The sequence below is a fragment of the Rhododendron vialii genome, chromosome 5a (genome assembly GCF_030253575.1).
Source record: "Rhododendron vialii isolate Sample 1 chromosome 5a, ASM3025357v1".
NCBI classification, from domain to species: domain Eukaryota; kingdom Viridiplantae; phylum Streptophyta; class Magnoliopsida; order Ericales; family Ericaceae; genus Rhododendron; species Rhododendron vialii.
Genome location: NC_080561.1, coordinates 45,841 through 189,545, shown reverse-complemented (window position 1 = coordinate 189,545; position 143,705 = coordinate 45,841). Strand labels below are relative to the sequence as shown.

The 143,705-nt window shown below is 39.2% G+C and overlaps 6 protein-coding genes, 1 long non-coding RNA gene and 1 other non-coding gene across 31 annotated transcripts; 2 read left to right on the top strand and 6 right to left on the bottom strand.

The window, feature by feature from the left end:
- Window positions 1-7,458: 7,458 nt before the first annotated feature.
- LOC131326618 (pectinesterase/pectinesterase inhibitor PPE8B-like) lies at window positions 7,459-10,626 on the bottom strand. Its single transcript, XM_058359463.1, has 3 exons — window positions 9,978-10,626; window positions 9,063-9,644; window positions 7,459-8,444 (listed from the first exon to the last, which is right to left on the bottom strand). The coding sequence occupies exons 1-3, from the start codon at window positions 10,294-10,296 to the stop codon at window positions 7,747-7,749; spliced, it is 1,599 nt and encodes a 532-aa protein (XP_058215446.1). The 5' UTR covers window positions 10,297-10,626; the 3' UTR covers window positions 7,459-7,746.
- A 10,033-nt stretch (window positions 10,627-20,659) lies between these two features.
- Window positions 20,660-22,674, bottom strand: LOC131326777 (uncharacterized). The gene is made up of 2 exons (XR_009200116.1): window positions 22,426-22,674; window positions 20,660-20,917 (listed from the first exon to the last, which is right to left on the bottom strand). It is a non-coding gene; the product is annotated as an uncharacterized LOC131326777 (long non-coding RNA).
- Window positions 22,675-32,957: 10,283 nt separating this feature from the next.
- LOC131327279 (alpha-aminoadipic semialdehyde synthase) lies at window positions 32,958-57,423 on the top strand. 6 transcript variants are annotated; one of them, XM_058360352.1, is made up of 25 exons: window positions 32,964-33,281; window positions 34,598-34,856; window positions 34,934-35,020; window positions 35,098-35,227; window positions 35,754-35,927; window positions 36,211-36,293; window positions 39,048-39,161; window positions 41,700-41,775; window positions 43,574-43,745; window positions 44,543-44,639; window positions 44,753-44,919; window positions 46,787-46,844; window positions 47,006-47,146; window positions 47,760-48,107; window positions 48,667-48,747; window positions 50,018-50,083; window positions 51,163-51,280; window positions 52,727-52,856; window positions 53,661-53,740; window positions 55,181-55,339; window positions 55,633-55,870; window positions 56,038-56,146; window positions 56,647-56,808; window positions 56,895-56,964; window positions 57,167-57,423. In XM_058360352.1, exons 2-25 carry the CDS (start codon window positions 34,608-34,610, stop codon window positions 57,217-57,219), a joined length of 3,162 nt encoding a protein of 1,053 aa, XP_058216335.1. In that variant the 5' UTR covers window positions 32,964-33,281; window positions 34,598-34,607; the 3' UTR covers window positions 57,220-57,423. The 6 variants fall into 6 exon arrangements, with proteins under 6 accessions (XP_058216338.1, XP_058216339.1, XP_058216335.1 ...); XM_058360353.1 differs by lacking the exon at window positions 32,964-33,281 and adding an exon at window positions 33,299-33,395; XM_058360354.1 differs by lacking the exon at window positions 32,964-33,281 and adding an exon at window positions 33,863-34,457.
- On the bottom strand, window positions 56,416-64,172 carry LOC131327282 (uncharacterized). 5 transcript variants are annotated; one of them, XM_058360360.1, is made up of 7 exons: window positions 63,170-64,114; window positions 62,561-62,658; window positions 61,820-61,844; window positions 60,239-60,304; window positions 59,973-60,107; window positions 59,204-59,309; window positions 58,425-59,082 (listed from the first exon to the last, which is right to left on the bottom strand). In XM_058360360.1, exons 1-7 carry the CDS (start codon window positions 63,756-63,758, stop codon window positions 58,878-58,880), a joined length of 1,224 nt encoding a protein of 407 aa, XP_058216343.1. In that variant the 5' UTR covers window positions 63,759-64,114; the 3' UTR covers window positions 58,425-58,877. The 5 variants fall into 5 exon arrangements, 4 of the variants coding, with proteins under 4 accessions (XP_058216345.1, XP_058216346.1, XP_058216343.1 ...); XR_009200256.1 differs by having other exon boundaries at window positions 58,943-59,082; window positions 60,184-60,304; window positions 63,170-64,107; XM_058360362.1 differs by lacking the exons at window positions 58,425-59,082; window positions 59,204-59,309 and adding an exon at window positions 56,416-56,531 and having other exon boundaries at window positions 63,170-64,119.
- A 1,185-nt stretch (window positions 64,173-65,357) lies between these two features.
- Window positions 65,358-67,426, bottom strand: LOC131327281 (glucan endo-1,3-beta-glucosidase 5). Its single transcript, XM_058360359.1, has 2 exons — window positions 66,831-67,426; window positions 65,358-66,656 (listed from the first exon to the last, which is right to left on the bottom strand). Exons 1-2 carry the CDS (start codon window positions 67,154-67,156, stop codon window positions 65,492-65,494), a joined length of 1,491 nt encoding a protein of 496 aa, XP_058216342.1. The 5' UTR covers window positions 67,157-67,426; the 3' UTR covers window positions 65,358-65,491.
- An 8,537-nt stretch (window positions 67,427-75,963) lies between these two features.
- Window positions 75,964-96,181, top strand: LOC131327014 (splicing factor U2af large subunit B). 11 transcript variants are annotated; one of them, XM_058359962.1, is made up of 15 exons: window positions 75,964-76,046; window positions 76,329-76,445; window positions 78,176-78,504; window positions 78,773-78,874; window positions 91,272-91,385; window positions 91,459-91,496; window positions 92,009-92,082; window positions 92,209-92,256; window positions 92,373-92,432; window positions 93,236-93,296; window positions 93,390-93,502; window positions 94,446-94,892; window positions 95,072-95,207; window positions 95,464-95,531; window positions 95,811-96,181. In XM_058359962.1, exons 2-15 carry the CDS (start codon window positions 76,329-76,331, stop codon window positions 95,946-95,948), a joined length of 1,845 nt encoding a protein of 614 aa, XP_058215945.1. In that variant the 5' UTR covers window positions 75,964-76,046; the 3' UTR covers window positions 95,949-96,181. The 11 variants fall into 11 exon arrangements, with proteins under 11 accessions (XP_058215945.1, XP_058215948.1, XP_058215950.1 ...); XM_058359963.1 differs by having other exon boundaries at window positions 76,008-76,147; XM_058359964.1 differs by lacking the exon at window positions 75,964-76,046 and adding an exon at window positions 77,685-77,775.
- Window positions 96,182-98,035: 1,854 nt separating this feature from the next.
- Window positions 98,036-135,959, bottom strand: LOC131327013 (brefeldin A-inhibited guanine nucleotide-exchange protein 5). 5 transcript variants are annotated; one of them, XM_058359959.1, is made up of 35 exons: window positions 135,751-135,959; window positions 135,445-135,653; window positions 132,285-132,360; window positions 131,663-131,915; window positions 131,312-131,433; window positions 131,169-131,227; window positions 128,083-128,140; window positions 127,912-127,996; window positions 127,590-127,802; window positions 127,398-127,456; window positions 127,202-127,271; window positions 127,051-127,119; window positions 126,275-126,397; window positions 126,116-126,169; window positions 125,893-125,981; window positions 125,657-125,753; window positions 125,446-125,544; window positions 125,116-125,316; window positions 124,729-124,839; window positions 124,014-124,198; window positions 121,518-122,144; window positions 120,876-121,293; window positions 118,261-118,500; window positions 118,052-118,175; window positions 117,701-117,849; window positions 113,443-113,799; window positions 104,217-104,383; window positions 103,087-103,388; window positions 102,783-102,961; window positions 102,011-102,124; window positions 101,491-101,627; window positions 100,762-101,095; window positions 99,709-99,804; window positions 98,405-98,510; window positions 98,036-98,297 (listed from the first exon to the last, which is right to left on the bottom strand). In XM_058359959.1, exons 2-34 carry the CDS (start codon window positions 135,554-135,556, stop codon window positions 98,427-98,429), a joined length of 5,463 nt encoding a protein of 1,820 aa, XP_058215942.1. In that variant the 5' UTR covers window positions 135,557-135,653; window positions 135,751-135,959; the 3' UTR covers window positions 98,036-98,297; window positions 98,405-98,426. The 5 variants fall into 5 exon arrangements, with proteins under 5 accessions (XP_058215942.1, XP_058215940.1, XP_058215943.1 ...); XM_058359957.1 differs by having other exon boundaries at window positions 98,036-98,510; XM_058359960.1 differs by having other exon boundaries at window positions 98,036-98,510; window positions 127,590-127,793; window positions 135,751-135,946.
- LOC131328143 (small nucleolar RNA snoR100) lies at window positions 118,830-118,936 on the bottom strand. Its single transcript, XR_009200422.1, has one exon. It is a non-coding gene; the product is annotated as a small nucleolar RNA snoR100 (small nucleolar RNA).
- Window positions 135,960-143,705: the final 7,746 nt, after the last annotated feature.

Here is a 143,705-nt window from a genome sequence, read left to right as displayed (position 1 = left end):
CAACTTTTAGCTATTATATTCCTCTCTCAAACTCGAGACATGCGTCAGGCCTTAGCTTTCTACTTCATAGTTACCTGGTATATTTTGAATTGCGATGAACTTGTACTCCCACTAACTCATTTGTTTTTCCAGCTTTCGAACTTGGAATGTTTCAAAAGATTGTATTTTGTTGAAATAGCCTCTCATATATGGGTTCAGATTCAGTCCAGTCTTCAAAAGACCAGTTTGGTCCAGCTAACGGTTAGGATTAATTGTACAAAATCCAATGCTTCACATGCTGCCACGTCAAGTCTTACTTTTTGCTTAAAAAAGGCACGGAACGGAAGTTATGCCAGAGTTAACTCTGAAAATGCAAAACTCCACCCAAGTCAAGTGTCACCTCACACACGTGCTCGCCGTAGGCTTGTCAATAGGCCGGATTAGATCCGGATTCGACAGATCCGGATCCGATAAGACTCAAATCTGATCCGAATTTGATAAGATTAGAATCTGATAGTAGTAAACTGGATCCGAAAAATTCGGATCCGATTCAAAAATCTGAATCCGATATGAAAACTTTTTTACTTAAAAAATTTTAGCAAAAAAAAATTATATTTTTCAAAAAAATACATTTTTTTTTTCAAAAAAAAAAAATTTCTGAAAAAAAAAATAAAATAAAAATACAACTTCTTAAACATTTTTTTTTCAAAATAAATTCGGATTGATAACGGATTTAATCCGATCCGATCCGTATTTGGATTACCGGATTCGGATTATCGGATCGATGTTATTGGATTCAGATCAGGATCAGATTTTTCGGATCGGATCTGGATAGAATCCAGTCTATTGATAGGCCTAGCTCGCCGCTTCGATAAATGACCGTAAATCTGACCCTAAATGCAAGTTTGATTATTCAGCACATACGTAATTTTTGTTTTAGCCCCAGGTTAGTTCGGTTGGTTGGTTAATTTGCTCGATTAGGCTATTTACCACATACCTTTGTCGCTGGACTCTTCCAAAAAGATGTTTCATTTTGAGATTAAAAAATGAAGTACTTTCTGACATAATTTTTGAATTTTTTGACACCATAATAAAGAGATCATGAAGTACTTTAATTTGGTATTAAGAAGCTTAAAAAATGATGATAGAAAGTATTTTATTTTTCGATCAAAAAACTACATGATTTTTCATAGAGAGTGGGCAATTTGGGATGGGAGGAGCAATTTTATTTTTTTGTTTGTTAAATAGCCAGCGGTGTCTGAGCAATGCGCAATCATAGAGAGTGGGCAATTTGAGATGGGAGGAGTACTTTTTTTTTTTTGTTAAATAGCTAGCGGTGTCTGAGCAAGCTTATGCGCACTTCAACTAATTTTCTGTCGAAGGCAGGCCATCCACGTTGAGACAAAAAAATTCACCAAAGATTGCAAGTTTTTGTGCAGCCTGACATCAAGAATCGAACTCTCGTCGGGCAAATCCACCAACTACCCGGACTAACTTCGGAGCTAAAATAAAAATTATGTGTTGAATAACCGAACTTGCATTTAAAAATAGCATTTTAAAACATTAAATTTTGCACTAATGAGTCTCAGTGTCATGGGTAAGCTCACACGTGGCTTGGGTGGAGTTTTGCATTTTGCAGAGTTAACTTTGGCATGACTTCCGTTCCGTGCCTTTTTCAGAGCAAAGAGTAAGACTCGACGTGGCAGCATGTGAAGCATTGGATTTTGTACAATTAATCCTAGCCGTTAATTGGACCAAACTGGTCTTTTGAAGACTGGACTAGATCTGAACACTAACTATGAATTGCAATAATTAAAGGAGCATGTGGTTTGTTGGAGTCAAAACTTAGATAAGCAAATGTTGAGAACAACCGCACAAACCCTTTTCCTATTTTTAGTTCGATAGGACACTTCACGAGTAGGCCTATCAATGGGCTGGATCTGATTCGGATTCGATAAATCCGAATCTGATAAAACTCGAATCCGATAGTGGTAATCCGGATCCGATCTGAAAACTTTTTTACTTAGCAAAAAAAATTCAAAAACAATTATTTTCCAAAAAAAAAAAAAATACAACTTCTTAAACATTTTTTTTTCGAAATAAAAAATTTACTGTTTTTTTTTAAAATTTTAAAAAAATAAAGTTCGGATTTGGATTGATAACGGATTTAATCCGATCCGATTCAAATTTGGATTACGGGATTCGGATTATCGGATTGACGTTATCGGATTCGGTTCGGATTTTTCGGATCGAATCCAGTCCATTGACAGACCTATTCATGAGGAAACGAATTTACAAAAACCAATATAGCACTTGTATGCCTTCTCAAAAGAGAAATAATTGGCTAGGAAGTTTAAAAATAAATGATCCAAATGACATGACACTTTTTTTTTTTTTAAATGGTCAATGCCATATATCATTCCAAACCCGAAGGCATTTACAGAATGTTGGGGTCCATCCATAGTGGTGGGGTTATTTTGTGTAACATATTTAGTGTTGGGTGTGAGCGTATTTACCCTTGGAGTCCCTTATATATAGTTGTAAACCCTATTAGGGTTAGTGTGTGACATAATGTGAGGGAGAGGGTGAGGCGAGCGTGGGGGGGCCGGTCTGTGGCCTCCCGGAGAGGAACCGGCGTGTGGTTCATGAAGAGTTTTTTCATCTTTATTGTATATTGTGTGAATATATAATCAAAGGGAGTTTTTCTCTGAAATCACTGCGTGGATTGTGTTCATGGTGTCCCTCACGGTCCCAACAATTGGTATCAGAGCGGGGTTGAAGAAGAGGGTTACCGAAAAAACCACGGGTTCGATTTCTAAAAAAAAGTTGCTCACAAACCTCATGTTTTGTCACCCGAGGAGGTCGCACGGGTCATTCGATCGCAGTGGGCGGAGTCGGCAACGGGCAGAGAAGCTGTTTTGAAAAGCCCGAGGTCATGGATGATCAAAGACAAGTTTTGAGCATTGGGTTGTGTTCAGCTTGAGGAGACGATCACGGATTGGGGTAGCACGTCGCCGGAAGAGCTCGGAGATAGCGGCAATGGCCGGTCGAAGGCGGCGGCGAGTTGGCGGAGGTGCGGTTGAAGGGCGGCCCATACAAGGAGTGGTCGGATGCAAGATTGGAGCACGAGGCTGTGTTTGTCTCGTCGAGACAAGCTCGGGGACGGTCGAGTGGTCGCCGGGGTCCACCGCAGTAAGCCGCACGCACGGCCAGAAGCAGCGGCGCGTGGTCGCGAGTCAGATCTACGCAGCGCGTGAGCTGCACGGGCAGGAGTTGGCTGGCACACGCTGGCACACGCCAGGCGTGTGTGGTCAACGCCACATGGGCGGTCAAAGCTGACTCAGTGCCCAGTCAGCAGCGCCATGTCAGCGAACACGTGGCAGTGCCACGTCATCAAATGGGGGTCCATTGGAGGCTGCCACGTCATCGATCAACTGTCCACGTCATCCAGTCAATGATGTCGTGGCAGTCCAGTCAGCAGGTACAGTTTCTGGTCAACGGTCAAACTGCCCAGTCAAACAGGAATATTCCGGGAATATTCCAGATTGGTTTTTGGGAAAATTTCAAAAAAGCCACTGAATTTTCTGACGACTTGCAAAAAAACACCTGGACTTTCACTATTAACAAAAAAACACCTAAATTTAGCATTCCGTTAGCAATTAAACCCCTGCCGTCCAATTCCGTTAATTTGTAACGGATGGAGCTAACGGAAGGCGTTAACTTTTTATTTTTTTTTACTTTTTACATTCAAAAATTATTTTTAACTCTTTCTTTTTTTTATTGGTAAATAAATATGCAATAAAGTTCTTTTTTTTTTATTACTATTTATCAAAGATTACTTTAACTCTATTTTTTACTATTTACAAAAATAACTTTAACCACCATCTTTTTTGTTATTTTCAAATTTTACCTTTCCCCTTCTCTCTCTCTCTCTCTCTCTCTCTCTCTTAGAACTTTAACCCCACTCCACCAATCAACTGCCAAAGCTCTAGCTCTAATTTCAAAAATTCGAAATTACTCTTTTTTTTAGCATTCTTGTTTTTTATATTTTTTACTTTCAAAATTACTTTTAACTATTTATTTTTAGTAGTAAATAAATATGAAATAAAGTTTTTTTTTTCTTACTATTTATCAAAAATTACTTTAACTCTAATCTTTACTATTTATAATAATAACTTTAACCCATTTTTACTATTTATTGCATATTTATTTATGACTAAAAAAAGAATGAGTTAAAAGTAATTTTTGGAAGTAAAAGTAGTAAAAAAAAAGAAAAGAAAAGGTTACAAAGAGGAGGTTAAAAGAACTTTTGAATTTCTGAAATTGTGGCTAAGGCTTTGGCGGTTGGTTGTGGGGTAAATTGGTGGTGTGGAGTCGATTCTAATAAAAAAAAGGAAAATTCTAAAATCAGCCCAATGGGCTGACAATAATGAGTGTGTGAATGTGTATTAAAGGGTATAAAAAGTACACAAAAATACGTGTTTTCCTTGTCTTCTAGTGTGCTTACCGTCAGCCTAGTGGGCTGACAATAGCAAGACCGTAAAAAAAAAGGGAGAGAGAGAGGGGGGAAAGGTAAAATTTGAAAATAAAAAATAGGGTTAAAGTAATTTTCGATAAATAATAAGAAAAAAAAAGAACTTAATTGCATAATTATTTACCAATAAAAAAAGAAAGAGTTAAAACTAATTTTTGAATGTAAAAAGTAAAAAAAATAAAAAGTTAACGCCTTCCGTTAGCTCCATCCGTTACAAATTGACGGAATTGGATGACAGGGGTTTAATTGCTAACGGAATGCTAAGTTTAGGTGTTTTTTTTGTTAATAGTGAAAGTCCATGTGTTTTTTTGCAAGTTGTCAGAAAGTTCAGGGGTTTTTTTGAAATTTTCCCTTGGTTTTTTGCAATTTCGGAGCCGTTCGGAGTCCGTTTTTTGCGAGTGAGTAGTCGATTTTGACTATCTCGACGTTCCGGATCCAATCGTGCATTCTATTTTCTGATTGGAGGCTCCTAGGCTGAGGCTATTGTTTAGTTGAGCAGGAATCAGAAGTTTAGAGACAATTCGGGTTGTGAGGAGGCTTGGTGCAACATAGGGATTGGTTCCGGACGGCCATGGGAGGTCGTGATCAGTCGTGGGAGACCTAGTGAGTAAGGATACATTCTTTCGAGTGTTGCATCCCAGTTTGGGGGGTGCTGGAGAGCTCGTCTGGTAATGACACAGGCACTTATTAGGGACGACAAATCGGAGATCAAAGGTTGCAAGGAAAAGCCTGGAGTGGAACGAGGATGAACCGAGTGGCAGGAGAAGACCCGAGAGAAATGACTGAGAGTGGTTGGATGCACTGGGAGTGGCAGATGTGATGAAGACCTATCATCGGGAGTTGCAGTTGTGATTCGGACTGCATGAGGATGATGATGGGCAGCTGATACATGCTTGTGGAGAGTACAGACAGATAGAGCTGATGTTTGGTACTAGACAAGTAGTATGAGTTTTTTGTGACAGTGAACAGATGAAGCAATAGTTGCGGAGACACACAGGAAGGGCACTGGAGTATGAGGAGTCATGACCTAAGATGTACAGGAGTGTCGGTTACTGAATCAGATTGTGTGTGGAATAGTCTGCAGACGGCGGGCAACTGGTTGTTTGGGAGATGTTCACGGGAGCTCTGGACAGAGGGATGGAGATGGAGACCAGACGATGCATCGCTGGGATCTCTTCCTTTGTGGATTTTGTGATTGAATTCTCTCTATGGTATGCGGCCGCATGAGAAGGAGAGATGAAGTCACAGATTGCATCCTGGTAAGGATGTGGGCACTTCGGTCAAGGGGGTGCGAGCACTCTATTGAGGGGGTGCTAAATATCGGCTGAGATGTCGATATTGCAGCCGGACAGCGCTGCAGGTTTAGCCTCGGAAGATCTAGTCTTGCAAGGAGACATTCAGTCAGGCAGGAGTACTTCGGTGAGGGGGTGCTGGCAGCTAGACTTGGAGTGACACAGGCGCTTTGCTAGAGAGGCTGGACAGATGCAACAATTGCCCACTCTGGGTGGAGGGGGTGATTGTTGGGGTCCACCCATAGTGGTGGGGTTATTTTGTGTAACACCCTTAGTGTTGGGTATTGAGCGTATTTACCCTTGGAGTCCCTTATATATAGTTGTAAACCCTATTAGGGTTAGTGTGTGACATAATGTGAGGGAGAGGGTGAGGCGAGCGTGGGGGGGCCGGTCTGTGGCCTCCCGGAGAGGAACCGGCGTGTGGTTCCTGGAGAGTTTTTTCATCTTTATTGTATATTGTGTGAATATATAATCAAAAGGAGTTTTTCTCTGAAATCACTGCGTGGTTTGTGTGCATGGTGTCCCAACACAGAAATCATCAAAAGATTAGAAAAGAACCAAAACTTCCTAATTCTAGATACAGGCACCTACTGTAAATGGTCGGCAAAACGTCGGCACATAAGCACCAATCACAGAAGAGGTAACCATCGACTTTGGGATACATTTTTTCTTTTAATCAAGACTGGGGGATACGGTTGAATGTCCAAATCATAGAGTTGTGGCTTAGATTTATTTGTATTTGTGCAAATTGTATTAACAGACAAAACACCGTTGTCTCGGTCCGAGTCTGAGTGACTCGTTTCCTTTGGCATGTGCATGTGAATTGTTGAACGTGCTCCCTTATTTCAGCAATCATCTATTTGATACTGTATTTATTAGAAACCGCGTTGAACCTCTCTCTCTCTGAAAAAGAAGAAGAAGGGAGTCAATTTCAAGTTGTTTGCTTTCCATAACTCCAAATATTTTTTTATTCGGCCGTATCCGGTCTAATAAACGAATATTATATTATGTTTTGCTTAATTAGGCAAGTAACTCTTCATCTTAATTAGGCAAGGTTTGCAGTTTGCACTTTTACCACGAAACAAGTTGACAACGATACGTGCATGACAACTATAAATACACCGGGCCACTCTTTGTCATAATTTCATGACTTTAATGGGAGATGTTTAGGCACTGACAATGACGCATGATCCCAAAACGACATGGGATCATATTCAAACACATTGCATCGTATAAGATTAGAGCGGGACATGTACGTAATGGTATCTGTCACAATGTAGGAATATTGAATGACATGTAGCGGGAATCGATTGTAGCGGACTAGCCGTTGTGAATTTTAAAAAATCATTTATGATAAAATCCTTACGCTCAAACCATACAGAATGGTAACCATGTCAATGGGAATCATCTCACAAATTTTGGTTCAAGCACCCTTGTGTTGACACTCAAGACTGATCAAATTTTTTTATTGGAGAATGAAATTAGGGAATTGATTTCCACACCCCCCATTTGTCCAATTGCACTCCGTTTCTTGTCTTTATTCATGTGAAATTACAAAACTACCATTCTTACATTATTTTCTTCACACATCGATCCCTTCTTACATTCTTTTCTTCACACATGAAAAAGAGTAATTATGTCATTCCACATGAATACAAACAACAAAAAAAGGAGTGCATTTAGATAATAAAAGGGGAGTGTGAAAATCACTCTCCATGACATGAAATTATTTTATCTGCATGGACAAAGAAAATAAGTTTCATCAAAGGGACAGTAACCCTAGCGAACAAAATGTACCATCCTACCGCGCTTATCAAACAAGTCCTTTCCCCAAGTTTCAAAAAAGAAGTAAAAAGGCAAAGGAGTGAAGGAATGGTAAGACAAGAGACGGAGAAAACAAGCATTAATACTACGTGAACAAATGCAATTTTTCTGCTGTGATTAAACAACCAACCCCGCAGTGTACTTGACACCGGTTGATGGCAACCACAAATTACCCACAATGAATTGAGCCACAGTGAAGTTGCTGACCTGAGCCGAGTCATTCAAGGCACGGAAACCAGGCCACTTCACCCGGCTACCTATTCCGGCCCCAGGCCCATAGTTCATGTACTCGCCGTAGAAAAGGGTATCCAGTGCAAAATCTCCGTTCCACTCAAGCCACCCTTCGGGCCTAATGGCATTACTCATGTACGATTGCATGAACACTGTTCGCGAATAGAGCTTCCATGGCCGTCCCAGGTATGTGGATGTAGAGTTCAATGAAGCTAGTAAATCTGGTTCCCCAGATATGTTGCAGAATTGTATAGAGAAGCCAGTGGCTTCAGTTGGGTCCTTGCGGCCTTGAGCAGTGATGGTGTTCTTTTGATTTGGAAGACCTTTTCTGGCTAGGATTTGGCAGTTTTGGAACACAACTTTGCCATCACCAAAGATGAAATCCACAGTGCCTGTGATTTGGCATTCCCTGTAGAATTGGCGCAGCGAATGTGCGTAAAGTGTGTCCTGATACCCCCTTATAGCACATCGAAATAAAGCGGATAAGTCAGAGTCAGATCGGAATGCAACTGCTTGGTGCTTCTGCGGGCCTGCTGTATTCTCGAATGTCATATCACGCGCTATGAATCCTTGCCCTTTAACAGCTGTGTGTAACAACGTCGTTTCATAAGACATATGCCAATACTTGTTATGATTTTATGCGCTAACAGAAGCTAGTGAATGTACCTAATTGTCCCATGTCTTTTGTGACGAAGCTAAGGTGGCATGTCAGCATCGCCATCAATATGTTCAGTTATGAGAGTGAATAAATATGTAATCGGCAAACGATAGTATTGTACCGCTGCATTGATTAGAGATTTGCCAAACCAGAATGCCGGATTTTGGGCCCCAAAATTTGGTGAAATAACTATTATGAACATGGCATTGTCATGATTTATAGGAGCACAAAACCTTTTTCCATTCTAATGGTAAGGGTGTCCGGCCAGCTTGCGTACTAACCTCAACTAATTATTTCTCTAGTCTCATCAAAATTAGGTCATGCACACAAGACTAGAGAATTTACAAGAAAAACTGACGTGGCTTGACTCAAATGAAAATGCTTTCTTGGGAAGTGGGACTAGAGATTTGTGTTTGTAGAAAACTTATTATCTTTACACTTTAAGCAATTGAATGGGGCAACAATAATTCACAGGAACGCTTGTCAAAATTCTTTTCTCACAAAAACGAAAGAAAGAAAGGAAGAAAACATGATTGATTCATACCGAATGTTGCAGAGCGATAGGTGGTCCAACCGTCAATGAAACTTCGGTTACCAGATATAACTGTGACGTCCATTCCATCACCGACCATCATGAGGTTCCATTTTTTCTTGCCGATCTCTATGTACTCGTTGTACACGCCTTTCTTTATGTATATAACGAAGCGGCTTGTGTTGTAATCAGGGGCTGCTGATATTGCGTCCATCACGTTGGTGAAGTTACCAGTCCCATCTTTAGCCACTACTACATCCGCTGACACCCCATTTACTACTTGCAACATTTTCCGATCCTCGTGCCTGAACCAGTAAGGATAAGAATGGGCATCCCTCTTACTGACGAGTTTCCTCCCCTGCTGGGGATGGCCGCCACCATCGTTATTAACACGGTGGCCTTTGGCGTCATAAGCTACGTTAGTGAGTATGTCTTTGATTAAGGAGGTGACTTGGTTGAGCCCCCCTGCCACCAAATTCTGGACAATCCTATTGGTTCCCTCAAATCCTTCTATGCACGTATCTTGATTACCCAGTGCCCCGCTTAACCATGTCGTTAGATCCGCACTTAGATTGCCTGTGCCATTATTTTTACCTGAAAATCGCACAATAAAATGCCCATCTTTTTAGGTACTAATGTCCCACTTTGAACAAAGACATGTGGCGTGCTTAATGGCCAAGTGCAAATAAGAGGTTAGCATATCTATATTTTCCAGTGCTATAAAGGAAGGGCCTGAAACAGGGCAAGCCATTGGAGAACATAAAGTAAAAACAGAGCGTATACAGTGGTTAGACAACAATCCCTCAAAATAAAAACAAACCCAGGATGACCAACAGGTTTAATTATAAAATAGACAAAAGGGGATGTAGTAGTACAAGTGTAGTAGTAGACTTTGCAAAAAATAAGTAGTAGTAGTAGTAGTAGTACCGTTGGGGTTCTGAGACGCAAAGAGGGTGCGGGTTAATTCATCAGCAGAGAGATCGAGGAGATCAAGGCAGTCGGAAATGGCATTAGAAAGTCGAAAATCACCAAATGCAGGGGCGAATTTGGACACAAGGGAGGCCACCTGCTCCACCACATTGATTGTAGACTTGACTGAGCTCGCAAACACCCCAGTCGGAACTTTCAAACATTCTGGCTTTAAGAAATCCGAGTCAGAGCTCCCGAATGACAAGCCCAAACACAGTGCTGATAAAAGCAACAAGTAGGAGGAGGAGGAGATGGAGATATGGCGGAAAAGAGCCATATTGGTTTTTTTTCCTTCTTTTTCCTAGGATGGAATTGAGCGTGCCAGGGAGGGAGTTGTCTAGTCACGGCAACCAAACACAACTCTACTTTTATTGCTCATTCATTCATTCAATAATCCACACAATACTCTTTCGAACGACAGGAGTCAAACGTCGGTGTTTGCTAACTTTAAGTGGGATTTGGAGCGTTGGTAAATGATCCAGATAATGTATGGGGAATGAGGAGGAGAGAAACTTTATGCTCCTACTATGGTGTCGTACATAATGAATTTAGTAACATGGTATGAGCTCGTACTTAATGTGAAGGGGAGGGGAAAGTAATAAATAGGGCGATGGAAGGTGGTCATTTAAGGCTGGTGGGGATTTATGGGATGGGGGTGGGGGGCCGGTGAAGAGCATTTAAGAAAATAAGATGGAGCACTAAATAATGTTACTCTTATTTAATTAATTATGCGGGCAATTTCACTTTCTTTGAACTATGAGAGGGGAAAGAACGTGTCGACGGATAAAAAATACTACTCTGCATAGTTACAACTAAAGCAAAATGAAATACTCATATTTCTCACTGATTCAAACAGTTTATGATCTCTTTTATACTGTGAGACTTCTTTTTAATTGGCATACGAGATGATGATACAACCATATACATACGAGTGGTATATTTAATTTGTCACTGGATATATTATAGTAGTATATGTGTATATATCTATTTAGGAGCTGGAAGGACAGTGGATCAAACAAAAAGCTAGCTAGCAACTTACTGGAGATTATGGGGCCGGGAAGTGTAGAGTTCACCAAAGTAGTGAGAGCGAATGAGGTCAGAGGAGAAGGATTCCGAAACCAAAACGCGGGCATCTTTGTAATGCGTGCCAACCTGAAAAAATAATTTGCCATCTCCTAAAAATTTTCTCCCATCTCACTATCTCAGTATTCCGTGTCATTGTGAACATTGATTTGTGCCCCCTTTACTTTTCTGCTTTTTAGGCTTCTTTTGCTAAACTTCTGATTTGGCCTATGACCTGGTCTTTTTTTCACTTTTTTATTTGCTGTCCTGGATTAATTATTCCTAGCATGTTCTCTGTCCCAGACGAATTGATCCAAGGGTACCCCACTCTGATGTGTACTGCGAGATTTATCTTCTGATTTGTCCCGAATTATGCACACATTATGTCCAACTCCTCTTTCTTTCTTTCTTTTTTCGTGCATGCATGGTGTGAATGCAACTTTTTTACAACATATCCCAAGACTTCTTCTTTCCTTCGGTGGAGTACAAAGATTGTCCCATAACTTTACAGGGTTAATAGAGGGGAAATTTCAAAATTGCACCTGAACTTTGCACCAAATGTCACAGAGACACATGAACTTAAGTTTATTTCAATTAAATACATGTGCTAACAAAATCTCCAAATTTAGACCCCCGCCATTATATTCCGTCCAAAAAATTGACGCTGCATCTCTTACCCATTTACGTGGCCCCATTGCATATGTTTCCAACAGTGAATGATGCACTCAAGCCAAACCCCTCACTTTACCTCACGTTTTGGAGGAAAAATGACCTTAACCTAATTGATTTTCCTCCATTTCTCTCTCTAGAAGTCTGGCTATTGTTCCACCATCTCTCTCACTTCAACCCTAGACCTAAAGCCCTTCCTCCTTCCTTGTTCAAAAGATGATGAAGAGAATGAAGGGCCAATTTGGCTTTAAAAGCCAAATAGTGACTTATTTTTTGTCTATTAAAAAAAATTCGCATTTGTTAGTTTTGCGCCAAATTTTTGTGACTTATTGATTCTTCTCAATGAAAGGAATCGGAAAAGTAAATTTTTTGATCGAAACTCATAATTTTTTTTAAAAAGACAAAAATAAGTAAAATAAGTTGAGTTTCGATCAAAATTTTTTACTTTTCCGATTCCTCTCGTCAAGACGAATCAATAAGTCATAAAAATTTGGCACAAAACAAACAAATGCAAAAAAAATAAAAAATTGAATTAAGATGAAAGAAATAAGTTAACTTTTCAATTCAAACCCACCGTGAGAGTTCTACCATGAAGACCTTGAGAAAACCCTAACTTTTTCTTTTTCTGCTCGGGACCACAAGGAAAAGATGAAGTAATGGGTAAAGTGATGGGTTTATCTTGGGTGCATTGTCCCCTATTGGAAACATGTGCAATGAGGCAATTTAAACGGATTGGAAATGTCCTATCAACAATTTTTTGGACGGAGTGGACAGAGTATAACGGCGGAGTCTAAATTTGGGGATTTTGTTAGTACAGATGTTTAATTGAAATAAACTTAAATTCAGGTGTCTCTGTGACATTTGGTGCAAAGTTCAGGTGTCATTTTAAATTTTTCCCTTAATAAAGAGAAGGAAACACTGTTCCATACATGGTTCAGGCAAATGATGAATGGAAATATATGGTGTCTAGTGCCTACCACTCTACTTGCCCCTTAATTCTTTGTTTAGTGATATTTGTAGATATCGTAACCTTATTCTAGATTAATCCGATAGGAGCATTCCGATGGCTAAGTCTATCTCCGATCAAAGAGAGAAAAGTACAAAGCTCCTAAAGATGTTCCTGTTTACCAACAAAAAAGAAGTGCAAAGCTCTAGTGAATAATAACGGCATACCTCTCTAGGATTTAGAACTAAACTTTGTATAGTGTGATTTCGCTTAGGCTTCAAATAAGCTTGTGTTAGACACACACCATAACCACTTGTTGGGTTGACGTCATATATGACACATTGAGTGCCACCTGACGGCCATGTGACCAATAGTAAACACGTGGACTATTCAAATTTTTATTAACTTCTCAGAATATATAGAAGTATCTAAATCGTAACTTCTCAAAAATTAGCTTTTCTGCCTTAAAACACAACTTCAAAAAAGCTAGTGATTTTTAGGAAGGCTGCTTCTAAAATCTGCAGCAAACTCTCTACTACAAAATTTTTAAAGTTAAAATCTCATAATCCGCCGTATGAATTTTCACAAATGGACACTTATAATACCTTTGCCCACAATGGTGTAGTAATATAGGTTTTTTTGAACGATTTTTTTTTGAACGGCGGTATGACCATACGGTTCACTCACGCAGTTATTCCTTACATACCTCATTTTTTTTTATTGGCAAAAAAAGATTTTATTAACCTTTGAAATCGGATCACGGCCACATGGGCAAAACCGTCACATGAGAATACCCTCAAATGAACTCCAAAGATACATTTTCCTTATATCCATTGCTTTACACTAGATTCGTCAAGACAAGGGTTTGATCCGGTATTTATGTTTGTGTTCCTAGAAAAAGGGTAAAGTCCACTTTGACTAGGGCTGTAAACGAGTCAAATCGAGCCGAATATTAGAATACTCAGATTCGTTCGTTAAGTTTTTTAGCGAACTCGAGCTCGACCCGAACTCAATGAAAATTATGACGAGCCAAACTCGAACCGAGCTTGCCCAGGTTTGGGTCGAACTCGAGCTTGTTTACGAGCCTTAACGATTCAATAATATCATATTTTTATGTTCTTATACAGGTCTAAAACTGCAAATAAAATTTTCATTATGTACATAAATATGTTCATATACATATAAAAAGATAAAAACATATACATAAGTAAATTTTTAGTAATTGTAAACGTTTAGACTTGTACAAGTTTTAAAATTTTTACTATATAACTATATAAAATCCCCATGATACACATATACTTCAGGTTCGCGAGCCTAATCGAGCCGAATACTGTTGCGTTCATGTTCGGCTCATTTATGAAACGAGCTTAAAATTGAGGTTCAGGTTCGGTTCATTTAGTAGACGAATCGAACTCGAATGAGCCTTTACCGAGTTGAGCCTCGAACAGTTCACGAACGGCTCAGTTCATTTACAGCCCTAACTTTGACACCTTATGGTTATCACCATGTGCGGATATCTCCTCATGTTTCAAAATTGACCACATAACCTTCCTGTGGTTTTGAAAATGTGCTGATAGATCTCCTGCCGTTATGTTTTTCATCCATATTAACGGACACAATATTAAAAGACCGATATACCCTTATCATGTCCATTGATTCTTCTTCTTTTTTAAATCTAACCACACTATCTCTTATACCAAAAATTGAATACAAACCGTTAATATTGTAAATTTTGACGAGTACTATATCTATGTCAAAATTCAAGTCAATCAAAAATGAAAAGCTCATGGTCGAATTGATTTTGTTATGAAATTAAAATTTCAAATTTGAATTTACTAAAAATTAGATCATTGGGTTATTGATGCCTGATCGAGATGATTTTTTTACAAAGATACTCTATTTTTTATTTAATACATTATGAACGACTCAGATTACATTCTAGAGGGGTGTGAGATACACCTCCGTTAATATAGATCATGGAAAACATGATGGCAGGGGTTCTATCCGCACATTTTCAAAACTACAGGTAGGTTATGTGGTCAAGTTTGAGTCATGAGTGGAGTATCCGTACATGGCGATAACCACATGGGATGAAAATAGACTTTACCCACAAAAAAAAAAAGAAAAGAAGGTTTGATCCCGTGGAAGAGGCGCACCCCCCTTGCCATGATGTTGGCCGGGGTACAAATCACAGGGTCTTTTTTTTTTTAATCTCCAACAAATCATAGGGTTAGAGCATCTGAAATTTGTATAAATTGTAACTTCAACGATTCATAGCCTGCAAATTGTAACTTCAGCTTTCCATATCCTCTTGGATTTTTTTAATATTTTAAAACACCAAATTTGGGGCCAACTATGAATCATTTCCTAACCTTTCATTTCGACCACCTAGATGCTCCGATGCGAGATCTACGAACAGTTCCCTCCTTTTTCTTGATAAGGTTACGCTTGCCATTGCCAAACCATCGGCCAAATATTTCCATGGGATTTGGCCCTTAATTAATTTGCCAAATTTCTTTTGGTAGGTCGGATACTCAATTTACCAAATTTTGACCAGCCAGCCACTAGTTTACCTTGGATCCATGCATTTGACAATTTTACGCCTTCATTAGACTCGGTCTTAGATTTGCTCCACTGTGCAGTATGTGGACAACTTCGTATGTATAGTTAAAAATCATGAGAAAAATCTACAATACACACCCCTTAAAATGATGTACCATATGCACTTATTTTGTGATTCATTCATAACATTTTAGAGTGTTTCGTAACTTTTGTTCTAGAATTCATAACTTTTCAGCAGTACGATTTGTAACATTTTCATCATGATTCATAACATTTTGGTATATCTCGTAACCTTTATACGATTTGTAACTTTTTAGCAATACGATTTATAATATTTTCTCTATAATTCATAACTTTTTGGGGGTGCATATGATATACACCCAAATAAAGGGTGTGTATTGTAGTCTTTCCCTCTAAATCATGCTTTTTCTATAGGGCGGCTCCAGGATTTACATTCAGTGATCATGACAAATATATATTGTGTTAGTGACGGAAAAATTCTATGCAAAAAATAAACTTTAACTGGGCGAGATTTTTTTATTGGCAAACTTGGCGAGATATTATAATTAAAAGAAAAAGGGAAACAATTTTCACACTTCATTTTTTGATTAATGCACTCCACTTCTTGTCTTTTAATATAAATTTTACATATAAAAGTTTTACTAAAGTACAAGAAATGGAGTGCACTTTTCAAAAAAGGAAGTGTAAAAATTACGCATGAAAAATGTATATATAAATGCTATTTTTCACAAAAGGATATGCCCACTTATAGCCCTTAGGCCCCGTTCCAGAATAATAATAAAAAAGTCTCTATTTTTTTAGAAGGCAATTTCAAGCTCAAAATTTATGGGCTTATTGAAATCTAAAAATATGCAACATGATTTTTGTTTGAAAGATCTCGATGAGATATTTTAAACGATTCAAAAAAAATTGAAATATTAATTTTCAATTATATTATTTTTGAGTTTGAAAATGTGAAATAAGCTATATATTTTTTAAGAAGGTTTCTGGAACGGGACCTTACTATTGTACTACAATATTCCACGTAGAGTCTTCAATGTTAAAAGCGATGAATTATATACTATCAACTACTCAAATTTAATTGGACTTTCTCTAATTTTAATTACACACGGTTGATCCAGTGCCCACAATATTTAAAGAAATTTAATTTATATGTAAAAGATAATTTTTTTAATGCATCTTTTGAACTCATGAGGGGTTTCACTTTAACCCCAGAAACATGGTACGTTAAGCCGCCCGTGTCACGTTTCCTATCTAGCTATTTACCGGTTCTAGCAAGATTTGTTCATACTGGACAAGGGCAAATGTTTCCGGACACAATCAAATTACGTACTTATTATTCATAGGTCTGCTATAGATATTTTATAAGACCACAAATTCACATAGTAGTTTTGTAAAGTCATAAGTTCACACAATTTAATCCTTAGGGTACCTTATGAAAGTGTCTAAAATTCTAAACCCTATGAAAGCGCTTAAGCTACTAAAACCCTATAATAGGAAAGTGCACCCTAAAACTCTATAAAAGCGCTTAAACCCTAGGGAAATCCTAGGGTATCCTATCCTGTAATAAAAAAGTGCATCTTAAAATCTTATGAAAGTGTATAAATTCTAGGGTACCCTACCCTACTCTAAGGTACCCTAAAATGGACTTGAGGGCTTATAAAATTAATAGGCGAATTTATAGACTTATGAAATTCACTGGACCTAATACTAATTTTCTATATTATTATGCTACAGTATACGCGGAACATCCACATCAGAAGTCCTTTTCTTTCCAAGTGTCTATTGCGATATTGGAGTAGTTTATACTTTCTGATTCATTAAAAGCTTAGAATGAGCTAGACAGAGGCTTCAATGTGTGTGTTTGTGTGTGTGAGAGAGACGACTCAAAGACGCGTTATCTTTGTTATTACAGCCAACCAGCTTTGTCCATTGCCGATCTTTAATACTCCTAAAACAAGTCTCCTTCCATGCTGAGCTGTTGGAGTTTCTCCCACGTCGATTCATGATTTGTTTCAAAAAAAATTTGCTCGGCAAACGAAAGATTTGTTTCAAAATTAGTATGATTCTGGACCATCTTTTCATTTGTTGTCAATTAATTTTGAGTTGAATACTTTAATATGGTGTATCAGATAGAGTTAGGGTTTCAGAGAATTTATTTTCCTATATCTGTGTTATAAATGCACCGTTATTTGTTGTGATCATATGATCCATGTGTTATGGATCTTTGTTTACTTTTTCACGTGCAAATCGGGGGTTACACGTGCGGCGGAGTATTGAAGTTTGTTCTATATGGATTAATTATCTCTTTTAAAATTAATATATGAGCCTGAGCGGTCACTCTATTCATTGTCAATTGATTTTGAGTTGGATGCTTTAACATTCCAAAATAGTACTAATAGTCTAGTACTAGCTTCAGTGGCCGGCGGCTCCAGAAATTCTGAAAATGGTGTTTAAAAATCTCTGTTGCCTCTGAAAATCACAACTATATATATACACACAAAAATTAATCTATTACTTGGTTTGTATACATTTGATTGATTTGTAGGCTCATTTTTGTGTTGGAGTTCAAATATTTTGGGTAGGGTGTTAAATATTTTTGGGTAGAGTGCTTAAGAAGAGCTAAACTAACATAAACATAATAATATTACTTTACATATATTCTATGAGGGGTTTTTTTTTTTTTTTTTTTGTGGTGGGGGATTTCGAGTGGCCACCTTAGGGAAAGGGTGGAGTGCAGCGCTGCTACCCACACAACAAATGTGCAAAGATCGTGGTGTGGGTTTATTACGGATCCCACACAAACGATTCAAGTTATTCATTAAATGTAAAATATTTTTTCAAAGATTTTCGTGAAAAATCAACTCAATCTGATACCTATAAATGTTCGATCCAATCATTTAAATTGACCTATAGCGGGCCAACACAGCAAATGTGCCAGTGTGGGTATCATTTCACGTGGAGTGGCCACTGACTAGCTTCTTGCCTCGTAGTAACAATTTTTGTACTGTTAATCTACTTTTGTTGTGTAGTACTATTTCCGGCATCTACTACTTTGATTGCTTTTTTAATTTTTTATTAACTGTGTTTTGCTTTTCTCTGTTATGTGATTCCGTTCGCTTCCTTTTCTTTGTTATGTGATTCAGTCAATCAATTCATTAATTTTTGTTCCTCATTTTCATCTCGTAGTAAATAAGGGGAGGAAAAAGGAGAATGATGCCATATACTGAACAATCATGTCGCCTTAACATATTTTAATGTTGATCGGAACAAATCAAAAGATATCATTATGATACATCGTCCTCCTACATTTTGCTGTAGTGAGAATTGAGTGGAGAGGTCAAGGCCAGTTAATCCTGTTTGTGTGGTTAATTTGGGAGTTGGAGTTGTTTGAGTAGGTTTAGTTTTGTGTGGTTGTGATTAAGTTACCTATTTGTCCGTACGTTTGTTGTGAAGTTGAAGCAGTTCAAATGGAGAGAGAGGCAGTGTGTGGAAACTGGGAGTGCGAGAAAAAGGAAGAATATTTTTGTAGTGTAATTTGTTTGATGTCCCGCTAATAAGTGCCCTTGGGGCATAAGTTTGGGGCACAAGTTTGAAATTCTTTAAATGCTTTAGGTGCAATAAATATATCTAAATCTATGACTTGTGTTTATGTGTACTCACATAACATAACCTTTCACTCCTAGTATTTTCTAAACTTCCCAGTTCCCATAAATGTTTGTAATACTTTTTTTAATGACAATACTATCCCATTTTCTTTTAACAATTACGTAGGTGAATGCTTGACTGGAGTAGCATTTGTCAACAACACATGCCTTTAAGCAATGAAAACAACGCTAGGGGAAAAAAGAAAAAAAAAAAACCAGAACGGTTTTTCTTTTAATGATTGGTATTCGGGTCAGTTTATAAATGTGCATATTAGTGGCTGTTTCACATAACTTATTTTTGGAATTTTTGATTTGTCTTTATTTAAATTTTTCGCATCTGTTAGTTTTGAGTCAAATTTTTGTGGATTATTGGCTCCTTTGAATGAGAGGAATCAGAAAAATAAAAAAATTAGGACTTTTACTGAAATATTTTGAAAAATATCCAAGATAAAAACCCTTTCCTAAAATATTTTGGTTAAAGTCATAAGTTTTTACTTTTCCGATTCTTTTTGTCAGGATGAATCAATAATCCACAAAAGTTCGACGCAAAACTAAGAAATGCATTTTTTTTTTTTTTGAATGAGGACAAAAATCCAAAATCCCAAAAATAAAACTATGTGAAACAGCCACTAGTACTTCAAACTTCAAAGTTTTAAAGTTAATGATTGAACAAACAATCCAGTAACCCCAAAGATTTTCTACTAGAGTGTGGAAGTCGTACCCGTAAATTCAGAGGAACATTAATTTGTTTTTTTATGAAGCTTTAGAGGAGCATTTGTTTCTTATCGAAAAAAAAAATCCTGGCGCCTTCGGAAAAAGTCCCATATGAAGAGTCAAGTTCCCTCCAAAACATTTGTTTTTAACTTTTTATTATCACCTTAAAAATAGAAGAATAGGAAGAGTCATGGTCATTTTTTCATTCAAAATATTGTGACTTCTTTTGGTGGAGTAGTTTATATTTTCAATGTCATTATTAGTAGATATAAGAATGGATATAAAAAATGTAATTAAAGCATTTAAAGAACCCTAAACTTGTGCCCCAAACTTATGTTCCAGGAGCACCTTGTAGCATTTGCCTTCTTCAAAAATTGTGTGCTTGTATGTCCCCAGGAACACCTTGTAGCATTTCCCTTCTTCAAAAATTGTGTGCTTGTATGTCTTTCCGTGCGTTAAAAACAAAGGTGCATTAGTTAGCACCTGATACGTTGTAAATGGATAAATAAGTTATTGGGAATATGACTGAAGGATAGACCGAGAAATGAAGGAAGAATTGTTTCTAATGCTTTGTGGTTTGGTTGTCAATTGAATCTGTAATTCCTTCTCCAATTTATGGCATCCAAACGTGGAAATGAGGTCCAACAGGATATTATTTTGAGGTGTGCGAAAGTTGACTCAGACACTTAAGTTATAAAAAAAGAAGAAGATATCATTGCTTTTCTTTTTCTTTTAACTATGTAACAGGATATTAATTCACTAAATCCCATTTCTAATACTCCCTCCCTCCATCCCATTTTCTTTGTTCTTTTTTGATATTCGTGTTAGTTTTTAATCGCTTATATCTTCTAATATGAATTTCAAAAAATATGTATTATGGATCTTGTTTGGTAGTTCTCTATTAGTGGTATAATGCAAAGTTCTATAAATTATAAAAAAAATATTATAAATTGGGAGATATAATGTAACGCCCCGATTTTCTAAAGAATTTCGGAAGCATTAAGATATTATACTTAGCATAAATATTATTCTTTTTATTACAAAACACAGAATAGTATCTCCTTATTACAGTTCAATGTCGAAATTAATATGCTCTACCCCACATGTACGGAGGCCTTTGGGTGACATGACGTCACAGAGCAATGACTCAGAGCGACTCTAGTTCTGATATGGATTCCAAGCATAATCTTGCTCAATCTCTGCCCCTGGTATCTCTCTTGAATGGTACGGATCCGGCTCGCAAGGATGATCTTCTATGTCGTCACTACCTGCAGCTTCTGGCAAATTGATCGCCGAAGCAACCGATTTACCAGGATACGAACGTATCCGTGAGTGATAAATCACCCAGTAAATACCCTAAACCCGGCCATTACCCATAAAATACAAGCAATAATGTAGAAACTTTATATCCATCTCAAAACCAATTGGCAATGAGTGGAGAGGTCCCAAATGTTATTAAGTGATCACCCATTCCACTTCCAAGCAACGTGGGATTCTATTTCCTTAACAAATAATATAATAATGAGCCTAAAGAAGAAAGTTACAGCAATCAGAAGCATATTATGAATTAGCTTGTCTTTAAGTGATTTCTAAATTTCTCTACCGTGAGAAATAATCCTCCCAAACAACCTCTGAATTATGGCAACTCTGTCGATTTACCCTCCCCTTGCTTGCCCAGCCTAGGGTCCCAGACGAATAAGACCAAACTACACGTCGGGTCGAACTCGGCTGTACCATCACAAGGAGCGAATGATAACCAACCAACCGCGAGAAATGACACCTATACTCCGATTTCATCCAATAAATCCACCCCCGGAAAATCCGGAAGATAAATCCAACAGTGCCATGTTTAGGGTTCGCAAGACGATGATCTACCGGTCTTAAACCACAAGTGCCGATACCGACGACCATTCTTTCAAGAAACCCACGGTCCTCGGCCACTCTAATTATCTCCTGACCGTAACGTCACAACTGTGACTATAAACAATAATTCCACTTCCCCTAGGATTTTAACGTCTAATAAATTTATTCCAACGTACAAATACCATCCGGGGTATCTATTGTCCAATTTCTACGTTCACGTACCAACAATAAGGCAATAACAACTTTATTGAAATTTATGAAATTCGTTTCCACAATTTTATTATCTAAAATGACAAATTAGTAATTGTTACGATTTTATAAAATACTCCACATATTACTATATAGTTTAAAATAATTTTATTATTATTATTATTATTTTAAATTATCAAAAGAATAGTTATTACTTCTTGTATTATTAAGTTAATATTATAAATACCTTTATTCCACAAATTTTCTTTCTAAAATTACTAAATAAAAGTATTATTAATTTAAATACTTTTTTTTTATCTCACGATATTATATGTAATTATCAAATAGTAAGAGAAATTTTGTGCAAACATATAATCTGAACTTTTTTTTTAAGAAAATATTACCAATTATTCACTTAATCTGTTAGATAAATTAATTTGATATAACTGTTACGTTTTATACTAAACTGATATTACACAGTCATAAAATAATATCAATTAAGTAGTTTTTCATAATAATACTATCATAAAGATTGTAAAATAAATATCATAAGGGTCATCTTCTACGTAAGTAACATCAAATTGATAGTCGGGCACAGAAATAATATCAAAATAATGAATCTGGCAGAAAATGAACAGTAAGCTATATTTTTCGTTCGGGCTCATTTCAAGCCCTTATAACTCATCAAAACCACTCTATTATACTTAGGGAGAGTGGGAGAAGAGGTACATACGTTTAGTTTTGATCAAAACAAGCTTTAAACGAGTTTTTGAAATTTTTCGGTTCGCCGGAGAAAACGACCGGAGCACGGCCGATCGGGCCCGATTCTGAGGTATTGGAGGAAGGTTCTGAGTTTCTTGAGGTGGGTATGGATGTTTGGAAGTGGTACTTCGGATTAAGAGGTGGTGCAAGTGGGAAACCCACTTTTCTCTTTCTAAGTTTCTCTCTCTAAACCGCCATGGCCGGAGCTCGGCCTTGTTTCACTCTTCCCTACCGATTTCTGAGCGCACAAAGGGTGAGAGAGAGGTGTGTGGAGCTGTGGTTCGGATGGAGAGGGGAAGGGTGGTATTTATAGAGGTTGGAAAGGAGAGGAGAGAAGGGAGTGTAAGAATATTTCCGTTATTGGCCCACATTACGCAATCAGAACATGTGGTAATTATATATTGACGAGATTATGAGCCATATTTTTTCCCCTAAGAAATTATGTGATTGGTCAAATTGATGGAGTTGTTTTCTAGAATCTTACTTTGATGGAAAGTAGAATAAATATTTTATTAGGAAACAGGTCCTCTCTCTGCCTATAAAAGGGCATACAGTCCACCATCATATTTACGTTACTATATTGTTAGAAAGAGGGTCAAGAGAGAGAAACCTTTTCCGTTAGGGTTTTGCAGGTATTATCGCTAAAGTTCTCGGATCAATAAAGTTCACATGGATTCGGGTACGCTTTCTCGTATGTTTAATTTCCGCCTTATGTTATGATTGTGAGAACATGATAGTTCTAGATCTTGGATAGATTGGGCTTGTTAATTATTTAACGGCATAATAGATTATTTTACATGTGGTATCAGAGCATGGTTATGAATTATTATGTTCTCCGATTAATTGGTTTTGGGCTTACGTAACCCTTTCACGTTAACGGTAAGATTTGTCACTTATTAATCGAATCTGTTGATGTCGGTTTTACTCGAAGACTTGTCTCGGCAAATCCAATCTGTTAGCATTATTAATTGTTTAATGTATGCCGACCGTATGGATGTTTTACACAATCAGATTGCTTTTGTTCGGTGTGTTCTAAATTGGTTTTCTGATTAAATACTCTTCGGTCCAATCAGAATATGAGGCTTACCCATTAACTTTTATGGTTTCGATCCTACCTGTTTGTAAATTGCTTCTGATCAATGGGTATGTATCATGTATATATGTGCATGCTATGTATGTCTCCAATTAATTGTTTATATGCATGTATCCGGTATCCAAGGGTTTCTGTCATCAAAGGATATGATGATATCTTTTCTATGACTTTGGACGAGTAATCTGTTTTGTCTTTCCTATCGAATGGTTTATGTGAAAACGGTGGTATTCTGTCGAACTAGATTATGTTTTATAGTACAAGTTTTGACAGATCTTTGGTGATCCAATAATTTTTATGAACAGAATACTACAAGTATTATTAATGGCTTTTTCACGGGTCTGCTCTGTTTTCTCTTTTGTGAAAATTTATGAAATTTTGTTTTAATACAAACCTAATGTTTAGCAAACTCATTATTCTGACTTGAGGTCCATATTAAGATACGTTTGGTAGCCACCAAAGTGATCCAAATGGAATGGTACATCGATTTTAAGTCAACTTATAGAATTTTAGCACCTAATCCCAAGTGTTAAAAATTAATGAGTTTGTAAATCGCAATTCTTAATCATGAGAATATTAGGTAGGCTCAAAGGTGCACCACCTTTGAATGATTAATGAATTGGAATATGATGATTGATAAGTATTCATAATTGAGATTGGAATGGATACTCAAAGGTAACATACCTACTAAATTATGAATGTTTATCGATTAGTCATATGAGTGATAGGGAATCACCATAACTGTTAAATAGTGTGACATTAGATAAATCCAAAGGCAGATCATAGTTACGCTATTGATTATTGTTTTTGACATATTTATTTTGTCATATTATTGTTAACTCTTAGCACTAACGTAGTGAGCATGGATCATTATTTACAGCACTAAAATCCGTTTCACTACATTCGCATGGTTCGTCTGTTCCGACCTTGAATGGAATGAATTTCTCAGAATGGAAAGAACATGTGGAATTTCACCTTGGAGTTTTAGATCTTGATCTAGCACTTCGATGTGAGAAGCCAGCTGCTCTTACCGATACAAGCAGTGTGGAAGCAAAATCTTTACATGAAGCATGGGAAAGGTCAAATAGACTGGGCTTAATGTTTATGCGAATGACTATAGCGAACAATATCAAAACAACACTTCCTGATACTGAAGATGCTAAGGTATCCTGATACTGAAGATGCTAAGGTATATCTTACAAGTATTGAGACACGTTTCAAACAGGCTGATAAGTCTCTTACGGGGACACTAATGGCAAAGTTTACCACCATGAAATATGATGGTAGCCGTGGGATGCATGAGCATGTCCTTGAAATGACAAATTTGGCTGCTCAATTAAAGAATTTAGGAATGAGTGTGGATGAGTTTTTTCTCGTGCAATTTGTTCTGAACTCATTGTCCTTGTCTCCTCAGTATGAGCCATTTCAAATTAATTATAACACTATGAAGGATAAGTGGAATTTAAATGAATTGGCTAGTATGCTTGTTGCTTGCTCGACCAAAGTGTGTCGTAGTAAAGAGCGCCCCAAGCGTAGGGCTAGGTCGGTTGAAAGCATAATAAAACCCGGAAGTCCGGGGTCGAATCCACAAGGAGCGCATCCATAACTTGGTTCGGGAATTAGCTTGTGTAGAGAATTTTGGTGTTAGGACCGCCAACCAAAGTTCGGCGTTGAGACGGCCAATTGAGCGATTTAGAAAGTGGCTACTTAACCTAACTACGGCTTTTTAACTGGAGATTAAACTAAAGGCTAGGTTTAGGGATAATTAACACCCATAACGTAAGGATGAACTCGATTCTTCTCTTCTTAACAACGGTGTTAAACATGACTAGGGCTCTTTTGATTCATTTTAACAAACACAAAGAGGGACATTGCTTCAAGCATCAAATGTGGCAAATAGCTTAGCCCTTGCTTACATTTGATCAAAAAGATTAACACCTCTAAATTTTGGTACATAAAATTAGTCCTAAGCCATGTTTAAGCTAGAAAATGAGATTTTACAAGAGAAGAACAAGCTACATCCTTGGTTACGGGATGCTAACCATCCCGCAACCTAACCTTACTACATTACTCACTCATATTGAAAGGGGCAACGAAATGAGCAAGGGGAAACATAAGGAAAATACCAAACATTGAATAAATTCGAAATAAACACAAGATCCTCGAAGAGAATGAAATTCTTTACAACTTTAATGAAGGCGAAAAGCTTTGAAAGTAATTAGATCGTACCTAAAATCCTTGTTCAAGACATGAATGAGGAGAGAGGTTGGGCTCCATTAATGGAGGTAGAGAGAGAAAGTACAAAAATGAAAGATAACCTATCCCAATTAGGTCTGGGGGTATTTATAGCCCCTTAAAAATGAGTTACAAAGGTCCTAAATGCCCCTAGAAAGCTACAAAAGTCGGGCACAAAAAGCAGATTTTTTTCAGGTTGTACCGGTACCATGAAATCTCGGTACTGGTACAAGTCTTGTTTCTCAGCATTTTGGACCAAATCTGTCCGAGTTGTACAGGTACCACAGATCCGCGGTACTGGTACATTGCTGGCAGAAAACTTTCAAATTATTTTCTTCTTTCCAACGGCCCCTTTGATGCCCCGAATAGCCTTCGACCCTTTTTTACATGCTCCTTGGGACTCGGTGGCGGGATGCCACATGGTCTTGACTCTTTGGATGATCCCAGATTGGTTTCCTTGACGTACGAAATGCCTTATTTTCTACCCTTTAACCTATAAGGGCCAAAAACACCAACTCCGCGCAATATCAACTAATTAAAGTAAATTATGCACAAAAGATGGACAAAATTGGTAATGATAAGCCCATTTATAAACACTATCGAGGGCTTATCACTTGTTCAAGAGGAGGCAAGACTTAAGCAATCAGGACAACATTCGGCTCATCTCACATATCAAGGGGCCAGAAAGAAAGGAATGAAACCCAAAAAGGTCATAAAGCAAAGACCACCTAAAGTGATTGAGTCTGCTCAAAGTTCTCAGACTCAGAGGAAGGAAAAGTACAGTGATAGATGCCATTTCTGCAAAAAGTCGAGACACTATCAGAAAAGACTGTTCAAAACGTAAGGCTTGGTTTGAAAAGAAAGGTATGAATTTGATTTCTGTATGTTTCGAATCAAACCTAACTGAAGATCCTTCTAATACTTGGTGGCTTGATTCTGGTGCTACTACTCACGTTTCAAATACGATGCAGGGATTCCTTTCAACCCAGACCATAAACCCTAATGCGAACTTCTTATTCATGGGTAATCGAGTCAAAGCTCCAATAGAAGCCGTGGGCACTTATCGTTTATTTCTAGATACTGGTCATCATTTGGATTTACATCAGACTTTTTTATGTTCCTTCTGTTTCTAGAAATTTAGTTTCGCTCCCTAAACTTGATTTGGATGGTTACTCATTTCATTTTGAGAATAAAAGTTTCAGTTTATTCAAGTATGCCTCTTTTGTTGGTTCTGGCGTGCTTTGTGATGGGTTGTATAAATTAAACCTTGATGGCCAATTCGTTGAATTTATTCTTACCCTGCATCATAATGTTGGAACTAAACGTAGTCTAGTTAATGAACATTCCTCAAACTTGTGGCATAAAAGGTTGGGACATATTTCCAAAGAAAGAAGGGAAAGATTAGTAAAATATGGGATTCTTCCCACTTTAGACTTTACTGATCTTAGTGTATGTGTGGATTGCATTAAGGGAAAGCAAACCAGACATACCAAGAAAGGAGCCACAAGAAGTAATGGGCTACTTGAATTGATCCACACGGATATTTGTGGGCCTTTTGACACTCCAGCCTTTTGACACTCCATCTATAGGTGGAGAGACCTATTTCATCACCTTTATCGATGATTTTTCACGTTATTGTTGTATTTATTTATTGCATGAAAAATCTCAATCAGTGAACACCCTAGAGGTGTTTATTACTGAGGTGGAAAGGCAATTAGAAAGAAAAGCGAAAATCATTAGATCGGATAGGGTGGGGAATATTATGGAAGGTATGATGAGTCAGGGCAACGCCCAGGGCCATTTGCTAAACTCCTTGAAAAACATGGCATATGTGCACAATATACTATGCCAGGAACGCCACAGTAGAATGGAGTAGCTGAAAGGCGTAACCGTACATTAATGGATATGGTTAGAAGTATGCGAAGTAATTCTAAAGTACCCTCTACATTGTGGATGCATGCTCTTAAGATTGTCGTATACATTTTGAATCGGGTTCCTAGTAAGACAGTTCCAAAGACCCCTTTTGAACTGTGGACAGGAAGGAAACCGAGTTTGAGACACCTGCATGTTTGGGGTTGTCTAGCGGAGGTTAGGATTTATAATCCACATGAAAAGAAACTGGATTTTAGAACGATCAGTGGTTATTTTATTGGTTATCCTGAAAAATCCAAAGGGTATAGGTTTTACTGTCCTAATCATAGTACGAGAATCGTAGAAATCGGTAATGCCAGATTCATTGAGAATGGTGAAATCAATGGGAGTGATGAACCACGTAATGTGATTATTCAAGAAGTAAGGATACAAGTTCCTTTACCCATAGCTTCACCTAATGTTGTTATTCCTACAGTTGTTGATCAACATGATGTCGTGGAACAACAAACGAATAATCAACCACATAATGAGATTATTACCAATGAAGAGATTGTAGAACAACCACAAGAAATAGCATTAAGAAGATCTCAAAGAGAAAGGAGATCAGCTATCTCGGATGATTACGTGGTTTATCTGCAAGAATCTGAATTTGACATTGGAACTATTAAGGATCCGGTTTCGTTTTCATAAGCCATGGAAAGTGATAACTCTACTAAATGGATTGAAGCCATGAATGATGAGTTGAAATCAATGGACCAGAATGAAGTCTGGGATCTCGTTGAATTGCCAGGAGGTTACAAGAAAGTTGGTTGCAAGTAGGTCTTCAAGACCAAACTTGACTTCAAAGGCAATGTAGAACGATATAAAGCCAGACTTGTGGCCAAAGGTTACACTCAAAAGGGTGACATTGATTACAAAGAAACTTTCTCTCCTGTGTCTAAGAAAGATTCACTTAGAATTATCATGGCATTAGTGGCTCATTATGATTTAGAGCTACATCAAATGGATGTGAAAACAGCTTTTTTGAATGGGAGTTTAGATGAAGAAGTTTATATGGATCAACCTGAAGGTTTCTCAATTAAAGGCAAGGAACACTTGGCTTGCAAACTTAAGAAGTCGATATATGGACTTAAACAAGCTTCTCGACAATGGTATCTTAAGTTCAATGATACCATCACTTCCTTCGGATTTACAAAAAACACTGTTGACCGTAGTATATATCTGAAGGTTAGTGGGAGCAAGTTTATAGTTTTGATTTTATATGTCGATGATATTTTGCTTGCCAGTAGTGATCTTGGTTTGTTGCACGAAACCAATAAGTTTCTCTCTAAGAACTTTGAAATGAAGGATATGGGTGAGGCATCCTACGTGATTGGAATTGAAATATTTCGGGATAGATCACGCGGATTGTTAGGGTTGTCTCAGAAAGCATATATTGAAAGAGTTCTAGAGAGATTCAATATGAGTAAGTGTTCACCTATTGATGCGCCTATTCAAAAAGGGGATAAGTTCAGTCTTATGCAATGCCCGCAGAATGAATTGGAACGTAATAGAATGAAAGCTATTCCTTATGCATAAGCAGTTGGGAGTTTGTTGTATGCACAAACCTGCACCAGACCGGATATCAGTTTTGCTGTTGGTATGTTGGGTAGATACCAAAGCAATCCCGGAATGGATCATTGGACAGCAGCAAAGAAAGTAATGAGATACTTGCAAGGAACGAAGAATTACATGCTCACATTTAGAAGGTCTGATAATCTTGAGGTGATTGGCTACTCAGACTCAGACTCAGACTTTGCTGGATGCATTGATAGTAGAAAGTCCACTTTTGGTTTTTTGTTCTTGTTGGCTGGTGGAGCAATATCGTGGAAAAGTGCGAAACAAACTATCACTGCTACATTTACTATGGAAGCTGAATTCGTGGCGTGCTTTGAGGCCACGGTTCATGGATTGTGGTTGCGGAACTTTATCTCAGGACTTGGAGTTGTCGACTCTATTGCCAAGCCGCTGAGAGTTTATTGCGATAATTCCGCAGCAATATTTTTCTCCAAGAACGACAAGTATTCTAATGGTGCTAAACACATGGAATTGAAATACTTTGTCGTTAAGGAAGAGGTTCAGAAACAAAATGTGTCAATCGAGCACATAAGCACACAGCTTATGATAGCAGATCCATTAACTAAGGGGTTACCACCAAGAATTTTTAAGGAACATGCCAATAGAATGGGTCTTGAGCGTAACCTATAACAGTTTATTTATATTTTTGGATTGTATTATGATGGTTATGTTATGTTGGACGCTTTTGATATCAAATTCATGTGTTTCTGCCATTTATTTCCTGTTCTAATGGTACGTACATGTATGAGAATGAATTAACGAGTACAGGAATAGTCTTTTGTAAAAGACATGATCGTTGGACCTTTTGAATATACTCCTCCCTAACTGACTGTGTTAGGCAGTTCTCTAGTGTTATAGTACATGGAAGGGACTATGTTGTATATTAAATATAGAACCGCCATGACTTGCATTAGTGAGCTGTTTAATAATGGTATTATGACAGTAACCAAATTATGATAGGGTTTGATATGGTTTAATGCGCGCCTAAAGTTAATTTCGTTGAATTGTGATATAAGTATCATATGGGCCAAGTGGAAGAATGTAAGAATATTTCCGTTATTGGCCCACATTACGCAATTAGAACATATGGTAATTATATATTGACGAGATTATGAGCCATATTTTTCCCCCTAAGAAATTATGTGATTGGCCAAATTGATGGAGTTGTTTTCTAGAATCTTACTTTGATGAAAAGTAGAATAAATGCTTTATTAGGAAACAGGTCATCTCTTTACCTATAAAAGGGCATACAGTCCACCATCATATTTACGTTACTATATTGCTAGAAAGAGGGTCAAGAAAGAGAAACCTTTTCCGTTAGGGTTTTGCATGTATTATCGCTAAAGTTCTCGGATCAATAAAGTTCACATGGATTCGGGTACGCTTTCTCGTATGTTTAATTTCTGCCTTATGTTATGATTGTGAGAACATGATTGTTCTAGATCTTGGATAGATTGGGCTTGTTAATTATTTAACGGCATAATAGATTAATTATTTAACGGCATAATAGATTATTTTACAGGGAGATGGCCGGAGGTGGTGGTGGACGGCTGGAGCATGACTGGCAGCAGCTGGAGAACGGCTGGAGCTAGCTAGTAACAGCTAGATTTTTTGCAGGGCAAGTGGTCGGGAAGAGAGAGAGAGAGAGAGAGAGAGAGAGAGAGAGAGAGAGAGGGAGTGTACTGTGATGATGCAAGCGGGAAATTAGTACAGATATACGCATAAACATGCCTCGCAATGTTTGATCGTCCAGTTTTCGATTTTGAAAAATTCTAAGAATTTAATTGTAACGTCACAAAATCATTTCGACGCTAACCACGGTCTTTCTTAGTGAAAAAGTAATCTCGATTATCGAAGAAAATATTTTTGTGAATTTCTAAAACTCGATTTGATTTTAAGTGGTCTTTAACTAATAAATCGGAATTTAATAAATTAAAACAAGAATTTAAAGAAAAGCTAATATTACGAAAATTTTATTTTATTAAAAATTTCGGAATATTACATATAAGCGTTTAAAGAATTATACGAATAACGAAAAAGATAAAAATTGGGAATGGAGAAAGTACATGTGACCAAACATGGGTGGGGTAGGGCTTGGCCTTTTTGGGCCTTGCACATTGGATGTGTGGGCTTTGCCCTTTTAGGAGTTTTAGGTGGCCCATTGAGTGTTTTTCTTTTATCCAAATCTTTGGTTGGATTTCCTTTCCCCTTCTTCCAACTTGATGTATCTTTATTAAATTTTTTTTTTAATAAATTGTTGGTTTTGCTGATAAAAAAAAATTGAACTCCAAACTTATACTGTTCTTTTTATGTGCAGCTAATTTTTTTGCTTCCTCCATCGTAAATTACACGCCCAAGTCACACCTTTTGTCTTCTGATTATTCATTCCAAGTTCCCTCATTCATAATTTGTGCTTAACTTAATTGAAATATAAATAAGCGTTAAAAATACTTAATTTGACTTCAAGCCTAGCAAACTAATAGTTTATTACACTTTTTGCAACTCTGAGACATGTTACTAATTATAAACTCACGGAGCTACATCAAACAAAATTAACATGTTGAGACGTTAAATGGTCGTTTGAACAAATCACAGCATTACTAGTTTAAGGTTATCTTTACTCATGATTTGTGAAGTTTAATTTAATCTATTTAACTGAGATTTGATAAATACTAATACGAATTTGTAAGTTGCATATTTTTAGTTTTTGGAACCGCCGCTAAATTGTTCATTAATTGCTTTTAGCGTAATGTGACTATCATAATGAAAATTTTTTGCTTGAACGATGGAAAGATAGGGATGAAGGGGAGAAATTTTGGGCAGCAGTGGCTGCTATTGTTTGGCGCTTGTCGAAATGCAGAAATGATGCCGTTTTTAATGGCCATGTGGAGAAGCTTGATGTGGTTTGCCAACTTGCTATTCGTGATGCAGTCCGCTATTTATAACTTATATTAAGCTCTCACAACTTCTCTCAAGTACTGAGTGTGGGAAATCGGTGATGTGCCTAAATCGCTCACACAGTTGGGAAGATACGCATGGGAGGAGATAACATGCTATTTCTGTAATAAATACTTGGCATTACTTCATTACGCTTAATTGCTTCATTGGAGTTTATTCATTCTACTCAACCTCAATTTTTGCACTACTTATTTATATTGGAATTCACACATAAAATTCTTCTAAATTCTCTTTACTTTCAACATTTCTCTATCTATCTTTCTCTACTTATAACCCTTGCTATTTTTCAAAAAAAATTTCAAAACCCAATCTAAACATAGCTTATTTTTTACTAGAATTGCCCTTCTGTCCACATCCCGGAATAAGACAAACTTACGGGGCTCTTTAAATTAATTTATTTAATCATAGATAGAGAAACTCAAGTTACGTCTTCTTCTTTTAAAAGCGTTACGAAAGTTAAACAACTTTATCCTATATGGATCTGGAGGAGACGTGGTCCCCCTACTAATACTAACGTACACGTGATTGAAAATATAATACTTCTAATAGCATCCTTTTTACAAAAGATTATTTAGTATGTCCGGAACAGCACCACGTGATACCGAAGCTTTTTCATCACCACACGATTATATGATTTCTGTGTGCGAATCTCATCTCATTTCGTAGGAATGTACTATTATATGATTTCTGTGTGCGAATCTCATCTCATTTCGTAGGAATGTACTATGGCAGAAGAGGTGTCTGGGGCACGCATTTCGTGATGGGGCACTGAATAATCTCTCCCCATTTACAGTTTAATCGTCGTATCGTCGTCATCTTTGATGGCGATGCATCTCATTGCCACGCTGATCAGCTCCCGGCCCCCATCACTTCCTTTCCTTCAAATTGTTGTAAGTTTGTTAATGATTACTATTAACCAAACTGACTGACTGTCGATCTCCATCTCTCATCAGAACTTTGCAAAAGAGACTCATCCGTTTCTGACTCGAGAAGAATCGCAGACCACAATTTTAATCCGAGATCCATCATCACTACTAAATAAAACCGTTATAGCGGTAGAGTACTTCACCATGTGATCAACTAATTGCTCATTCCTTTTTTCTGTACTAGTATTACTTTTATTTTATTATTCTCTGTATCTACTAATTGTCTGCCCCGCGAACGAAATGGTTAGTTTTACTTTACGCAATTAATCATCTCTGCTAGTAATTAATCACCCTTATTAAGCATAAACGGAAAGAACCTTGCCTGTCGTCGAACTCTCCTCCGTTGGAATTAAACGTAGGTGATTGTTGATACCTCTTGCATCTTTCCGTCTTGATTTTGTCAAAAACTTCGAAAAGAATTACTGTAAAAGATGCATGCATGTGTACAACTGCAAGCGGCTGCCAAACTTAAAAGGAATATGCACTTCTAATCAGCGCTTCTGTGTCTCTTTCTTTAGTGTAGTCAGTTATGCAAATAGACTGCTCTCTGTCTTCTTTAGTACCGTTGCTAATGGTTTGCTGCGTTTGTCGTTTTGGATCTTGGTTTTGTTGGTTTCTTGGCCTCCTGCTTGGGTATTTTTGTTCTGTTATAGTCTGGGATTTGCCCTCTGTCATAAGATTGTAGCTTATTTTCTTGGTTTGCTTGGGTATTTTTGTTCTGTTATAGTCTGGGATTTGCCCTCAGTCATAAGATTGTAGCTTATTTTCTTGGTTAAATGAAATTTTATTTACCACAAGGAAAACTGTAAACGGCTGTTTTGAATGCTTCTGAGCTGGTTTTTGTTGGACTTTGCCTTCTAAAAATAATAATTCACACACAAGAACAAAATTGGTAAAAAAAATACACAAACAAGAAAACTAGCTCGTTTAATAAGAGAACATAACGGAAGTTGTTCTAGTCACCTTACCCAAAAAAAAAAGTTGTCGTGGTCATAACCTAAAGGGTATGTATTCAAAATCCATGGCCAGGCAAATATTTTGACTTCTTATCTTAAAGTAGTATTGCAGTGTTTTCATTCCATTATTGGCTTGCGAGAAGAAAAAAAAAACAAAACAAGTCATGGATTAGTTGATGAGAGAGTTCAATGAACTTTTTCCTGTTAAAGGCCACTCTCTCAAGTTTTTAGTTTATCTATGTTTTCCTAAGACTAAGAGATTGGATAGCATGCTTTTTATGCACCTATTACACATAAAGTATGGAAAGAACCGCGCACACACTACTTTTGTAGCAGAAGCGTCTAGTAGGTATGATTGATTTATGTACAAATTAGGTTTTTTTTCTCTTAAAGAAAATGCTTTGAAATTTCTTTATTGATTGGACTCTTGAAAATTTGGGATGACGTTATTTGTTTATCTTATGTGGTGAAAACATAAAACCGAGACAGGTAGAAAAGCATGATCGGAAACGGAGTTGTTGGAATCCTATCTGAGTCCACAAACAAATGGGAAAGGAGGGTACCGCTTACACCTTCTCATTGTGCTCGACTTTTACATAGTGGCAAGGGTGAAATTGGAGTGACCCGCATTATTGTTCAGCCATCAACCAAGCGGATCCATCATGATGCCCTCTATGAGGATGTGGGTTGTGAGATATCAGATGACTTGTCAGAGTGTGGTCTTATTTTGGGTATTAAACAACCAAAGGTGCTCACAATTTATGTTTATAATCTTCTAGCATACCACAAGCTCCAAAATTGACATGTTATCCGGTTTCTGGGCAGATGGAGATGATTCTTCCTGATAGAGCCTATGCCTTTTTCTCGCATACCCACAAGGTGCAGAAAGAAAACATGCCATTGTTAGATAAGGTATATTGCTGTCAGTTCATACCAGTCATCATACTGTCACTAAAATTTGGCTACTGCTGACATTCTGCAACTTGTAGATATTAGCTGAGAGGGCATCATTGTTTGATTATGAGCTAATTCTTGGTGACAATGGAAAAAGGCTACTTGCATTCGGAAAATTTGCTGGTAGAGCTGGACTTATTGATTTCTTACATGGACTGGGACAGCGTATGCACTATTCACTTAGTTCTGTTAATTATTATATCCTTTATAGGCGTTTTTATCTTGTCATAAGTGTTCCTTTTTTTACTGTGTTTTACTGTTCTTGGTTGGGGAAGAGGTTGGTTTTACTTAGGGAACATATGTTCTCATCTACATCATGTTTGATATTCTTCTGTCTCACAAGGTAGTCTCACAGAATTTCAGTCCACAATTAGATATCAGAGAGAAGAGGGAATTGTGAATTGTGTTATCTATCTTCATGAAAGGTAATGACAACTGAAAGGGCCTCGTTTATGGAAATAATTGACGGAAGTAATTTGAACTGCTGAGGAGAGGAAGCCGCATCTAGCCACTTTCTTTTGTCTCATCCTAAAAATTTGTCCGGAATCAATTCTCCTTTTTCATGCATCTCATCATAGAGTTTTAAAAAGTACATTGCTTGATAATGTTGAAGCATGGATACCAGGTTTTAGTTCACCACGAGTTCCTATCTTTTGAAATGTCAAATTAAACATTTTACTTCCTGTTTCAGGTTACCTCAATCTTGGTTTTTCAACACCTTTCCTCTCGCTGGGTGCATCTTACATGTATACTTCCTTGGCTGCTGCTAAGGCTGCTGTGATCTCTGTAGGTGAAGAGATAGCAGCTTTTGGACTGCCATCTGGAATCTGTCCTCTACTTTTTGTATTCACTGGTTCAGGAAATGGTGCGTTCCCGATTACTCGTTACCACTTTATTCTGCTATGATTTTCATGATGGTCAGCAAGGTGAACAGATTGATTCGTTTTTTCCTATCTGTATCTGCATATCCTCTGTGTTTGTGTAAATGCATATTTCGTTTGCCAGCAATTAAATGGCTTGTATTCATGGCTAACCTAGGGATACCTCTTATTTCTTTGTAAAACGAATGAGTCAATTTCTTTTTGTTTTTCCTGTTCAGACCAGTTCTGGTTTTCTTTGGCTGAAATACTTCCTATGGTTTTCTGTAGTTTCTCAAGGGGCCCAAGAAATATTCAAGCTTCTTCCTCACGCTTATGTAGATCCACGGAGACTTCCAGAGCTATTTGGGACGGTAACATTAGTGTTTCCTTTTGCACACAATATTAAATTTGTTTACATACGTGTCATTTGCTATCATTGAAAATTTACAATGCTGGGGGACATCAGAATAGGATGTGTCCTCGTATCTAACTTGAGTCAAACTACTATGTGAGGAAGATAAGAAAATAACAAAGAGATTGTGGAGTTGTACGACCCGACGGTCGAATAGAGCTCCTAGAGGTACAAGCATCCCTCAAGAACTCAACACTCAGTCTACAAGTTAATCCTCACACAAGGATCAACCACTCTTTAAGTAGTGGTTGAAGATTCATCTAGAGTCCCACACATGCAATCTGTGCAGGATACACCATGAACATACACAGGATTCTACATGACCCTAGTACATGAATTTCATAATTCAATGTATCTAACTCAAATTCTAAATTATTTCCAACAGTATCTTTTATCTATGATTTAACTATTTCTTGTTAAACTTACATTCTTAGATATGCTCTATTTTTTAATTGTTTGGACAAATGGGATGTACAATCAACTGACTTCAACTGCCAACCATTAGTTATGCTGCACTGCATGAAAGTTTTTTCACAAAAATGAGGGATTAATGAGGATATTTTTTAATCTTTTACGATTCTTGTTCATTGAATCATGCAAACATAGAGCTTATTTAACACAAAGTAGGCTCAAATATATCATTCAGGAAGTTCCTTTGGATCGGGATTCGTGTATTTCGTCCCCTAAGAGCCAAACAAATTAGAGGTTCAACATTCTATGGCTGCAAGATTCATTTCAAAAACTTTTCATGGTTCCAACTGCATGCCAAGATGTGTCAATTATCAGTCCTAGTAGCTACTACGTCACCAAATTTTCAAATGCTTAAGTTGCTAGGAAAAGAGCACAGCATTTCATATCAATCTATCTATAACTCTTCCTTGCATGGGACCCCATTCTGCACGTTGAAATCTGAACATACTTATGGAGAAACAAAGTACACTACATAGGAATAATGCAAATGGGAATCAAATTTTGACAAAGAGACTTAATCCCAAAATGTAAGTTGATGTTACAACTTTAGGTCTTATTTTCCTTCCCCCTTTGGTGGACGATGTATTCAGGCACTCTTCTATACAGGGCATTAGGTTGCGTAGTCTGGAAGCATTGTTTGGATATCTCGGAGACAAACACTTATTGAGTTGGAACTCCTTTTTCTGATGTAATATTTCAGTTGTATTGGAGAGTTTCTTTCGAGCTGGAAGTGTAAATATCACTTATGGATCTCAGTTTTGGGTTCTGACAAGCTTCAGAGTGCATTTTGAGTCAGATTAGTATGTCTGCAGAATCAGCTAGAGCTAATGTCAAGCTAGGGTAGGAGTGTAGTCAGCAGTTCTCAAGAAAATCAAATTCCGGTTAGGTGTTCTTGGTTGGACCTTGTCGTACTTGGTTCATATTCAGGATAGCAAGGCTTGCCGCTCAAGTGGCTTAGGTCGGCATCATAATATGTTTGTTGAATCATCGGACTCAAAACAAATTGTCAATGAGCGAACAAGCCGTCTAGACTCATATATTGGTTTTTGAGGTTATAATTAACTGCTGTGGGACAAGCTCTAATACTTCCCCTCACATGCGACCCTTGACTCGCTCGTGGACAGGTAAGGGGAGGATACATTGCTTAGGTCTCTGAAAGAATTGGTTTGATAAACCAGATGACAATGAGTGGAGAGGCCATCCATGCTCATATTCTAATTTTGGAGTTATAATTAAGAGAATTGGAACGAACTCTAACAATATAAGTAGGTGCCTACATGGTTTCTCATCCAATATAGAGCTGTGAAAAAACCCTCTTCCTCCGTTGGGTTGTTAGTAAACTTGGTACATGGAGATCTAGCTTGAATCTAGGGCATGGTTTTAAATTGCAATATCAGTCGGCATAACTGTTGCAGTTGTGTATAACGGATATCGGGAGTATCGGTCATTGTGTAAAGAGTATCGGACATTGCACAAGTAAAATTGAATTAAATGTCGCATTTTAAGGCTATTAATGTTGATATTTTCAACTTTTCATAGGGGATGAGAATCTCACTATCTAACATACTAGGCGAGTAGTAGGATAGATTATTTATACAATAAGAAAGAGAATACTAATATATATTGCTACCTTGATGCCAATACCATGACAATAGCACCACAGTTGAGAATCATAAATGCACAATTACGCATACATTTGCTAGACATTATCGATGTAACGTTACTGTAATGGTCCCATAATGGTGTGTATCGGCCATTACGGACCGATACACAATAGTAACGTGTGTATTGATTGATATGCATGTGAATTTTCGTACATGTTATGTTACATAACGCCATTTTTTAAGACCCTGTCTTTGAAGTTATTGAAGATCCCCATGACTTAATGCGATATACTACATCGTCTGTTGAAGATCTTTGATTGAGATCAAAGAAATTCGAAGCTCTTCAAGGAAGATGGTGTTGAAGAAGTCAAACGATGAGTGTGGTGAATGTGGACTTGGGTGCGCCTTTTGAAACCAATCAGGGATGTATCAAAGAGGATCATTCTATGGCTGTGAAATGTTTCCAGACCCCACATTGGGGTTTACGCATGTGTAGGATGGCATGTGAAATTTTGTTTCCATTTTACTGGTTGATTTGATGCCTTAGACAACTGGGTTTTTTTCCCTCTAGCTCAAAAGGAAATGGATGATGCATTCCAGCTTAACTAACACTTCTTGTACTTTTTGTTTTTTGTTAGGCTAAGGATTCTCAGTCTGCACGGACTTCAAAGAGGGTCTTTCAAGTATACGGTTGTCTAGTGACTCCTCAAGACATGGTTGAACCCAAAGATCCAACAAAACCCTTTGACAAAGTATGTGAGCTTATTTTTATGTGTGCTAAGATTCGACTTCTGGTACAAATACCATGTATACAATGATTTGTAAGTTAGTTACGCTAAGGGGCTACTAAAGCCCCCTACAAAACCCTCTAAATCATCCTATGCAAGACTTCCTAACTTAAAATGAATAATAGAGTGGGCAAAAGATCCCATTTGCCTAAGCCCTTTTGGTAATTGAAAGAAACCAGCCAAAGAACCATCACCAAAACTAATACTCTGACCTTAGAAATGCGAAATCTAATCCAGCTCAACCACTCACCCCAAAACCCATCCTCGCAAAAAATACCTAGAAAAATCCCAATTACCATGAGCATAAGCTTTTTCAAAATATCCAATTTTGCAATTATTTAGGAGCATGGAAGCATAGTTACACAGGTTTGTAATTAATACAACCTAGCAATATGTCTACTTCCTCATGCAAAGTTTTGGATAGCTAATAGGCAAAAGCTTACAGTTGCTAATGTTATAAAATGTGACTAGTTCTTACAACTCAAAATTGAAGAACTAACAGGAAATTATGTTCTGCACTTGTCTTCTACTAGTAAAAGATGTTTGGCATTATTTTGAGGACAATTTGCCTTTACACTTCTTCTTAATGGATGAAATGTGTGATTGATACATAATAAATTAGGTTTCTTACCTTAAGTTCCCTAGAGTGGAAGTGAGAGCTCCACAATGCCTATTTCCAAAAATTCATAAAGCCACTAGTACATCCAGATGATCAACCTAATGCACAAGAGGAAGAGGATAGAGAGAGTGGAGCAAGGCGGCATGAATGATGGCTATGGGGTGAAGCCTAGGGATGGCAATTCTCCCCAAACCTGAGGGGTACCCGCCCCGCCTATTTGGAGGTGGATATTATCCGAACTTTTACCCAATAGGAGCAGTTATGATGGAACTAAAAAAATTCCCTCTCAATAATGGGGCGGGTATGATTTTGTGATACCTGCCTTTGAATACCCGCACGCAAACATATATGTGTATAGAGACATATATGATGTCTATATATGTATGCTTAGAGTTAGAGGTAAAAAAGTATTCATGATTTTATATGGTCTTTTGTTTGCGAATTGTATTTTTTGCGACCTTCTATTCTATTTTCCATTTAAATAGTACTTTTCTGTTGTTGTAGCACTCATGAATTTTTATTTTTTTAGATCATATCATTCTTTCTTGTTGAAGTAGTTTGGATATGGGCTTACCCGAATGTACACGATCCCCATTGGGAGACGTGTACGGTGGATTGTCCACTATCGCTTCTGGATATGGAGGTGGGGATGGGGAAGAGTTCCTCAATTGGGGATGGGAGGTGGAATAGGGTCTCCCGACCCATACCCTACCCGTTGCCATCCCTAGGTGGAGTTGGTAGGTGTGGGGAGAAAATGATGGTATTTTCTCTCCTTTTTTCCTTGTGTATAAGCCATGTGCCAAGCTCATGATTTTCCATTAATTTTGTAAAATCAAAGCAACGGAGGTGCAACAGTGAAATCCAATGAGAAGTTTAAGGTTTTGAATTGCTCAACTTAGAAGGCACAGAATGAAAGGAGAATTCGGGTGAAGGTGAAAACTGAAATGTACTCATTAACTACATCGAATTGAAAAATGGCTAAACAAAAAAGAGACAAAAAATCAAGCGAAAGTCAATGGCGAAGTGGTGGGGTGATATATGTGTGTAGTAATCCAAATTTTTTATCCAAGGTTAATCAATGAGGAAGAATATCTCAAAATGGTTCTCTATTGTTCCATGATTTTTAGCCAGGATCCAAGGCTCATTTGAGACATTCAATGCCATTCTATATGGAGTGTTTTGTTTGGGTGTATTGGGTGGGTGGGCGACTTCTAACTTGCCAACTTTTGAATTGGTGCAGACACAACCCCTCCCATGAATCAGGTAGGAGGGTTGCCTTCAATGAGGAAGCATTTCCATGGTGTTAAAAATTTCTTAAATTGATCGAGTTGACGTCCTAAAATTTCAATCCAAACAAAAATGTGATTCCTGGTGAAGGGTTGGATGTGCGTAACCTTACCTCTCAAGCGGGAGAGGCTGTTGCCGCTTAGTTAAAGTTTCTTCATTCTTGTATATATAGATTTTGATTTTTACATTGTCGATGAATATCCAGATTGGTTTTTTCATATTGTTCCGTCTCAACCGCTGCTTGACAATTGTCTCCCATAGGGGTTAATTATGAATCAGAACATTGAAGTTTGATGACATCTAATGTGTGTGATATGGAGAAAAAATTGGATGACTCTCTCATTCTCTAGGAATGATATTGAAGTCGTGAGGCAAATAATCATTGTACTAGTGTTACTGACCCACAGTTTCGCAATCTTCTCCTGAGACAAAATATTCTTTGGAAATGCTTAGGCATATATTTGATGTGATTTTCTCTTTGACGAAGATCTTCTTTCTAAAGAGGTTCAATTTGGAACATATCAGCACTGTCTTTAGCCTATCCCAGGTATCTATATTATTAGGTTGCTAACTATGAGTTGTGTATCCTATTTCAGGCTGACTACTACGCACATCCAGAGCACTACAGCCCCATTTTCCACGAAAAAATAGCTCCCTATGCGTCTGTTATAGGTATTTTTCCTATTAAACAACATGAATTTGCTAATTTTCTTCTATTTAAGTAAAACAAGCGGAAAGTTTTTCCCATGAAAGATTAGGTTTATGTTATGCTTTATCGGTGATATTGTTGAGCACATACAATGTGTACCAGTTCCCACTCTCTGGTGTGCTGCTGTTTTTTTGCCACTACTATTTTGTCAATGATTATGGGCAACTCATGGCTAAGGTTATATAAAGCTTCCAAGGAGAATTTCGCTCTTTTCCTTTGTTTGATTGATAAGACAAAAAATCTGATTCAAGGTAAAGGAAAGGAAGTAAGATTCAAGGAGGACATGATGTACTCCAAAAGAAAAAACAAAAGCTAAATGAAAACAGACTACTTCTCACAAACATTAATCTCCACACTATTGAGAGTTAGTTATCAAGTTTTTTGAAGTTTCCAAGAAGAAATATATGATATTAAATAATTGGAGCCATTGCATGCTGTGGTTAAGTGGTAAAAGTTGGGCTATAGAGCAGGAGAACAAAGGTTTGAAACTTTGAGTTTGTTCATGGCCACTTCTTCTGAATGATTCCCTAGGTTGGGTATTTGCCCCATTGAACCTTCACAGACATCTCATTTGTCGCAAAATACTGGCAAATGTTCTTAAAGTGAAGGTAATAAACCGTGCGGACCAGCTCTGCAGCAAGACGAGTTGGATGAATGGTGTCGAGCTCTTAAATTCAATCCGGATCCAATTCTACTTGCACTCACACACTCAGGTTAGAGGACCTACGGCCTTGAGCGACCGGTCTTCCAATGGTTAAGTAAGCCTTGGGAGCAAGTTGAGCTGATAGACCAGAAAATGGACAATGATAAGAATGCGTGTAGCTTTAAGGTGGGGTCATCCTTCTCCATTTATGGTTCTCTACTTCTTGGCTAGCCAGTTTTAGTAGATATACTTGACCTCAGTCAATATGTCGAACGTGGTTATATAGTAATCACCAGAGATTCTGTGCACTTCTGTGGCTTGGAGGGATCACGCCCCTTGCAATCGTTCTGTTTCAATCAGTTAGGATTTTCCCCTTCATTCACGGCAAGGCCTATCTGAAGACATCTCTACATTTGCTTGATTGTCTCCTCAGGTCACCCATTGGTCCCACCTATCTTTTGACAGAAACAACTCTTCTAAAACTCTGCCGGTCTGACCATCGAGCTTTGGGTGGGGTTACCGAAGCTAGCGATTTGATTGACAACCTCAAGGGAGTTGTTGGATTTCTTCATTAGCAGAAAATGACCTCCCACAATGACAATCATTGGCCACACACTAAGGTGATTGTTATGCACACAAAATTTGTTCTTTCAAAATTCTTGCACATTTAAGCAAAACTTCTCACCCTGATATTCTGTTACATTGTAGTGAGTAGCTCCTGGTGCTTCTATATCATCAGCTCATAGCCACAAAATATGTTGGCACATGACTCCTTTAGTGAAGGGGTCTGAAAACCAGCCCTCAGCTAAATTAGTGAAATGAATGACAAGATGCTGTGATTAATCACAACGTGTTTGGTTTGTTTACCAACTTTGATGACGATCTCTGAAATTAACATAATACTACGATCCTGTTTTGTTTTGTGTAACTTTTTCTATCTCTTTATTGTACCTAACATTAACAGTTGTTGTGAACTAGTGGCTTAGCTTCATGACATTTTGTCTTCCCAGTTCTTTTTGGAGCTTTGGTGACAAATATTCTTGAGTATATCAACTTCTGTGAGAGGTAATTTAGGCAAAAGCTTGTTGAGTTGAGTTGAATTTAGTTTCTGTCTGCAGTCAATTGCATGTATTGGGAGAAAAGATTTCCTCGGTTGTTGACCACCAAGCAGCTGCAAGAACTGATGAGGAAAGGATGCCCTCTAGTTGGAATCTCTGATATAACTTGTGATATTGGGGGCTCAATAGAGTTTGTTAATCAAAGTGCATCGATCGACTCACCATTCTTCAGGTACTGTATTGCCGGTTGATTTCATTATTTAAGTTTCTGCAATAATCATACTTTAGGGATTAGACTCATTTTCTTCCTCTAAGAACCCTGTCAACCGTAAACCCTGAACATGGGTTGCAGATATTTATATATCAGGTTTTCTTGAAAGCACCTTGGGAGTCTGTTCATGAGCAGAGTTTAACCTAAACTTCACGAGGCCATTTGCCATTATCGGTTCCACAAATGTGGATGCTGGGAAAGGTCCATTGATTTCTTTATGTATTGTTTGCAAAAAGCATTTTCCTTCAGATTCATACCCACAGCCTCACTCTTGAAAGCTCCTACTTCTATCATTTCACCAAGCATTTCCTGTCCAATTCTTGTTTGGTTTTTCTATTATCCAATGAAGTGTAACTTGTGCTTTTTCATATTGCTGAGACCTTGTCGATGTTTTTATTTTTATTTTTATTTTTTTATAAGTAGTGACTTTTATAGAAGTTCAAACACATTAAAAGATCTTAGGGGCATTCACCCACAAAAACATGGCAAAACTATACAACTTTAACAGGCCAAAATCTATGCTGACAGATAAAAGAATCAGAAAAAGGGAAAAGCTATACAATCAATCCCTTCATGTTTCATAAACTAGAAGGGTGAAAAAAATCCTATCTGAGAGACCCCAGGAGGAACTCAACTCTCTGTTTATTTGAGACCTTGTTGATGTTGCCTGTTCCTTTTATTTCCGATGGTGTTTTTAACGGCAAATCCTAATAAGGCTTTTTATTTGTGTTTGTAATCTGGTAAATCATCTCTTGCAGATATGATCCTTTTACTGATTCGTACAATCAGGACACAGACGGGAATGGTCTGATATGCTTGGCTGTTGATATTCTTCCAACTGAGTTTGCGAAAGAGGTGTGATAAACTCATCCTTAAACCTTTTTATTGTCAACCAATGTTCTATAATCCTTGGAATGTCAAATCAATGCCCAATGGCAACATCTGACATGCTGTTAACTGTGGGGAAGGCTTCCCAACATTTTGGGGATATCCTATCCCAATTTATTGGCAGTTTGGCCTCTACGAAAGACATTGATGTGTTGCCTGCGCACTTACGGAGAGCTTGTATAGCACATGGAGGAGCCCTTACTCCGTTGTATGAATATATTCCTCGAATGCGAAACTCTGACTTAGAGTAAGTTGTTCAAAGAGACTGACTTTTTTATATTCTGTGAACTATAGTTTTTCTTGGTTAAGTGCTACATGTGCAAAAGATTCAAGCTTTAAACTCAGGCCTGAAATCCGCACAAGGGTTCTCTTAAATGTTTGCCAAGACACTTTTATTCTTGGACTTGCTTTGCATCGGTTTGTTTGTTCTAACTGTGGAACCAAATAGCGGTTATGTCAAAATAGTAGGAAAGTAGTCTCACAACTTACTTGAAGCAATCAGTTGTTAAAAGTTAGAATGCCAAGGGTGAAGTAAGTAGGGAAATGTAAATATAGATAGAACATTGAGACATATGCCTTCCTATTCCCACCTGACGAGAATAAAGAGACAACTGACATGGACATTGATAAAGTTTGAGGGTATAAATATACTGATCAAGGTTTGAATAAGAAAGAGGAAGAGGAGAGTAAAGAAGAATTAGGGTGAAGACTGAGAACCTCTACCACATATGTGTTTACATCATTTTGCCCTAAATCAAGATAAATACCAGAACACCCTAAATAGAGAAAACAACCAAACAACTGAAAATAACTCTCTAACATATAAAAGAAAGTTCACCGTGTAAAAGTTTGAAGTTAGATGGAATGGGTACAAACAAGTGGCATTGTTGGGGGTAATTTATAAATTTACAAAGCGACTTCCAAAAGTTGACGTGCAAGCAAATTTGGTTGTCCTTTGAACTTCAAATTCTTATTTTCTCGACCATGAAAATCTTGTGTTTCCAGGAGAAGGAAAGAGAGAGGTATTGGGGTAACCTACATGTTTAGAAATTTTTGTGAAATGTGGTTGAAGTTAGTTGTGCTGATTCTTTAAGATTAAGGCAGAAGATATGTTTGGTTCTTCATTTTCTTTTCCTTTCATTTGTTGTATTTCTTACTCATTAGTTTTGGATGTGTTTATAATTTAGTCTCGCATTTAGAGGACATGGATATAGCTAAAAAGGAAATGAATTTTGCTGGGTGTGGCCTATATAGAATGTGTTCATTTGGGATTATCTATTTTGTGCGCACTAAACATCGAGTACCATTGTCTTGGATCATTCTTGTTCTGGTTCCTTTAGGGAGTTCAACAGAGGGATAAATTCTGTCAACCTTGCAAATGAAATTTCCTTTGTTGTGGATAGGTTGGTTTCAGAATTTCTGTAGACCAGAGTATAGAGTGTGTGGTAGAAGAGACTAGTCATCATACATGGGGTATTCTTTTGGGTGTACAAGCTAGGAATTTCATTGCGAAACTAATCGCTGCCAATGCTTAAAGTTTGACAAATTTAGGAGCTAAAGTTTTCCGTCTGAAGGTATAAAATTGGTAGTTGGTTCACTTTTAGACAATGTCTACTTGTTCATGTTTTTGTATATCTTTGTGGAGGTAGGATTTTGGTTAACTCGAGTTTCCAAAAGGAAAAAAATTCGTGTTGCATTGTTCTCTTTGAAAGATGAGGATTCAAACTTCCACAGCTGGAACGCTAAGAACAATGCGTGAGGTGGTGCAGAAGGCAACGTTGCCTTACACAACCAAGGGTATGACTTCTAAGAGAGCCGACTGAAGCAAAATGATCCATGTAGCTGACCCAAAGTAATTGGGATTAAAGAAATGGTTAGAATTGAGTACTATAATAGGTATTCATGTACTTATATATTCTTTTTCTTTCTGTTCATTTCAGTTTGGATAGGTGGTATGATTGTTGAGAACTAATGTAGCAATATTATTGGGATGGTTTGATCTGATTATTTGGGAATCAGTGTTGTGTAGAAAACATTATGCTCTAAAAGGTCATTAAATCAGTTCACTAAATGTTCTTCTGTACTGCATTTGAAGTTACTTTCTTAATTGGCAGAGATATATCAAAACATATTGCAAACTGCCCCTCGAGTATGAAGAAATACAACATACTGGTATGATTCTCCATCTCCGGCTTACTACCAATGTGCAAATTGCGTTTCGAGAACTTCCCCAGTTATGCCAATCAGATTCATTTGAGGCACCATTGTCTGTCTTTCTGCTGTTAAATTATATCTCATGTTCTACCTTAGAGTCCTTTTTTTAAAATTGACAGGTATCTTTGAGTGGTCATCTGTTTGATCAATTTCTCATAAACGAGGCTTTGGATATTATCGAAGCTGCAGGTGGCTCCTTTCACCTAGTTAAGTGTCAAGTGGGTCAAAGTGCAGATGCTATGTCTTATTCAGAACTTGAAGTAAGTTTACAGCTTCCCCTTCCCCGGTTTGTAGTTGGATAGTTTGATAATTGAAAGACATAGTTGGACAAACGTGCTAACAGCTTATCTTTTGGGGAAAAAATGGTGTTTGAACACTGTACGTAGCTTTAGGTTATGTGTGTGCGCTGCGCACTGAGAGAGAGAGAGAGAGAGAGAGAGAGAGAGAGAGAGAGAGAGAGAGAGAGAGAGAGAGAGAGAGAGATCTTTAAATTCTTCAAAAAAAGATGACGTGTAATATCAATTTCATGCTTATTGCAGTATCTTGCAACATATTAAATGCAAGATTGAATAAGGTCTCCAGATTAAAACTGGAGTCGAGGCTTTGGTTCTTTAGAAACATTCAATATTGAAAGAGATCCTGACCGGCAGAAGATGCATATCACCAACTGGGAAACTGTTCATTGGATAATACTGCCAGTCAGTACTAAAACCATGGGTCATATGCTGTAGTTTATTGATAATGGTGATCAAGTAGACTGTACATTCTTTTGTACTACGTTATTTTGGCTTTCTTTTCTCTTAATTTTTCTTTGTGTATGATTCAAATTGTTCTGCAATAGTTTCTCACTGGTTATCTTATTGTTTGGGACAGGTTGGTGCTGATGATAGTGCAATTTTGGATAAAATTATTGATTCTTTAACTTCTATTGCCAATTCTAGTGAAAATCAAGGATTTATAAATGAAGATACAAATAAGATATCATTTAAGGTAGGTAAGATCCATAAGGGTGACCTTGAGAAGGAAGATGCCATGAAAAAGAAAACTGTGGTCCTGATTCTTGGTGCCGGAAGGGTCTGTCGACCAGCTGCTGAATTCTTAGCATCCATTGGAAGCGGTACATCTCGACAATGGTTAGAAACATGCATTCCAGATGATTTTGAAGAGAATAACGATGTTCAAGTTATTGTTGCATCTCTGTACCTAAAAGATGCAGAAGAGGTACAATTGAACATATTATCTAGAATTGAAGCTGATGTAATCCTTGACATATTATCAACTGTCATTTTTCTGGTAACACCTAGAAGTTCAACTCTCAGCAGTGCTTTCATAGATAATATAAACCTCCTGGGTAGGAAGCCATCTACTGCTATAGCATAAGTTATGACATAAAAGGAATTTTCAAATTTTGTTTGAACCTCTTTCTTGGCTTATATCATGTAAAAGATGTTAGAAACATTTCCACATTCATCTTGAAGAGCCATTGATTTTGACTTTTTTACAGTTAGGTCACGATATAATTTCCTTATAGAATGCTTTGTTGCTAAGCTCTCTTTCACTTGAAGCTCAGATGGGTGCTACCTTGATCAGATGGTAGATGGTATCGTTTACCATCAACAATCACTCCAGTTCTTGTTACAGTGATTACCAGTATTCTAGTATTAGTCCTATTGCTGCCTCTAGAGTAACAGAAGCTTCTAATTTCTCTTCTTTCTTCTTTACATAAGTGTCTGGTTATATGCAGTTGTACTAACTAACCTGATTAGGGCACCAAATGCAGATAACTGAAGGTATTGTAAATGCCACAGCAGTTCAGCTTGACATAATGGATCACCAAACTCTTTGCAATTACATTTCAGAGGTAGATCATTTTGCTCATCTTTCAGATAGGAAGTATATCAGAAATTGTTTTTACTAATGCCATGGACAAACTCACGCTAAAGGTCTCAGTCAACTTCTAGAAGAAGGGTGCAAAGACAGGTGCAGTCATCGGCAGCATCTTGAATCTCGCTGTCCCACCTGCCGGTAGAAACCAGTCGTATTGCTTGTGTATACCCTTGCCGTTTTGCACAAAGCCAGTGGCAACCCAAGGATTGCCTCACAATACTTGAGTGGGATGACTTTTCATTTTTCATTCCACATGTCTGCGTATGCTAACTGTGCTCCTTTATGGTTAATCATTGCCTCCTACATGTGGGGATTTAAGGGCTCCACTCCCGTGTGTCCATTGGGGTATCCTTGTTAAGTTCTCAGTAGTCCCAAATGCTTAACTGTTAGGAAATGGGCCCAACAATGTATATCAAGCTATCTAACATCCTCCCTCGCGTTCAACCCTGTCTTGCTCGTAGAGATGCAAATTATCATAGATAGAATGAAACAGAATACGAAGGGGAGAAGCATAATGTAAACCGAGAATAAATGTCAGAGAGACTAGAACCCAAGAGGCCAAGACCTATCCCAACCGGAGCTCTTATACCATGTTAAGTTTCCAGTAGTTCCAAAAGCTTAAGCTGTTCGGAAATGGGGCCAAGAATGTATATCAAACTATCTAACAATCTCCCCAGCTATCAGTGCTATGAAAGCTGTCGGCCATCCCTTAAGTACCCAATATGGGGTCTCGTCAGTACTAGCCTACCTGATGCGTCATTACATGATATGACATGCACAGAACAGGCAACATGTAACACTTTTCCCGATAAAAAACGATTAGGGTAACTCTTAATCCTATCGGGATGCTGCAGCTTGGTGGTCTCAAATGTTACCTCTGGCTAGAGTCAAAGAGCACCTCAAATGGCTATCCAGACTGAGAGTTATTATTCTCTTCCCTAGTTATGCTTCTAATCAGGGCCTTGCCACAAATGGTCATAAATTGCAGACTTAAAAACTTATTCCATGATTGGACCCTCAACTTGGGAGAATAACTTATTTTCTTTTTTGCCAATTCCTAAATGAGGATTCCAATACTCATACATGTTGATACTTTCCACATGGGAAAAATAAAGTCACCAGGGTAGATCTGTCAATTGTACCAGAGTGTCAACTCGTTGCTCCTTTCAACAGAATCATGTTTAAGCTCAGTTAGACTTGATCATTGCCTTACATTGTGGATGTCTTCCATTCACCTGATGCAGGTTGACATTGTTATCAGTTTATTGCCTCCTAGATGCCACAGAATCATAGCAAATGCATGTATTCAGGTATTACAACCTACCTCCATGGAATTTCTGTTATCAATAACTCATTCCCATCATTACAGACCAGTTAGGGCCTACTGAAACACCAAAAAACTAAAGCTACGCCAATAATCTTAGCATTATGAATCCTTCCAACAAATGGCTAATTTGTTATTTATAGAATGCTTCTTGAGTTAATTATCAGGTTAGTAGTAAGGAAGTATTCTAGTTCACTTTTGTTCCTTGTTTTACAGATATCCACCATGTTTGCGCGCTTCTACCAGTATTTGGTTTTTTTATCCTTTTCATGGGGTTCAGCCTTCAAAAGTTGGAGTCCCTTTGCTTAGATTGAACTACACTTCTTGCTCAACTCTTGCATGCAAATGATGGAATAATAAGGACGAATTGAAAGCTTTTCTGCATAACCTTCGTAGATTCTATGCTCTGTTTTAAGAAGATAAGACATGCTCTTTGTACTAGTAAAGTAGTACGGAGTAATTATTACCACAACCTTTACTGCACTTGTCTATTGTGGTGAGAACACCGCCAACTATACCACGATCTATCCTTAAAAGGGTGCAAAGACTTGAACTAGGGAAGGATGGATAGATCCAGTAATTTCAGCTAACTGAACAATTACTCAGATTCTGCCAGGGTCTTGGCACAAGCAACAAGCTTTAAAGAAAAACTAAATACCAAAGATTAAAGAAACTGTGAATTCTGTTAAACGCTCCCATAGGCTTTCTTATTTTTTGGAGCCCAAACATCTTAGAAGACCTCTAGTTTGAATACTTAAGACTTCTAATCCTGACACATTGGGCAGTGTTTACTTATCTCCACGTGTCTGCAATTCCTGTGTCCTGATATTCGAAAATTTTGGTGTGTGAATGTCTATCCTTTTCGTATGCATTTTAGGTATTCATTCTGATTAGTTATCAACTAAGTCTACGAACAAGTGGTAAGTGATAGGGATTGAGCGTCCCCAAGTGGTGCATTAATGATGGGTTGCAGAATATTAACACCAAGTTATGTTGACCCCCTAACCATTTTCTTACTTTCCCTGTTCTACTAAGAACATGCTACGACCATATCTCTCAATGCAGCTGAGGAAACATCTCATCACTGCTAGCTATGTTGATGATTCTATGTCTAAGCTTGATGGAGAAGCAAAGAGTGCTGGCATTACTATTCTTGGTGAGATGGGCTTAGACCCTGGCATAGGTAATGTATGTCAGAACATTTTCTTCTTGTCTTCATTACTATTCTTGGTGAGATGGGCTTCAACCCAGGCATAGGCAATTTATATTGGACACATTTTTCCTGGGCTTCTAGACCATGTTTCTCTGCATATTCCTCTTTGAAGTTCAACCTCAGTAACCCTAAACTCGATAATTATGCAGCATGGACACCTTGCCGGAGATCACATACCGGTGTCTAAGGCGAGACTCTTGGGACAAATGTTCAACATCCAAATCAGATGTGTCAAATTTCCAATTTTTTTGTCTTCGAATAAGGATATTTAGGAATATAATGGCCTACACTCTCCTATGTTTGGTGATATGGCCACGTATCACCGATACCAAGGCCTCGATGGCGATTTAAAACCCTGACCCATAGTAACAAACGCTTTGCAGGTGTTCAAGTATAGCATTTTTAGCCCTTTTGGGTAGCACAAAAACCAATGAAAATACTGTTGAAGGCTTTCAGATCTTACTTACCTCGAGGATGTTTAGGAGCATGGAGAAAACAAACTCACCCAAAGTCTTGGGGGAATAGTAGAAACTCAAGGGCCGGCAGGGAGAAGGTTGAGGATTTCCAGGGAGAAACCTTCGTACAAGACTTGAAACATCACTGCCACACCTTCTTTTTTGTGTGTTAAATCTCTTTGAAACCTCACAAAAGTCAAGGAGATTCTTTAAAACACGCGAATTGGTATATGAAGCTTTCCAGACCATGGCTTTGCTCAGATGAGGTTCAAGTTAATTTTCTGAGAAAAGGCCTGTTTTCTGGTAAAAAAATGTCAGAATAGGGAAATATTGTCAAACCAACTTATAAGATAGTTTAAATTTTTCCTGGTTATTCTCAGATTCAGTCGAACATGAGGAATATTTCACAAAATTTACGAAAAAAAGTTCACGTACAGGAAATAAAAAGAGATACTGAGAATGGAAAATAACAATCAGATCCTTGAGGGAATATTATGAGCAGTAGTCGTCGGACGTGAAGGTTAGAAGTTGTAGAGTGAATATTGAAGGAGGAGAAAAAGAGGAGAGTGAATTAAACTGTGGGACAGTAGTAGAGTGAAGAATGAAGGAGGAGAAAAGGAGGAGAGTGAATTAAACTGTGGCAGTGGGACAGTAGAAAAGAGAAATCTTTTGTCTTCCCCAATACTAATTTTGTTGTTAATATGGACCAAGTACATAATAATTACCCTTTGGTTACATAACAAATACCAAAGCCACAAATTTGACCACCACAAAAAACATCCGGGGCGGGAGGGGGGGCTCAGTAATTGGAAATTGGAACACCCTTATAAGGATCATTTTGACCACCATTTTTCTTTCTTTTCATCTCATTAGCTGAATAATGGCTGTTGGAAGGACATTGCTTGGCAATTCCAGTACCAATACATTTCTTGTGATTAATTGTTGTCATCGGATGCTTCAGATCACATGATGGCAATGAAAATAATTAACCAAGCACATGTCAGGAGGGGGAGGATTAGATCTTTTACTTCTTATTGTGGGGGGCTCCCATCCCCAGCGGCTGCAAATAACCCATTGGCTTACAAATTCAGGTGATTTCTGGAACTCCACAAACTTGGAAATTGTTGAAACTTGGGATAGTATGTAGTTGATATTTCTAATTAATATGGAAACGCACTCCATTAATATGCATTAGGAAGCAAGAAACTCCTTTCCATTATGAGATAACAGTAGTGGTCACCACTTTGATTGAAGAAGTGGATCTCTAAATGGAGATTCAACACTAAAGTGTAGGTTTAACAGGGTACTGTGCTATTTTGTCAAGGTTCCAAGCTACCTTGAGATGAATATGGCTGTGGGTCTTTGCCTAAGAAAGTGGCGGTCAACCGAAGAGGCTTTGTACCTGTATATCTTGCCTCCACCCATTTTGTGTGACATTTTTCTGTATGGCCTGCTGCGCTTGGCAATGTCTTTGACTCCATACTCTTTTAATTTAGATCTCACATAAATATTTTTGTTGGGTTAAAAAAATATAGAAGAGAAATTCCTGGTTAGATTGTTGTAATTTGCAATTATAATAGCAAATCCCATCTCTTCCAATGTTAAGATTCAAATACAGACTACGACTCGAAGATCAACAGGCTATAAGCAACAGAATATTGCTTACTCATAATCATCATCCACTGCAATTCTGAATGGTCTTGATTTCCTTTATACACATCTGATCTGGGGCTGCCAAAATTTTGCATGAGGAAGTTCTCCATGAGATTATGTCTTATCAACATTGACTTATTGCCTTCCCCACAGGATAGTTTAGGCTTTTAGTTTTATCTTCAAGTCCTAGAGTACAATGAAGGAAGGCTGCTACTAAGTCTTTTATTACATAATAATTTCAGTTGGAATCCAGCGGGAGCTATTCTAGCTGGGCGCAATTCAGCCACATATAGATCCCATGGGGAAACAGTACATGTTGATGGTGAGTTACTGAATTATCAAAATCTCTTATAAGTTTCTATACTAATCCTACCTGAACCTATAATTATGAAAATGTTAGTGCAGCTGTATTCATAATTTTAGACATACATGCCAGCAACAGATCATACCATTGATGGTAAATCTGCAATTATGTGGATTCCGATAAGCTTGATATACATTGTTGGGTGCACTTTCTAGCTATTTAAACTTTGAGATGCCAACAATTTGGCATGGTATTAGATCCCTTATAACATCCCAACCGTGAAATAAGACATTGGAAACCATGGATTGACCATGAGATACGGAGAACATATGTGGGGAGAACATAGTAATTTCAAGAGGTACAAGGAATGGAAAGATTGAAATAGAAGGATTTGCATGGTGTGACGTGTTATCCTTTGAAATTTGTTGTGGTTGTATTATGACGTTATATTCATACGATACAAAGACACCTCATGTTTTTTCTCATCTTTACTTGCTTTGCCACCTCCTTCTTTAGATCTTCTTATCATATTAGAAACTTAAAGACTTGGCTAGTCTCAAGAGGATCACGAAAATGTAAAAAAAAAAAAGGAAGGGGAAGAAAAAATCAAAAGGAATGAACAGAAACTGGAAATGTAAAAAAGTACAAAGGGATAACAATTACAACTCTGAGGATACATGCCTTCTAGGCTAATATTTGGTGGCTTAGATTAAGCTAGGTAAGTACAATGCAAAGAGAACAAGAAGAAATTCAGAGAGAAGAGAGAAATTAGAAACAATTTCTATAGAATAAAGGTGGACGTACTGGTGTGGTGTTACATCTCTAGATTCAGGAGGTCCTGCACTTCAAGTCTCCTTGTCTATTCGTCGCCCATTAGCTTTTCATTGGTATTTTGTTCCGTGTGTGTATGCATTTATTACCTTAGCTTGAGTTGCATCTCCACATGCGAGACAGGATCCCTTGTAAATGCATTCATTTTCTGGGCTTGTTTAGATGAGTTGGTGGCGAACCACTTAACATTGGTTCAGCCATTGACTTACATAGTGTTGGTAGTCCCATATGTGAAGGGAAGGAAATCCAATAATACTGAGGAAAACAATGCAAGGGGGGAAACATGTTGGGCTTGTGAAGCCTGATTAGATTTGGGTCGCGCTTCGCTCGGGGATGTACTCAACTACACAGTTGGGGAGGGATGTACTAACTACACAGTTGGGGAACCACATTAAAATCTCTATGTCTTGCATTCTGTATTCTGTTCTTGACTATTCTTCGTGCCTGTGTGTTTGTTGGTTTGGCTGATTTCTCAACATGACACACCCGCACGCAAGAATAACGCGCCTGCAGAGAGTGAGAGATATAGAGTGAAATTGATTCTTGTAACATCACTGTAACTTTCATTGAAGAATTATCTTCAGTGTATCTGGAAGAAAAATATATCTTAATGGTATGAACTTGCAGGGAATGATCTCTATGGTTCAGCCGTGAGATTCCGGGTACCTGATCTTCCAGCTTTTGCGTTGGAGTGTCTTCCCAATCGCAATTCTTTGACTTATGGTGACCTATATGGAATAGGACATGAAGCATCCTCCATATTTCGTGGAACCCTCCGTTATGAAGGCAAGATGTCTGTTTGAACTCCAATTAGCATTTTCTTCTTGAGAATAAGCTTTACAAACGCAGTAGTTGGCATGATTGTCCAAAGGACTAATGCATCTAAATGGTAATGTGATTGTTACCCTGAATCTCAGCAATCCAAAAAGCAACAGCAGAGAATGAAATCAGGCTCTACAAGGCCAAATTTTAAATGGCCATTGTGTGTAGTTATCCTTGACAAGCTCCGCAAGTTCTCATTATTTTCGTCATTTATGGCATCTAAAATTTTGTAGCTTACCAGCTATTTTTATGTGCAGGATTTTCTGAAACAATGGAGACATTGGCAAGAATTGGTTTTTTTAATACGGAACCTCATCTAGCACTCGAATACGAAAAGAGACCCACATATGTGTCATTCCTGCTTGGACTTCTTGGCGCTCAAAGTCGGAATCTGGCGGGAAAAGTAATGGGAGAGAATGGTGTCATGGAAATGATTCTTGGACTTGGATTGTGCAAAGAGCAAGAAATGGCATCAAAGACAGCCAAAACAATCATGTAAGCACAATGGTATAGGGTTTTGTCAAAGTGCTGAAGCCTGCAGCATATTTAAACATTCTGAACTCCGGTCATATTTTCTTGTTTATGTACTAGCTAACTTACTTGTCTTTATTCCATATAGTGTAGTTTGAGTGGCTAAAGTTTTGACTTTAATTTTGGATCAGATTTTTGGGATTGCATGAAGAGATTGAAATTCCTCTATCTTGTCGAAGTGCATTTGATGTTATCTGTCTCCGCATGGAAGAAAGGCTAGCATACTCCAGCACAGAACATGTAAAATTGTTATCTATAAACTATGCAACAGCTTTGAAACGCTCATATTCCTCTTCCAAATTTAGTCAATCAACCTACAGTGTTTGGACCAGTTTTCTTAGTGTCAGAAGTTACGCAATACTTTTCCTAATCATTGTTTATTGCAGTAGACACTAGTGACCGGCACATTTAGCAATATGCAATACCACTTGGCAGAACAGGGAAAGGAGCTCTTTTTTTGTTTTTTGTTTTTTGTGTTTTTTTGGCGTTGGGGAGATCTGATCCTGCACTATTTTAAACTTGACGGCATAACTTCTTCACCCCTCTCTGTTTCTCAAAAGCAATTGCCTTGTCACCGAATTAGCATCTGTAGTACCCCAGTAGCAGCATATGTCAGCATCTGCACCTAAACAAGAGATAAATGAACGAAGTATTGTCGAGTGTGTGTGTGTGTGTATATATATATGCATTTTTTTTTAGGTCAACATTTGAATGAAAGTCGGCTCTTTTTTTGTGGTCAGGACATGGTGCTTTTGCACCATGAACTAGAGGTAGAATTTCCAGATGGCCGACCGGCAGAGAACCATAGGGCCACTCTTCTGGAATTTGGGAGGACCGAGAATGGGAAAACCACCACAGCTATGGCTTTTACCGTTGGGATTCCAGCAGCCATCGGAGCTCTGGTATCCACTTGTTTGACATCCTTGTATTATTCCCCCTAGATCTTAATCAAATCTGGAACTAAATAACGTTGTTTCAAATGCCACAGCTCTTACTTGCAGATAAGATCAAGACAAGGGGTGTCTTAAGGCCCATCGAGCCTGAAGTTTATGTTCCAGGTAATTTTGAAAATCACTTGTTTGAATCTGATTGTAGTGTTGGACACCTATTGCGTCCCTAGTTTCCATTTTGAGTATTGAGATTGCTCCCAACGTTTCAAATGGCATGACATGGAAAGAAAGACATTGGGCTACACAAGGGTACTTCGAAGTTGAACTATCCTTCGCGTTTCTGGTTTTGACTATCAGTTCATGTTTGCAGCACTGGACATCTTGCAAGCTTATGGGATCAAGTTGCTGGAGAAGATGGACTGACTTGGATTGCTTCATGCATCCCTACTTCCTGTTAACATGCACATATGATAATGTAATAGTGGTGGTGTACTTAAGATTTACAAATGAGAAGTTGTTACAGTACCGCAGTGGTTTTAATCTTTTACCCACAAAGAGATTCAGGACACAAGTTATGGACAGAGGATTAGTCTGACTTTTGAATATGCTGCCATTATAGCCCTCTAATTATACGATCCTCACTTAATAACATTTGAAATCTCTCCACTCATTGCCAATTGGTTTTGAGATGGACATAAAGTTTCTACATGGTATCAGAGCGGGGCCCATTTCATCACACATTTTATAAAATTTATGATCTACATCCCGCGATGACAGGCCAGCGAAAAGGTTGCACAATGATAGGACCCAAAAAGTGGCCACATGTGACAGACCTCAAACGCGGCTGCACGTGAGGGGGAATGTTAAGGAAATGAATCCCATATTGCTTGGGAGTGAAATGGGTGATCACTTAATAACATCTAGGACCTCTCCAATCATTGCCAATTGGTTTTGAGATGGACATAAAGTTTCTACGCGATATCAAAGTGGATCAAAAAAGGCATACTTAATAGTTAATACTGGAATCAATTAGTACTTTTACCAAAAATATTTTATTAAGTGCGGAAGCAAATAAATAAATATCCTAAAACTAAAATGTATCATCCTAAGGAGGTCAACACAATAAACCCAAAGACATTGCCAAAATCGATTTGCTTGAAAAAGATATTTGGAATAAATCTGTCGGCTGAAAGCAGGGATTAAAGTAAATTACCATGTTAACATGATCATAGAAATTCCAAGATTTGTAGAGGGAACTTGGGCAAAGCATTCTTTCCAGCATAATCAATTCATGGTGGCAATTAAGATCATGGTGGGGAATCTGGGGATTGATCGTGGTGATAAACAAGATCATGGTGGGAAATCTGGGGATTGATCATGGTGACAATCAACATCATGGTGGGGACTATGCAGATCTCTCTCTCTCTCTCTCTCTGAAGGATTTCTGAGCTGTACCAAACTGTTTCAAAAACAAAATGCAATTTATAGACGGGCTCGCTTATTCATTACACCCGGAAGACATTGCCTTGAGCTTCAATGTATATGTTTCAACTTTGGCACTACAAACCTAATCTCGTGAAATCAAAATTCTCGAAGCAGATTAAGATTGTGAGTTGGAGGGAGTACGATTATTGAATCCATAACCATTGGGCATTGATGTATTCCAAATTGGAACATTTAATAAAAAAAAGACAAATTGGTGCTCTAATCACAACCTATCAATCCATGATGTCGTTTCCTTCCATGAACTTCAGAATGAGAACATAAAATGAAACAGGAGAGACATAAAATTGAAAACATCATATCTCTCCCTCTTACCTATTAGTACTACCTACGCCACAATCCAACGACCCTATTCAACTGTTCTAGAGCTGCTTCCTCAGAGACCATATGTGAAAGTTCAGTTCCTTTAGCATTTCCTCCGATGTATGTTGTGAACAAGAATTGACTTCAAGAGAGAATAATTGGCCCCCCAAATGGACGGTAGGGTTGCCCCCGGATCAGTTAGTCCATTAGGCCCAACACCAAGTTATCAAAAGCAGAGAAAGAATAGTGCTCTGAACCAGCTACCGAAAACAGATTTATAAAACAGTCGAGGAAATTAACTGATGCTCCACTTCTTCCCAACTGTGAACCTTCGTGACCAGGGGATGTTGATTAACAGACTCTATCTTGCACCAAGGATATGAGTTCTCATAATCAAAAAGTAGGACCCTAATTCCAACTTCAGCACACTCTAAGGCATATCTAGGGTTATCATCAATCAAAACCTTCGCTCCCAATGACCTGGCAGAAAAAGATGACCGAAACAAAGCTGTTAACAATTATGTAAATTCCATCGAGAGTCTGGTAATGAGTTCACGCATTAACATATTCAAGAGCCAACAAATAACTGGGTGACATACACCTCAAAGGATAGCTCAAGTGGTAAGAAGGGCAGAGGTAAGTGCTTTCCAAGCACACGCCTCTAGTTCGACTCCCACTAAGAGCAAAAATCCTTTGGACCTCCCTCCCTGCAAACAAAAGTTTGTGTGAAACGTCTGTGGTAGAGAGCTCCAATTTATGGTGCAGCCATGCGACTTAAGGTTGCAACTGGTGGGATCAGTTTCGAATTGCCAAGAAAAAATATAGGGTGACTGTTAGATTTCTTGGAGGGTTCCAACCTAAAACCAATTGGCAATAGGTGGAGTAGCCTCTAGAATTTATGAACCAAGCTTGGGTGGCTTAGATGAGCGATGTGGGACAAGTCTAACACTCCCCCTCACGTGCAGCCCGGATGCACGTGGAGGTGACAGACCAAGAGCTGACTGACTGACTCGGGCTACAGAGATAACAAAGACTTTCCCACAAGAGGTGAGGCCACCCAAGACCTAACTCTGATACCATGTTAGATTTTTAGGAGGATTCCAACCTAAAACCAATTGGCAATAGGTGGAGTAGCCTCTAGAATTTATTAACCAAGCTTGGGTGGCTTAGATGAGCAATGTGGGACAAGTCTAACAGTGACATACCGGCAAAATATTGCCCCAGGTAGTGGAGTCTTCACACATCCTAACAAAGTATAAATGTCCATCTTCGAATATATAATATAGGGGGAAAGAGCTAATAACCCAAAACAGAATTGAGACCATGAAATGCTTCAAAAATAGGAAAACAAAAAGCAGTCATGGGTATACCTGCAAATATCTGATTTAGGTCTAGAGTGCCCTTCCAAAGCAAAGTGGTTTCCAAAGTGAATCTCGTGGAACAGCCCTGGGTAATGCTTCTCAATCCACTCGATCGTGACGTCTCTAATTGCATTCTGCCGCGACCTAAGAAGTTAATTCAATCATTTAGTGCTCAGTTTAAAAGTTACATTGGCCAAAACATATCAGTGGGCATACGTACGTCACAACTGATAAGTTACAAAATCTTGACAACTTCTGAAGAGTCTGCCGTGCACCTGGAATTGGATGAATCCCTGTCTTGAAATAAGATGTCTTGAAGAATTCATGCACACGGCTATCAGCTGCCACAGCAATAATAGCAAAATTGAAATTTTGTCCACCATATATGAGCGTCAACAAATATCTAGGCATCCAACTAAAGAAAATAAAATAAACATTACTCTGCTTGAATCATGGACCTACTCCTCTTCTCTAGCAAGGCAACAATAAGCAAAACAGGTTTTCGAGGAAACGTGCATTTAAGTATCGGCAGGAACATGTTCCCCTCTTGGTCATATGGTAGACAAAACTACACTGGGTCGTCAAAGAGAGGAAAAAACAAGAATGCAGTGTCTGGAATGTTTATTATATGCCAACATATTTTAAAGCAGTACTTTGAAATGTCAAAGAAATTTATAACACCACCAAGAATCATAGATAGTTACCAAAGTCCCTCATTTTAGACATGGTTTAGATTGACCAGCCTTGTTCTTTAGGTCAAAGTAAACAGCACATAGAAAGCCAAAAAAAATAAAACTTTTATCATCACAATTAACTACAAAAGGGTCACACAAGGTGTAACATCCCACATCGGGGAGCTATGAAAGCCTTGAGTGGTGTATAAAGTTAGGCCGACCAGCTACTATTTGAGCCACGTGGTTAGGCAAATGGTACACAGGTCAGCCGGCGCGGATTGTTACAGATGGTTGTGAGGCGAGTCCCGCGGGGAGACATGCTTGGGTGGGCCTGACAAGTGAGAAGCTGGAGGTGCTTGTTATGCTTGGGCAGGTCCCACATGAGATGACTTGAGGAGCTAGACGTGCTTAGGCAGGACTTGTCACACATCGCTTGGTGAGTGGAAGCGATGGACCATGTGGTGCAACGGGAACGTTGCAGCCAAGGTGGAGAGATGCTAACATCCCACATAGGGGAGTTATGAAAGCCTTGAGTGGTATCTAAAGTAAGGCCGACTAGCTAACCTTTTGGGCCACGTGGTTAGGCAAAGGGTAAGCAGGTTAGCTGGCGTGGGTTGTTACACAAGGCAACCATTTTACAACAAGAAGTTTCATTTACCAAGAATAAATGGGTGTTCGTGCCACCCCATTCCCACATTGGTGGTTTAGAAGAAGTAAGAAGGATAACGACCCACCTTTTACTGACCCAACAACTTCTTGGATCCTAACAACACGGCCTAAAATGCTTAAGCCCAACTTATTTGGTAGTAATTGGTGGTATTTTATTCACACTTCTTCTAACCCCAATGTGAGATTGGGTGCCACAATCACAAACTTTAGTGCGCAATGAGGACATGATCCGACAACCTTCTCCCGGTGGCCATGATGTAGCACTCAGCTCCCACCACGTAGACCTGGGTAGTAATCTGATACCATTTGTAACAACCCACCCTTTACAGACCAAACAACTTGTTGGAGCCTACCAACATGGCCAAACTACTTAAGCCCAAGTGCTGTTTCCAGAGAATTCTATAGCATTACCAAAGAAGAAGCTTTTTTTGGAGGCCAATCGTATGTTTGAGCATTGAAGTTAGAACAATGGCTGTGATACAAATTAGACAAAGCAAAACAGAATGGTAATACCTTCATCACGGGAGCAGTTCCATATCTGCAACGGAAATAAAAGAAACTTCAAACTTTGAACAACAAAGTTCATATATTCTGAACCCAGCCAAAAGAGCGAGGGCAATACAATTCAACTTATGGCTCTGCTCACAAGTTTCACACCATAACCGGTCTAAAACTTACTAAAGAGTTGTGTTAATGTTGAGGGATTGGCAAGAAACTATTCCATGCAAGTTCCTTCATAGAAAATAATTTCCTCAGCACAATGACAAAGTCAAAACCATTACAATTATTGTAGCCCAAACAACAACAACAATAACAGAACCCATTTAGTCCCCAATTATTGTAGCCCAAACAGAAATGCGAAGTTTCCAAACTTTGCTCAAGCTAGTCAAGTAGGCTCCTGTTAGAAGTAACAAATACTCATAACAATTATAATCGAAATCTTTTTATTTGGAAGTGTACGCAAAGAATTAAGATTTGACTTACATACAAGCTAGTAGCTAGTAATGAAGCAAGATAAAAAAATACATGAACATAGTACCAAAGAAAAGAATTGAAATTTCTCCTCCAATAGGGTTACATCATAAATTAAACACGAAAAGGTGAGATACATAAACCAGCTTCCGCCATACTGATCTTGAGTCGATGCTTACAAACATTACTAGTTCAAGAATGAGAAAACCATAATACCACTTGAAGAACATTTTGCTAGCTCACATGACACAAGACCAATTTGAAGGCCAGTATATGATATACCTTGAAGAACTCATAGACATGGTACTCCGAAACAGAGTGATCCAAAGAGTAACGATCTGCAATAAACCTATTCAGAGCTGATATGAAGTTTCCAAGAACTGCATGCCGATGAATCATAAAACAAATATCTATCAGCATGAAAATATTAGCAAGGTTGAATGCAGAATAAAAACATTTGCAAACAGTTGATAGCTTGATGCACATCCTGTCAAATAGCAAATATTAAGGAGCATCCACTAGTGACCCTCAGAAAACAGGAACCCAGGCTAGAAGTGGGGATGATAGATTCCTTGGGAATTAGAAAGTCCTTGGGAGTGTGAGTCAGAAAGCACTAAAGTTCTAAACTACAGGTAGGATGAGCAGAAGTCTTAGATTACGGCCCAGTCAAGGAATTGACTTTAGAAATGGCAATATGGACGAGGGAATGCTGAAGAAATGAATCCCATTGGAAGGGTAACTGTTTCAACCGTACTTAAACATTGTTGTGAGTTTCAAATGAAATGCACAGCTGAGAGAATGAAATTACAAGGATGTCCAATGCGGGTAAAAGAGACTGGAATAGAAGGATACAGATGATGCAAGTAATACGTTACTAGGTAATAGAGATACCCTCGTCCACATCAACAGCAACGACTACTTTTTCCGTGTTTGTTAGCTCTGGATAACCAAGGGGGTTCCCACGGTGGTATGTGCCACTGCAACCGTTTTCCAATCTAGCCGCAGCACCATTCCAGCGGTCATCATCTTCTAGTCTAATCTCAGAATCACAAACGAGCTGTGGGTGCAGGCTCGGAGCAAATGCCCTAGCATTCCGAAATGCATCATGATGATGGTGATAGTTGCTGTTGCTGTTGTTTATTTTGCTGTCAATCCTTTTACAGAGATGATCCAGACTGTAAAAGGAGCAACCCTCGAGACTCAGCCCATTAAGGCCACATCTTCCGTTTAGTTCCGACCCGCTACGAAATGGATAACAACGAAAGCGCTGAATTAGGTTTGGGGAAGCATGATAGCGGTTTCGTAGATGGTGATGCAGGGCGTGCAATGTTGTGGATCGTACTAACAGCAATGGATCGTTTGTGCCTTGAAACAGCGAAGAGGCGGCGGCGGCGGCGGCCATTAAACAACAATCCCCCAATCGGTGGTGGTGCGGACGAAACAATAACGACGAACCTAGGCGGCTTTGCCACTTTATCATAACGAGATCTTTCACTCTCTCTGAGGCATCCGACACAAACTACCTCCCTCTATTCCTATCTCTCACTTCAAGGAAGAGACTCTTTCCATGCGCGTCCAAAGAAGGAAATTGAAAGAGTTATGCACGATTAGTCTTCCCACCTCCGCAGTATCAAAGACAACGACGGCAAGAAAGGGTACCGTTGTTGGATATCTCCAATGGCATTTCCTGACTTCAACAGCTTCCTTCAGAGGCGATCCGTGAAACTGGGGATGATAGCCCTACCCAAGTACTAGTAAATGCCTCCGGCAACAGCATCCACAGACCGATTAATATAAGGCTATGTTTGGAACCATGGGAAGGAAAGGAGAAAGAAGGAAAACTTATAAAATTTTCCTTCCATTGTTTAGTTGAAAGAGAAAGAGGAAAGAAAATAGTAAGAATTTTAAGTGCAGTCAATAATAAATTTGTCCTCCTATTTTCCTCTCATCGAGATGAGTTATTAATAAATAAATAAAACTTGAATTCAACAAAAATTTAAAAAAGACAAAAAAAATATACCAAAAATATAGCATGAAATTTTCAAGGATTTTGGTGCTCTCACAACTTTAAAAGACATTATACACGATAGAGGTCGTGATATTTTATATACTATATAACATTTGATTTTGCATTTACTAAGCGATACAAGACTCGTGATCATGTTTAACAGAACTCCCTACTGCCGGAGCCTGGCCCAGCTATGGGGTTTCACTCTCACATACTATGCCTGCAATTGTATAAAAGTAGCTATGTTAAAATTGTCTTTTCTTTTCTTTTCTTTTTTAAATTAAAGTAGCTTGCACGACTTGAGTTATTAGTACTAGCAACCTGGTTCAAAAATACTTAAGTTAAAAGTAGCAGATTACATATTTGTTGTGTGGGGGGGGCAAAATAACGGATATGTTTGGGATCAAAGATTATTTAAGGGAGTCAACTATGGCCGAGGAGGTCAGAGCTGACCTCGGACTTTGTCAACTTCCGAGGTCGACAAATTACTCGGATTACTCGGGATGTCCGAGGAGTATACTTCTTTTCTACAGAGGTCGGCGATTGTTCAAAGAGTCGCGTGTGCCTCCGAAATGATATTAATATGTCCCATCAACCGTAAAAAATGGGAAAGCTAGGCAAGTAGCTGTTGTGTACGTACTTCAGAAGTTAGAACCGAACACGAAGATCCTGTCAAAAAGATTGTAATGATGGCATCTAGCCATGCCATGCTTCATTGGTGGTAACCAAGGCAGGGTACGTGGCAAATTTGCCAATAAATACCCGAGCACACAAAATCCATCTGAAATCCTACAGTACTGAGACTATTGTAAGCAAGCTGCTGTTTCATTACTTCTGCTTTGAGAGTTCCCGGACAAGTACCCCTTGTTCACGGTGTGCCGTAAGTGACCGTTCGCTAACAGTCTTTTGTCTTGCAGAGATTACAAGTTATTAAGAAAAGTCTTCATCTTCTTACCCGGAACTCGAAGAGTACATCTCATCATCAGAAGAGTCCTAAACTGAGCATCCACAACATATATATGTACACACATACATCGACTGACAATCTAATTACATTGAGGAAGAAAATCCTTGCATAAGGTAGAAAACTATGATATATGTTATGGATCAAACCAACAGATTACAAAAGTGGTACGTTGTTCTAGCTAGATAGTAGAAGGCACTGGAGCACTTGACTTTAGCTAATGGAGTCAGTGGATATCTAGTCATGATAGGAAACAAATGATGAATGATGATACAAGTGCTGCAAAGGCAATAGATGAGTCTTGGTTGCATCTAATTAATGATGAAGTGCTTGGACTTGTGGTCTGCTCATGTCTTCCAAGGTCAATCATGATCTTAAATACGCAACTGTCTTGGGATGGATCTACGGTTGTGATCGCTGACAAATTAGAGAATTGGCATGCTCCTTTTTGCTGATTCATTGTTTGGTAGTACATGTTAAAAGTGTATGAAGCATTGCCTCTTACATCTAGCTCACCACAGGAGGATCCATATCCGAGACTGGTGCAATCTGCATAAGTGCAAGCCTCGTTGATGCTACTTGGCAAATTGGGGTCCAAAATACTTGCTTCCGGAGCCATTATACACCATTGCCTTGCTAAATATCGGACACCCATGGCGGGTGTGAGAGTTTGATTGGTGTTACCTCCACCTAAATCCAGAGGGTATTTGATGGTTCCATCATAGTTGAAGACACCCCAATGCCGCTCAAAATTCCCAGGTTGGATGCTCTTGGCATCCTCGTCAATGAGGGCGAATAGATAGATGTCAGGTGAGGTATTCCGTTTTGGGGTACCTTGCCCTTGAATTATTCGGTTAACTAAACCTTGATTGAACCTGTGGGCATTCTCATTGTTCGCATTAATGTCACCATCCGTTGGCCATCCCACCTCCCCAACAATTACAGGCATGGACGCAAAACCATTTTTTTCGAGAGCCCAAATGAGGGTGTCAAAGTTGGCATCGAAGACATTGGTGTAAGATATAGGGCCATCAACAACTGGGGAAGAAGTAGAAATATTGTTACCAGAGGTGGGGAAGAAGGCGTAGTCAACTGGGAAATTGGGGTCAGCATAAAGGCTTAGGAATGGGTAGATGTTAATGGTTAGGGGAGCACCATTGTCACTCAGGAACGTGATAATGGAGATCATGAGATCGTGGATGTCAGATCGAAAGTTACCAGCGGAGGGTACACCACTGCTGTCTGTCTGGTAGACATCTGCATTTAGCGGGGTGGTGACCTTGACCTGCCGCCCTAGACCAGCTTTGATCAAGGCAGCCTGAATATTTTGTAGTGCCGGTAATGTTGTCTGTAGGAACGTGTCATTATAGGTCTTGAGGAAAGGTTCATTGCCCACAGCCACATACCTGAAACATTAAACCATATGCACACACAAAGTTATTGATCGCTTAAACTGTGTTATGAGTCTTTTGACTAGATAACAAAAATTAACCCCTCATGTAATTTGCAAACGATGAAAATAACAGTAGCTAGTTACCCAACAAAGAAAAAAGAAAGAAAAAAAAAACAGTAGCTAATACCTTATATCGACCCCAGTTTTTGAAATATAGGAGGAAACATTTTGGGAGACCCAATCCTCAGCAATACGAACACTGGATGCAAGTGGTGCCAAGAAATCATTAGGGATGCCAAGCATAACCTGGATGCCGGAATTCCCAAGAGCCTTCAAGGCCTCAGGATCAGCTTCAAATAGCTTCACTTTTTCAAAACCGTTGTCCTTCATCAACTTCACCACTATCTTAGGCGGCAGCGGATGTGTTGCCTGCAATCCCCAGTTGCATGCCAGCCCCCCACCTTCCGCTATTACTACCATGTACAACACCAACAAGCTGTACCGTATATCCATGGTATATATATATATATATATTGGTCGCTTGATCTTTCTTTTATCTGTCTATCTCATAAGTTGGTTTCATGGCCGGCAAAATTTTCTCCCCCGGCAATTGATGTGCAAGTAGATTAAGCAGTTGGAAACTCGAAATATATGGCTGTTGGCTTGATAGAAACAAATGTCCTTTTATGATACCAAAGGAAAGGAATTACACCAAGGTTCAACAAAGAATTTGGTTCTAGGGGTAACCCACACGAACCAATTTCTATACTATCATCTGTAGGAGAGAGAGAGAGAGAGAGAAGAAGAAGAAGAAGAAGAAGAAAGGAATGGAGTGATTCTGTTGGCAACTATATATATTTTCATGCGATAGTATTCCCCCTCGAAGACTTCAGCAGAAAGAATGAACGCATGCACCTTTTGTCAAACGTAGCTTTTAAAACCAGATGGATTCTCCTCGGATGTACAAAGTTGCATTTGCAAGGTAAGTTCCTCGCTTTTTGGCTCCTTATTTATTTCCTCGTTTTATAACCTTTTACGTGTAGGTACATTACATTCATCTACTACATCATTTACTACATTTCTTGGAGTTTCACAAAAATACAGAAAATATATATAAATTTTAAAATAATATTTTATAGAGCTTTGTAAAAAATCAGCTCTAATAAATATCGGTAAGTATTATTTTTGGATTTGTAGAGGTGAAACTGTGCAGTTGAGTAGTTTTGCCCTACTAATCTAGAAATAATACTTACCGACATCTGTTGGAGATGATTTTATTTTTTGCAGGGCCCCATAAAAATATTATTTTAAATTTTATTAACATTTTTTTGTATTTTTGTGAAATCCTGAAGTGAACCCCACAAAAAATGTAATTGATGTATATAGTGTATGTAGCATCCTTGGAATCAATTTCCATAGCGATGCTACCGGAAAAGAAAAACCTTGCATGGTTGTAGTTTCATCTCGAACCCGAAACATCTCGAACTAGTTTAAAAAAAAGTAAAGGGAAAAAAGGTATGTAGAAAGATAAATCAAAGGCAAGGTTTGTTGCTTTTCCAAAATGACCATGAATTCTGTCCAAATCAATCCAAACCGATTAGTTTGGTTTAATATTTTAGTGATGTGGTTTAGTTCCGGTTCTAAAAATTTAGAAACCATGTTAAATGGTTTGGTCTATGGCTTTACGCAACGATTTTAGTTTCAAACCGATCCGAACCGTATAATCCACACTCATATACTATAATATGTTTAGATATATTAAATAAAATTATTTCTAATCTAATTCTCTATTCCACCACCCTACTGTACTTCCAAATTAATTCCCTAAACTTCTATGCAATAACGTATTCCTACAATTTCAATTCACTAAACATAGGTTTGACTAAGTCAATTGATTTCTCACTCTTTTCGCTTGGTTACTAATTTTCTAATCTAATACTCTATATTCCATGGCTCTATTCTTTCGCTAATTACTTGTATTCTACTTTTATTTAGTTAGTTGATGTTAATGAGTTTTGGTGATTTTTGTATAACTAGCTAGCTAGCTAGTTTAATATATAAGTGTTGGTATTCAATTTTAAGTATTTCAAATAGTTTTTGGGGATGATATCTCAATTTCGAGCGAATCGTGGTTTAAAACCGAAACTGAACCGCCTTTTACCTTTTAATGGTTTGGAGTGGTTTGGTTATATGAATTTTATGGGTTGGTTTGGTTCTCCAAATTTTTAATCCATAGGTAGTGATTTGGTTCTTAATTTACTATAAAACAAGACCAATCCGGTTCATACTCACCCCTAGGCCCTAGTGCTGTATTAGAAAACTAGAGCATTGCCCGTGCCTATGGTACTCCAATCATAATTCTTTCTCATGTCATATTTTTTAAATTAAGGTACATGAAATCAAATTCCAATCGCATAATTACACTTCAATTTTTTTACCCTTGAGGATAAGCCAAATGGTCAAGGCCTCAGGGGTTTGCTCCATTGAATTCAAAAGTTGCCAAGTGCTATATACTGTAGTACTTTGGAATTACAGGTCTTTGCTCAAACTTTAATTTAGACTCCCGTAGTGGAGAGTGAGATTAATCCTCAAAATTAGTTGAGGTATGCGTAAATTAGCCCAAACACTTAAAGTTTAAAAAATTCCATTACAATTTCTATGTACACCATGGCTTGTAACCAAACCAAACCGAGCCTTTCAATTGGGATTGGAGGGTTATGTGTTTGGTAACTTACAACCAGCATGTAAAAGCCTCATTAGATCTTTATGACATGAATCCAAATATGAATATGTATCAAACAGGTCGTCATTCAAAAAAATAAAAAAGAATCACAGAAGATACCATCAACTGGAATTGAAATTTAATGAAACCTGAGACCTCCATATATCACTAAAGTGTACCCAGAAAGACAGGAAAATCACCAAACTATATCTCATGTTAAAAGGTACTATTATTTATAGTTAAAATGTCTAAATTAATAATCTGCTTGTACAATTAATCTTGGTTAATTGTGTTCGATTAAACTGATTTTTTTTATGGTGATTTTGTTTTTTGTGAGGCTTACAATGTTGTTCTTTGTGAGACCTACGATATGAGCGGTTTGGTTCATTTAATCGAAATCTGGAACAAGGACAAATATTAAGAATTGAGAGAGGTACAAAGAAGGTATGGAGAAGAAAAAAGAAAGTGGAATCTACATCACAATTCTCAAATTAGTTGTACAAGAAAATTTAATTTCAAATACTCGTACTTATCAAGGGTTGGGTAGATACTATCTGTGTGTGTGTTTTTTTTTGATCCACTATACTATGTGAGTTCATGCGTGAATACATGAGGACTGAGGTGTGCACGTGGGAGAGTGGATAGTTGAGTGAAACATTAGAGTTATAGTGATTTTACATTCACTCTATTAGTCAATTTTTTTGTCATAGTTAAAGAGTAGTAAAAAACTTTTTTTAAGGAGTAATTTGAAAATTACTTTTGTGATACAGCTAAAAAAAATGTTCATGAATCATGCCAGGGTGGGTTGCCCCTTAGAGCATCTTCAATCTTGGTTTAAAAAATAGGAATGCCAAACTTTTTTGGAGACTTATGGGGTAATTTGGCAAGTTAGAATTTGACATTTCTACAATGTTTTACTCCAACCAATATGCCTATTATATTTATTTAAGGATAACTATTAAGTTTTGGAGGGCAAAATAACCAAAGAAAATTTTTGATACCACACATGTCAATTTTTCCACTTGGCATGCCATATTAAATTTGACATCTTGAGTTGGAGATGCTCTTCATATATGTAGACACCCCAATCTGGACTTTCCAGATTAGTTTACTTTTAATTCTTGATTCCCCGATGATGAAATGGATTAAGAGCACCCCGAAAATGTCGAGTAGTTGAGTTTTGAGTGTTTGACACCCTTTTGAACCTAACCTAGCCTAAACCAATTTAAAAGCCAGAAAATCCTACTGGCATGCGTGGGTGTGTAACCCGCGCGCGCGGGTCAAATGGATATGTAACGCCCCGACTTTTCGGAAGCAATATAAAGTAAAATCTTAAGAAAATTTGCTAAATAAACATAATTTTTCAAAATAAAGTTTAGCTATTACAATCACAAGATAAATTTACTGATTCAAAATACATTAACTTCAGAGCTGACTTTAGGCTTGATACAAATCCGAAACATATTCGATCTTCGTTCTTGATATTCTTTTCGTGTTGAACTGCAACATCTTTGAATCCTCTCCATTGAATCCTGCGCCCACTGGCAAATTGATCGCCGAAGCAAACGATTTGCCAGGATACAGACGTATCCGTGAGTGATAAATCACCCAGTAGAATAATCCAACCCAACTACCCCCCTTACTTTACAGATAGCAAGCAACAGGATAAATATAGTACGAAGAAGTAAAACAGAGACTTCTCACATAAATTGATTTATTACTATCCATTATCTCTTTGTGTGATCTAAGATCCCTCCGCGAGATCTATCCTCGCCAACCGCTAGCCATGCTCGGTCTCATGAGATCACTTCCCTTTTGCTGTCGCAGATACACCTAAGTTATGTACCGAGTATGCATCCCAATAACTACAACAAGGGGAAAACTTATCATGCCTGAATCACAACTAGGGTTTGCCTATCTTATATACCACCTCATAAATCACTTCACAATCATCACTGGACACCTGCTAGTCTATCAATTTATCACTGGACACCCGCCAGTTTCATTTTCATCATTGGACACCCGCCAGTCTATCAATTTATCACTGGACACCCGCCAGTTTCATTTTCATCACACAATTTATCACAGGTGTTTTTATCACTGGACACCCGCCAGTTTTATTTTTATCACACAATTTATCACTGGTGTTTTTATCACTGGACACCCGCCAGTTTATTTTCATCACACAAATATTCACTGATGTTTTTATCACTGGACACTCGCCAGTTTTATTTTCATCACACAATTTATCACTGGTGTTTTTATCACTGGACACTCGTCAGTTTTATTTTCATCACACAATTTATCACGCTTGTAGGCAATCTAAAAATAAAAACTTTCCAGTTTATCCATTAACTAGCATCGTCTAGATGAATTCTATTTTTCAATACCACCCCATGTCTTTAGGGTCCAATCTAGCATTTAAATCAAGTATCGGTACAATATGCAATTAATCAATAATAATTAAACAATTAATAAATAATGAAATCACGCAACTTTTTATGGATGGGCCGTTGTCCTTAATTTCGTATAGCCAAGATGATGATAAGAGTAAGAGCTTTTTAAAAGAATTTAAAAAAAAATATTTTTCTAGGCTCTCATTAATTATTCCTAAGTAATTAGATTAATTAAAAAAACTAAATAAATATATTAATTAGATAAAAATATTAAAAATATTTAACGTGACTTGATTAAGAGTCCGAGAGGTCCTATGCAACTAGTTGAGTATCAAAAGTTGGGTTCGGTGGGTCGCGAGTTTGTTTTAAATAAAGACGTTAAATAAAGTGACCAAAAGTGAAGTAAATAGATAATAAATAATTTACTAATTAAAATATATTGAGGTTAACAAAGTTTTATCTTCAGAATGTAGGGAGTCTAAATAAAATTACTCGGGCATTAATAATATGGTTTATAAGGTCGTAAGAAATTTTTAATTGGAATGCTATAGAAATAACAATAAATGGTAAATTAAAAAAAATATTAATTTAACAAGATATCATCTTTGAGATGCAAGGAGTCTAGGAAAAATTAGTTTGGGTGTTAAAACGTTGTTTGGAAGGTCGCAAAGATTTTTCGTTAGTAAACTTGATAGATAACTAATAAATAATTCAATAAATAGATAATTAAATAATATAAAAAAAATGATCTCAACAAGTTATGATCTTTCAGGTGTGAAAAGTCTAGGAAAAATAGTCCGGGCGTAAAAAATGAGGTTTGGATGGTCGCAAAGTTGTTTCGAAATATTTAAAACCAACTCAATCTACCAGATAAATTAAACTGATATAATTAATACGTTTTATACTAAGATGATATTATACTGTAAGAAAAATAATTTCAGATCTGTAGTTTTTCATAATATTAATATCAGACAGATTGTAAAATAAATATCAGAAAGGTCATCTTCTTTGTAAATAATTACAAATAAAGTGTCGGGCTCAAAAATAATATCATATTGGTGAATACGGCAGAAAACGCGCGGTAAACTATTTTTTTTTTCGTTCGGGACATAGGGTTAAACATATAAACACTTAATATACTTAGAGAAGAGGTTGGATAGGATTATAGTACCTTTAATCGGATCGAATTGATTTAAAAACGAATCTTGAATTTTGGGGAAGAAAACTTCGAATTTTTTTGATCGGGAGACTTTGGAATCAAATTAGACGATGCTTGGTGATGCTAGGAGTAGAAGGAAGAGATTGGAATGGTCAGATTGAGTTTCGGTTGGGTCTTGATACGAAACCCACTTTTCTCTCTCTAAAACTCTATGGATTGAAACTTGGTTTTCTCTGATTTTTCTCTCTCTTTTGGACTGGTGGGGCGTGAGGAATATTGTGGTGTAAATTTCGTGGGTCAATGGGGTGGGGTATTTATAGGAGAATTTCGGTGGAAGAGAATAAGAGTGAATTTAATGGGGTTGGGTTCATGGGATTTGGAATGGACGAATTTGGCTTGGTTTTAGGGTTAGGGAGGAAGTAGAGACTGAGTAGAAGCCGGAGAGACGGAAAGAATTTGAGGTGAGGGAGGAGAAGGAGTGTGCATGTACGCATGTATGTGTAGAAAAATTTTAAAAAAAGAATGCATGCATATATTGTATGCATAATTGTATTTAAAAAAAAGAATTGCATTAAGGAAAATAATTTTAATAATATTATATTTAAAAAAAAATTTGGGTCAAAAATCTGGGTTGTTACAGGATAGGTGTTGGTCAACAGTCAAAGCTTGACCGTTGACCCACGCGCGTGTTGGCTTGACTCGCGTGCGCCAATATGAGACTCGCGCGCGCTGCTCAAATATTATCCCATCACCTTTATTCAGCCATGATCAGCTGAACTTTTGGGGCCGGAGGAAGGCTCTATTTGGCCCAAAAATTAGTCTTCACCAGGGAACAACCTTTACACCCCTTGTTTCACTTTTTCCCATCTCATCCAATGAGAGGGAAAGCTTAAGGGCTAAGACACCAGCCTTCTTTAGGCTGATTTCTCTCTCCCATCCACTATAAATGCTCCACTTGGCCATCCAAGCAAAGGGTTACAAATTTTCACACTTAAGGCCCTGCTTGGATGGAGTAAAAAGGAGAGGGGAAAAATAAGAGGAGGGTATATGTGAGGGGTCCACCCCTTTTCCGCCCGTTTGACATTTCAATTTTGTTCCCCTGCTATTTCTTACCTCATATTTTCCCAGTTATAGGGATTGTTCGGTCTTAATTTTGGGCTTCTCTTGAGATCCCCAAAAATAATCCATGTTTGAAGGGGTGTTTTGTGGATGAAAATACCCCTCGTTATCCCCTTTCCCCATCCACTATTTAACCAACTTTTACTCTCCGTTCTACCCAAATCATAATTTTCATTCAAACATATCCTAAAACTTCTTATTTAGTTTCAAAGCTCTCTTAATGTATTCATTTAAAGGCCTTAGAACTAAAAATTCATTATGACCATTTAAGATAAAATGATCAGAAAAATAAGATCTTCGCACCGATTCAAACAGATTGAAAATTGGAATTCTTAATTTTTAACTATATTTTTTAATATATAAAAAATAAGTGTTTCAATTTTCAATCTATTTGAACTGGTGCGAAGATTTTAGTTTTTTGATCTTTTTATCCTAAATGATCATAATTAAATTTTGACTCTATGACTCGTTGATTAGCCCTAAGAGATTTTTGATTCTATGACTTTTTTGAGGTTAATCAACGAGAGTCTTAGAGTCAAAATTTAATTATGACCATTTAGGATAAAATAATCAAAAAATTAAAATCTTTCAACCAGTTCAAACAGATTGAAATTTGTAACACTTAATTTTTTAACCATATTTTTTTAATATATAAACTGTCTAAAGAGGTTGAAAAATTAAGTGTTTCAAATTTTAATCCGTTTGAACCAGTGAAAAGATTTTAGTTTTCTGATCATTCTATCCTAAATGGTCATAATTAAATTTTGACTCTATGGCTCTTGTTGATTAGTTCTGAGAGATATTTGATTTTACGACTTTCTTATGACTAATCAACGAGAGCCCTAAAGTAAAAATTTAACTATGACAATTTAAGATAAAATGATCAGAAAAACTAAAATCTTTCCACCGGTTCGAACGGATTGAAATTTGGAACACTTAATTTTTTAACCATATTTTTTAATATATAAACTGTCTAAAGATGTTGAAAAATTAAGTGTTTCAAATTTCAATTCGTTTGCAAAGCACTCCCTCGATCTGCCTTACGTTTTTAGGGTACGTTGCCCAAAATATACAAGAATAAATTATTTTTATACTAATCAACCGTTGTAAGAGTATGAATATTTTGTTTTTCTGTTTTGCATTGGGAAATGATTTTTACTCTCTCCTAGAGTAAAAATTTAACTATGACAATTTAAGATAAAATGATCAGAAAACTAAAATCTTTCCACCGGTTCAAATGGATTGAAATTTGGAACACTTAATTTTTTAACCATATTTTTTAATATATAAACTGTCTAAAGATGTTGAAAAATTAAGTGTTCTAAATTTCAATTCATTTGCAAAGCACTCCCTCGATCTGCCTTACGTTTTTAGGGCACGTTGCCCAAAATATACTAGAATAAATTGTTTTTATACTAATCAACCATTGTAAGAGTATGAATATTTTGTTTTTCTGTTTTGCATTGGGAAATGATTTTTACCCTCTCCTTTTACTCATTGGCACTCATTTTTTTTTTGTCTTTTACTCATGTTCATGTCACATTACAAAATTATTCTTACTTCTTGATTCACTTTTTCGAGACGAATGATAAAATGGAGTGTTAATATTAGTGCTCTACAAAAAATTCGATAAACTGTGAAATCGGTCTGGATCGATCCGTACCTTTTAGATTTTGTCTGTGGATAAATGGTTCGAACATAAATTCAAAAATAATAAAATCGTAAGATACGGATTATGATTGCATTTTCATTTGGAAATCGTGGATTATCCGAACTGTACTGTGAGATATTTAAAAAAATAAAAAAATATAGGAGTAATATATACTACTAAATAATTATAATTTCACACCTATTTTTATGAATTATTTGTAACTATTTGAGAACATGGTTTATCAATATAAACAATCAAAACTAAGGAGGGTAAAGTGCCATTTTCAGAGGGGAAACCGAAAGCCGTACACTCCGTCGTTTTTTCCCTTTCTCCTCCTCAACTATCCTTCGAATTAGGTAAACAACCATTTCTCTCCTTTTCTTCTTCTCTTTCAATCCCTTGATTCTGATTCTTCGCTATTAGCTCTAACTTGTTAATAAATCAGTCAATTGTCAAGGTAACTGCATTCGTTTCCTATCAATCTTCTTATATTTTGAGCTTCTAATTATTCGTATTTGTTTGAAAGACGTGTTTGATGATATACGGAGACGTGTAGATTTGTGGCTTCGGAGATCAGTGAGTTTGTGTTGGCTTTAACTGATACTGATTTTGTTACCTATTTGCTGAATTGTTGTTAGATGTCGAGCATAGGGGAGGCGGATTGTGCTGCTAGCACCCAAAGAACAGAGGTTGAGCTCATGGAGAGTGATACTATGTCTGAGCCAGTAAATGAGCTATCCGATGAAGAAGATGAGGTAACTGCTCCTAAATCCAAAGGAAGACCTATGTCTGTTGTGTGGAATCACTTTGATAGAGTCACTTTGATCGTTCTAAATGTAAGTACTGTAGAATTTCTCAATAGCCTGTCGCCGCAGTCTGAAGCGCAAAATACGATCGTGTTTGATTAATTTTGCTATAGTTGTGAAAAAGGTTTCACAATGGAGAAACACAATGACCAGGTCCACCGCTTCGATCATATCGAGTGCCAGCATGGAGGTTGCGACAACATATTCCGGTATGCCCCAACCTAGCTCCTCACAAGGAAAAGGTAGACCACTGATGATGGAGTTGATCGTGGACCTAGGTATGGATAGGCATCTGAGACTACGGCTGTTGTTGCAACCTCCATGCTGGCACTCGAAATGATCGGAGTGGTGGACCTGGTCATTGTGTTTCTTCATTCCGTCCTTGTTGAGCCCCTTCTCACAACTATAGCAAAACCGATCAAACACGATCACATTTAGGCGCTTCAGACTGTGGCGATAGGCCATTGAGAGAGAGTTGGTTGTCCGATGTGCATTGGGGATTTAGCGGGAGAGAGGGAGTTTCATATCAAACAACATCTTCTTTTCAGCTAAATTTCATCAACACCCCTAAGGTTTGTTGTTACAACAGATTTCTCCTTGACATTTAGAAAATGACACTGCAACCCCTGTTAAAAATTTACTGGTAAAAAAGTTAACAAGGACTTGTTGAATTGCATTCTTACCCTCACCTTTGTCCCCGGAAGTCTCTCTATCTCAATAGTTCATTGTTGAGAGAGAGTCATGAAGTCATAATCTGAGATCCTTCAAATGAGGCAATGAATAGGATCATATTTACGAAAGACATTATGCTCATAGGTTCCTAAAAGTGGTTGAACATAATCCTGTCGGGAAAAAATGTTGACCCTTCCCAACTCAGTGATTGATTTCAAAAATCATGTTTGATTGCCTATCGGTTATTACATGATTGAAACTCACTCGCATTAAGAACAATAAGTTCGGATCTAGTATGCCAACTTATTCCTTTTCAAAATACAAATATCCAAGATTAGAGCATATGCATTGCATGTTCCAGCGTGTTTAGTTGTTTTAATTTATTTTTTTAATCGGAAGGTTAGGTTGGTGTTCAGTCCAATGTAACTAATTGGAAGTATCCATGAATTTGTTCCGAGAAACAACCGTTCTAATCAGGTAGTTAATGTAGTTTCTTCTAGTTTGATTTTCTTGAAGGTTAGGTTGGTGTTCAGTGTATCCGAGTACAAGATCTAAAATAGACAGCCTTGCCTATGAGGATTTTCAAAGGTATTCTCCCTCGAATAAAGTAAGTTTTGGAATTGATAGATATTAGCAGTGGCAATGTCCCACGATCATACGTTTATGAAATCTAATGGAATGAATGTTCTTCGCCCATTATGTCGTCATATTTGTACTTAAGTTCTCAGTTGCAGATGAGATTGCATGTGTTTATTGATTGAATCTTGATAATGTAAATGTTGTCGCACTTTGTAGAGCCAATTCTGAGGCCTTTTAGATTCCATGGCATCGACACAAGCTGGAAGTATAAATTTTGTTGTTTCTGGTTTGTTATCTTGTAGTAGTACTTAGTACTGTAGTAGCGGGAAATGTGTTCTTTTATCCTTGTGGTTAGTAATGACAATTGTGCAATCTGATTGTGAAGTTTGATTAAAGTTTTTTAAGTGACGCGATGCTATTTATGGCAGCACCATCGGGAATATGAAAGAAAGTCTTCAAAGAGCAGGGAGAAGGAAAGGGAGAAAGGGCGTGATAAGGAAAGAGACCGGGACCGGGATAGGGATAGGGACAGAGGAAGGGATATGGACATGGACAAGGACAAGGAGAGACATAGAGAAAGGGATAGGACTCGGGATAGGGATAGGGACAGAACTCGGGACAGGGATAGGGATGAAGGTCGTGACCGTGATCGCCACCGAGACCGAGACCGAGACCACTACGGTGAACGGAGTGAGAGACGGGGGAGGGGCAGGGATAGGGATGATGATGACCATCACCGAAGTCGAGACTATGAGAGGTAATGCGGGTCTAGTGTTCTCTTTGTCGGTTTCTGTTGTTTCACATCTATTTCATTTCTCAGTTTTGATTTCTGGTCCATTCTTGTAAAAAAAGTATTTACTATTCGGTATAAACTTAGCCTCCTATTCTCGGCTTTTGATAGGCTAATCCAAAAATTGTGAGTATGAGAGGCTAAAAGTGGACTTTTATCCAATCTTCATCAAATTTCTTTTTTGTAGATGTGTTTTCTTGAGGTGCTGATGAGATTGTTTTAATTTTGGGTGTAGGCCCAAAGATTATGAAGGGGACAGAGAGCACAGACACAGTCACAGGTCTAAATCTCGCTCCAGCGGTAGATCAGAGCACAGATCAAGATCGCGTTCAAAAAGGTTAGGGGTAGCATTTTGTCATTCTGATGGTTGGTTTTGAAATCTATGATTTGAAGTTTATGCTTGATTCATCAAAACAGTATCTATGAGACTTTGAATGTAGTAGTGTAGTTTTGGATCGTGCTTAAATGCAATACTAAATATGGATATCTCGGTTGCTTTATCTCTCTCATTAAACTTTCGTAAGTACCATAAGGTCCATGGTTGAATAAGTTGCAGCTATTGTCAGCACGCACGCTTGTATCTTGTGTAAAGTGTTAGAATATTGTTATTAGTCTAAGTCCCACATTGCTTAGTCAAGTATTAAAACTACGTCTCTCATATTATAAATAATAATTGTTTGTGTTAGGGTTGATTAACACCCTATACACTTTTCTTATTCTCCCAAACAACATGGTATCAGAGCTAGGGTGAACATCGTCGGTAAAGTAATACATGCCACCACGTTAGTACCACCACCAATTTTCTTCCCCATCTTGAGATCCTGAAACACACAACCATCAGGGAAGAATTTGACAGAGCAATTTTATGATTTGGTAAGTTTACTAACAGACAAGGTTTAATGGAAAACGAGGAACATGCATTACGAAATCCAAAGTCAAAGAAGAATTGACAGTAACAGAACCTAAACCGATTATATCAGTGGTAGAGCCATCGGCTAAGGTAACACGAGATGGTTTATCAATAGACCGATAACCAGAGAGAACATTAGAAGTACCAGTTATGCACCAGAATCAATGACCCAAGGAATAGAAGAAAAGGATGCAACACGCGCGACGGAAGAACCTGGCTGAGTTAGCATATCAATGGAGGAACCTGTCTGAAGTGACACAAGGCGTTGGTACTCCTCCGCGGGACTAGGCACTCTGACAGCAGTAGAGTGAGTAATCTGCCGAGTAGAAGGCCAACCATAAAGATCCCAACAATAATCAATTGTATGCTTAGTGCCATTACAATAAGTGCAATGTCGAGGAACACAACCACGACTGCGACTACCTCCACCTTGTGTACAATCACCTAGACCACGACAATCAAGAACATGGCCAAAACTACGACCACTGTGCCTAGAATCACGACCACAGAACCCAGAGGCAGAGTTACCACTCTCATCCATTGCACTGAATCAACAACCGCCAACAAGATGTAATAAAGTCAATTAACTGGAGCAAATAAATCCAACAGCCAATACTAAGGCAGCGCAAACCACCAAAGAGCAATGACTAACCAACCAACCAACCAATATTCCACCAACTAATGACCCAATGAACATGAACATGAACATGAACATGAACATGAACTAAACTACTAATTGATCGACAAACAACCAAGAGCGCAACACCACATGCATCCAACGATGTCAAACCAACATAGATCACCAACAAGCCGCAAACAACGAAACAAAAAATCTAGGGGTTTATTGAACAACCATAGCAAGTAGCAACCCCTCAGACATCAACAAAGAAGCCCATACCAGATACCAACCAGAACAAGAGCAGCAAACAAGTCAATCACGGACAACAGGAGACCAATATCAACAACTGAACACATAACGCAGCTCATAAATCAAGGTACATGCAACTGATAACTGCAAATAGGGCTGGAGGTACAGCAAGTCAGCCAACAAACACCTTTCAGATTATTTCGGACATAAATGGTGGGATTTCAGACTTGAAATCGAAAAGGACTGGGTAGGGGTTTTTAGTGGCCGATGTTGACTGGATATAAAGCCACGAACCAGATCTCAAAGGGAAAACACAAAAAACAGTCGCTTATGAAGGTAGTTGCTTATGAAGGTTGCCTGAGAGTTAAGGTCACTGGAGAGTTTTCGAGCACTGGGCATTCGCTATTTAGGGTTGTTGAACACTGGACAGATTGATTTTGAGGGTTTCGAGCAATGTTCAAATTGATTGTAGGGGTTTCGAGCACTGGATTGGTCGATTTGGGGATTTTCGGACACTGGACTGGGGTTTTGAAGGTCAAGGGCTTTGGTTAGGGCTTTGTTTTTGAATTTTAAAGGTCGTAGGCTTCGATTGTGGCTGCGGTTTAGGGTTTTGTGAGGTGGATGGCTGCGATTTAGGGTTTCAAAAGGTGGTGATGGACGATTGCTGTGATAGTAGGGCTTTGGTGGGCGGCGATGGTGGCAGAGGTGGGCGACAGCTGTGGTGGCTATTTAGGGTTGTGGTGGTTTAGGGTTAGGGTTAAGGTGGGGCTCCGATACATCATTGTTGTCTTGGTCATCCATCCCTTCAGAACCTTAAACGGCTGGTACCTTCATGTAAGTGTTGATGTTTTGCCTTGTGAAGTCTGTGAGTTCAGTAAACATCATCGAGTGTCTTTTTATCCTAGGGTTGAGAGTCGTGTGTCCCGTCATTTTCAATTAATTTATTCTGATATCAATAAGTCTATACACGTAGATAAAAAACACAGATCCAACATAGACATCTGATGTGGCACAAAAAAGTGGATCCAACTCCATTCAAATTGTTTTGTCCAGGAAGTACTCCCAAAATCGTCTACAAGGTAAAACATTTTCTCTCTCCTCCTCCTTACTCTAACCTTCGACCCCATATTTGTCCCCTCCACCACCACCATCTCCACCGATGCCGACGCCTGCATGCCACCACCGGTGCGACGCCACCTCCATCTCACTTTACCTCTCTCCCCATCGTTTTGCACGATTTCTCTCTCTCTCTCTCTCTCTCTCTCTCTCTCTCTCTCTCTCTCTCCAGTTTCAAAATTTTGCCCATAACTTAGACGGGAAAACCCAAATCCCCAAACCGAATTCTGCCCATTTCTCCCCCCAAACCCGTTTCTAACACCACCGGAGAGAACCAAAACCATTTGGTTACAATTTCTCCAAAAGAAGACGATTTAGATTTGATCATGAAGAAGATTTTTGGGTTTTCCCACCTTTAATAATCAATCTAACTTACAAATCAACAACCAGTTTCCTTAAGAAACTACAACTTTCCTGGAAATTTGATGTAGTATGTAGTAAGGGTATTTATGTCTTTTTGTATTGAGTCTATATATAGGTGTTGGAGTCGTTTTTTTTGGCAGCTTTTATCATTTTAAACAAATATTATCAAGAGCTAGTCTCTTTTGTATCCTATTTGGGAGTTTCTCTCTCTACATTATCTATGGGTATTTTTGGTTGCATCATTTGGTATCAAAGCTTCTAGGCTCGATCCCCACCGTTCATCTCACCGGAACTCTCACCGGAAACCTGAACCTCGCCGGAAAATCTTGCCGGAACCCTAAAACGGCTCCGAAAAATCTCGCCGGAGCCCCTATTCCACTCAAAACCAACAGATCTGCTCAAACCCAGCTCTTACATCTCGATTTCGACCCCTAAACTTACAGAATCGACCATTTCGAAGCTGATTCTTGGTGTTACAGACCTCAAAACCCTTTTCCGACCTGATTCAGAGCATTTCGAGTGCTGTTCAAACATTTTCGAACCTGTTCAAGCACCCTAGGGCACTCGTTTTGGGATTTCGAGCCTGACCCAACCATTTTCGAGCCCTAATACAACATTTTGAGGCTTGTTCTACCTGTTTTGAGCATCAAACAGGTGATTTCGACAACACCCAGCCTTGTTCGAGCTCGAATCTGCCATTTCGAAACTTAAATCGAAGTTTCAAACCCAGATCTACCATTTTTGGAACTTGAAACAGTGATTTCATGCTCGTTTTCCCTGTTTCAACTCTCGAAACAGTTGATTAAGGCTTCATCAGCCTTCGTTTAGGCTCAAATCAACTGATTAGCTCCCTTTCAGCCTTCGAAACAGTGGTAAGTGCCTCCGAACTGCTCTTTGGACACTCGAATCTGTGTTTTTAGGTTTGATTTCAGCTGGGTTTGTCTTGTTTGTAGTTATTTGCTTCGATTTCTTGCGGATTGTTGTTGGGTTGTCACTATTTGTGTCCATTGATTGTGATTTGAGGCTGTTCGTATCCTGATTTGGCTGAGTTTTCATTATTTGGGGTGGATTTACTTGTTTGGAGTTGAATTTGGGTATTGTCATGGCTTATCGGGCTAGAGGTAGAAGAGGAGGTAGATGTAGAGGTTTTGTGGTGAACAATGGTGAAGAGAATGAGTTTGGCAACCAAAACCATGAGATTCAAGAGTTGAGACAACAAGTTGCTGCAAGGCTTGCAAGTCTCACGTGCAGGTATTGGAGGGTCCGAGGACTCTCAAAGTCACTTTGACAATCCTTTTGGTGATCCGAATTGGCGTAGGCCACCTTTCACTCACTCTCCTTATAGATGGGAGAAGAACATCAAGATTGAACTTCCCGAGTTCAATGGAATTCTTAACCCGGATGAGTTTGTCGATTGGATAAACACTGTTGGAAGAGTGTTTGATTATGGAGATGTCTCCGAACCGTCTCAAAGGAAGAGCTTCCGCTTGGTGGGAGCAATTGCAAGGAGGTAGACTACGAAGAGGAAAGAGAAAGATTAGAGAATGAGAGAAAAAGAAGAAACTCAATGAGCAATTCTTGCCTTTCAACTATATGCAAAACCTCTACAAGAATTTGCATAATCTCAAACAAGTTAGAAGTGTTGATGAGTACACGGAGGCTTTCCATCAACTTGTTGCTAGAGTTGATTTGAATGAAAGTGAAGATCAAATGGTTGCAGGGTACATGAGTGGGTTGACAATCACAATCCAAGATGCCCTTGCTATGCAAACTTTGTGGACGGTTTCAGAAGCTTACAATCGGGCCTTGGTGGCCGAAAAGCAAGAAAAGAAGAAGTTTTAGAGATCCGGACAACAATATCAAGGCGGTTCCAAGTCCGGGTAGCCTTTTTACTCTTATGCCAGGGGTGGTTCTTCCTCTAGTGGTGGCCAAGGTGCTTCTTCCGGGGTTGGTACTCAAAACCAAGCGGATAAAACTTCAACACCAGATCAAAATCAACCTCAATCTGGTGCTTTGGGGACTCAAAATCAATTACAAAGTGGGGGTTTTAAGTGCTTCAAGTGCGGGGAACCGGGTCACAAGTCTTCGGATTGTCGTAAGGCTTCCGGAGGTCGTAACAAGGCACTTTTTATTGAGGAGGTTACGGAACAAGGTTGTGAGGATGATCTTCCCGTTTATGGGAAGAAATATGTGAAGAAATTGGAGGTGATGATGAGGAGGAAGAAGGCTATGCGTTGATGATCAAATAGACTCTCCTTACTCCAGGATGCTAGTAATGAAGATTGGTTGCGTACCAATATCTTTTGCACCACTTGCAATGTTGGCGGTAGAGTTTGCAACATGATTATTGATAGCGGAAGTTGTGAGAATGTAGTCTCTCAAGAGGTGTTGGACAAGTTACAACTCAAAGTGGTGGAGTATCACCATCCTTATACCCTTTCTTGGTTCAAGAAGGGCAATGAAATCAAGATGACTAGAAGGTGCTTGGTATCTTTCTCTATTCGGCAAAAGTACTTTGATGAAGCTTGGTGCGATGTGATTCCTATGGATGCTTGTCATCTACTACTTGGTCGCCCGTGGCAATATGATAGGCATTCCATCCATGATGGAAAGAAGAATACCTACACCGTCCTTAAGGAGAAGCGACAATTCACTTTGTTACCCATGAAGGAGAATGTGACTACAAAGCCTCTTCCCACTACGCTACGTTGCTTGCTTTTAAAGGATTTCTCAAGGAAAGTCATGAAACCGGGTATGTTCTAGTGTTGGTTTCTATGGCGGATATGGGTGTGTCGGATGTTCCCGAGGCGATTTCTAAACTTTTGAAGGAGTATGTTGATGTGTTTCCTCAAGAGTTGCCTTCCGACTTGCCTCCTTTGTGAGATATTTAACATTGTATCGACTTGGTACCCAGGGTGCCCCTTCTGAACAAGCCTGCATATAGAATGTCTCCAAGGGAGAGGGAAGAGATTCAAAGGCAAGTTAAGGATCTTCTAGAGAAAGACTACATAAGGGCAAGCCTTAGCTCTTGTGCGGTGCCGGCTCTTTTGACTCCAAAGAAGGATGGTTCATGGAGGATGTGTGTGGATAATAGAGCTATCAACAAGATCACTATCAAGTACCGCTTTCCCATTCCAAGGCTAGATGATATGTTGGATTGCCTTGTCGGTTCAAAGGTCTTCTCAAAGATTGATTTAAGAAGTGGTTATCATCAAATTCGAGTTCGCCTAGGAGATGAATGGAAAACGGCTTTCAAGACCCCTCATGGCCTCTTTGAATGGCTTATGATGCCTTTTGGTCTTACCAATGCTCCAAGCACTTTTATGCGGGTAATGACTCAAATGCTTCAACCTCTATTGGGTATATGTGTAGTTGTGTACTTTGATGATATCTTGGTGTATAGTCGGTGCTTTGAAGATCATTTATCCCACATCCAACAAGTCTTTGAAATCTTGAGAAGAGAAATTTTATGGGAACTTGAAGAAATGTAGTTTTGCCGTTGATAGGGTGGTATTTTTGGGGTATGTGGTGTCTTCAAAAGGGGTTCACATGGATGAAGACAAGATTAAGGCCATTGTAGAATGGCCAATGCCTACAAATGTTCATGAATTTCATGGGTTAGCTACCTTCTACTGGAGGTTCATTGCCAACTTTAGTAGTATCGCCGCTCCTCTTACCGATTGCCTCAAGCAAAGGGTGTTCATATGGTCCCAAGAAGCCGCCAAGAGTTTCAAATTGTTGAAGTCCAAGCTTACGGAAGCTCCTATCTTGGCCTTACCCGACTTTGACAAAACTTTTGAACTTGATTGTGATGCTTCGGGAGTGGAAATTGGTGGAGTCTTAAGCCAAGGTGGTCAACCTATTGCTTTCTTTAGCGAGAAGTTGAATGGTGCTAAACTCAAGTACTTTACTTATGACTTGGAATTCTATGCCATTGTCCAAGCCATTAAGCATTGGAGTTACTACCTTGCCTACAAGGAATTTGTCCACCGATCATGAAGCTCTTAAGTACATTAATAGCCAACAACACCTCAATAAACGGCATGCCAAGTGGGTGGCTTATCTACAACAATTCACGTTCTCTTTGAGGCACAAATCGGGGATTCTCAACAAAGTGGCCGATGGTTTGAGTAGAAGAGTGGCTCTCTTGGTGGAAATGAAGAACAAGGTTGTTGGGTTTGAAGAATTTCGCATTTTCTATGCCGAAGATCCTTACTTTAGTAGGATAATCGATGCTTTGCGAAAGGGTAATAAGGATATCGATCCATGTTTCATGTTGAAGGATGGATTTCTCTTCAAAGAACTTAAGTTGTGTGTCCCTACATGCTCTTTAAGGGAGCAATTGTTGGCCGAAAGTCATAAGTTAGGTCATTTTGGCAAGGATAAGGCTCTAGCGTTGCTTCAAGATGCATATTATTGGTCGGGAATGAGTAAAGATGTGGGGGGCTATGTGCAAAGGTGCCAAACTTGCCAACGGAGTAAGGGAACAGCCACTAATGCGGGATTGTATTTGCCTTTACCGGTGGCGGAAAGTCCTTAGAAATGTGTGAGTATGGATTTTGTTTTGGGGCTTCCTCCTACACAAAAGCGGAGTGATTCTATCATGGTGGTAGTGGATCGGTTTTAAAAAATGGCTCATTTCATACCTTGTAAGAAGACTATGGATGCGACTAACATTGCCAATCTCTATTTCAAGGAGGTCTACAAGTTGCATGGCGTCCCTACTTCTATTGTCTCCGATAGAGATGCTAAGTTTCTTGCCCACTTTTGGAGGACCTTGTGGAGAAAAATTGGCACCAACTTATGCTTTAGTACTTCTTTTCACCCTCAAACCAATGGTCAAACAGAAGTGGTAAACCGGAGTCTTGGGAATTTGTTGCGATACTTAGTTGGTGAACATCCAAAAAGTTGGGATGAAATTCTTCCCTTGGCAGAGTTTGCTTACAATTCTTCTCTAAACCGCACCATCCACATTTCCCCATTTGAAGCGGTTTATGGGTTGAAACCTTCTAGTGTGGTTGACCTCGTTCCTTTGCCAACACTCCAAGGCGGAAGATATGGCTACGTTTATGAAGAATATCCACTCTCAAGTTAAGCTCAACATTGAGAAGTCCAATGCGAAGTATAAGGCAGCAGTTGATGCACACAAAAGGGAGGTTTTGTTCAAAGAAGGGGATCTTGTTTGGGTTATCTTGAGCAAGGATAGCCATTCTCACGGTGCTTACATGAAGTTAAACGATCAGAAAGTGGGTCCTTGTGAAGTCTTGCGCAAGATCAATGACAACGCTTATCAAGTCCGCTTACCCTCTCACTTGGGCATCTCCAACACATTTAATGTGCAACATTTGGTGCCCTATTTGTCAGAGGACACTATCGTAACTTGAGGACAAGTTTCTTTTTTAGTAGGGGAGTATGATGTAGTATGTAGTAAGGATATTTATGTCTTTTTGTATTGAGTCTATATATAGGTGTTGGAGTCGTTTTTTTTGGCAGCTTTTATCATTTTGAACAAATATTTTCAAGAGCTAGTCTCTTTTGTATCCCATTTGGGAGTTTCGCTCTCTACATTATCTATGGATATCTTTGGTTGCATCAAAATTATCTAATGTTTTCCCTCTTTAATACAGTAATTGAAATGGTTCTTGAATGTAAAGAGACAACTGGGACAAATTTATGTCTTTCTTTTCCAAAATATTCAGCCTCTTCAATGTGAAGGCTTAAATCCCATTGATTCCGTGAATCGATGTTTGAGATTTTGTACCGGACTTCCTAATCCCGTGTTGTCAGTACTGAATCGAAATCTCGAGCTTCCTCGTAGCCGCTTCGTCTTCCTATCCTACTCGTCATCCCCTCATGGATCAACTGGACGGCTTGGTTTCACCATACCTTGGTGGTGCCCTGAACCTCGTCGATCGGCAGCCATGAATAACCTTCCGCTTCAACTCAAGTAACCCACAACAAAATGGAGTTGCTGAACACAAGATTAGGCATTTATCAGAAGTTATGCGTGCACTGTTTTTCAAATGCACGTTCTTAAGTCTTCCTGGAGTTATGCTGTTCTTACAACATGTTACTTGATCAATCGTATGCCATCTAGCGTCCTAGGCGGTCAGATACCCATACAATTTTATTTCCTGGTCGCCCTCTTCATTCTTTACCCCTACGAGTGTTCGGGTGCACCTGTTATGTTCATGCTCTTGATCCTGACCAGGACAAACTTGATCCACGGTCAATTCGGTGTATTTTCCTAGGATACTCGCGCACTCAGAAAGGGTATAAGTGTTACTCACCATCTCTACGTTGTCATTTTGTTTGTGCTGATTTCATGTTTCATGAGTCATTTCCCTTTTACTCGGGTCACCATACTTTAGTTGATCTTCCTGTCTGTGTTTCCTATTTGTGTACCATTTGTGCCACCCTTGCTGGTGTATGTTCGTCAGTAGAAAGTCTTAACAGCCCCACTAGTACCAGCCACCATGCCTCCTCCGTCCCAAGATCCGGTTACACCTTCACTTCCTCCACCGCCACCTCCACCTCCACCATCCCCTCGTCTTCCAATTGCTCTTCAAAAAGGTATTCGGTCTTGCACTTTTCATCCTATTGCACAGTTTGTTTCCTATGATCATCTGTCTCCGTCCCTTTGTGCTTACTTCTATTTTTTCCATTTTTGTTCCTAACACTGTTCAGGAGGCCTTATCTGATTTGGAGTGGCGGAAAGCTATAGAGGATGAGATGTCTGCCCTTCATCATAATGGCACGTGGGAGTTGGTTCCTTTTCCTGCTAGTAAAACTACTGTTGGCTGTCGTTGGGTATTCACTGGCAAGTATCTTCCTGATGGCACTGTTGAGCGTTATAAAACTCGCCTTGTTGCTAAGGGCTACACCCATACTTATGGTGTGGATTATTCGGAGACGTTTTCTCCTGTAGCCAAACTTGGTTTTGTTCGAATTCTTATTTCTCTTGCAGCAAGTCTTGGCTGGCCATTGTTTCAACTACATGTCAAAAATGCCTTTCTTCATGGGGATCTCCAGGAGGAGGTCTACATGGAGCAACCACCGGGATTTGTTGCTCAGGGGGGACGTAATCAAGTATGTCGTCTTCGCAAAGCACTATACGGGCTTAAGCAGTCTCCTAGAGCGTGGTTTGGCAAGTTTAGTGATGCAGTTTTGAGATTTGGCATTCATCGCAGTCAGTCTGATCATTTTGTGTTCTCCCTCACATCGGACCGAGGGAGAGTATTATTGATTGTCTCTGTGGATGACATTATTATTACCGGTGATGACCAGTAAGGTATGGATGAGCTAAAAACCTTCTTACATCAACAGTTTCATACTAAAGATTTGGGAAAACTACGATACTTCTTAGGTGTTGAGGTGGCGCAATCCAAAGAAGGTATTAGCTTATCACAGAGGAAGTATGCGCTGGATATTCTTGAAGATACTGGTTTGTTGGGAACTAGGCCTGTTGAGACTTCTATGGATCCCAATGTCAAATTGTGTGTTGACAGGGGGAGCTGCTCTCCAATCCTGATCAGTATCGTCGTTTGGTTGGTAAGCTGAATTACCTTACGATTACACGTCCGGATATTTCTTTTGCAGTTAGTGTGGTGAGTCAGTTTATGTCTGCTCCTCGCAGTCCACATTGGGAAGCAGTTCTTAGGATTGTGAAGTACTTTAAGTCACATCCTGGACGTGGTTTGTTATATCGAGCTAATGGACACTTATGCGTTGAGGCATTCACTGATTCTGATTGGGCAGGAGGACCATCTGATAGGAGATCCACTACTGGATATTGTGTTTTCCTTGGGGGATATCTTGTTAATTGGAAGAGTAAGAAGCAGACCGTGGTTGCCCTGTCTAGTGCAGAAGCAGAGTATAGAGCAACGATGCACACAACGTGTGAGATTGTATGGTTGCGGTCATTTCTCGAGGAGATAGGATTCAGTGTGCAGTTGCCTATGCCTTTGTACTGTGATAACCAAGTTGCTATTCACATTGCATCTAATCCGGTATTTCATGAAAGGACCAAGCATATTGAAGTTGATTGTCATCTAGTGCGTGAGAAGTTAATTGGTGGTGTGATAGCTACTCCGTTTGTGTCTACAGGATCTCAATTGGTAGTTATGTTTACTAAGTCATTGTTCAAGTCATGGTTAGAGGAGTCGTGTAACAAGCTGGGACTTTATGGTATCTATTCTTTAGCTTGAGGGGGAGTGTTAGAATATTGTTATTCGTCTAAGTCCCACATTGCTTAGTCAAGTATTGTAACTACGTCTCTCATATTATAAATAATACTCCCTCCGTCCCAATTTGTTCCACCTACTTTGACTTTCACGAAATTTAAGAAAACATTGTACTTACTTTGGCTTTTGATCAATTTTACCATTTTACCCTTTTAAGAAAATATTACTAAAATTTTGTAAAAATAAATAATTGAACCCACCAATTCAAAAGTACTCTCCTCCTGTCATGTCATATGAAGATAATGGAGCCAAATTCAGTTTTGCCGGCCATTTGCATTGAATTTGAATTTGGGAGGGAGAATCTCTCTCCTTAAATGAGGGGTAAAATGGTAATCTTGACATCTAAAAATGGAAAGTTTTGAAACAAGCGTTTCATTTTGGGACATCCCAAAAAGGAATAAGGGCGGAACAAATTGGGACGGAGGGAGTAGTTGTTTGTGTTAGGGTTGATTAACACCCAATACACTTTTCTTATTCTCCCAAACAACATAAAGCATGCTACTATGGTTCTTGTGGAAGTTCTTTCATTTGAAAAATAAAATGTTTATGATGAGCAATAAGGGGATGAGCTACTGAAGACAGTTGCTAATTTTGGTAGTGGTTGGAGAGAGAAATAGGGTAATGATTGGAAGGAGGGGTAATGAGTAGAGAGAGATAGAGAGAGAAATGAAAGTAATAATTGGAGAAATAGGGTAATGATTAGAAAACAAACTAAAACAAAGTTAAAAAGAGAAACAAACAAAGCCTTTGTATTTCTTCTCTCTTATTTGAACACCTCCACTTACAATGCAGAGCAGCATGGTGAGCTTTTGGATTCTTTTTGCTTTGAATTTCTGAAATCATTGGTAAATGTGCTTAGCTTACTGGTTTTCTCATTTCTGATCTATAAGTTCACTTTGCCACTTGCATTTACGTTTAAAGTAGTGGTGCTGAACTTTTTAAGTACCAAATTACTTGCACAATGCTGCAACTGTACGTTATTTAGTACTAGATTATGTGACAGGAACTTGAAAGAATGGCAAAACTGAAAAAGATTCCCTGTTACATGATATACGAGTTTCCTTTCCCTCACACCTTGCTAGATCTGAGCAGAACTTTTTTTCAGGGTTGACTGGTGACTGGTGTGCACTTTTATTCCTGATTGACCTGTTTGTTCTGTTTGTTGGTCATTGGAATTATTGTCACATAATAATTTACCCGTGTTACGTGTATCTTGTATATTGATTTATTGCAGAGCTTTATTAGTAAGTGTAAGTGGTTTATACTTGCAGCAAAAGGATAAGCGGTTTCGATATGGCACCTCCCGCTTCTGCAATATTAGCTGGTGCTGCAGCTGCAGCTGTTGCAGGTACTTGTTCCATCACATACGGTACCATGGCTATATTTGTATAACTTCTCTTCTGTTTTTGTTTTTGGTATAGTGTGGAAAGTTCCTATCAAATGGCATGGTGTCATTTTGGTAAGCCATACTTGTTTGGTCTTTTATTTGCACACGTTAAGAACCATGGTCCCTAAACATGCTGTATTCCTTTTCTTATAGTTAATTACTTGGTGCAATATTACAGAAACTGAGTTTTTTTTTTGGTTGTTTCTTGTGTTTGGTGTTTGTTTGTTGTTTCTACATCTTGTCTTTGTTGTAAGAAGGCAATGTTGGGCTACTAGCCCCACTGTACAATGGGCGTGAGCCGACTTCTGTAGCTTTAATGTACAAGGAGGAATCGATGCACCAGTTTGATGGGTCTTGTTCGTCTTCATCAGGAAACTATTGCCTGTTTTGGTAGTTTTGCGAATATTTCCTCCAGTACTTGAACTATGATGTATTTTCTGTTAGATCTTTTTTGATTTATTTTATCCAAGACACTAGGATTTGATTACATTTAGTGAGGTGTGTCAGATAGTGTTTACTTATAGTGGAAGAGTATGAAGATGATTCATGTTCAGTTCAGGAATGTAATTCATCAGCCTTTGCAGGTCAAATCCCGGGGACCACCCCCCCAGCTATTCCTGGAATGTTTCCAAACATGTTCCCTTTGCCAACTGGTCAGGTATTTTTCCTTTCGCCAGTCAAATGATTTGTCATGCTATCCTTGATCTATTAGGTTTCATGTTTTCCGCATTAGCTTGCTAATACACTTTCTTATAAATAAATAAAAATTATTGCCTTTCTGCAGCAATTTGGAGCTCTTCCTATTATGCCAGTCCAGGCAATGACTCAGCAGGTTAGCATGAGAAAGCAATGATTTTCTGTTAATGCTTCTGTTTCTTTGCGTAATTTTTACTGCTCTTACTTTGTTAGTGGGTGTTTGATATTTTACTTGAAATATCATGATGGCAGGCTACTAGACATGCTCGGCGCGTGTACGTTGGTGGGCTTCCTCCGAGTGCAAATGAACAGGTGAGGTCTAATGTTCCTTTCTAGTACCATTTGTACATTGTTTGTGTTGGCGTTTAAGAGTGTCTGTTGACTCTGCTATCCATATGCTGTGAATAGTTGATGTTGATGCAAGCTGTGTTTACCGATTAGTTGTCTGATTTACCATGCTTTTGAAATTTTGAATGCATATTAAGCACAACATGAAGAGTAGGCTTCTTGGAAGATAACATTTTTTCCTCAAGCTTTTTTGTTAACTGCGCAAGTTATGAGCAGATATTGAAATTTCTAACGTTGTTTCCTTTTCTGATTCTATTCAAAACAAATCACATGTCCAAAGTAGGATTTGAAACTCCAACCAGTCAGTTTAACAACTGACCCCTCTAACATTAGGCTACAAAGGAACAATGATAGGTAAGATCTCATAGAGTTCAATTGCATTTCCAACTCATGGTCAGTGTGTGCTCGATGCTTCCTTCGTAACTGCCCAAACGTTTTTCATAATGGCTCCCTCGATGCCTTACCTCATAGGAACCTCAAAGTGGCCCTAGTTCACTGTATTTCAATTTGTATCCCAATGCCATTCATTCCACTTACCCTTTTGACATGACAGATGTCATTTCTAGTCTATTTTTTATATGTTGGTTTTTGAAATTGATGTATATGAATCCAGAACTTTTTAGTGATTGTAGGTTTTGCTATACATTCGCAGATTTCAATATGTTTTCAACAATATCGATACATTTTCTGCACATTATCTAGCATTTTCCAATGTATGTAGCATATAATGTGTTCAACTTGCTTAATGTTGATGACCTTTTATGCAGTCTGTGGCAACCTTTTTCAGCCATGTTATGTCTGCAATTGGAGGAAACACTGCTGGTCCAGGTTAGTCAGTAGTATTTGATTGCAATTTTCATGTATGCCTAAAGTTACATGCTTTTAAATGTGTAGCTATTTACTCTTTGTTGTGATGTTCAGGAGATGCTGTTGTTAACGTCTATATAAACCACGAGAAGAAGTTTGCTTTTGTGGAGATGAGATCTGTAGAGGAAGCCAGCAATGCCATGGCCTTGGATGGCATTATTTTTGAGGTGCTTGAATGTTTTCCTGACTCATTTAAAAGATGTGGCTCGGAGTTTAAAATTTAGTAGAAATATGTTCATGTAGAAATTCGTTTACTCTGTCTCTTGTCTCCCTACGTGTGTGGCTGGGGTCGGGGGTTTATTATTAAGTTCTCTGACTCTTTCCTATGAAGCATGGATAATTTAAAATCATAGTGTACCCGTAATGCACCGCATACTGGTACTTTGAATCATACTTGTATAGGCGTACCAGGTGTGCAAAACAGGCAACGGAATTTTTCTGTATAGTTTTTGCCATTCTCGAGATGTACCTCAATATATGCCGAAGCCATACCCCATCCAAATTAGTATTATATTTCATACAAAAATTAAGCTAACTTCATACTTAGAGATTTTGGTCTATTGGTTGTTTAGTTTAATGACATTACACTCGTATTTGTATCTTGAGTTTGACTTTTTTAAATTGTTGTTTTTTTGTTGGATTATGGCTATTTCCTTTATTTTATGAGCAATTACTACGTGTTACAGATTCATCTAAATTGTAGAATACAGTTTTTGTACCCCAATACCCGTACCCTACTTGTTTTTGCTTTTGTCGTATTGACCTACCCATATGGTACAAGTACCCATACTTGTACGGTCACATGCTTCATAGACCCATGCCTCTCTATCTTGTATACATTAGTTCAACCTTGTCAATGTGCATTTTCACACTCCCTTTTTATTTATTTATTATAATCACACTCCCTTTTTGTCTTTTTCTGATGTGAATTTACCATATTGTCCTTCCATGTGCAAAAGAGTATACAAATGAAAGGTTAATTTTGTAAATTCACAACACAAAAGGAAAAAAAGGGAGCGTGATTATAAAAAAGGAGTGTGAAAATTAAATACAAGTTTTAACGATTGCGTGTTGTATCGACCTATATGTCTTATATATTCTTATCTCCAGGGAGCACCAGTTAAAGTGAGGAGACCTAGTGATTATAACCCCTCACTGGCTGCTACACTGGGGCCGAGCCAACCTAATCCAAATCTGAACCTGGGTGCTGTTGGGCTAACACCAGGATCTGCCGGTGGGCTTGAGGGTCCTGACAGAATTTTTGTGGGTGGGCTTCCTTATTACTTCACTGAAGTACAGATCAGGGAGCTCCTTGAATCTTTTGGGCCCCTTCGGGGTTTTGATCTTGTGAAGGACAGAGAAACCGGAAACTCCAAAGGCTATGCATTCTGTGTTTACCAGGACCTCGCAGTTACGGATATTGCTTGTGCGGCACTGAATGGAATAAAAATGGGTGATAAAACTCTTACTGTTAGGCGTGCTAACCAGGGCACTACCCAACCTAAACCTGAACAAGAGAATGTACTGTTGCATGCCCAACAACAAATAGCATTACAGGTGAGAGCAACAATTTTTTTCGACTTGATGTGCATTTGTCCGTAGAGCAAATGCTTAACCTGTTTTCTTATAGGCTACCTGTATTTTGCAATCTTCAATTAAATTCTGAGTGCCATATGGAACAGCTTGTCGGGTATGGATTTCTTGGGTTCGTTTCTGACTGCAATTTTCTTTCGTAGAGGCTCATGTTACAACCTACTGCATTGGCCACTAAGGTTTTGTGCTTAACTCAAGTGGTCAATGTTGATGAGCTCAAAGATGATGAAGATTATGAAGACATAATAGAGGACATGAGAACAGAATGCGGAAAATTTGGTAAGTTCTGGGGTGACCTCATGATGTTGCATGAATTTATTAATTGCTTCTTTCGCCCTTTTAGCCTCCAAAATCTTCGTTCTCATGTATTGATTTGCTTTGTGTTCTATCTTTCTGTTTTACAGCCTATTGTGCTATACAGAATCAGGCCTAACATACAGACAGAAGACTCCACAGCCTTATTTCTATGTTCACCTGATACTGTGTATTGCATCTATACTGATACATTGGATTCAATTTTCTTTGCCATATGCAGGTACCTTGGTGAACGTGGTCATTCCGCGCCCGAATCCCAATGGTGAACCAACTCCAGGGCTTGGGAAGGTCAGTGATCTTGAATGTTTTAAGATCCAACTGTCTTGTTTCCTTACAGTATTGAGGTTAAAAAATAGTTCATGTTAGTAGAAACTTAGTATCAACAGAGGCTTCTGGAAAGGGGATCAACTATTTCTCTTTGTCTTTTGCATTTTTAGTATCCTTCAAGGCAGAGAGCTCCCTTATCTTTGGTTGCTTTTGGGGTGTTCCTGGATTGGTCTATGAATCTGGCTAGAGGCTATTTGCACTCTTGAAGTGCAATTACTAACAAAATTGTTTGCCTTTTAGGTGTTCTTAGAGTATGTAGATGTAGATGGTGCCACCAAAGCTCGCCAAGGTTTGAACGGAAGGAAGTTTGGTGGGAATCAAGTTGTGGCTGTTTTTTATCCGGAGAACAAATTCGCTGAGGCAGATTATGATGGCTAATTATCTGCTTATGCACCGGCAGCTAACTTTTTTATGTTTATTTGTTTCTCTAAGCTTTTTTATATGGGATTGTTTTGCAGAGGATTGTGTGCTCATGACAGTTCGTAGTTCTACTTTGTTGTCTTATTGTAGTTTTCGTTTCGGGGCACAATTTACTCCCTAACCTAGATTTCTATGACTTGATATTTTGTACCAGGCCAAGAATGAAAAGGAAATATTAGTTTTGGTGGACCTATGTTTTCTCGGTGATATTAGCTTGAAAGTTGAAACACCATTAGGGGAAGAGAGGAGCATTCCAGATTTTCTGTAGGAATTGTCCTTTTTTCAAAAGGGAAAAAATAGGATTATTACACTTTCTTCTTTCTGTTGCTTGTATTCTAAATTTTTTTGCTTGTATTCTACAATTTGCCTTGGATTTTCTGCTGTCTTGATGTCATTTTCAATGCAATTTGGTCATCGGAGAGGTATTTTGTTAGCTGTTGGTAATATGTCGTCTGTTTCTATCATGAACCAATTTAACATGGGTGGCTTGGATTCCAAAGCTTCAGCAAATCCCTCTGATGTCTCGCATGTTATGTTTGCCGATGACTGCTCATTTTTCCCCATTTTGAATCCTGTGATATTTGGTGTCTCAAGTGACTTCTTTAGTACTTACTGTGATCCAGAAGATCTGTGGTATGGATTTTCTTTTCTGGGGAGTAATGAGATTGGTACCTCGGCCAGGTACTTTTGTGGGATCTGATATGAACTTTTTGTCAAAAGGAAGGAGAGATTTTTTGAACTGTTTCTCTAAGAATTGAGAAGAAGATTCAAGGGTGGAACGATTCTTTGGGGTTAGCGGGCCTTTTACAATTGGTTTATGCTTTTATTACATGGGTATCTTTATCTTCGTTCAAGTTCACGCCATCTAGGAAAACTATAGGGAAGTTTTGCTAACGCCAGAGGAGAATTTTTTTGAACTGCAGTGCAGAGGAGAGTTGACATTTCAAAACTTTCAAGGGAGGTTGCTTCATTTGTTAAATGTCTCGGGGAAATTCAGTCAAATTAATCGATTTTTGATCAGTCCTGGTTGCTATGGTGTAGTCCAGCATATCTTCTGTGAAGTATTATTTCGAATAGGCAACTTATTATTGTTTTTGTCCAAGTTAATTTTGTTCAATGAAATTTGCCGACTAATTTGGATGCAACAAATGGGAAAAAAATTTGTTTATACTTGAATTCCTGAGAATATGCATGGTTCGGTGTTAGAAGAGGTGATCGTTGAATAATGCAGGGTGGTGAGAAGCCAAGAAAAAATAGGGGTGGCATAGGAAATAATATTATTAGATGCTCCTGGAACTGACACACGATGTTTCAATATTTATCACTATCACACCCAAGTTTAAGCGTGCGAGTCCACATGGATATGCGAAGGAGTATGTTGAAGCATCATGATACTCTGAGACCATTGAATTACTCTATCGTAAGCGTATCTTTATTTTTTTTTGAAATGGTAAGCATATCTTGATGCTTATGCCTTTACGTGTTGATGACAATATAGTTGGGATGCCTAATGATGCTTTTGCCTATTTCGGTGCGGTTTTCCACATTGGAAAAACTTCTTAGTTGATAGAAAAGAAACCATAACTATGCCACTATGGTAGATGGTGAAATTATAAGTCCTAATTATGTCACATGGAACATACTTTGGCTATTGTTTTTTATTTCCATCATGTTCTGGAAACACAATCCTGTTCTGTTTACTAACCAATTGCAGACAAATCAACGCAAACTTTGTAGCGGGCACCAGCAGGCTTGAGCATGCAATAATCTCAACACAAGGACCACAGTTAAATGGGAACAAAAGTATAAGGACTCAACTTTTATTCGAATTTTTGGCCGCCCAGATCCCACATCTAACTTTTTGTTCTGTTTTTTTTTTCCCCCCCCTCAGGTAATATCTAAACATTGCCGAAGGCATGATATTATACATACAAGTTACAACCAAAACCAAAAACATCATCTGTAATGCACGTGCTCTTTTGCTAGTATTGGAAAAAATGTAGCCAACAGTTTTACAAAAAGTAGACAGTCGGGAGTGTGGGACGTTTTCTTAGCACTTACAGTAAGTGGTAAATTTGGTATATTTGAAATGGTTTTGTACATCTACAATTGGGAGGTTGTAATTTCTCCGAATCTGAATATAATGTTCTGCATGCATAGCTCTCCCACATCACAGAAAAATCATTGGTTTTGTGATTGTTTGAACCAGCAATTTGAGTGGGGAGTGCACGACACATTATTAGGAAGTCAAAGCCACGACTTTCTTGCCCCTTCAAAATTTGGTTTCAACAAGGTATACACGATTTTCTACAAAAAAACAAGGAATTATACAAGAACACATAAATCAATGTTAAGAGGAAAAAAGCAATATGGAGGAAAGAAGCAACGTCAGCCTTCTAAAGCAATGTTGGCACCCTTTCCATCAGCAAAGCTTGATCAAGGTCCAACATAAATCTTCTGCGGCAACAGGGCACTCAATTGCATGCTGAAAAGATCACCAAGAGCCCCACGGACATCCATCTACACCAATATGCAGAAAATCAGATTTGCAGAAATACAAGGTATGGTTCGTATCAGTAGCAAGTTCCATTTGAACAGGTGTGTGCAGTTCAATGTTCTAAAAGTCACAAGGTGCTAGTCATACATCCGGGCAACGCCTAGGCCGATTAATCAGCGCCTAGAGATTAGTTTCTCCACCCTCACACACACAACACAAATATAACAAATCATTAACTAGCATACAAACAGAGGAAATAGAGCCTGCATAGACGTAATCTCACAACAAAAAGATGGAACAAAAAACAACAAAAAGATGGAACAAAAAACAGTGACTACTTAACCCATTAAATCATTTACACTGTATAGCGTATAATTATATATTACTGTATATTAAAACTACATTAAAACCCTAATAGTATATTACCACAACATTTAACCCATTAGATTTGCAAAACTACGTATACAACCCCAGATTAATCCCGCCTAGCAGCCAAATTCTCTGATTAATGCTGCCTAGCCGCCGAATCCTGCAGTCACCTAGCCAATCGTCCCGCCGCCTAATTCAGCACCTAGACCCTAGTTGAAGTGGCTGACCACTGCCTATGCCGATTTTCAGAACACTGGTGTAGTTGTAAATGTTTCTCAACAAAATTAGGAGACAACTGCATATAAGTTACATGATTGGTTAAACCACAAAGGAGTTTATGGCAAGCATATTCTCTTGTTTATTTGCAGTGTCCATAGATAATTAACTATAGGTTTAGCAGGTATCACATGAATACAATGAAACCCGTTTGTGGACAGATGGTGTCATGCAGTCATGGTATCCCAACCCGCTTGCATATGAAACGAAAGTGATCGAAAGAATTTGAGAATTTAATCTTTGTTCAATCTGCCAAGGTTCAGCTACACTTAGTAGCAAATCGATACCAGCCAACAATTTAATGTAAGCATATATCTCTGCCTTTACATCAGGGTTGTGGAAGGTCTTTTTCAGTACATTATCATATGAAAGAAATAAAAAAATTATGGACAGCTATATCGACTTCATGGCAGCTCATAGCAGCTCTTATGGACAGCAATTTCTACATCATAACAGCCCAACAATGTTAAGGAGGGAAACAGTACGAACAGCATAGGCTGGATATTGGTAACAAGAGAGCTATTTCGCATAACTAGAATAAACCAATATACAACTACAAAATTAAGTCGTAGATACCTGGTCACAGCATACAAGTTTGGTAATGGAGGGATAGAACTGTCTCAGGTGTTTTCGGAATAACTGGCTGTTCATAAAGCACATGCCTTTAAGTACCTAAAAGGCCGAAAAAACGAAAGAGCTCTGTGAATCTCCAGCTCACTAAAATCAACATTCAGGGCCAAAAATAAGTCTCCTGTTCCAACAATTGGCGATGATAGATATAAAGATGGAGGTACATGCATAACATATGAGTACCATAAGAAAGAGGTAAGGAGTACAAAGAAAAGGAACAAATACAAACTGGCAAGGCAAAGAATCTAGACAAACAGGACTAGGGCATAAACGTCAAATATCCAAACCAAACCAAAACTGAGCCTTTAGTCCATCAATTGGCTTTGGCTACATGCATTTGTTTTCCCATTGAGCTTTGCTGAGGGCATCATATTTAGTGATATCCAACAAATGCAAATCCTTTCGAAATACCGCCGCTAAAGCCATTTTTGATTTAACCCTCCCCTTAATGCCACCCTCTACCAATCTATGTTGGACACGTCCATACCACCTTAATCCATTTGGCAAATTTGGCCTCTTTGGATGTGGTTCCTAAAGAGGAAATAGATATCATTGACGGATTTGGATAAGTAGAAAAAGGATCCAGGCGATATCAGTGTAGCCTAATGTAGTGGAGTGTAAATTCTACAAAAACAACAAGATCAGCTGTAGTGCATGTAGAACCATGCAGCTGAGAAACATGAGTTTATAAAGATCAGTACTAAAAAAAAATAAACACAAATGTGGCTCCTAGGCAACTTTGTCTAACCAGAAACCCCAGTGTACTACTTCATTTGCAGTTAAATCAGAAGTAGTGTCTCTGTTGGACTCGGGTATTCAAATCATTTCCTTGAACTTTCTAAAGTCCCTAAACTTGAAGCACTCCATTGTTAATATAGTTCTCCCTGGCATTAGGATTACATAAAGATAATTTAAAAATCTTAAAGATGTGTGATTGAGAAGCCTTTTCAGTAGTTTCCTACTATTGACTCGTTGAGGGTACAAAGCAGCGATTAATACCTTGACAATGACGGGAGAGCGTAATTCTAGAACTTGATGAATATTCATATTAGTAGTCTCCCCCATACTTGACTGAAAATCAGACGCCTCCTTGAGAACCTGTCCACAAAAGGACACTAGCTTCTCTTCCGCTATTGTTTCAAGTTTCTCCCCCATAACAGATTCACCATTGAGGCTTGAACCATTTTCCACTGAACTTACACCTGCATCCTGGCCGACATTGGTATCAAGCTGTTCCCCTATTTTGGAATCAATTTCTGAAGTTGTCTTCTGTAAGATCTCCATATAAATGCAAGTTCCAGCTAATTCCTGACGAAGAAGATTCAATGGTGGCCTGTCCAATAACAAAGTTATCAGAGAAGGTTCTTTTTCTGCTAAGCTTAAAAGGGTGGAGGAGGGGGTGACCGGGCATAGCAACCCTCCCCTGGGCATGACCATAGGGGCTCCAGACCAGTGGCGGATCCCGGAAGGGACCAAAGAGACATGGCAACTACCGCCCCATCAAGGGCTAGAGGGCCAAAGCCGGACAGAGGAGAAGGACCAAATTCGAGAGGGGCACTGCTAGCACAACTCAAACTTGGTACCTCCTACCTCACCCAAACCCAAAGGGAGTAAGCCTTGACCAACTAGGCTATCAACCCTGATGGTATCAGAGAAGGTTCTTGTACTTTAAGGATGACAAACGCAGTACCAGAAGAAATAACTCTACGCCATAAAAGGGAAGCCTACCTTTCAGCAGGTATGTGGTGCATCCGTAATCTGAGGTTTGTATACGAATTATAGGACGCGGCAAACTCTAACACAGAGAACAAAATGTCCATTATGGTGATCTTATGTGATGCCTTTAACTTGTTCCAGTATTTCTTCTGCATGTCAAAAGAATCAACGTCAATCAGTTCTCATTCAAAAAACAAAAGAAAGCATCTCTCTCTCTCTCTCTCAGCAAACTCTTAACACAGAGAAAAAAATGTCCATTAGAGACAGAACTTGAGTAAGCAAAATCATGTCTCAAATGAATTTCACAATAATGGAATCCTAAGTCTTAATAAATCATGTTTCAAATGTTATGACTATCTTGCCATCAGAGACAGACCTTGAGTAAGCAAAATTGGTTAAGTTTGATATCCAACACAGTTTTGAAGTAGCAATGTGACTTGCATCAGGATATGGGGGATGCTAATGGAATATAGAAAACTAAATTCATGGAAGCAAACAAAAAAGACAAATTGTCCAAGAATTAGACCAATACCTGGATACTATCAATAGCACCTAGAAGTAGCAATTGAGTGATACATTTACTCCTGATTGTTGTCAGTGGCAGGCTCTCCTCATCCTTAAAACCAGGCTCCGCAGCATCAGCAAACTAGAGTGGCATTAAATCAAGAAAATAAGAAAGGAGTAACACCATGTGACTTATGCATCCCTTTCAAAAGGCATAAGGCGCGATACTTCTTAAATCAAGCAATGAGAGAAATACTACCAGTTACAACTTAAAAGTTACGTCACATATTCTTCCAAAATGATTGGCTAGAATGCACCACGAGTCCAACATATAGCATCTTTATGTTAGGAGACAAAGTGAAATCTCTTAAGTGAAGAAGAAAGAAAGCTCATCAAATCAATGAGATACGCCCAGAGAGAGAGAATACAGATGAAAAAACAGAAAAAGAAAATGAGATTCCATCTGAAATCGGGAACTGAAGGAGATTACTAGCACCTGGAATACTTCACCTGAGACTGACAAGCTTTTTCAAGGGAAATTGAAAACAAAAAGAAATCGAATATGTCATCATGGGACTCAAGTGGGTGTATAATGTTCTTTTTCCCCAAGTATGCCATCTATTGATTACTTTTTTGTTTAATAAAACCAACAATTGGCAGACTACAAAGCACACAAGATTTACATATGTTAAGCTGTTAACGAGAAAGTATTTATCCTTCACATAGGGTAAAAGAAACAATAACTAGTCCAATTGATACCATACCGTAAATCAGTTCAAGTAAATCCAATAGCATAATACCTTGGCCGGAGAAGATGGTACAGAAACATCTGTCGGCCGGGCCTTTGATTTAGATGTAAAACTTCTGACAAAGAGGTTGTCCATCATGTTACCCATGATTCTTTGACCAATCGTTTGATTCCGCTGAAGGCCTCCAGCTTCAGATCGTTTCTGATATCTTCCAGAAGGTGAAGGTAAACCTATAGGAATGAACATTTTCCCTAGTGAAGGGTTTCTTTGATAAATGCATTCATTGATAAGCACTTGCACTGTTGCACCTTCTTAGATATATAATTATACTACGTATGATATTATGACAACTAACCTTCAGAACCATCCAAATCTATTGCCTGCACCGTTTCTTGATTGTGATCCAGTAAAATGGGTGTGATAGGATTTTTTATAATGCCATCCGTACCAATGTCTGGGGATGCCAAAGCATAGGTGTCGCCAACATCATTGACCATACGCTGATGATGACCTATTGCCTCATTTTCATCAGATTTCAGGGAAGGCACATCACTTGTACTGATCTCAAAATCTCTGCTTGACACACTATGGTTCTTAGAGTTTTCAAAACCCAAAGCATTGAGCAGCTCGACCGGTTGTGTTGTGTACGAAGCATCCCTGGCCAAAAATTGTAAGTAATACTAAATCACAATTGCATGAAACATGTAGAGACCCGGAGTTTTTTTCTTATACTTTATAATTTTAATGTGTGTTTGAACCCATTTAAGTGGGATATGTTGTGGGGTGATTCTGTAATCGCATAGAAGTTGTGGGACTCAGTGTAGTATTGGATGGTGGAGGGGTGTGTGCGATTTGCCTTATAAATATCTTAAGTCAGGAGAAGGAAATTTACTTTCCCCTTTTTCCTCCTCTCCTATGCTCTCCTCCTCTCACTCTCTCACTCACGGTTCTCTCTCTCTTGGATGGTGGTGCTACATGCTCCCTTTTAAATTGAAGTGTCACCGTACATCCTTGTTATCCGTGAATTGCTTGGCATATGTCATCCAATATGCATATAGAGTTAGTTAGAGATTTTCCTACTGGGCACTAGCTCAACCATTCATTTTTCGGGTACAAACAAGAGGCTGGAGTGCTTGGCTTGCATGTTCAGACATTCTTTTGAAAGCTAATTTGAAGGAGTTATTTTATCATCTTTGTAAACCATATTTTTGGAAGATGTACGTGTAACTTTATTTTCATTTTCTTTGACTTCAAAGGACTGTAACAAACTTAACTTTTCCACTGATCTATTCCTTATGCAACTTTGGGCTGAAGTCCCTGAATTGTAATGTTTTGAACTGTTTATGATTCAGTGAAATGAGTAGGGGAAACTTCTTGTGGGAGTTATGTACGATATTGCAAGGATTTTATTTATGAAAAGTTATTAATATTTGTGTTCAAAATCGAGGGCGTGACAAAACAACTAGACAAACAGGAGATGCATACCTTATGCCTTTCAACAAGGTGTCCCAGTCCCTGTCATTGAATTGGTGTCCTCCAACTTCTATGAGATGCACCAACGCACCCAAAGATATTGAAGCCACTGTCTGGTCTGTTTTTTTAGCGCAATCTAACAGCAAACTTAAAAGTGGAGGCAGCATGAAACACACTTCCTACACACAAAAAAAGGGAAGAATTTCGACCGCATAGTTATATTTAAGAATTAGTAACTGTGAACTCTTGATTTAGAGATATTAATTATAGCTTAGGCAGCAATGTTTCAAGTATAATTTAAAATGAAAAAAAAACACTCTTATTTAGGTGCAGTCCATTAGCATTTGGACAACACCATCAATATTCTGGCAACAGAACTCAAGAAGTGAAAGACACCAGAAAAACGGGCTTTCTGGCAGAACACTGCAGGAAAATAAATAGACTATAAATCTGTGATATAAGACACTTATAAATTATAATAGATTCACCTAAGATGCTTCTCAAATAAAGGTTTTGAGATGCCAGAAATTGGAAAAGTCCATCCTTTTTTTATATGCGGTGACATAACACTTGTATCCTTAATAACCACATTAGCTTCTTTTTTTTGGTCAGTATATTTTCAATTGGTGCTGCCCCTACCAGTCCATGGAATATTTTTATCTGAAATGCTATCTCTCAAGAGACTAAGTGGGCAGGGGAGAAAGCTAGGGAGATAGAGGACACAGGTTATAAGCTGTACTATACGGGTAAGGATAGACATAGAAACGGGTAGGTATCGTAATAGATAAACACCTAAAAGATTCGGTAGTTACAATCACGAGGAAAGGAGATCGGATTATTTTAGTTAAGCTTGTGATCGGAGGGAGCATAGTTAATATTATTAGTGCTTACACACCCCAAGTAGGCTTGGATGATCTTATTAAAGAGCAATTCTGGGAGCAAATTGATGACGTGGTTCAAGAGATACCTTTTGGGGAGAAGCTATTTATAGGTGGCGATTTCAATGGTCATGTGGGAGTGCATAAACAAGGGTATCGGAAGGTGCATGGTGACTTTGGATTTGGTGACCTTAACAAAGGTGGTAGGAGGATTTTAGATTTTGCAGTAGCTTTTGACCTTATAGTTGGGAATACTCTCTATAGGAAGTGAGAAGAGCATTTAATTAGCTTTAAGAGCGGAGCCAATAGAACCCAAATCGACTATTTTCTTGCTCGAGGTGCAGACTGCTTGACATATAAGGATTGTAAGGTTATCAAGCAAGGATTGTAAGATTATTCCCGGAGAGTGTCTAGTGGCACAACATAGACTTTTGGTGTTAGATATTTGTCTCAAGGGGAATAATAGAAGGAGAAAGGAAACTAGATGTCCACGGACTAAATGGTGGGGCTTAAGAGGGGAGAAACTAGAGGTATTCAAAGAAAGAATGTCTCAAGAAGTACGGTGGGGAGTGGAAGGAGATAGTGACAATATGTGGAATACCATAACTAACGGTATTAGAAGAATATCGAAAGAAGTTCTTGGGGAGTCGAAGGAAAAAGATCCAATTTCTAAGGAAACATGGTGGTTGAATAACGAGGTTCAAATCATGGTAAAAGCCAAGGAGTGCTTTAAAAAGTGGCAAAAAGACCGAAATGAGAAAAAAATTCAGAGTTAAAAGCAAGCTAGCAAGGAAACTAAAAAAACCGTTAGGGATGTTAAGTTGAAAGCCTATGAGAATTTCTACGTTAGCCTCGATAGTAAATATGGAGAAAAAATTATTTATAAACTTGTCAAGCTGTGTGAAAGGAAAGCTAGAGACGTTTCTCAAGTTAAGTGTATAAAAGGTATTGATTCGGTGGTGTTGGTGAAAGATGAGGCAATTAGAGATAGATGGAAGTCGTATTTTGAGAAGTTGTTAAATGAGAAACATGAAGGAGGCTTTGGTGGGGAGGAAGTGTATGTATCTGGCAAGAACATAGAATATGAATTTTATCGGAGAATACAAAAGTTTGAAGTGGTTAAAGCTTTGAAAAGGATGAAACCGGGTAAGGCCTTAGGACCATATGGTATCCCGATTGAAGTGCGAAAAAGTCTAGGTGACCTTGGGGTGACTTGGTTGACGAAGTTGTTTAACAAGATTATTATGATTAGGAAGATGCCCGATGAATGGAGAAGGAGCACTCTAGTACCTATGTATAAGAATAAAAGGGATATTCAAAGCTGTATGAGCATTGCTTGAGGATGGTGACTATGGCGTCAGAGAAACAGTTTGGGTTCATGCCTGGAAGATCAACCATAGAAGCTATCTACCTATTAAGGAGAATGGTAGAAAAACACAGAGCAAAGAAGAAGGATCTCCATATGATTTTCATAGACTTAGAAAAGGCTTATGATAGGGTGCCTAGAGATAGCATATGGTGGGTTCTAGAGAGAGGGAGTGACCAAAGGGTATATTGAAGTGATTAGAGACATGTATGAAGGTGCCGTCACTACCATTCGATCACCAGTATGGAAACAAGTGAATTTTCAATCACTGTAGGATTGCATCAAGGGTCAGACTTGACCCGTACCTCTTTGCCTTAATTATGGATGAATTGACTAGACAATTTCAGGAGGATATCCCATGGTGTATGATGTTTGCAGATGACATAGTCCTCGTAGATGAAATTGCTAGAGGTGTTAATACGAAACAAGAAATTTGGAGGAAAGCATTAGAGACAAAGGGTTTTCGGATAAGTAGAAGTAAAACTGAGCATATAGTGTGCAAGTTTAGTAATACTAGTAGTGCGCATGAAGAAAGAGTGATGATCCAAGACCTGGAGATACCAAAGAGTGATCATTTTAGGTATTTAGGCTCAATTATCAGTAGAGATAGAGAGATTGCTGATGATGTGACCCATATGATCCAAGTGGGATGGCTCAAGTGGAGGAGCGCTACTGGTGTACAATGTGACAAGAGGGTACCCACAAAATTGAAGGAAAAATTCTATAGAACTGTCATAAGACCAGCAATGCTTTACGGGATAGAATGTTGGCCAATTAAGAAACAACAAGTGAGCAAAATGAGTTTAGCGGAAATGAGAATGTTGAGGTGGATGTGTGGTAAGACTAGACGAGACATGATTAGAAATGAAACAGTGCGTGAGATGGTAGGTGTAGCACCTATAGAGGAGAAGTTGAGGAAAAATAGGCTAAGGTGGTTTGGGCATGTCTATCGTAGACCAGGAGATGCAGTAGTTAAGAGAGCGGATAAGATAGCTTTAGGTAGCAATGCTACAAGGGGGGGGGGGGACGTAAATTGACATTAGATGCTATTGTGCGCAAAGATATGAGTATAATGGGTTTGTGTGAACAAATGGCCCTTGACAGAGCTCAATGGAGGAAAAGAATTCATGTAGCTGACCCCAAGTGATTGAGACATAAGGCTCGGTTTGGTTTGGTTTGGTTTGCTATCTCTCATAGTCTTATCGTACATCCACCTTTACTCAGATACGCTCATCTTATGTCTCCTCTCTTAACTACCCAGCGTTAATACTGGCCTTATAGCTGTTCTATATATTTACCTTCCAATTTTGTATACTTCTAAATTTCAATTCCATATCGAGTCTATTTGTAATTATTTTAAAGCATTTTGACTCCAATGTGGCCATCCAAATTTCTAATTGAGCATTCACTCCTTTCGTAGACAATCTCATCAACAAACAACGTACACCAAGAAATCTCATCCAGAATGTCTAGTCAATTCATCCTTAACTAAGGTATAAAGGTAACGACTCAAAGTTGACCATTGGTGCACCCCTACTATTAGTGGAAATTCACTTGTTTCTCCAACAGGTGATCTAACTCATACGTCTTTTATCCCATCAATGTACCCTTTCGTTAATCCTTTTTCTGACCAACAAAATTAATCATGTCTTCGGGCAGCTTATTTTAAGCCTTTACCAAGCCTATGGAAACCATATGAGGATCTCTATTCTTCTCTCTATTTTTTTTATTGGTCTTTTTTTACAAAGCCTACGGAAACCAATGGATTGCTTCCATAGATGACCAAACCAGAATGCACCCATACTGTTAAGTTAGGGTTCACTTTGTTATGTATTTGTTACTTAGGGGTATATTTGTACTTTTACTTTTGTCCATATAAATACAAAGTGTAAGAGAGACCCAATTTGGGTTCTCCTTTTTCCCCAAAGCGTACATGGTATCAGAGTACAACGTTAAACCTGGTGACCCACCTTGTCAACTCTCGTCGATCATCCAGACATCCACCCACCTTGATCCATCACCGACGGGAGTGGCTGACGCCGATGAGTACTCCGTCAGCCTCTTCTAACTCCGAGGAGTTCTCCGTCAGCTTTGTTAGCCACCGTTGTTACTGACCCATACCTTTTCCAGCTTTTTGAGCCCTCGAAAGTTCTCGTTTCAGTACTCGAAAGGGCTCGTTTTGCTGATTTAGACACGACCCAGCCTCTCCTGCTCGATTCCAGCCATTTCGTTGCTTTTCCAGAGCTCGTTTTCTGTTTCATCACTATTTCGGCAATCACCACAGTGGTAAGTCTTTAACCTGTGTTTGGGCACTCGAATCTCTGCTCTTAGGGTTAATTTTGATTTTTGACTGGGTTACATCTGTTTAGTGTGGGTTGTTGTTGGTTAGTGTTGGGTTTACTGGGTATTATCTGTTTTGGGTTGTTGTTCCTCCGTTGCTACGTCGGAGGATCCCAAAATTGCTTCCGCTAGTGCCAAGAATGAGTTGAGTCATGTTGGGACTCTAGACAACTCTCCTCTGAATATTTGCCACATTAAGTTGGAGGGTTTCAACTATTTATTTTGGTCACACACTTTTACTTTGGCTATCACTGCCTGTGACTTGTTGAAATTCATCACAGGCCCTATTTCAAAACCAACAACTGCTGGACTAGAATTTGAGACATGGACGTGGCAAAATGCTTTAGCCATGACTTGGCTATTTAACTATATGATTCCTACTATTCGCCAAACCTTTTTGCTTCTAGGCGCACCTTATACGATTTGGCTTGTTGTAGCACAAACCTATTCCTAGAAAGGTAATGATGCTTAGGCTTTTGAGTTGAGAAAGAAACTTCGTAGATTGGATCAACATAATTGATCTCTCGCTGAGTATTATGGTGAATTTCGTGGAGTATGGCAGGAACTTGATTACTATCGGGCTTTTCAAGCTATTTGCACTTCTGATGCCACTACATTTCACCAGATGGTGAAGAAAGAGCACAGTTATGATTTTCTTGCTGGTCTTGATGTAGAATATGATCCGATTCGAGTGCAAGTGCTAGGTCGGATTCCGTTTCCTACTCTAGGAAAGGCCTTTGCATGTGTTCAACATGAGGAGAGTAGATGGAGTGCGATGGTCCATTCTCCAATTCCGGATCACTCTGCCTTAGTTGCCATTCCCCCTCCACGGGATGGTAAGTCTACCCAAGGTCAGCTTGGTGATAAAAGTGGCTTTGTTGATAAGGAATTGCTCCGGTGTGACTATTGCAACAAAACCAGGCATACAAGAGAATTTTGTTAGAAGTTACATGGTCGTCCCTCTCGTGGACGAGGAAGTGGTCGAGGGGGTGGTCCTGTGGGTTCTTATGCACATGTTTCGGAGTCTACTATTGACATGTTGCCTGGCCCTATTGGTGCTTGTTTGCAAGCTCCCGTGCCTAATGCTTTCCATAGTGGTACTCTTCCTCAGAGGGAGTTACAAACTCTTAGGCGCCTAATGGCTAGGCTTGACACTCCATCTTCCACTACTTCTACTATATCCTCGTGCTTTGCTCACACAGGTATCCCAGCCAGTGCATTTATTGCTTCTTCCTCTCTTCCTCGGATAATCGATTCTGGTGCCACTGATCATATGATAGGATTTTCATCCTTTTTTGACTTATACTCTACATGTTCCGGTAAGGATAAGGTCAAAGTATCGATGGTTCCCTTGATGGTTCCCTATCTGCTATTTCAAGGAAATGTTCCTTCCGCTATTCTCCAATCATTTCTCTCTTCAGTTTTCCATGTTCCAAAATTTTCTATTAATCTTCTCTCTGTTAGTAGTCTTACCCACTCATTTATTTGCTCCGTGACATTTTTTTCTACACATTGCGTCTTTCAGGAGCTGGATACGGGGAGAATGATTGGCAGTAGTAAAGCTCATGGTGGTCTATACTTTTTGGTTAGCTCCAGGTAAAGGAATTTTGTTCTCCAATCATGGTCACCTGAGGTTGGAAGCCTTTACTGATGTAGACTGGGCTGGTTCAGTGGATGATAGGCGCTCTACTTCTGGATATTGCACCTTTTCTGGTGGAAATTTGGTTACTTGGCAAAATAAGAAGCAGTCAGTGGTAACTAGATCAAGTGCAGAAACTGAATATAGGGCTATGGCTCATGGCGTGTGTGGGCTTTTGTGGCTCCAATCCTTGTTTAAGGATTTGGGGATCTTTGATGGTGGTCCTACGAAGCTTTATTGTGATAACAAAGCAGCTATAAATATTGCTCATAATCCTATATAGCATGATAGAACGAAGCATATAGAAATTGATCGGCATTTCTTACAAGGGAAGCTGAGCAAGGGTTTGATATGTATGTCGTTTGTAAGGTCTGAGGACCAGATATATTTACTAAGGGGCTTAGTAGTAAGATCTTTCACCCCATTGTGTTCAAGTTGGGCTTGATAGATATCTTTTCACCAACTTGAGGGGGAGTGTTAAGTTAGGGTTCACTTTGTTATGTATTTGTTACTTAGGGGTATATTTGTACTTTTACTCTTACTCTTGTCCATATAAATACAAAGTGTGAGAGAGAAACCTAATTTGGGTTCTCCTTTTTCCCCAAAGCGTACACATACTACTCAAGATACACCCAAACTCATCCTCTGACATTGTTGTAACCATTCCTAAAAGATGCTCCATAATGCTCTCCCATTACTTCAATGTATGACTCATTTACATAATACCTCTGAATTTGTTGCACCTTTGGATCTATTATTATGTTATAAATCAAGCATTGAATTGCTCTTCCTCCACTATTGAGGTATTATCCTTGTATTAAATAACTTAATTAACCAAGGCACCCCACCTCACCTATGAATTTCCATACCTCAACAGGGATACCATCCGATCAAAATACCTTAGCCGATTTTTGTTCTCGTCGGTGCGCCTTCCACCTCAAACTTCCTTCGTATATGATAGCATTCTCAAATCTCCAAAAAATTATCACCTTCCTCTCCTCCTAAGCTTTCTAGGTGTTTTAGAAGAAACAATTTTTTAAAGTAAGATGTCCACCTCTCCTTAATATCCTCACCCCCCACCAACACCCTTGATTTTTTCACTTTTTATACACTTGGCTAGAGTAAAATGTCTTGTTTTCTGTTTCTCTTAACTCAGCAAGTTTATAAATGCTCTCTCATCCTTGCTGTACAATCTAGAAGAAAAATGTAGTGGTTTCTTTGTTCAAGGGAAAAGAAAGAATAAAAGGTAGTTGTTTTTTTCCACATTCAAGATAAACAAAAGAGACAGACCAGGTATGGTAGGCTGTAAGTACACAGATAAAAAGAACAGAGCTTTTATAGGAAAGTCGGACTCTTGATTCCAAGACAGAAGAGTAGGAAAGAGCAAAAAAATTTCAGATGATGCAACGTTTATGTATCGAATAACTCATTCAGGGTATGGCTGGATGTGAGCAAAACAAAATCAAATGGTAGTTGCAGCAGTTTTCTGTCCAAATGGCACATCTTGGACTGTATTTGCTGGCACAGGTATGGTATGAGATTGACCGCCTTGCTTGCAAACATGCATTGGATGTTTACACTTATAAGTTATAACATTAAAGGTCAGTTTTTGAATGTGTTTGGAATTATAAATGTAAAGCGGCCTATATGGTGTGATACAACCACGTAAAAATACTATTCAATTACTATACTGATTTAACAGTTACATGATTGTATACAGGAATTGTATCCAAGAAGACCGTGCCCATCCACGACAATCCATTTGAAAACCACATAGGCTTTGACAGTTTCTCTTGTGTTGTGTAAAATTCATGATTCTTTTCCATGAAGGAGGGAATCGGGCTCTAAGGAAGAAAGGAGTTGACTATAAGATCTGTTTCTGCAACAGCACCAAAAGAGTTACGTAACTTAGGTTTCTACCTCTAAAACATGCGAAATACCTGCTTTGGACTCAAGAATATTGGGTGAGGATAAATAGTTAAGTCAGAAAGCCCAATTTATCATGCTTCCAGCATGCATGTCTAGTAAAGTTGACTAGATAACAATACACAACTCATATTATGCATCAAATGACCTACAAAAGAATGCATACACTGTGGTACACTAACAATAAACAGTCATAAGCTGCAAAATATGACCATCTGACATATCCTAGTGGCCTCAGACACTGGAATTAGAAGAACCCGACAATGACGCACATATTACATAGAATATGGCAGTTACCAAAAGAAAGCATAGAAAATTCTGCAAGTTGTAGTGAGGAAGCTAGAATGTTCTAGCAAATAATTAAGGATGTAAAGTAAGAACAACACGGCAAGGACAATATCTGATAACTATGCACATGGAACTAAGTAGTTTTATCATTTTTTTTTCATCTTACAAATACATTTCTATCTCTTTACTCCCAAAACATTAAGAAACCATTTTCCAAATTCAATATATAAATGAGAAATGTAAAGCAAATGCTAATATCTGTTTTGGAGATCTCTATTTATGAGCCAATTGGAAGATTCAGGTTTTAAAATACCTAAAACTTAATAAAATCATAAGGAGGAGATTAAGAATTTAAGATAATATAAGTATATACTGGTGTGATTAAATCACTAAATCTCAAGTTTTCCAAAGAACACTTCCTTAAAATTTCAAAAATAAAAAATAATTTGTTGAATAGGTTTGGAAGCGTATATGACATGCTGAGGAGTGCCCGACAAGTGTCCATGTCCAGTGGACACTGCACCTCCTTCCATTTGTTGGAGACAGTACACCTTCCAGGAAGTGTCAGTGCTTCTTATCAAATACAGTAAGGATTAGTTCACACTTAGCAGGATGTATGAGTGCATGTTACAAAGCCATCACAATAGCGACGATGTTTTGCCCCATATTAATTTCACTCCTCGGACTCTTGAATTGAAGATGTTGGAATGCATGCCATTGAGCGAAAAATAACTCCTAAACTTTAGGAGAGAGCCCAGATAAATAAATAAATAAAAATTTAGGAGAGATCACCATGTGTACCTTGTAAAAAGTGTTGAAAAGGTTACACAACAGCTGGAGCGAATGAATGCTAGTTTCACGAAGCCAATCATCTCCAGAAGAGATTAATCTCTCTTTTCCAGCATGCCTCACGTGATCAAAAATGGGAAACAGAACACGCTGGAAAATGCTCTGCCAAAAGGATGATGAGAACTTGCTACCTCTTTCATTCAACAAGTCGAACAAGACCTCCAGTGCACAATTTCTGACCTCTGGTCTTGGATCAGAGGTCAGGTCAGATAAACCAGCCAGCATTGGGAACCAATAATGCTCAGTCACATCATAAGTTGTATCCACATTGATGTCAATAGGCTTCAAAGCACCACCTGGTACAAGGCCCTGAAAATAACAAGTTTCTTTCAACACGAAACATATTGAGCTAAATTATACTAAGAAGTTGATTCAAGCCTCTGTAAGTGGCACCCTATGAAACTATTTATCCATTTCCCTAACTATTTTGCTCATACAAATGCAACACTATAGACAAAGGAGAACACCCATAAAACCTATGTAAATAGTGAGTTTATAGAACAGACTATATAACGTAAGCATATCACTGACAAATATTGCTTTGATGAATAAACAGGCCCCACCCCTCTCTCTCTCAACCGAAACCCCTCCCCCCCCCCAATTATTCTCATTATAACACTTCTATTCTTTAGTACCATTGACGGACAGAACTGCAATACAAAAATGTAATCAAATCAAGAAAAACATGCAATTTAGCTTATTATATTCTCTAGTCCGATTTAGGGATTTCGTGTTTTAGAAAGTATTCATTTTGTGAAATCCCTGGTCTATATAATCCCATTTCAGTCTAGGTTTTTTTCTAGTATTCTTATTAGTCTTTCTTGTTTTGAGGTTAAGAGTCAGCCTCAAATATTTCCTTTTTGGTAAACCTTGTTGTTGAGCGCACAATATTGTACATCGTAGTGGCTTAATACATTCATTTTGGCATACTTGAATCGTTTATTCATTGATTTCCTATGATATTGCTTCCAAGGTATGTAAGTCTTTGTCGTTTACAAGTAATCTGAGGTTAAAGGCATATCCGAGAGCGTTCGTAAGCTCCCAGTAGTACCCCCAAGGTCCCGAGACTTCGTGGTGACCCTTGCCCGAGCTCAAAAAGTTATGTAGAGAAGAGTTGAAGGATTCAAGGAAGGACCGAAGGCCAAAGTGGACCGAATGCAGAAATCTGGAAAAAACTCACCTTTTACTGGTAAGCCATTTTGTGTCTACTAGTAGAACCAAATTCCACCAGAAATTCCAGTAGCTCCTTGTACCGGTAGAGGCAAAACTGCTCCACCAGTAGAACCTGTTTAGAATGCCAGACTTGACTAATTCTCTAGGGTTTTGCCTAGATATTTTGGACCACTAACCACCCCTTGGGAGATTTTTTGAAGGGATTCAGCTGGTTACTTTCTCTCTCTACCTCCCTCCTAGCTTAAATCTAAGTTTTCCATAGCTTTGATCTTCCATTTCTGTGTAAGTTAATCATCTTTTGTTGTAATTACCTTTACAAAACTTGTTAGTTACATCGTTTAACACAAGTTCAGCTTATGAATCATGTTCTTTAATTGATAAAATCTTAAAGGGATAATTTACGTTATATCCCTTCGACTTTAAGCAAAACTTCAAATTTTCATATTTCAATCTAGACAAACTCAACCTTGCATTTTGGAATTGGTTTCAATGTCAACCCTCTGTTGCCTTCCGTTTATTTTTTGAACGGAAAAGGCATATGTGCCCATCACGTGATCACTTTTCAGGGGCATATTTGGCCATTTCCCTCTTCCCTCACCACCCCAGTCTTTCTCTCCTCCCCTCCCCTCAACGGACGGCGGCTCGGTTGAGGGACCCTCGGGTAGAGGGAGGATGGTCCGTACATGGGATGGGTTGTTGATGTTGCTGTTGGACTGTAAATAGGCCCTTGTGAATCGCAAGGTGGATTTGCTCTGTTTCTGAAATAGTCGTCCATGTTTATCTTTTTCTCGATCTGAGAAGAATAACCTGATCAAAAAATTAAAAAAAAAAAAAACTGGTCGAAGAAGAAGAAAATAGAGAGAAGAATCAGTCAGGGTTTTGTACAAGGGAGGGAGTTGGATTGGCTAAACAAAACAGAGAATAGAAACAATCGGGTTTATAAGAGGTGGAGAGGAAGGAGAGGAGGGAAGTGAGGAGGAGGGATGAAGAGGAAGAGGGAGAGGGATAGGAGGGAGGAAAGGGTGGGTGAGGGGAGGAGAGAGAGATGGGGGTTTTGAGGGAAGAGGGGAATGGCCAAATATGCCCCAATTGATCACGTGATGGGGAAATGTGCCTTTTCTGCTAAAAAATAAACGGAAGGCAATGGAGGGTTGACATTGAAACAAATTCCAAAATGCAAGGTTAAGTTTGTCCAAATTGAGACATTAAGGACCAGAGTGCACTTTCGCTTAAAATCGAAGGGATATAAAATAAATTTTCCCAATCTTAAAAAGTAATCTTTTGACCGGAGATTAGTTAAGACTCATTGTGGGCCTTAGAGATTGAAGGTGTATTACCGATCTTTATTAGTTTGTGTAAATTGCTTTAATGTTTAGAGTAGTTCTGTATCTTTCCTTGACAAGTTGTTTTTCAATGGAAGGGGTAGTCATTTAGGCTTGGTCCTAGGATGAATATCATCCTATGGGCCAGGTGATCCAATGATTCTTACACCCGGATTTCATTGCTTGTTTGTGTATGATCCAAGTTCATACCTTTTTTATTCTTAACTAAAATTGCTAAGTCTTTGATTAGGTATAGACAATCACCTTGGCACACATAATACTTTTATCGATGTCACTTTAAGGGTTTGATAAACTTCAAAACAAACTTTGATCATACCAAGAAGCACCGCTAAGTAAGAAACTGATTTTCATTGTAACCTTCCAATTGAGAACTTGGTGAGCTACTATCTCAATTGTGTAGTCCGTGAGAATATTGGATTAACCTAGGCTACGGATGATGTAAACCCCTGGCCTGTGCCTTTTTGTCAAATACTTGCAAATCATAGCTGGTGCAAACCAAATATTCCATAGATAATCTAGAGAGAGAAACTCCCAAAAGAAATACAAAAAGAGTCTAAGCTCTTGATAATTCTTTCTACAAAATGATAAAAACTACCTAATGAGGACTCTAGACACCAATGTATAAATCCACTAGCACTCAGGACACAAATGACCTACATACCGTCATACCCTAAAGTCTACTGCATCAGTAGCTTTAGCTTAAGTTAGGAAATCGTTCAGGAAATCAAATCTATCACCATAAAGGTTTGGCACCAAAAGCTAAAAACCCGTAAAAGCTATTCTCTCCAAGAAAACCATTCCCTGTTGATCGACCTCGGACTTCGCGAGCTATATGCAACTGACTACCTATCGACAACTGACTGGAGCTATCGAGCAACCGGCGGGACATTCAACCAGAGTTACAAGTCCTGGTTTAGGCCAAGCATAGTCACTTTATACAGGCTTGATCGGGGAGCAATTGTCTCTCCTTTGTTGTTTCCTAGTGTTTAGGGTATCTTATACCAGGTAAAAAGCCTTCAGATAACTTGGTAGGGTATTGATTAATAAGAAAAAACATAGAGCTTTCTCTACAGTGTTTGCTTTTGAGTTGTTCTTGTGTATCCCTTCCTATACAACCCCCTTGCGTGACTGTGTCACAACCCAAAGGACACATGACAGAGCTCCCTTGCGTTCTCAAAATGGTTTCCATCTTCACTGACTTTTCTCACTTTCACCCACTTCCTTTGAACTTAACATATGTATGCTACTCCCCTAACACAGCAGCATGTGTATGATAAGGTGCACACACTCTTATATGCGTGCAGCTCAGAACTTTTTCTTTTGAGATAGGAAAGTATTCATCAAAATTCACTTCAGAAACACATCCAAAACCCATCCATTGTTCAAGTAGATTTCATGAACCCTATTTTTGATGAATGATTAATCAAAGTTAGAAAGTCAAAATCTAGGGAACTGTTAGCTGTCAAACTTCACTGCGCCTTAATTTATGCAGTTCTAGACAGAAAAATTGGGTTGAGCAAGTTCTGTCTTGTTTACTTTGACATTCAGAAGTCGCCCTACTTTGGTTGAGGCAACATGATTACATTTATCATCCTTGCGCATCAATAATGAGAAATAGCTAGCAAACCAAAATGTCATCTAGAGCAAATGATTTTTCCAAATGGAAAACTAAAATTTCACACGGGAACGAGTACCTCTGCGAGCCGATCCTCGCATATGCGCAGGAGAGCAATAGCCTTCAGGCTTATCCGGTGGGAACTTTTATTGTTGGCAAACCCAATAAGACAATTGACACAATCCATAAAGCAGTCCCCAACGACCTGATCAAAATGTTCCAAGATAACTGCATAGTTTTTTGGCTGTTAGTAGTTGTTGAAGTGACGAGAGGAAGGAAAACACCAAATTCATAAAAAGATTAAGGTCTCACCCTCCTATTAAAGATACTCATTTTCAAGTCTCCATGACTTGCCTACCAAAATAACTCTTAAACAATAGCTAGAAACTCTCAAGAAGGACGAAGTTAACGAAGAAAGCTTGGTTCTCACCCTGTTCAACATTTTCAAATGCGCTCTCCACAATTGGTTCCAAGCCATCATCTGCAGCGGCTGTAAAAATCATAAAAACACTTCGCCAGCCTGACTTTATGCTTCCAACTTTAGATTTTATCATCTGAAATTACAACAGCACACATGATTTCGCAAACATCTAATCAATTTGACAATTGACTACCAGCATATCTGATCCCGAGACATACTTGAACAATGCAATCAACAATCAGTCTCCGTACGGTTTCACTGCGACTGCTCCGCATAAGAATGACAAATGGTTTTAGGATGTCATTTTGAAATGTGAAATTGGCAAGTTCAGCACGCTCCAAGTACTTAATACCAAGTTGTCGCAGAGAATCAATAGCATACATAGCAATTTTCTCATCATGATGACTGCCAGCAGAAATAAAATGATTCGCCAGGACACACCATATTCTTGCCCATACCTGGAAAGAGTATTAAGTTATTGGTCGAAAGAAACTTCAAGATTGTAGACAAGTCTGACGTTACTGCACAAGCACATCATACATGTTGTCACTTAATGAGACGCATGAGAGATAGCTAATGTCATAAACAAAGGGAACTTTCACAGAGATCATTTACAGGATTTCATCACTCCAATAAACAATGTCTAAACAACAACAATAGAACCCATGTAGTCCCCAATCATTGGGGGTATGGGTGGGGGAGGATTGGAGGCAGGCCTAACCTTTGGCAATATGCTCAAAGTGCCTGCTCTCAAAATACCACTGAAACAATGGCCCCCCCCTATACCTGTTTTGCTGCGGAATCATACCCTCAAATCAAAGCCGAATGGCATCAAAAAGGGCAGGCCTAGAGACCCAATTCAATTTATGTGCACATATCATGCTTCCTTCATTGATAGTCCAGAGCATCGGTATGCACAATAATAAACAATGTCTAAACACATAAATAAACTCAAACAAAAATCTGGCCAAATATAGCCATGCACTGACATTTTTCTTCAAACGTTTGCTTGTTGATGCAAAAGTGTTGGATTATTTTCTCTCACCAGGGAAAATTTTGGTCTAAGATGAAGAACTAACAATAGTTTTATATAGTGACAGCGTGTTTTGGTAATAGTGCCAGTCTAACAATAGTGGGAGTATTCTGCGATAAGTATGCAAAAGTGGATATCACACTAGGCAATTTCTGAAATCATCAACGCCACATTTAAACTCAATGACACGCATGTTTCAACTCTCTTGAGTTTAATTTGCCACGTCTTAACGCTTTCTTCACATGTAGAAGCATATTTTTTACACAATGGAAGTATACTAACAAATATTAGCACTTGCATGGATATGGATATATTTTGTGAGGTCAGGAAAGCATTAAGTTTATTTCTAAACATAGAGCTGGAAGGAAGCAACAAGTGCTTCTCCCACATCTTTTATTCAGTTTTGCTTCCCTTTAGTCCTTTGCATTTGAACAAAGGGGCTGCCATTTGATTTTAGCACCTCTCTTGGGATCCCACAGTGACAAGGTAGCAATTTCTCTTAGCGCTCTTGTAAACTCTATCTCTATGCTTCAGTCTAAATCAAAGTTGGCTGGCCGTAGAAATGATTTGACCTGCCCCTCTGGAGTGGGCCAGCTGCAAGAATGGAGGCCCGTACCCCAGCGTTTCCGGTAAGAATACTAAGGGACTAGACCAAGTACTAACAACTCCTCTTGTTTCTGCCAGTGAAGAAGGTACAAGGGCATCTACAACCCATCTTTAACATTAAAAACCCATTGCGTTAATAATATAGACTCAACAGATTCACCACCGAATCATAAAATAATTCTGATTCGCACCATTTTGAAGGGCCAAGCAGCCCGTTCGGTGGTGATTCAACAGTCACCAAGTACCCGGGGTCTCAAAACCAGATTCGAACTGGCCGACCTGCACCTAATTGGCTGGTTTAAAACAATAGCAATTATTTAAGAAGCAACAATTTGCAAAAGCTTTAGGTACTGGAAGGCAACTATTTCGTATAACCGTGTTATGTCTAAAATTAAACGCAACATAGATGCACAAATAGTGGCATACAAAAAAGCAAACTGAAGAATCACATAATCAACAGTACCAGTTTGTTTACTTTTTATTAATGTCTTTAGTCTTTTTCCCCTCCTTCAGTCTTTTATTTTTTACGTGTTTTTTGGGGTGGGGTTGAGCTGCTTGGGGATACTTGTTTACTTTTGAAATTATTAACAAGAAGGAGAAGTAGATGGTAAGGACATGCCCCAGGAACCAAAGTCTCAAGCTCGAATCCACGTAAGGCTCAACCCAGTGAATTTATCCCTGGAACCAAGTGTGCATGAGATTGGGTAACAGAACTTCCCTATGGATAATTAAGCCACTGTAAGAGGCACAAACACCTCATTACCATGTTTCAAAATAAAGGAAATGGACAGAAAATTGATAGAAAGGAAAAAAGTGTGCCTATTAGCAAACAAAAGACACATCGGTAATCAGCTTTTCACACTAAAATATCAGTTCCATAATTGTACGGACTACAAACCTTGACTAATAGTTTTGCTGCCTTTGCACATAATGAATGTTGGAAACCTAGGCAAACCGTTTTTATAATTCAAAAATCCCTTTTTTATGCCTCAAGAACACATGAGAAATACATTCATATGCTACTCCAGATAACTTTTTTATAGTTCTGCAAAATCAACCCCACCGTACAACACGGGAAAGCTACAGTCCAACAATTAGATGCCTAATTTAGTGGAAAATTAACACTGCGCAAAGCTACAATCCAGGTAATATTATGTGCACAACTAACTAAATGTTTGACGGTAAGAAAATTACCAAGCGTATACGAGCCATATTGTAATAGCTGATCTCAACAAGCTTTTGTAAGCTAAAAACACGAGCTGGAGACTGTTTCAGTTCTTCAGCTGACACATTACACAAAGCAGTGAAAAACTCCACTACCGATTCACTGGGCAATTTAATACTATTCACAAACACTTGTTCTGCTGGTTTCCCGGCCAACTCTCTCAGAGATTGAAGTATAGCATCCCTGGAGATTTGATTTGATCCTTGCATGACAGTTCCGGTAATAGCGGGAGTTGACATGATGTATTCAAGTCGAGAAATGCACTCCAGAACTGCATTCCATGTGTCTTGAAGGGCATCCGTCTCAGAGTCACACAAAGCAAGTAGAGTCCTCAATGCTTCCACATTTTTACTACGCATGTCCTTTGGTGCGTGCAGGAAATTAAATCTGAGATGAAAAAACCAACAGCCCAAGTGAATGTCACAGGTGGTATCACATTTAGGTAGAAAAAGAAGCAATGAACACCTTGTTCCCATGAGTTTGGTATACTTTCCAAACAAGAAAAACCAGAAAAACACTTAACATCTACAAGCACAAAAGAAATGTAATACAAATATCAACAACAAAACATAAGGAAAAGTTATACAGTAATTTAAAGAAAGGAAATTTACCTAACTAGAGATGTTAAAAAAGCATAGCGCATGGTATCCATTCCGAGAACGTGAGTGATGTGTATTCCTGCTCTAAATCCTTCCATACAGAGAACAACCCTTGGCTTATTGTCTCCTTCCTCCATAGTAACAGAAAAAGTAGCGAGCAAAGGCCATCCTACAGCTTCAACCATGGGCCGTACAAGTTCAATCTGATATGAAGTATGAAAGACTCCTCTCTTCATTCCTTGACTGCGAAAAATAGCCTGGGTTTGTTTAATTATAGCTTCGCTTTCAGACTTTGTGTCCATTGCTGAATTCCTCCTCGGTAGAGCCAGATTAAGAATGTTAACAAGGCGACCTCTCTCTTCTGCTTCTGGCTTCTGTCTACTACTTTTTCCAAGAGTAACCAAGTCATCTTTCATTTTTATCTCTTCTTTAACGATGGAATCATAGATATCCTCCAGAAGTTCCGTTGGAGCACACTCTTCAGCATCATTCGTGGCATTCATGCGTATAAAATCAGCCTTGGACATTTTAGGCCATACCATTGGATTATGTGCATCGGTATTCAACATTATAACTGCATATGCAAGGACATATGCGGTATCTGCATTCTTAAAAAGTCCTGGATTATCTGCACAGTAACTGCAAGCGGTAAAACAAAGTTTATATTAAATTACTAGCTGGCAACAAGAATGGGTTTATCATGGGTTCTTAGGTAAGTACCATTTGGGGTAAAAGTAAAATTTATCTACACAAGCATGCAATGGGATAAGACCTGATTCCAAAAGGTTCCCTTTTCCCCGCAATAAATAATGTCAATGAATATCAAAACTTTATTATCCTTGAATTATCAGAGCATATATTGGCACTGCGAGTGCATCTCGTAACATAAATTACTTGGTCAAACTGCATTGGTAGATCTTGACTAAAAAAAAAAGAAGCAGCCAGAGTTCCAAGCGAACTATAGAAGTGCACTTAAAAATCAAAATAAGCAAGATCTTACAACTTAGTATCAAAAATCAGAAGTCCTTACCCACTGACGGGAAAACAAAGCATATGAAGAAAAAACACTTCATAGCTAATATACTTGCCACCTTCCCAAAGTCACTACACTTATCCATGATTTAAATTCAAGTAGGTGTCAATCTTTATTAGTCCTTTTGCCTTTTGGGATCTACATAATTATCTTCTCTCCTTTTCATTACTGTATTTTCTCTTCCCGTCTTCCATCTTCCTTTAAAGTAAGCTATAATTTTACTTAATAACTCCTTTTACTTCCAAAGTTGGTGACGAGTCTAATCTTGCCAACAATAAAGAATTTAAGTACACAAGCAAATGAAAATTAGGATGGGGCATCTATACACTTCACTACACACTAAAAAATGCACCCTACAAGCGGTTCACTTGTATTACTATTGACATTGTTCAACGTGAAAAGCGGTTCACTTGTATTACTATTGACATTGTTCAACGTGGAAAGACAAGTCCAACTGCAGGAGTAACTTCACTTTCAATGGTAGCAGTAGACAACAAGTCACAAGAGTTCATGAAATACCAAAAGCTGTCCACTTACTTTCATCTGTTTTCAGACGCATAAGATTTCTTAATTTATGCCGTTGGATCGTGTAGTAGGCCGAGCCTTGTAGTAGGCCGAGCCTTGTAGTAGGCCGAACTTAATGGCTCGGACCACATGTCTGACAAATATTGACCGAGGCTACGCCAAAGGAGGTCCCAGTACCCTTGAAGCCCAGGCTCGGCAATAACCAGAGCTCGGGGAAGAGTCCCACCTTACCTACCCAACGCCTCGGCCAAGAAGAGAGTTCTCTGGCTCGGCCAAAGTCAAGACCTAGATCAATGACTTCACTTCCTCCTCTCTTCGAGCCGCCTGCCCTTAAACTCGGCCGAAGACGGGGCTCGGCCCTTCTCGGTGCCACGCTCCACCCCACACGCCGGAAGCGGTTATGCCAAGAGATAATGATTGGCGCACATGGGGGCGCCAGCTCACCCCAGAAACGGTTACCAGATCTTATCGGTGACGCCACTATGACATCAGTCGACCCGTGCAAGGCACATGCCTGTACTTGGAGAGCAAGCCAAGAGGACCCTATAAATATCAAGTGATGCAGCCATAAAGAGGCACATGCTTCTCCACCCCAAAACCCCTAGTCTCTTGCTTTGCTCTCTGCACATTCTCATCCTCTCTTCGGAAGGCCTTGTCGGGCAAAACCCCGGCCAGGTCGTCGTGCGTTCACTGTGCAGGTTAGGGCAAGGAGGCTAGGCAACTCATGAACCCATTGAAGAGGAGCTCAGACTAAGGATCACTGGGCCACACAGATCCATAAGAATTTTCGGGTAAATTTGGATTAAATCTATTTTTTTAGCTTGTAGCGTGCATCCGGCCAAATGGAGCCCACCTTCCAATAGGTGAAGGGCCCAATTAAAGCCGGGGCATAGCCGACAGGCTTGCATCCATATACCAACACACATGAGAACATAATTGCATACACCTACCGCTCGGCAAATTTCTCCATGATTCGATCTATCTTTTGTGCTTCTCCTGGAAGCCGAAATCCTCTAAGGAATTCACGGATCGCAGAATCAAACTTCATACCAGAGAACTTCATGGAATCTACATAAGCATGCATCACAGCAAGGGGAAACTCCTCATGTTGGCCCAAGTAGTCTCCAATCATAGCCTGCAAACCAAGTGGATAAAACACATCGATTCAAACAAAACTAAATTGGGAAATCAAAAAAACTCCCTCAGATTTCTAAAAATCCAATAACAACCATCGTTGGTTTTCTGAAGTAGTGGTTCTTCCAGAGGCAAATGTTTTATCCTTTGCCATTTCTTATCATGCTTTTACTCGATTGGTTCTGGGCCTTATGGCTATTATTTTTACAGATACGATGTCAGCATTTTTCCATCCTGTTTTCAAACAGACAGTTACAATGGATATCGACAGGTAAATTAAGGGGTGCTACTGTAATTTCAGATAAGTGAGGGGGTTGGTGCAATTTACTTTTTAGGAAAACAAATAGATCAATAGAAAGAGGACTGCCTATATAACAGATTCTCCCTTATGTTCTGCATTTTTTTCGCCCACTCTTCAATCTTGGTGGTTAGAACTTAGAACTTAGAATCAGGGAAGGATCTTCTGTAAGCGCACAATAGTAGAATAAGAGGTCGTAAGCCTATGAAACTTTACTGAAAGAACAGTTCTACCTTGTCCAGACTCGGAGTATTCCTCAAAAAATGAGCAACTGAAGCAGGTGTATTTTCCACCAACCGATTTGATAACATTTGCTCTATACCTTTCACTGGTTTCCGGTTGAACTGAAACATATTTGGCACTACATGTCAGTCCCTTAACACAGCTCAACCACCCAGCCAAACAAAAAAAAACTAGTGGTTAAAGTCCTGCTTTTTTAGTGCAAAACTAAAATGTTTCATAGGGGATGCGCTTCAAGGCAACCACATCCAAATAAGCAGGAAAAAAGTCATCAGCTTCGGCAGAATGTCCATTTAACAAACATAAAAATTCTGACAAACATGTTCTCTCCAACATCCCAAGAATAAGGGGAACTGTGATATTAGAGTTTGATAAATTACCTCAGCTATAACAGCTTCCATGGTAGACTTATGAGCCTTCGCCTTCTCGAAGTTATTGTGCAAATCTTCCCTGATTGTACTCTCATCAAATTCTCGAGATGAAACTTCTCCATCGATAGGGTGTTTACCATTACTGGGTTTCTCTAATTCCCTCCTCGTCTTCTCCCAGTCAACCAATGATTTTAGCACATTTACCAGACACTATAAAGGTCAAGGAATAGAGGTAATCAGCAGTTTCTTCTAAGTTCTCGAAAAACAGTAATTCACATTTAGAATCAGCCTGACATAGCTAATGCCCACGTTGTGCAAAGAGGCAAAACAAGAACTTACCTGAAGAGAAGAACCCTTAACCGACCCCATCTGGGACGCAGTAACTGAGTTAGGATCAACATGTTGATTCCCTTGGGCTAATCTCGATAAAGTGGTAACCTGTATGAGAAGATTAAGATGTAATGGAAATTTGTTAAGTAAACAGGGAAGAACTCCAAAAGATAACAAAAGGGGGATGAAAACATTATAAAAAAGTCATCCTAATTAGTACCATGCGTTCAAACAAGTTAGGTGCCTCAAGATCACAATCATAGTTCACATACAGATCAACAAGCATTTGAGAGTCCTTGCACACTTTCTCTACCATTCTGCAGAATAATGTGAAAATATGGTTATAAAATAACCCGACGTCCCCTAAAAAATAAATGACCAATAGCAGTTTCACTACCATTAGCGAAAGATGAAACAATTTAATCATAGCCACTTTAGAGTATGGTAAACCCGTACCGAAGAACGCTTATCTTTTGATTAAGGGAGCATTCTGAGCTATCCAATGATCGTAGAACAATCAAGGGAAAGAAGATGCCAATTTCACCCTGAAATAATTACAAGGCAGATACCACAAAGGACAGATAAAAAAAAATGTTTTTATCCAAAACAAATAAACTAAAGAGGAATATAGGAAAAAAATAAAGAAAGAAAGAAAGCAGTATGTAAACATGGCACATACTTTGAGACTTTCCCTAAATCGCAATAAAAGCACTGAGAAGATTCCTGTTGAGTACTGCCAAAAAGTAAATCAAGAATCACCATTATCAAGACATATAGAGAAGAAGCTCAGGATATCTGATGTACGAAAAAAAGGGGATCCAAAGGCATGCTACTAAACCTGGAATATCACCGGCGATTGAGAAACTGAAGCGCGCAACAAAGCGTATGAAAGGTAAGCTTTCACCGAGTCGATAAAATGGAAGTTCTTTGTGAATGAATGACTGACCCCTTCCAACAAACCCTGGAAATACAATAGCTTGAAGTATGTCTCAAAACATCGTAGCAATTGAAAATGCTATGAAGCAAATAAGCAACAAATTTGTATAAGAAACCAAATGCAAGAGAAACCAGCATAAAGACATTTGAAAATTAGTTGTTCTTCTTTGCTCTCAGCATGCTACGAGGATTAACAATCTCTGTTACTATTATCTAATAAATAGTTGAATGATGATAAAAGCTTGCGATGAGGATGAAAATCTGCTATATGGTAGAAAGCCAAAAATGTCCGCAGAAAGGAAATAATCCAAAAGCTCAATTGTTTTCTAGCCAAATAAATCTGTTTATGTTCATTAACATACATTTAAGGAATAGAATATGCAACCTTGCTAAACCATCAAGTTGAAACACAAAATGATTTCTCATATCTCCAATTTTTCCACAAATCACACCCTATATATGGTTTAAGATCATTCATCAACTTCAAATACACCAATCAAAACCATAAAAATGAATTAATGCCCAACTATCTTACAACAATAGGGGTCTACTAGAAATAAGGTCTATGCGGCTGAGACCAAGAAACACAGAAACTTTCCAATTAAGTTAAATTGAGCCAATGCCAATTCCAATCAAGAGGATGCATACAGAATACAGTGATCAGTCCATGGAATTAACCTGCAGAAGCTCGAGAGACAAAATACGGGTCTTGGATGTCACTTCGTCGCTGTCCTCCTTCATACCCATCTGCATATTTTACTCGAAAATATCAGAGCTTCAGCTTATAATGTTCAAAATATGATGTACAGATGATATTGAAAAAACAAACCTTGCAAAGGGTGCGAAAAAGCAGTAAAGCATCACGCTGTTTGATGTTCATGCTCTCAAGATCAATTCCTCTAGTGGTAGTTCGTTGTTCCAAGAGCCCAAAAGGATAATTACAATATAACTATCAGACGTTACCAGAGTATATGAAACATTGACACCTCTATCATATAAAATAGACTCTCAGAATGTTGTTTTACCTTACTATCTTTTCACCATCTTCAAGATGCACAGCCTTGTCGAGAACAGCTTCTAAGCCCTACAAAACACACACAAAAAAAAAAAAAAAATGAAAATGTAGCAAATTACACCTGCCCCACACATTTGAAACATTGGAGCTATATTAACTGGCTTGACGATGTGCATGGCATATGAATGGTGAAGAGTATCACCTTTATGTCAGCACCCCCAGCAAGATTCTGAAGTTCCTCCACAGAGGCAAGAGTCATCTCTTTCACTTGATTCAGAGAAAGTGCAAGACCCAAAGTCATTCCTCTGTCACTTTGGTCATCTAAAACAGCCTCTTCAACTGTTGAGTTAGAAGTATTTTCTGAAGCAGCTTCTTTATGTGGGACAGAACTAGATGTGGTAGAGACCTGAATTGCCTGAGATGAACAAGACTCTAAGAATACAGTGGAAGCAACTATAGTGTGTACGTGCTCATGCATCAGACAGGAAACAAAAATAATGCAAAATATGTTTTGAATTCCCAACCAGATCAGTTTCCATTCGCCTGAATATGATGCTGATCATTTGGGTCAACATCGCCTTTGACGTTGCTTGGTTTACGGGACTCTTGCTAAAACCCAAAAGAGTTTCTATCAGTTTTCACATAAAGTTGACGACTTGACATTACACTAACAGTGCAAAAATTATAACCACCACCTGTTAAGAGCAATATTATAACAAACTCTGATTACTCCCAGCAATGGTTCTCCATGAACTGCACATTAAGAAGGTGAATAGTAAGTTAATCCTTCGTCAGTTCAATCCAGACTGTTCCTGAAATTTAATAAAACTACTGTAAAAATAAGTTAATTATAAATCTGATTTCAGAAGCAACTGCAACGTGATTGTTTTGTCATCTTGGATTGCCCATCCGTAAGAAAACTGGAAAAGTGAAGGCAGCCTAATGCAATCTATATCATGAACCCTCCACTAGAAGGGCCACACCAGAAGGAAAGATATTTATAGTTACTTAGCCCTTTGTTGTTAAAGGCAATAGGCGCACTGAGGCCCTAAGGTCTGTTGGGGTCTAGGCACATGGAGCAAGCTTCATTGAAGCGAGTGGATCTAGTAGAGCAAAAATAGCAAATATAACATAGACAGAAGTCATAGTTAACTATAGGAAATCAGACCCCATTACCAATTCAAATGGCAATTTGCAGAGAAAAAGAAAATCCAAAAATAGTACAAAGAAGTTGACCCAAAAGACAACAAAAGAAAACCTAGAGGCAGAGACGTATCTAACAAAAAAAGGTGGAGTGGACTCGATCGACCAAAGGAAAACCTGTCAATTGTTACTACTAGAGACTTAAATCGAGCTTGTCGATTGGTGGTACGGAGTCTGGATTGTACCAAAAAAAGTTTTCGTTCCTTTTTATTATTATTTAGGTTTAAATTTTTTACCTTTCTTTTAATTTTTTAAACCAACTAGAAAGAGGTGTGCACCTCTTGCGCCTAATGGTAGGTTTCTTTCACGTTGCTTTGCCCCACCCTCCTTAAGGCGCACAACTTGAGCCTTGTAGAGCCTCGGGTCTAGGCATCTAGGTGCATGCCTTTACTGTGGGACAAACACTAACTCTCTACATGCATGTGCAATCCATGATCGCACATAAATAGATGAACAAAAGGATCCAAAATACAGAGATAACAACCAAATAAAGTGCACTTGTGGAGGAAACAATAGGGAGCTCAATCATTAACGAAATAGTCCCCAATATCCTTTGAACGACAAGATCTCATATCATGTTCAAACATCCAATTCTAGACCAATTAACAATGAGTAAGAGGCTGCACGTCTCACAAACTAATTTCGCAGATCATAAATAATTAATTGCTGCAACCAACACTATTTATGGCATCAACTTCTTCTAATTGTGTATAATGGTAAGGTGGCCCCAACTTTTAGTTACCAAGTGTTGTCCATCATGAACCGAAGAAGGTAGACCCTAAGCACAACTACTTGTGTTTGTACACTGGTATTTCACAAGTTACGGAATGCAACAAGAAAGCAAAAGCTTTGTGAAATTACGTTTTCTTTTCCATTTTTGGTTTACTTGTTAGGAGTGCAATGCAATGTTTCTTTATGACAAGTTTGATGATGTTGATTCTTTTTGGAATACAGTATATCATTTGCCTTCTTTATGAGCACCGATTCCTTCTCCTTTTAAGAGGATTTTGCTGTTTTGCATTCCTAAACTATAGAGTTTAGGGCTGTATGTGACATGATCCAACACTTAGTTTGGTTTTGCTTCTTTCTTCTGTTTTCTCTTTCATGGACTCCCCGTCCCCAACTTATAAATAATTTACTGATGTCGCACTAATAAAGGATTATAATATTTGGAAATTCTTAGTACAGGGCCTCTACCAAATTCCAACTCCTGCAGAGCATGTGTCAAATTAACATCGAGTACCATGGAGATTTATATAATCACGTCTATTAACAATTTAGGTATTATGGTATATTGCTAAAGGTTAAGTTTCATTGGGCTGCAGTACGTTCGCTTTTTCGCAATTTACTGAGCAGAAGTTTTAGGGGTCACCAGTAAACCTTTAGATGTCTTTGAATCAAGTAACAAACGTTATCTTATTTGGTTTTGGGTTGGTTTAGAACAGTCTATCAATAAAGCTTTTTATTACTGTCTCATTTGTTAATCAAAATCATTGCAGGAACTCAGAAGAGTCTAAAACAAAAATAGCAGTACCCATGTAATCCCCAATTGATGTGGGTATTGGCGGGGGACAAACCCAACCTTTGGCGAATATATGCACAAAGTGGCTGCCCCCAAAAAGTTTTACCACTAAAATAGCATCCCCCCTACACCTTCGAAATCGAGGAACGGACGTTATTGCCGTGGAACCATGCCCCAAATCCAAGTTGGAAGGCATTATTGAGGGCAAGCCTAGAGACCAGATTCAATTCCTGTCCTAATTACCTTGCTTCATTCAAAATCCAGAACGTAGTAAATAGATATGCACTTTTCCTTTTCAGTAAAAAAGTTGGATTTATGAGAAATTAAGAATGTCTTTGACTCGTTGCCAATATCTGTCCGCCTTTGTCAGGTTGAAGACCATTATAGGCCCTAAATATTAAACTCTTTTGGCCCTCAAACAGCCTCAGTTCCAAAAAGCCAGCTTGCAAAACTGAGCTTAACTTTTGCAATTTTTCCTATTCAGACCCAAGAATGTAACTTCCATTCAAACCCCAACTAAGAATCTATTCCTAAGATAAACCCACCACAAGGCACAACCCAAATTATTTGCAGTTTGGTCATTAGTTTTTCCAGAGTATCGTACATGATTAATAAATTTCTTGCAAGAAGTGTGGAAAGCTTCTGTGCTAATTTGCTCACAACAATAAAAAGGGAACAGTGGGGACTAAAAATTCCGTAGTAAATTTCAAACGTGAAGCATCCACATCTCTTTCTATGAAAACCAATACAGTCAGGAAACCAAGAGACTTGAATACTTCTTGAACATTATTCCAGAAAAATATTCTTGTTCAGGAGATGGACCACAGAGTCCTAAAGAGACAAATACCAAAGAGTCGGCAGTTCAAAATAAAAGCAGCGAGAGTACAACGGATACACATCAAAATTGACAAAACACAACATTACATCTTCCGTTTCTAGCAAAATATGATCTATGAGTCCCTTTAATATAGCACGTATCACAGATTCAGTTCCAAGATTAAACAGATTGCAAATAAAAAAAGGTAACATAAAGCTATCATAACCGTTGTGACATACCTCTGAACTTGGTGGATGATACAGCAGTAAGAAGCACCTTCAACACTTGCAGAATAGTACTGCATACCACATTGTCTCAGAAGTTACGTTAAGGAAAAGATAGAAATATTGTTCAGTAGACACTTCATAACAAAAGGCAGTACCTGTCAGATGATGAATTCTCCACACAACTGCAAACCATGTTAAGAATGTCTGTAAACAGTGGCACATTTTTACCCCCATCTAGCCCAGGATCACCCTCTAAATGGTCATATGCTATGAGTTTCTGTGCTCATGGAATTTAATCAGAATAAGTTAGCATGGACCATGAACCTGCTACATGCATTGAAAGTTTAGACTAATATTGAATGTGGCAGATCTTTGTTTTCTAATTTGTGCTGAGATTTCACAGATAAGTCAACTTTCACCCTATCAAATAAAACGGATAATAACAAAGATGACTCATTAAATCAAAACTTCTCAAAATCAAGTACGCAATCAAAACAAGCACGTACATGGAGACAATCCAACGCAAGCTCTTGGACTTTCACATTCTTGGATTCAAATGCAAGTCGGATCGGATTCAAAACAAGCTCCGTCTCAGCTCCTTCCAAAGAGTTCCCAGCATTTGCTAAGGCTGCGGTAATAGTTGCTCTTTTTCCCACTGCCTTGCTAATTTGTTCCGTCTCATCAGCCGCTTGTGGAACTGTAGTTGTATGATCCGACTCGATTCCATTCTTAACAACTCCAGCATCAATTTCAGGTAAACTACCAAAAGTGATTCAATAAACACCAAGAACACTTCATCAAAGATAAATTTTCCAAGAAAACTACAAACCAAAAAACATATCGACAGACTCATGCAAACTGTAAGTCTGTAAGGACACACTGAATGTAATCAAACATACCAGAATATGGTTATTAAGCAACACCACAGTGTTTAAAAATATTCACTCTATAACCCCAGAGATACAACCTCCATGAGCGGTGAGCCACCAAAAAAGACCAGAAAATAGTGCAAATAGAGGTCCAAGAAACAGAAAATCACCCTATTCTCCTAATCCTACCGCCAAACAGTTTTCAGATATGGCCCATACAAAAGAATAAAAGATGTAACAATCTGTGTATGGGTAGTACCTCTGTTCTACAGCCAAACTTGACAATTGATTTCCCTCACTGGAGCCCGCATGCTGATTGATCTCTTTCGTACCGTCTGAAGGCAAGAAAGATAACATGCGTTCCAATTGGCATGATGCAGCCAAGCCAAAAAGAAGGGAGAACATTAGAATGTGTAAACCATGTACAACAGAGCTTGGAACAACCATTTCTAGGGACATTAGAATGAATGAGTGATCATTCCAATACAGAGCACCGCGGAAACAACAAAAAACAATACGAGACCATGGAGAGGCACAGAGAGAGAGCAAGAGCACACATACGTTCGACTATATCCAAAAGCAAATGGAGAAAATGTCTGCGTATGACATGACACATATGTTGAGACGAAAAATCCCACAAATGAAGAAGTCAGATACATTAAGATAGGTTATGCATATATCCTATGTGGATGTGTGAAAGCAAGTTAAAAGTGAGGTCTTAAACACTCAACAAGCTATTTGTCTTCATTTATCCAAATCTCTCGAATGTGTTATTTCAACTTCCTATGAGTTGATGAAGAATCAAAACTATGGATTGGGATGCATTCGCCTCTTGGATTACTCTGATCCAAACTACAGTATTGCACCAAGAAAAGTTGCGGATAAATCATATGGACACGAACTCAGAACAAACCTGGCACATTTCAAAAATCGCTACTTTCCCACTCGTCTAAACTAAGGAGTATCCATGTTATGAAAATTATTCTCCCGTTTACCCCAAATAATTACTATTACTGTGTTGCACACGAAATGCCACATCTCAAGGTATGAAATGCCACATCTCAAGGTTGAATATTCTACTTCATGTACCTACAAAGTATCCGATACTTCACAAAAGATAAAGAAATAATTTCAAACCCTGGATACATTTATAAATGGTCCAATATAGCGTTGCGTATCATCAAGTACCAGACAAGTATCTTTAGATTGAACAAACATAGCATAAATAACGAATATAAGATAAATCTGACTCCCAAAAGAAGTATCTATGTCAATAATTGGTCTATGTCAGTACTTATTCTGAAACAATAGGAAATTAGGAATATAGTACCCTCCATTACACCTTTACATGCCTTGTACCTGGAGTATTTCACTTAATCTCATCTACATTATTGGGCTTTCGGGATATTTATAATGCAATTCTGGGACCCAAGACTGAAGAAAATATTTTGCCGTTCTTCAGTTGTGTATCAAAAGATAGATATAAAATCAGCACCATTTTAGGCATCATTTAATCTTGGTTGGTATATGTGCTTTTCTTCTAATATCCAAAGCCTCATTATATTTCGGGGCGTTTACGATACCAAGGTTGGGATTCTTAAATCTTAGGCAAGGGAGAGTTGAGAGGCCTACGTAATACGTATAATGAGCTGAAAAGGTTATAGGGAAAGCTCCTGTAAAGTTGAGATAAATGTGGTAGGTAAAGCTGATACGGGGGCTCGAATGTGATGATCCAGAGATAACTCTTACCCTTACGGCTCTAATTCTTAGGTTTTACTAGACCATCTTGTAAAGGAATTAGAAAGAGAATGTAGTATTTATAGTCTAGAATCCCAAAGAAGTTATAGTTGAGCTTGAGCCATTTACAGTAGTTCTATGGGAACATCTAAGGATTTTGCAAAGGAGGTAGATGGCAGCATATGTTAATGCTCGAAGCAGGATTTGAAATGAGCTGATTTTGCATCAAATCATTACAACATACCTCAAACTTGGTTCTTTTACTGCATTTCAGGGCGTGGTTTTAATAGGGAGAAAAAAAAAACATCGGAACGCCAATCCAACAGCCCAAAGCTGGCCGTGTGGTTTGGCTTTTAGTAGTTTTGTTTGGTCCCAATTTAAAAGTAAAAAACCAAATCAATTGGTTTGGTCTGGCCTATTGTCTTAGTTCTAAATCAATCTGGCCTGCAATTAGATACGTATACACTCCCTTCGTCCCAATTAGTTTGTCCACTTTTTGACTCTCCCTTGTCCCAAAATGTTTGTTTATTTTGTAAAGATTAATAGATAAAATTGCTACAAAATTTCCTTTTTGATATTCGTTATTTGAGTTAAAGTAATATTTTTTTAAAGGGTCTTGCTAACCTTTGCCTAGTAGGTGAAGGATACTATGCAAATAATGCCAAACAAGTACAGATTTCAATACATTTCTAAGGATATTAATACACTTTCACAGATATCAATTCACTTTTTCGGATATTGATGTAACTTTTATATATTATCCTCCGCCCTTAGGGCAGAGGTTAGCATTTTCCTCTTTCAAAAGTTGGAGGGTAACTCTTGGAAAATCGAGCATTTATAAGATAATGATTATGTTTCCTTGAAAAGTTCTATTCCCCAAATTGGACAATGAAATTGGGACGCAGGGAGTACATAATTATGTATCATACAATTTTAAATTTATAGAAACGCCCTATAAAACAAAACTTATGTATAAATTTGTTTATTGGATTTTCTTAACTTGTGATGAATCATGATATCTAATTGATATCTCGACTTGTTCTATACAATTGTTGGGTGCCATAAATAGTTTGCAAAACATGATATCTCAACTTGAAGCACACCAAGGATCAAAATCAGGACTGGCGAATTGGTTTGGTGCAGAGTTTAGCACAAAACCAAACTACTTCAATTCATGCTCCTAGGTTTTAAGTCCGATAACTCTCGAAAATGGAGCCAGCTCTAAACGATGCCTCATAAATAAGTAATAAAATCGGAATGTTTACATAGTAACATCCTTCACTGAGCCTTATCCAGGTCCACCTTTGACTGAGTAGTTGAAACCTCTAACCAACTACATCAACTAGATTCTTAGCTGTGCGATTTAAAATGTCTACTAAGAGACAAAAGTGCAAAACTATCACATTGCAAATCATCAACATAGCGTCAAGGCAGGCCCTTTTAACAGAAGTGGTATTGGCCCAACCTCGCCAAAAACACATAATAGTTGAAGTTGGGAGTGATTTGCGTTCCCTTTCACTTAGATCTAGGCTAGAAGAGAAATGAAACTTCCAAAAACACATAATAGTTGAAGTTGGCAGAGAGAACTGTAAAGATAGTTGAGGGACCGGGTATATTGCATGGAATTCAGAAGATCAGAGGTGGGCGCACGCACACTGTCAGAGAGAGAAAGAGGGACGAACCTAGATACTTCTGTATAGCTGTCTGGAGGGCCACAAGCTTCTTACTGGAACACTCTTTGAGCATGGATTCAAAGGCCCGATTGACGAAACCGCCCGCAGCACCCCCAGCCATTTCTTTTAATTAAAAATTAAAAATATAAAGATACTTCTCTTCTCTGATAGATCTTATAAATGTCAGTAACCAAATGAACCACACCAATCTCAATCACCTGAAATCAAAGTACGAGGAGAATAAAATACGAGATCCGTCCAATAACACGCTTTGACAGATTAATGCCTGGGCCGATTCATGAATTCAAGCCTTACCGACTGATCGTAATGATCTGGGAGAGGTTGCTTCCCCAAGCGAAGAAAGGGAGATAGGTTTACCGGCTGGGTTCAGCTGTGGTTAGGTATGTAGTTGCGGAGAAGAGCGGCAAGTGACGGTCTGAGGGAGACGAGGGCGAGGGAGATGATGGGAAGAAGAAAATGAGCAGAATTTCGGTATGTGGGATCTCAAAGTACGGGTGCTGAACGAACCGGGCCTTGGCTCAACATTGGGAAAATTATTCACTAATCCTGGACTACCGCGTCAGCAATCTCATGTGGTGCTCCCCAACAATTACACCTTGCCATCTCAACTTAATGGCTGTGAGCTATCAATGTAACTCAAACAGAACTAAGAGAATCTCCAGTAGGCTCGCTTAGAGCTCCGGCAAAGTCAAACTGGCAAGAAAACCCCCATTTTCCCTTTCCCAACACCCTCAGCTGGGTCTCACCCAGCCCAGCAAGTACGGAAGGCTCGCTTCAGCCTTTCTCCCCGAAAAAAGATCGGCGACGGCCTTCGACAAGTCAGATCTGCTTGCTCCGGCGAAGGTAAAAACCCCTCATCTCACAATTGCCCTCCTCCTCTCTCTCTCTCTCTCTCTCTCTCTCTCTCTCACGGATATGGCTGTCGTTTTGGTCGTCGCCGTTGTCAGCTGTGGCCAGATTCGGTGACAGTGGCTTCAACGGAGACTTAATCCTAAAATCGTTTTGAGCCCAGAGGATTGTAGATATCGTTGAGACAATTCCAGCGCCACCGATCTTGTTCGCAATTGAGGTCACCGGAGCTTTCACATGCCGATCAAAGGCCATGCGTGAGAGAGAGTCAGATCTACTCTCGTGTGTGTTGGTCACGCGCCCGTTTGAATTTTTTTTTTTTTAAACTTTGTTGAGGTTTTTATTGAGGCTATTGGGTGGTGAACATGTTTTGTGGCTAGCCAAGAGGGAAATCCTATGGTAAATGGCTAGAATTATGGCTACATTGCTGGAGAACTGAACCAGAAGGCTTGCTTCAGCTCAAATCTCGACAAAAATGGCGAGAAAATGCAAAAATCACAAAACCAGAAGGCTCGCTCGAGCCTCGCCTATTTGCTTGGGAGCTACAGTACGTCGCCCGATGGGGCGGAGTTTTCCAGCCGCGCTTGGCTTGCTTCTCGCGTCTCTCTCTCTCCCCCCTGCCTTTCACGGGTCCAAATCGACGACAACGAAGGAGACTTGTTCCCGATCGATGATGACGGATTCCAAAATCGACGGCAGCAGAAACGAACTTGTGGGCACGTGCCCCAAAATCTTCGATTTTCGTTTTACAATCGGGTGCGGCCCTCTTTGAGAAGCACGGCGAAATGCCTCGATTCAGAGTCGCCACTCGGGTTTTCGCGGTATGCACCCAAGGAACCGAACTCGAAAACGTTTGCTACGTTTGTTTGATTTTTGAAAAAGGTGTAGACTGGTCCATCGTCACCTTCGATATCTGAGGTTCGGGAGCCAGGTTACGAGAGGGGAAGGGTTTTATGGCACCCCTCTCGCCCAATCCGGACATTGGTTTCTACTCAGGCTTTTGGTAAAATGTTTGTACTTTTCTCTCATTAATCATTTTTAGCCAGTTAGGGAGGGGGAACAGTTAATGGGGATTAAAAAGACTGTAACAAATTGCAGTTATGTGACAAAATGTTCATGGATGATGATTTAATTGCAATGACAAATATAGATTGAGAACAAGCACTGAGAGCAGTCTGAATAAGTTGGAGTACACTACTCTGAAGGGACGTGAGCAGGTCCCGCACCAACATGCACTGGCCGAACCACTACATGCTGACACTACCTGCGCATGCCTCCACATGACTGGCGTACTCCACCTATCTGGTCTCACAGTCTTTGTTTACAATCCTCTGGGCTCTGAAAAGGGACCAGCGCACACCCAAGACAAACTACGCAGTTCATAGAGCAAAATATATACAGTTACAGGCAGATAAAATGGCTTCAAGCGACGAAAGACAACAAAATACCCCAAAAACAGTGTGGGGACATGAAAGGAGGCCAAGACTAAGCTAGATGCAAGGGCCAGCCACTGGATCCTGGCAACATTGCCGTACGCCAGTCCTAAGACTCCGTATGCCAGTTTTACCATTTGGTCAGTGCTTGGCTTTGCATTGTATAGGTTCTGGAACATGACCAGAGAGACCCCAGAAGCCCTCCAAAGCAAATAAAAATAAGTATTGAATGCTACATCTAAACAATTCTAGGATACAGAAAGCTGTAAAATTGGTTATTAGCATGCTAAGGTGATAACAAAAGTGTAAGCAAGTAAAAAAAATGGATGATTAATGATCCCCACACCAGTAATGCTCATACTGCCAGGACTGGCGTATGGCATGGCTGTACTGGCGTGCGCCATATGTCATCTCACACGATTGTTGTGTTTTACCAGTTTAGAGCCAGGACTAGTATTGATTACTAGCATGGTCCCTACTGATTCCCCTCAGGAGTCGAAAACAGAAAGCCACACAAAGGTGGTATACCTTTTTGTATTGAGGTTTGAAGGTGGTATTGAGCTTTAAGGTTAAAGATAGAGGTTAGGATGGTGACTGAATGTCAATGGGATGTGTGGAAGTGGGCTTCTCTCCTTTCTCTTTCAATGGAGGAAGAGAGATAGAGAGCAAGAGGGGAAGAGAAAAAGGAGTAATAGAGTCTTTAATGTGACTAACCCCTTGCAAATGAATGCAATGGGGGTATTTATATAGGAGAGAGGGACTGAGGAAGGGCCTTAACCAGTTGGGTTAGGGCTGGTTTGGTTAAGGGGAGAGCCTTCCATGCATTAAATGCATGAGACTTGGCTTGATGGAAGGTGTAGGAGAGAGGGGGAACGTTCCTGCCGAGTGTAATCATCCGGGGGACTGTAGCCCACGTCAGGGTGGCACAAAAGTCTCGTCCATGTGGCTGAATAAAGTTGATTTGACTGGGCTTGACTGGCGTACGCCATTTGTTGACCGGCATGCGCCAGTAATAACTGAGTCAATGGTCGATATCCGACACGTGGCAGCTCACTAGCGCACGCCAAGAGAACACTGGCGTAAGCAAGTAGGGTTTTGCTGGGGCCATTTGGCTCGAAGGGTTCGAGGATGGAATTCGAAAGGGTTTGAATGGGAAATGTCCAAAGCTCAAAGCGTAAGACCTGTCATCGACCTTGGAATGTTCTCGACCTTTAATCATCATTGGGGCAACAAAAAGACCGTAACATAGGTTCATCCTGATAGTTCAGAATAGGGTGTCTACAGTAGCCCCCCTTTGACGGCACTTGGAGTACCATGGACCTGGTATAAGTAACGTCAAAGGTTTGGTAGACACCTCTCCTCTAGGCTATTTAGAGCAGGAAGTACAGGTCAAAGAAGACATGAACTTTAAAGAACCTGATCGGTTGAGCTCAGCCAAACAGACCATTTGAGATAAATCACCGTCGCTGGGGATATTATAGGCAGGCGGATCGCCACTTGATCTGTATCGGAAGGGTAGTACAGGCTGCCGTAGGAGGCGAACTTCCCTGGGGGATGATCTTCTGCAGAAGTGTCGACTCTGCTTGGGGAAAGAAAAGGAAATTGGACGGATGGATTATCGTTGATTTGAAAGTGGACAGATGGATCGTCGTTGATTTAAAAGTGGACGGATGGATCGTCGTTGATTTGAAACTGGACGGATGGACCGTGGTTGATTTGAAATTGGACGGATGCATCGTCGTTGATTTGAAATTTGGACGGATGGACCGTCGTTGATTTAAAATTGGACGGATGGATCGTCGTTGATTTGAAATTTGGACGGATGGACCGTCGTTGATTTGAAATTGGACGGATGGACCGTCGTTGATTTGAAATTTGGACGGATGGACCGTCGTTAATTTGAAATTTGGACGGATGGACCGTCGTTGATTTGAAATCGGAGCGGGCTCTGCTTTGAGGGGAGTCCACGTGAACCAATGTGAAGCTGGGCCACCTTGGGCTTTGACTTGGAATTGAATTTGGACTTTATAAGAGAGTTGGGCTTGAGGCCCAAACGATAGTGGCGTACGGCATAATGATACTGGTGTATGCCAGAAATCTTGGTCAAACCGGCCCAGATCCAGCCCAGGCCCGGCCCAGCACGGCCCCCACGTCGTATAAACTTCTATATGAGTGCAAAAACCGCCCTCAGTCAGTTTTGAACTCCGAACCCTACCAAAAACTCTCAAAACTCTTCACTCAATCCTTCCTTCTCTACCATTATTTGCTCAAATCAGTGCATCCATGGCTGAGTCCAGTGAAGGTGGCGGCAATGGCGGCGGTGGAGAAGAGGAAAGGCAAACAAGGGTTGAAATCGAGACTCCGGGGCCACGAATCGACGATCAACCAGTGGAGGAAGTTGTTTCGGGTACCAGTGCAGTGGTTTCAGGCAATGGCAGCGGCGACGGTGGCCATGCAATGGAGGTAGGTGGCGATGATGAGGGGCGTACGCTAGGAGAGATGGGGCGTACGCCAGCTGTGGTCGGCACAGGAGGTCCACGGGTTCAACGGTTGGACTCCCGGAGTGGTGTAGAAGGCTTGATTATTACTGGTTTGGGCTCGGTTGGAGCCGATGGCAGCGGTAGTGGTAGTGGTGGTGGTGATGATCGGCCGGAGACACCACCGAGAGACCCGGCAAGGGGCAAGGACCCAATGGTTGAGGAGGGGGTATCCGAGGAGGTGCCTATGGAGGAGGTTGAGTTTAGGCCTATAGTGGGGTCTTCGGCGCACGTCCCTATAACGCGCGGGGACTTTGCTGAGTTTTTGATGGAGGAGGAGCTTGGCCGTTTGCTCTAAGAGAACCCGGGGGTGGTGGCTGCAGTGCTAACAGCGCGAGAGGATCGGCTCCGGCAGGTTGAGAGAGCTTAGGAGGAGGAGCGCTTGAGAGCAGAGGCTGAGAGAGCCAGGGCCGAGGAGGAGGCCTTTGCGCATGAGACCGAGGTAGCCAATGAGGCTCAGGGGGAGGTATAGTCCTTTGAGCGCACAGTAACACTGGCTGAGTCCTTACGGCAGGCACCCCGTGCTAGGTTTGTCGCGGACACGTATGTTTTACCAGAGCCACATTTGTTCATACCGTCCGGGGTTGAGAGCCTCGCACCTCTGCGGGATAACTACGACGTAGAGCTCATACTGAGAGACCCACAGAGACACCTATTCGTGGATTGGGCGTAGGTATATTTTTGGACTTACTTCGATATTCATGCTTTGTCATTTGTAATAATACGTAGCTTGAACCGGCATAGCATAGCTTGCAATGTACGTAGGTCAAAACCTTGAACTGTAGCTTGACTGAGAAAGTAGAACTTGGATAGCATGCCTCGACTTTGAAACTTGACTTTGACTGATAAAATACTTGACATAGCTGAATCGACTTGCAGAGCACCCATAACTTCGACGAAAAACTTACCGAAAATAACGCATTGTATTTCGGAACTTGACTGAGAAATGTCTTTGATTTGATTTGACCGATAGCAGAACTGGATAAAATACTACGAGTACCCGGTAGCCTTGATCGACTCCTATAATGCTGGCTTCTACCGTAGAGTTACTCTTTGACATTCTGAATTCGATTGACTATTTGAATTGCAATTGCTGATGAACCTCTTTTTGTTGTTTGTCTTTGTATGTAGAGAGGAGCAGCCAGCACTCGGGGTCACGGTGATCCTGCAAGCTCGCTTGAGTTGTATCGAGGGCTGCCGGAGCGAGTTAGGGCTTTGGTAGACGCTGTAGGGTTCCGGTCGTTCATCCTCACTTTGACGGCGGTGAAGAGTGACCATGCCCTGCTTACTGCACTGGCTGAGAGGTGGTGGGATTCCTCGAATATCTTCCACTTTCCGATCGGGGAGATGACAGTGACTCCGTCAGACTTTGCAGCTCTCATTGGCTTGAGGGTAGGAGGAGAGCCTATCCCGTTTGACTCAGAGATTTACAGAGATATCGGGGCACTGGAGTGGTTCTTAGGGCAGGCACCGGCGGGCGAAGCAGAGACCATCCATTACGACCAGTTCAAACGGTATTTGCAGGGGAGGGCACCAGACTCAGAGCAGGAGGCGGAGCAGATGGCGAGGGCCTACTTGTTGTACTTGTTCGAGGCTACGCTATACCCGAACAAACGATCCACAGTACACCTGTCCTATTTACCGGCCCTCCACGACTTACGCAAAGCTTCGCGCTTTGACTGGGGAGGAGCAGCTCTAGGAACGCGCTATGGTTTCATGGGGGAGTTCTCGCGGGGGAAGAAGGCGACTGCCGGTTACTGGAGAGTGTGGGAGGTAAAAAACGAAGCTTGCAATTCATTTCCTATTTTCCTTTCTTGCACTTGTCTTTGATTTACATATGAACTGTATCTTGATACTTTGACTGTCTGAACATTTGCAGCTGTGGGCCTACGAAGTGCTGAAGATGTACCCACCGGAGAATAAGTGTCCAAACTTAAGGATGCTCCCACGCGTTATGATCTGAGGGCCTTTGTACAGCGGTAAGAAGAAATCGAAAGGGAGCCTTCTAGCCTTCAGGTCATACCTTGACGAGCTGTCAGGTACTCAGGTAAGCAGCACATCACTTTGACCATTCTGCCCTTAGAATTGCTTTAATGCTGTCGCTAATGCCCATCTAACTCTGAATCTTTGCAATTGTCTCGCAGGTGGAGTGGGACCCATGGAGTAATGTAGAGCCTGAGCCTGAGTACCTAGCGAGAAGCAGAGTGGTGACAGCGAGTCGGGTGTTATTGGAGTCAGCCTTTGGGTGGCGGTGGTACTTAGGTGACCGGGTGACACGACAGTCATTGGGCTTTCTCGAGTACTAGGTTCCTGGGCCACTTCCACCTCATGCTTCACATACGGACAAGTACACTCTGGCTGAGCTGCGACGCTTCATTGTTCCGGCCGGCCTTGCTGCTTTCTTGAGGCCCGAGCGTGACTATGCCGTCTACCGGAGACAACGCCTGGCGAGGCCACTTGGGGTTTTGGAGCACATTGCCGTGCAGGGCGAGGCGCGGGAGGCCGGCGAGGAGAGGCGGAGCCGGGAGAGCAGGGCAGCTCGCTCGAGGGAGAGGAGCGACTACGCCACAGCGACTGGGCTGCCTCGGCTTTCTTGGACCCTAGCAGTGCGGGACGCGCAGGGAGAGGAGGCCATAGTTCGGTTTGAGCCTGCCAGGACAGAGCCAGCAAAGATCACAGGACCGGTACGATATTCTTCATCCCTTGTACTTACTTTACTTTACTTTCTGCATGTATATCTGGCTTGCGCTCTGATTTTGCCAAAACTGTAACACAAGCCCCGATAAAGTGGGTGCGAGAGGCAGCGCGCTTGATGAAGGCCATGGAGAAAGAGTTTCACAAGATAGTTGGCGGTGCCTCTTTGCAGTTACACTATCCACCGCCAGCTCCAGCTCCTGCTGTGCAGCCTTAGGTATAATTTCCCATTCCGCTCTTAGATAGGATTGCTTTCAAAATTTCTTGCACTTAGCATTTCAATATATACAATATGCACAACGTATACTAAATGATTTGAATGAACATGCAGGGACGCGCTAGGGCGGCTCCTAGGAGGAAGAGCGTGCGGCCTCTTCCACAAAAGAAGATAGCACCGAGCTCCTCTCGGCCAGCGGCGAGTGTACAAAGGGGAGTGCAGATCACTCCAGCTAACGAGGAGCTCCAGTTCCACCGAGAACTGAGGAAAAGGCCCGCGGAGAAGAGGCCTGCCGAGGGACCCTCGCAAAAGAGGAGAAGAGAGGAGGAAGAAGAAGAAGAAGAGGAGCAAACATCCCTCAGCAGCGGCTCTGACTCTGCGGATGATCCTAGGTTCCGGATGGACCGCGAGAGATGAAGGAGAGCGAGGAGGACGATGACGACGAGGACCTTTTTGATGATTGAGGGCTATCACCGAGCCTCGGTTTATTTTGTTGTCCTTTTGACGTTTTGAGTAGAT

Bases quoted from the DNA above. Each gene is read 5' to 3' on its own strand.
- LOC131327281 (XM_058360359.1), bottom strand. From the start codon at position 67,156: ATGGATATACGGTACAGCTTGTTGGTGTTGTACATGGTAGTAATAGCG. The intron at 66,657-66,830 runs GTATTAGCTACT...TTAATGTTTCAG, and splicing joins AAAACTGGGGTCGATATAAG to GTATGTGGCTGTGGGCAATG.
- LOC131327279 (XM_058360352.1), top strand. From the start codon at position 34,608: ATGATCGGAAACGGAGTTGTTGGAATCCTATCTGAGTCCACAAACAAA. The intron at 35,928-36,210 runs GTGCGTTCCCGA...GGTTTTCTGTAG, and splicing joins ATTCACTGGTTCAGGAAATG to TTTCTCAAGGGGCCCAAGAA. The intron at 44,640-44,752 runs GTGTGATAAACT...ACTGTGGGGAAG, and splicing joins CAACTGAGTTTGCGAAAGAG to GCTTCCCAACATTTTGGGGA.
- LOC131327013 (XM_058359957.1), bottom strand. From the start codon at position 135,556: ATGGCTGGGGGTGCTGCGGGCGGTTTCGTCAATCGGGCCTTTGAATCC. The intron at 104,384-113,442 runs GTACACATGGTG...TTTTGTGTGTAG, and splicing joins TTTTCAACACTTTTTACAAG to GAAGTGTGTTTCATGCTGCC. The intron at 101,096-101,490 runs GTAGGCTTCCCT...GTTATTGGACAG, and splicing joins CACCACATACCTGCTGAAAG to GCCACCATTGAATCTTCTTC.
- LOC131327282 (XM_058360360.1), bottom strand. From the start codon at position 63,758: ATGATAAAGTGGCAAAGCCGCCTAGGTTCGTCGTTATTGTTTCGTCCG. The intron at 62,659-63,169 runs GTATCTCTATTA...ATCGGCATGCAG, and splicing joins TGCTGTTGATGTGGACGAGG to TTCTTGGAAACTTCATATCA. The intron at 60,305-61,819 runs GTATTACCATTC...TTGCTGTGGCAG, and splicing joins GAACTGCTCCCGTGATGAAG to CTGATAGCCGTGTGCATGAA.
- LOC131327014 (XM_058359962.1), top strand. From the start codon at position 76,329: ATGTCGAGCATAGGGGAGGCGGATTGTGCTGCTAGCACCCAAAGAACA. The intron at 91,386-91,458 runs GTACTTGTTCCA...TTTTTGGTATAG, and splicing joins TGCAGCTGCAGCTGTTGCAG to TGTGGAAAGTTCCTATCAAA. The intron at 95,532-95,810 runs GTCAGTGATCTT...TTTGCCTTTTAG, and splicing joins CAACTCCAGGGCTTGGGAAG to GTGTTCTTAGAGTATGTAGA.
- LOC131326618 (XM_058359463.1), bottom strand. From the start codon at position 10,296: ATGGCTCTTTTCCGCCATATCTCCATCTCCTCCTCCTCCTACTTGTTG. The intron at 9,645-9,977 runs GTACTACTACTA...TGCGATTTTCAG, and splicing joins TGCGTCTCAGAACCCCAACG to GTAAAAATAATGGCACAGGC. The intron at 8,445-9,062 runs GTATGAATCAAT...TGTTACACACAG, and splicing joins CTATCGCTCTGCAACATTCG to CTGTTAAAGGGCAAGGATTC.